The 144,179-nt window shown below is 41.0% G+C and overlaps 2 protein-coding genes and 1 long non-coding RNA gene across 5 annotated transcripts; 1 reads left to right on the forward strand and 2 right to left on the reverse strand.

Annotated features, from left to right (window-relative positions):
- The first annotated feature begins 2,031 nt into the window (after positions 1-2,031).
- On the forward strand, positions 2,032-15,958 carry SVOPL (SVOP like). The gene is made up of 11 exons (XM_074826000.1): positions 2,032-2,103; positions 2,208-2,332; positions 3,793-3,856; positions 5,336-5,461; positions 6,867-6,995; positions 8,601-8,674; positions 10,229-10,431; positions 11,522-11,633; positions 12,744-12,825; positions 14,360-14,449; positions 14,816-15,958. Exons 1-11 carry the CDS (start codon positions 2,032-2,034, stop codon positions 14,975-14,977), a joined length of 1,239 nt encoding a protein of 412 aa, XP_074682101.1. The 3' UTR covers positions 14,978-15,958.
- A 1,462-nt stretch (positions 15,959-17,420) lies between these two features.
- Positions 17,421-84,481, reverse strand: TRIM24 (tripartite motif containing 24). Its single transcript, XM_074825996.1, has 19 exons — positions 84,004-84,481; positions 57,521-57,639; positions 49,241-49,388; positions 46,844-46,976; positions 45,433-45,549; positions 44,164-44,278; positions 43,278-43,424; positions 40,471-40,588; positions 36,867-37,132; positions 36,074-36,238; positions 32,194-32,373; positions 30,256-30,391; positions 29,045-29,117; positions 27,515-27,683; positions 26,653-26,966; positions 23,777-23,909; positions 22,274-22,348; positions 20,847-20,996; positions 17,421-19,718 (listed from the first exon to the last, which is right to left on the reverse strand). The coding sequence occupies exons 1-19, from the start codon at positions 84,398-84,400 to the stop codon at positions 19,509-19,511; spliced, it is 3,165 nt and encodes a 1,054-aa protein (XP_074682097.1). The 5' UTR covers positions 84,401-84,481; the 3' UTR covers positions 17,421-19,508.
- Positions 84,482-96,913: 12,432 nt separating this feature from the next.
- On the reverse strand, positions 96,914-115,281 carry LOC141924103 (uncharacterized). Of its 3 annotated transcripts, XR_012623454.1 has the most exons (7): positions 115,082-115,281; positions 113,693-113,791; positions 113,389-113,586; positions 105,688-105,821; positions 105,424-105,537; positions 98,774-99,020; positions 96,914-97,288 (listed from the first exon to the last, which is right to left on the reverse strand). It is a non-coding gene; the product is annotated as an uncharacterized LOC141924103 (long non-coding RNA). The 3 variants fall into 3 exon arrangements; XR_012623455.1 differs by lacking the exon at positions 105,424-105,537 and having other exon boundaries at positions 96,914-97,285; XR_012623453.1 differs by lacking the exon at positions 105,424-105,537.
- Between the last annotated feature and the right edge of the window lie 28,898 nt (positions 115,282-144,179).

Here is a 144,179-nt window from a genome sequence, read left to right on the forward strand (position 1 = left end):
GAGAGTAGACCATTGCCCAGACACAGTCCCAACCATGGGTTTCTGAAGCAGCTGGGGTAACTCAGTACAAGGCTGTCCTTCCTCCATGTTCAACCTGCCCTCTTCCCCACTGGCTGCTGTTTCAGCAACCCCTTTACTTGCCCAGCCACCAGCGTGCCCAGGGGGGCTGGTCAGTGGACACAAAACTGCTAGATGTTTCCAGCCTTTTTCCTGGTGAGGCCCCACAGTAGCATGAAAAACATTGACATTTCATAAAGAGGAGGTATAATTTGCCTGCTGATGTGTTTTTTGTTTCTGTTTTTCCTTCCCTTTGTTGTTCAGGGCCGAAGACATTTACAGTGGAAGAAGCTGTGGAAGCCATTGGGTTTGGGAGGTTCCACATCATGCTTTTCCTCATCATGGGCAGCACTGGGGTAGGTGTCTGCAGCCATCTGAAAAATGGCCTGAATCAATCAGCCATGACCTGAAAAAAAGCTTGTCTCATTTTCCTTATTACTGTGCAATAACAACCATAAGCACCATGGGCACATATTCCAGCCCATTTTTTTCACACATACCTTCTCAAGCACAACTTCTACTGTTGTCATCTTTAGCCAAAATCAATATTGGCCACAAGTGATATCAGACCTATTTCAGGGCACAACCAAGCAGGTTGGCCCAGAGCATCCTCGCCTGGCCTCTGCCCTGGAGCACCATCCCACCAGGCAGCACTGACAGGGCACATCTTCTATACTGCCTGAGGGTTAGGTTCAGCCTCCCGACTGCACTTTTCATGCCATCCCCAGGGCATCCAAATCCTGTGCAATCTGGCACAGGAGGGCTACCTTCCTCTCACCCTTGGCTACCTGAAAAATTTCCTAACTGGCCAGATCTTGTGTTAATGGTGTATCTGATTTGGGAACTGGAGCAAAAGCCTGAGGCCAGGATGGGGTAAAGATGGGATGGGGACATATCCATGAGGATCACTGCAGCTGAGGTGTAAAAGCCTCTAGCTATGTGTAAACAATAGGCTCATTTCTTAACTGAAGCCAGCTGCTGGGGCAAACAGCCGATGGAGCAATGAAGTTTTTAATCAAAACCAGTTTTAAGAGGTTGTCTTTATGTTAGATGTCCAAAATCACAGCAGGGTACCTAACCAAGCAGCTTGGTTTCCAGAGATAGTTGAAGACCTTCCACTAGCACAGCTGGCTAAGAGTCTCCTCTGCAAAGGATGAATCTTTCCAGCCTTCCTAGATACAGAGTGTACTTAGATACCTGCTTTCTAGGTGCACCTTTCTCCCCTCCTCCCCCTGTTTCCAAGTGTCCACGTCTTCCAGATCACGCACAGGGCTCAGACCACTGTGGAGGCACCATGGCTTCACAGGGCTGTTTTGACATGGTGGGACTGTCATGGCTGCAGGCTTGGTAGGACTGAGGGATTTTCCCCTGTGGGTTTCTTGTGGCTTTCCTTCTTGCTAATGTGCACACTCATTCCCAAAGGTGACTGAAGCCATGGAGATCATGCTAATAGCCGTTGTGTCCCCTCTCATCCGATGCGAGTGGCAGCTTCAAGATTGGCAGGTGGCTTTAGTGACAACGGTGAGTGACTTGTGTTGCCCTCACACAGGTCATCCACCATGTGGTCATTGTCAGGGGCACTGCCCCAGGCTTTGTAAAGTACATTTTCCAGTGGACCAGATAAACTCCTAGGGAATCCTCTCAGGGGCAAAACCAGTACCACAACTGAAGAAAACCAGAAAGTGAGCTGACATGAGCACATGTCCGTGCCCAGAGCTGTAATGCCAAAACAAGACCCTACTTCCATATTCTTATTTTTAAGTTCTTAACATCAAGCCCCCAGTTTTGAGGGTTGAAGCAGTGAGTGCCTACATGGAGGAAGTCAGCCCGTGAAAGCCATCTCACTCATGGTTCTGGGCACTGCCGTTCATCCTGCTGCTCAGAAAATGTTCAGCTAACCCACAGTTCAAAGAGCAGAGCTGCCTAGTGCTGCCAGGAGTGGGCCCTCCACAGCTGTGTTTCAATTCCCCTTAGATGGTGTTTTTTGGCTACATGGTCTTCAGCATAGTGCTCGGGATCCTGGCCGACAGGTATGGCCGCTGGAAGGTGAGTGAGCGCCGGGGGCTGTGCGTCCTTTTCCTGAGCCCCACAAGAGCCATGCACCTGGCTAAGCCTGTGGTTTGATGACTGTAATTTTTCCCCTTTTGCAGATTCTGCTGCTCTCGTTCCTCTGGGCAGCCTATTTCTCCCTGCTGACCTCGTTTGCCCCATCCTACATCTGGTTCGTGTTCCTGCGGGCCATGGTAGGAGGCGGCGTGTCGGGCCATGCGCAAGGGTAAGGCTGTGCCTCATGCCTTGTGGCATCGCAGTGGCAAGCCAGCTTTCACGGGGACATCAGCAAAGGCACCCACAGACCCAAGGGGGCTGAGTTCCTGGGTTTACAGTGAGAAAAACCCTTCAAGTCATTTTGGCTGACCTTGTGGAGTGCCCGGTTTCCCTTGCGCTGAGCCTGATAAGCCATGGCTGTGCTGTGACCTGGAGGAGACGGCGGGGAAGGGGCCTCCACGGGGGCTGGAAATGGAAAGGAGAGGAAATTCCCACATCGCCTTAAAACCAAATGCCGTTCTGGAATTTCACTGGATCCCAGTCGATGGACTTAAATTGCAGTCTCAAGGACTCCCAAGCCCAGGAATAGAGGGGGCAGCTGGTTTACGTTAAGCCAGTGACAGGGATTATTAAGCACATATATTATAAAAACAATTAGACAGGTAACAGATGAGCAAAGGCTGCTTCCTCATAGTCAAAGTCACAATTCTGCTTAAGTAGCAAATTCTTCTTGAACTCATGTAAAATGTTCCCACTTAAATGAAACTTTTTACTCTGTTGGGGTGGAAAGGGGGATGTGAAGGGAGAGAGGAGAAAGTCACAATAGTAACAACCACTTCACTAGGAGCCTGGCAAAATAAATTATTTCTTTCAAATCTCTCAGGGAAACAAATACATTTCAGCATCTTCTATGGTTCCTTGAAACCTGGTTGCTGCCCATGCAGGAAAGCCCAAAACTGGTCGTGTTGACCCAAGAGCCCTTTGTCAAAGTGAAGGATGGGAGGGAGATAGGTGCTGTTGGGAGGAGAAGGCACCCTGCACCTGGGTTGTGCATCCGCCGAGCTCCCAGCACTGCTTCCCTCACAGGAGGGCCCCTGCTCTTTGGCCATGGAGGCTGCTAATGAGCTGAGGATGAAGGGAAATTGCACATTTTATAAAACACTTCAATAGCTGAGACAGAAGGACCCAAGTGGGTCTCTCCCCACCCCTCTCTCTTTCCAGCCAAGGAAGCACAATTCACACCTGTGAGCTTGAGAGCTGCCAGTGCCAGGGCCTCCCTTTGATAAAAAGTGGAACAGACTGTTTTCTTTATTTAATGAAAAAAAATTTTTCACTAAAGATTGTTCATTTCTACAAACATCCTCTGTGCCTCTGCTGACTTCTCAGTCACCCCACAGGCCCTTCCCATAGGTTTCCTGATGCACAGACTGCAATGTTTACCTGCTTGTATCCTACAGCCGTGGTCTGGAGATGATTCATGCCTCTGCATGTAATTTGGTGCCTGCCCAAGTGGAAGGCATATTGAGCAGGGATCCCCTGTCTCTGGGTGCTCAGTGGTGAAAGAAGGATGGTACCCTGTCTACAAGCAGCAACGTCCAGCAGTGACTTAGCTGAGCTGAACTGCTACTTGATTAGTATAGAAATTCTCATTGTTGCTGTATTTCTGTATTTTTTTCTCTTTTTTGCTAGGCTTATCATAAAAACAGAATTTTTGCCCATCAAATACCGAGGATACATGTTGCCCTTATCTCAGGTAAGAATGATCACTTTACTGTTTCTTCTAGCCCCGAGTCCTGGGAGATTTGCCCTGCTGCTGGAAGCCGGGTCTCCATCACATCAGCCGTTCTCCCAGAGTATTCACATTTGTCTTGGTCCAGGCAAGTGCCTGCTGCCTCCTGTGCCCTGGAGCATGCTGTCTGTGTTATTAAAGATGTACACAGGCAGCTGCCTGCAGAAGAGAGGCAATTTCTTCTCAAATAATTGGATGCCCCAAACATTGCATGGGGACTTTGAGTGATGTCTGACAGCCAGCATCTCAGTTGCCCTGTCTATAACCATGCTGCCTGCTCTAATGGGACCAGTGCTGAGGGGCTTTCTGGCAAGCTCTGGGGCTGGTGGCACCACTGGCCCCTTTCAGGCCTGGGGTCATCCTTCCTCTCTTTCAACTTGTTTAATAACAGTTTATTAATAAAGTGATTCTCAGATGAGGTCCTAATCTGTGCCTCTCCCTGTCCCTGCTTAGGGATGGCACAGGACTTTGCACAGGATAGGACTAGCATAGATAGTCCCAAATTAGTCCTGGGATGTGCTGGGAGAGTTGTGGCCACTTGCTGGGCAAAGACCACAGCAAGCTTGACTGGGGTTGTTGCTTACTCCAGATTTCTGCAGTGGGCACTTGCTGCATGTGCAAATGATCTGCAGAGGCGTCATCAAGCACATGAATCCATCTGACTGTAGAACCAGAAGTGTTTGTATATGGTCTTGGTGGCAGGGACAATTTGCTTTTCGTTACTGCCTCTTTGATCCAAGGGCTTCATTACCAAAGTGTCATCAGAAACACAAAGGTTTATAAAAAAGAACAATCTTGTATTTCTCCCCAAAAATTTGTTATTTCTGCCCGCAGATTACTCATGAACTTGCTGTGGCTTTTATGCATTTGTTTTTACTTTGTGTTGGCCAAGCTCCCTTGGGTCGTCCCCTGGAAAGGGACACATCTCCTCATGGCAACAAGTGAACTTTGGGAAGGAATGTACTTGCAGATCAGTGGTCAGATTCTCCATTGGTATAACTTGGCATTGAGTCCACTGGAGACTGACCAATTTCCAGCAGTGGAAATCTGGCCTGGTTTTGCCTTTGGTGCTTGTAAATTTGCTTCTTCCCTGCAGAGATTTAGACAAGAGGAAAATTCAGGGGCATGAGCATTAGCAGAGAAATGACTGGAAGGACAAAAGAAGTGGCTTTAAGTACAATGGTAGCCACAGCAAGTTATCTGTTTTCATCTGGAGCTAATTAAGACTATCTTCAGTCATCCCTCCCGAAATCCTCGTCTTTCTTTCCCTCTGTCCTTCAACCCAAGCTCAGTTTCTCAGACAGCCACAGGATGGCTCGGTTTGAACCGCAGCACTCCCCAGCACAGATCCCCACCTATCCATGGAACCAGACCAGAAGGGAAGAAAATAAACAAATTGTTGCCATGTATTTATGTTTTAACCGCTTCCTTTTCCTTGGAAAGGTGTTTTGGTTGGCAGGATCCTTGTTAATCATTGGCCTGGCATCAGTGGTGAACCCAACCATCGGCTGGCGGTGGCTGATCAGAATTGCCTCCATTCCCGGCATCCTTCTCATTCTGGTGTTCAAGGTAGGAAGAGCCCCTCTCCCCACTCTCTGCTGCACCACCACCAACCTGGCGTCTTCCCAGGCACCAACAGGCATCGCCCCTTCACCAGCCACAAGCGTGGGGCTGTCCTTGTGTCCTTTCACCACTGCAGCCTTGTCACCTGGGGGACTTGGGAAGGTTCTGATGGCCTGAGGGGCTGCAGACCAGCTGCTGGGAAGATGTAACCTTGTGGGAGATGAGTAGGCTTTGCTTTGCTGCCCTGCTGTAGCTCTCCAGCACCCCAGGCTTCAGTGTCCAGGCTGCCAGTGGTACCCAGGGACCATGGTGATGGGCCAGGCATCAAGAGGAAGACAGGTTAGGCAGGGTATGCAAAAAATCACAAGTAATATCTTCAGTCTAGTGCTGGCCACAGGGCACACTCTTCAGTCTTTAGGATTTGCTAGGGTTGAAGAAAGAAGTCTGAGTAAAGTGTTCATAGAGCAAATGGGTGTCAGGATTAACCGTGGCTTCCCCAGGTTTACTCATGCTCCAGAAATATCAGTCTCAGACATGAGGACCAACTTATTTGTGGGGAGTGATGTGGAAAATCCCTACTTACAGTGCTCGTGGGCACTGTAATGCTAAGCTGTGGCCAGTGCAAGCCGTGCAGATGTGAAAGCCCTTCCTGCAGCTGAACGAATGAACAAGTCCATCTGAGGTGCTACCTGGGCAGTCAAATGCAAGGTCGCTGTGGCCATCCACTTGTATAACTTTGATGTTTGTTTTCCCTGATTATTTTTGCCAGAAAAAAAATGGGTAACAGAAGTTTTTAGTCCAGAAGAAAAAAAGACACAGTCAGCATACATACCTTTAAAAAAGGAGGAGTCTTTAATTCATATTTCAGTGATACAGCTGTAATTGTTTATAATTTAAGAGAGCCATCATTTAATAAAAAGGTATTTTATTTTGGAAAGACCACGAGGTGTGGGTGAACATTGCAAATGCTAGTGATGAGTGAGTTTGTTCCTAAATTTCATCCATGTCTTCCTTTTTTTTAATGGCCTTGCTGAGTCTTCCAAGACATTCTTAAGTGACACATGCCTCATCCCATGTTAGAATTTCAATTAAGGGTTATTTTTGTTAAACCTGTGTCTTTGGCTTCCACCTCTCATGAGTGCTTGCCACAGACAGCTCAGTAGCAGACCCCTGGGTCCTGGACCAAGAAATGGATTTGTTGGGCAGGGTGAGCCCCTCAACATGGGGTATGGAGAGCTGGGACATGTGGGGGTGCCCCAGGGTGTGGTTGAGGAGGAGGCAAAAGGCTGCTCCAGTTCAGCAGTGCCCTGTGCTAACCTGGCTGGGCTGCTGGTCACGATGGGAAGTTGCGAGTAGGGTTGCATGGACAGAGACGTGCAGAAAGGCTTTCTGACACTGCTCCTGCTTTCAGTTCATCCCGGAGTCGGCACGGTACAACGTGTCCACAGGAAACATGGCAGCTGCACTGTCCACGCTGCAGAGGATAGCCAAGATCAATGGGGCGGTGATGCCCGAGGGGGTGCTGAGGGAGCCAGCCAAGGTAAGCCAAGGCATGGTGCTGCCCAGCCCCTTCGCTCCTGGCAGGGCTGTGGTATCTGGGGTTCGGGGAGGGAGGGGACCGCCAAGCATGTCTCACTCTGTCTTTCTCCCCCTCCTCACCTGGTTTCTTTCCAAACAACTATTGAACGTGATGATGAAGATGTTATTTTTCTTTTGAAAAAACAGTAATTTGGAATTACTGGATGGAAAAATGGAATTGAGTTTTCTGCTTTTTTTCGCATTCTTTGTGTTTGCTCAGAAAAATATCATGCTGAGAAAAGATTTGCTTCCTTTACCACAAAAAGGGCTCCCAGCAAAGCATGTTCTTCCTTATTGCCCATCCATCCCCCAGGAGTGTCCACTGTGCCATGAGACCTGGGACCTGCCCCACAGGGTCCCTCTCAGGGCTGTGGCTGCTCAGACTGGAAGGGTCCTGCCATGAGGTCAACCCACTGCTCCCAGAGGCTTCTCCTAGTCCCTGACTGGCCTTGTCTGCTGGGTCCCACCACCCCAGATCCCTCAGTGTGGAGTCACAGACCAGCAGAAGAGTGTCAAAGCAGGAGAGGCCATTTCACAGCTACCTGAGCAGCTCAGGAGTTGATCACTACTGGATCAAAGGGCCCAAAAGCATGTGTGGGTGTTGTAGATGGGGCAGGAGAGGAGCTGGGGGCCAGGGGTCCCCCAGGCTGCTCCCCCTTAACCCCACTCCAGACCCTGCTGGCTGCAGGGTGGGAGGACTTATTCAGGTGGCTCCTTTGACCCCCAAGAGAGGAAGATTGACAAAACCATTGTCTAGGGCCTCAAAATTATTATCCAGCTCTTTTAAGTCCCTTTCCTGGACCTCTTTGCTGCTTATTCCCACAGGAACCAACCATTGTCCTTAGCAATTCATGCAAGATGGTGCTATTGTATTGGGCTTAATTAGGATTAAAGCTTCCCTGTAGTTTAATTGAATTTATGTAATGGACCCGCATTGGCTGTGGGAAGGGTTTTTGTTAGTTGTGCACCCTCTCAGGCTTAACCAATGATGAGGAAAATAAAGTCAATCCAAACCGTTCCTGTGAACTCATCTCCCCTTGGTGGTGGGACGCTGGGGCAGCTGCTGGCTCTTGGGGAGCAGCAGGGCAGGCAGGGCCCCCCAGTGCCTGCTTGTCTCTTGGCTCACTGGCATTTCAGGCCTCTCAGCAAGAGGTATGTGGCCACAAACTTGCTCCATAGGCAGAGCAGCAGACACTGGGCCCCTTCCCCACCACGTGGGGCAATGGGAGCTGCCAGCAGCACCGGCAATGCTGATGCCCCAGCAGCAACCAAGTCCCCCTTTGGCACCATGATGGTCATGCTGGGGCCAGACTGCCAAGAGCTGGGAGTGTTCTGTGGGGGTTGGGAGTGCTCAGGGTGTTCTCTTCTCCTCCCCTCCATCTTTTGAAGCACGTCCTCCTTTGGAAGAGGGACTTTTCTTTCCGGAGGGCTGATGGGGAGCTGTGCTGCACCGTCTGTCAGCTTGGGGTGAGGGCAGGGGGCCCTGGGGTGCCAGCTGCTGCCACATAACACTTGCCCCTGTATAAAAGACACCTTTTAAAAAACTATTTCTATCAATGATTTGCAGGAAAGGAGAGGCAGATTCAAGGACCTCATCCACCCCAAATACCTCAGAACCACTTTGCAGATATGGATCATATGGTAAAAAAAAATATTATTTTTTTTCCCCTTGCTTATCAGCTCATTCTCGCAGTTGAAAGTGTGCAGGGAACAAAAGTCTCCTGTTGACTTTGCCATTACAAGGCATCACTTCTGCCTCAGGCTATAACTCCAGATCCTTGGCAGCTGAAGGGGGAGTATGTGGGCATGAGTTACTGTAGGCTTGTCCTGATCTCAGACTGTGCCTCAGACACCCTGTGTCAGTTGGTGTTAACATAAGCAGAAAAAGACTGGACATCCAGGATGGTGCAGGGTGCCATGAGTCCTTCCTCAGGCCAGGGTGGCTCAGGGGAGGTGGGGTGGGAGCCAGGCGAGAGCTGCAGCAGGAAGCCCACATCTGCCCACTGGTGCACCAGCAATGTGCCCATGGCTCCACTTCCCTTCTTGGTGTAAACTTTTTCTTCCTGAAAGAAGGACAAAAGCACCGCCTTTGCAGGCCAGCCAATGTAAGAGAAGTGAACTAGGGTGACAACATAAGTTCATTAATAGTTACCAGTGTCACTGGCCAGGGAAAATTAAGACTGAAGAGAGACAGGTTTCATATGCAGTGTTCCCAGTAGCTGTATGCAAGGGTAATATATGTTTCATTGACTTTGCTGTCTGGAATAGAAATGTATAAATAATGGGTCCATGGGAACTCATTGACCTGAAATGTTGCTAAGTCAGGCCTTGAACTTTTTATTTTATTTTTTTTTCCCCCCTCAACTTGTATGAGTGTTATGAAATAGCTTTCTTTTTGTTTTTTTAATCCTTCTTTCTTTCCTAGTCCTCCCAGGATTTGCTGTTGTGTTCTCGGGTTTGCATTCCCACCCGCCCCCCCTCCATGCCCCAAGCATCCCCTGCCTCCCCAGGCAGCTCATTTCCTAGCCCAGATTCTGCTGCTTGTTTCTGAAACTGCCGGGGGGGATAAAAAAGTGAAAATTACTTCTCGGTCCACTTATGATTAGGCATCTGCTGAATTACTTGATAATGACACAGCCAGGCTGCCATCAATACTGTGTTCTTGACAGCCAGCCAGGGTGAGCCTCTCCAGCCAGTTACTGAAAACTCCTTTCAAAAATCCCTGGGCAGAAAGGATAAGGACTAAAAAAAACCTGGACAAGCATTGGGGTCTGATGTTGAGACTTCGGGGTCCCCCAGGAAGGGGTGGTTTGGAAGTGTCGCCACTTACAGCCCTGCATGAGGAAAGGGACCAAAGGCACACGCTCTCCCCAGTGTGACTACAGCAGGTCACCTGCTGCAGAGCAAAAAACAGCACTAAGGGAGAAGCAAAGAGATGAACTATGAGCTGGGGTGGGGTCCTCCAAGGAAGAGCGGTGCACGGACATAGGTGGTAGCAGTGTGCCATTGGTTGGTTGACTGGTGACCTGGCGGGGACCTGAGTCATTGTTAGGCTAAAGGGGCAGGGGAGGGTGTCCCACCAGAGCTGGTGCTCACAGTGGCGGTCCCAGGGCACCCAAAACCTGCTGTATTTCAGTTTCCTAACATTCCCTGTCGTTGCTGCTGCTCACTGCTCTGTTTCCCACTCCCCCTCAGGCTTGGCATAGCTTTCGCTTATTACGGCGTCATCTTGGCCAGTGCTGAGTTACTGGAGCGGGACCTCATCTGTGGCTCCACGGCACCACCGGTGCAGGACCCTGGCAATGACTCCGAGGAGAGCCACAGCCCCTGCCACTGCCGCTTGTTTGGGCCTGCTGCCTACCAGACCATGATCATCAGCACAGCTGGAGAGATCGCATGTAACCTCTGCTACCCTCCCTGCCTCTCCCTTTTTACAGTCAGCCAATACTTGCTGCAAAGCTTGCATGCATTTAGTGATGTGCCAGAGGTCAAAATGTCCTCAGCACTGCTGGCAAGTGCCAGGCACAGGCTCGTCAAATGAAGGTCTGGGACACAGGGCATGAGCTGGTGGCAAGGGAGGGTATCACGCCTCAGGTGAATATTTCAGCTTCTGGTGACAGCACAGGTCCTTTCAAGAGCAGAGCCAAAGACCACCCTTGCAGTTAGTATGTACCAACAGCCTTGGTTAAACTCCAGGGGAAATTGCTCTTAACTTTCCGGAACCAACCCTGGCTTCCCAAAGTCCCAGACGTGTAGTTTTTGGGAAGTCATAACTAAGCAAGGATCACAAATAAGCAGATTGATGGAATTGAATGCACCACAGAAGTGCCCTACTTTCCAAGAGATGGTGGCCTCGGGAGCAGCTTTGCTGCCCAGGTAATCTGCAGCCAACCAAACCGCTTCCTGCTGCAGCCTGCCTGGGAGCCCTGGGGGACAGCAGGATGGCCCACAGGCACCCCCATGGCACTCTTGAAAGAACTTAGCACTGTGTGCAGGTCTAGTACTGCAACACTCCTGGGAGGAGAATGTTTTCCCTGGTTCATCTCAGCAACTGGGCTACCAAGCTACCGGGTGTCGGATCCTGCAGGTGCAGCCAGGCTGGGACTGGTCCAGTGATACTGCTCAGCTCCTGGCGGGACTCCACAGGGCACAGGAGCAAAACCACCCAGGCCTGTGGTGCTCACCCAGCGGGTGCCTGCCTTGCATGGCTCGGGACCAGCACTGGTGTCCTGCCCCATTCCAGCATGGCAATTTCAGAGAAGGACAGGCTCCATCCTCTGAGAGGAAGGACAAACGAAACAGAGGGCACAAATGACAGGGTTTGAGTATAGGAGGAGAATTATAAGGTTTGTGCATTTTACAGAGCATTTGGTAGGCACTGGGGATGCAGAGAAGTAGTTTTGAGGCACGCTGCGTAAGGTCTATAAAGACAGACAATCACTGCAGTTTGATCAGCTAACATTTTATGGTTTTCCTTTTTGTCTCCAGTAAATCCTTTGAACATCCTCGGCATCAATTTCCTTGGAAGACGCCTGAGCCTGTGTATCACCATGGGATGTACTGCGCTATTCTTTCTTCTCCTTAACATCTGCACCTCGAGGTAGTCTGGATCAGCACATGGGTCTTGTTGGGGGGCATGCAATGCTGAGGGCAGAACCTAGGTATTCTCAGGTCACTCAGGCCAGTAATTCTTCTACAGCTGAAAAACCCCTCTGACTGGTTCCCTGCACTTCCCTGGAAAGCTGTGGCAGGAGATGCTGTGGTGCAGCGGTGTGGAGAGCAACTCACTTGTACTGAGCCCACATGGCTTCCCCTAAGCATACAAGCTGCTTTCTAGCACAGTCTAGAAAATTAAAAACTATGTGAACAACACCCACCAGAAAGAAGTCATATTTTACTTTCAGTCTCTTTTCCCCCCCTTTCTTTAGTTTTTGGCAATGCTACATATGTTTCCTCTAACTTGTGGAGTCGGACACTTCAAAAGGAGCTCAAGGCATCAAGGGAAAGGCTGCCATGAGTACTGTAATTGTCAGGTGGATTTGTGAGGGCGTGTAACAACAAAGACCCCTCTCAAGCTGGCAGAGTGTAACAGTTACTGAAAATCAGGATGGCTTCAAGCTGAAGTTTCCTGTAAACTGGCTGGTAGCCTGACAGCTGCTCACCAGTAGTGTACACCCCTGCTGCCTGCCCGTGGGCCACTGGCCCTGGAGGCTGGCTGAAATATTTGGAAGCTGGACTGGAAGGCTGCAAATAGTCATTAAGCTAAATGAGCCCATCAGGAAGCTTACAGTCATTCACTAAATCTTCTGTACTACTATTATTGTTATTTTCAGTTTTCCCTGAAACTGAGCCTGAGCCTGGCCATCATGTTTGCTTGCAACAGTTTTATAGAGGAACAGAAAGCGAGGGTTAGGCTGAAAGTCAGCCCTGACCATAATGCTGAAGGCAGCAGCTGAGCCACTACGGTCCTGTTCAGATCATTCCCTCCAGCCTCTAACAGTGGCCTAGAGGAAACCTAACATGCAATAGCCTGTTGTTAAACATGCCTTGCCAATGGACTAAAGGAAGATTATATGTTTCAGCAATCAACTTTTCCTTATGCTTTCCCTTATATTAAGTTGATAAAAGCCTTAGCACAGTGAATTAGGCTGTGTCTCTGCTGATCACTGCTCAGTGATACTAACTCTGCTCCCCCTGGCTTTCTCCCTAGCACAGGCATGATTGGGTTCCTCTTCATGCTGCGTGCCTTGGTTTCAGCAAACTTCAACACCATCTACATTTACACAGCAGAGGTGGGTCCTCCTGAAAGCATGGTAGGCTGCTCTGGGGCATGAAAGACCATTTGCCTATACCCAGAAATACTGCCACATTTATTGACTAGTTAGAGTCACCTTCCTTGAACTAAGTATCTCTGGCTTCCTGGCCCCACTGTTTTCATATGCAAGACCAGAGAAGAAATCAGAAAACTAGCTAGAGATGGCAAGAGCAGGTGGAAGAGGAATGCCCTACGGAGCCACCCATTGGCCAGCTACTAGAGAACATTATTTTTGAGGATGTTGTGTACTACCATCTTCCAAAAGCCACAATCTTTCCCCTCCACCATCCCTGCAAAGTTAGGAAAGAAGCCACCACTGAAAGGAACCTTTTCCAGCACTTAGGGGACTGATGCAGTAGCATGAGGTAGTATATGATGTTATATATATATGATTTTTTTCACTTAATGGAAATCACAGTGTTCTGTCTGCAAATAGTTTTTTTTAATCCTTCAGAGAGCTTGTCCTTCCTACAACTTTGGAGCCATGAGTTCTGTGGGTTAAGTACGCACTGTTGGTTTTTTGGGGGGGTTTTCTGTGTTGTTTTTTTTTTTTTTTTTTTAATAACTGTGTGGAGTTAAATGTATTGCCTTGCAGATTGAGTAAATATAAAAAGCAAACAGAAAAATCTCCCTCCTTTTAATAGCACACTATATTATTTAAACATGCACTAGGCTTGAATAAATACCAACATTTTAATAGTCCTGAATTGGATGCTGTTGATGTGAAGACCATTGCTGCAACAGCCATATCATAAACCAATACTACTCACACTGTAATCAATGATCAAAACTAAACTTGGAAATCCCCTTTTGGGCCACATGCCTGGACTCCTCTTGAATTACCTTACGCCCATTGGCTTGGCCCAGTAAAGTATTTAAACAAAGGCTTACACGAGTATACTTGCTAAAATCTAGTATCAGGACTTAACGAAAGTTAAGCAAAACAGATGCTTAAGTGTTTTATTGGCACAGGTGTTTGGGAGATGTGAAAAATACAGAAAGCACATTCTTCTAAGCCTGGACGTTTCTTATTGGGATCTGTTTTTCGTTTTCCTCCTAAACAAAAGTGCTGTTGATACAAATAAATAGGCAGTCTTAAAGGCTGCAGACCCTTCTTCCTGCTTTCCAGATACAGGGCCTGGCAATATAAATTTACTTCTTCCTTTAGCACCCAGCCTATCTATCCTCTGTGACTTTGGCGTGAGCTGCACAGCACAGCTGGGAGAAAGGGGGGCAAGGGGACAGGGAGCAAACAGCAAGGGAGACCCATAGAGCTTTGATTGACTTACCCTAAAACTTTACTTGGGGCAAAACCCAGCAGATTTGTAATGGCACAAATGAGACCCAAAAGGAGCCTTTATTTCTTTTCATATCTTAACCCCCTAACTGCCCTTGATAATGTAATGGGTGTCTCTGAAGAAAAAAATCAAGAAAAATAAAACCAAGAAAAATAAAGACACATATCACAGATCGCTGTTGCACTAATCCAATTTCTTTCTGGCCCATTTTAGGTTTATCCCACCACAATGCGAGCCCTGGGGATGGGAACAAGTGGGTCATTGTGCCGTGTTGGAGCTATGGTGGCCCCGTTTATATCACAAGTAAGAGCATGCCCGATAATGTTGGTAAACATTGTGCCAATCATCGCTATCAAATATAAAGATACCCCTGCAGTTCACAAAAAATAGATTATTTCAATTCCCCCACCTCAACTCATTAGTTCTTTATCTGATGTTTATACAGAGTACTTACGTGGTCTTTGCCAGATGCAGATCTGCAAAAATCTCTTCCCAGAGCTTAGCTTGCTACTATTTGTTACTTTCTGAATGTTGATTCACATGATACTGTTTTTCAACTGTCAAGTCTCTCAGGCGTCTGTGACCCTTTGTCCACTCTTTAATTACTGATTAACTGCCACCACTCCCTACACCACTCAGCTGATGTTTGAATTGTTCATTTGCCTGCAGGTTCTTATGAGTGCTTCTTTCATTGGGGCCCTGTGTCTTTTCTCATCTGTGTGTGTCGTGTGTGCCATCTCTGCGGTCACACTGCCCATCGAGACCAAGGGCAGGGCACTGCAGGTTTGTATTACCACTCCAGGAGCAACTGTGTATCTAAATGCTGTTTAGAAACTACTAGATTATGATTCAGGCAGAATCCAAATCAAATTCTCCTGAGGGGTCATAAGCCAAAATAAGGCCTGATGGGCAAGCACAGAAATGTGCTGTTGCAGTAGCTTAAAGCACCATCACCCCACATACCCAAAGCTCATTTCTCATAAAAGAACAAAGCAGAAAGCCTGCCCTAGCCCCAGCTCCCTTATGCTAGCATTTAGCTTCAGCTAGTACAAGCCCCTCTTTGCTAGCATCTCCCGTCCTGACTTGAAGGTGCTGTTTCACAGGCACATATTCTGTTCTGCCTGGGCTGTAGGGAGAGAGAACAGCAGATGTAATAAGTATCTTAAACTACTAATGCCATTTCTTCATCAAATTCAAGCCAAAAGCCCCAACCGCAGCAGTCCTTTAGATAAGCCCTTGTGGCTAGTGTTTCCTATAAAACAATCAGCCAAAACACTAAGCACAAAGATTAAGGAGGAAAGTTTAAATTCAGTCTCCCATGCACAAGTTGCACTAGTTTAATGAGAGGTGGTGGTGAGCAGTTCTGATTCTGGTCGATTCAGCTATACCAGCATGGAAATTTTCACATCATGCATGCAGCATGTCCACATCACACTGCCTGTTATTCTGCAGTCTTGTCTGTATAAACCAGAAGACCATGGGCTAAACAATCCACATTATTTAGCAGCCTAGAGCAAGACAGATGTTTGATCAAAATGTTTTATATGGGCTTCAGAACCAGACTTAAAAAAACCCCCATATATACAAACACACACATATTACATACATACACGCAATACACTTAACTTCATTGGGTCACATCTTCTAAGGTTTCCTCAAGGTGTGTGGGATAGTTAACCTTCAGGTTTTCAAAAGAGCAACATATTAATCATCGCCTGCTTCTTTAGATGGTTCTTTTAGAACTGCTTGTCTTTTATGTTTTTATGCCATTTAAAATATCTATATTTCATAGAAGACTGGGGAAAAAAAAAATCAAAGTTTAAGTAAGGAAGTGGACAAAGTAACTTATTCTTCCCTTGTGGGTGAAATTCAACCCCATGCACAGAGGCCAGAAAACCACTTAGGCCTTCAAATGGTTGGATTTACAACAATTAGTAAGCAAAACACTTCATTAAAATTTCTTTAAACAGAAAAGGAAAGCTTTGATTCAGCTACAGTTAGATTAACTTTGGCTAACAGTGGTCAAGAAAAATGGGAGTGTAATGATTCCTTAAGGGGATCCCCCCCCTTTTCCTGGGGACTTAATTCAATAGTATTATTATCCTCCTTGCTACAATTAAGACCTATAAAGCTCCAGCTGCTGGCCTTTACATGCAGAAATCAAAAGGATGGAAAAATAAAAATCTGCAGAACTAGTCGTGTACTTAGAGAAGCCACTGTTAGATCTTAAATTCAACCTGCTAACTCTTATGGTCATTTTGGAGATTACATTTGTGTACGTAGTCATTCAGGGATTGCTGAATCAGGACTGTTGAACATATTGTCTGAGGGCTTCACAAAGTACATCCAATCCATACAAGAGTTTAAGTACGTGATGTAAAAGCTCTTTTAACATGGCAATATTTATTCCTAAGGCTCTAGGCAATAGATGTGCTCCTTAAAGCTAGGTCTGTATGAACCAACTACATAAAAAATACATAAGTAGCTTTTTGTGAAATCTAGACAATGACATTTAAAAAGCATATCTACTCTTGTTTCAGTTTATGAGGGCAGCATCAGTCCACTGCCAAAGCAGTCATAGGGATTGCCTAGCAGAGGCGGGACCTTTTGGACATACCAAATGCATATTATTTTCCCCTGTATCCATTTACTGTTGGTTTTCATGTGCATTTTATTAATTTTATGTATTTTTTTTCTTTCCCCTTTTTAGCAAGTAAAATGAAAGCAAGTGTTTGATGTTGGATTGGATAGAAAAGAAAAATAAACCTTTGGAATCTGTCATTTCCTGTGAGCTGCATTTGATGTTGATTGCTTCTCCATACCATTTCCATTATAAAAAAATTGCAGCTGAACAGTGTAAGAGCTATGATTTCTATAGACAAATGGAAAATTTCTCATGGACATTCCCCTTCTTATGACTCAATAAAAAGATGCTTTCTACCTGTCCCATGAAGTGAGATGGAGACTCTTTACTACTAGTGCTATCCACACACCAAAAAAAACCCCACAAAAAAACCCCAACAGCCATCATTCAGTGGATTGAGGCAAGGGGGAGGTGGGGGGGTGGGGAAAATACATGACGTATATACAGTCTGCCATAGCAGCTTGGAAGAATACAGTACTCCCCTTTAAAATCAAAATAGCATTCCTCAACTATTTGTGCGTATGTCATCTGCACTAAAGTAGTTAAATTTTAACATCTCAAAGCTCATTGCAGTGGCAATTCCTGAAGATTCTTAGGGTGACATTCAAGACTACAAAATGAAAGTCGAGTCAGATTTTTCCAATGGATTATTTAAACAGAGACATTTTCAAATGGTTTACAGCAGACAGGTATGTAACTGGACTGCAGGAATACATCTACACTCCTCTCCCCATTATTTTCCACTGAGAGAACAACTTGAGTGTGAAGCTGTATAGGTGTCTAATGTCACCTCTAAATGCACTAAACCTCTTAATAAATCTGTGTTTGCAACTTACGGTCTGGAGAAACACAGAGCACCTTCCTCTGGAAGCACCGTTAAACTTGGTGACATGGTATCTAGGAATTCTAGGCATTGCTAGATCTTTAAGACTTCAAATGTTGCAATGGAATTGCCTCATTTCTTCAGTCTGTGGCACTGTAGTGTGCACTGATCACACCTGTTTTATTAGAATGGTCTCCCTTACCATTCTGTTCTGCTCCTTCACCTCTCTTTTTTTTCTGGTACTCTGGGATGGTAAAACTCCTGCTACAAGCAACTCTCCTTAAAGTAATAAAAACTTTCTACAAAAAACCAAAATCAAAACAAACACCACCACCCTCCTCCCCCCAACAAACAAACAGGAAAAAGGGTTATTCTGAGCAGCTTAAAAAAAAAAAATCAACCACCTGATCAAGACATTTCAAAAGCTATGTTAAAGGCCTGCTACAAACACAACTGGAGTGTTCTTTTGAAGTGGCCACTACATTTAAGTGTGCAGTGCCACCCTATGACAAGGCAGGTGAGTAGTATCTCATCTGGGGAGAGGCAAAAAAGAGCCTTTTTCTGAGTGCATATGTACACAGCAGGGAGGCACAAGCAGCACTTGTATCCAGTCTCCTCAAAGATCTATCCACAGCACCACATCAGTGCAATATAGCACATCAAAAGCAGGCTTGGGTACACTTTGATATCTTGACAATCCCATCTGCAAAATTCTGGCACAGTCAGAGCTCAATTAATCCAACAGACTGCCCTCTCTCCTGAAAACTCAGTTTTCATTTAAGATGACATAAATGAAGAGTATAAACCAATAGCTGAGGCAACCATAGACAAGTACTTCTCTAACTCTGCAATCTCTGAGGGCGGAAACAACCATCCATATTGTTGTCAGTGCTTCTGGAAAGTAGACAGAACAAAAAAAAAATTAATTTGTCCAATTTTTAACAGGGACAGATGAAGGGTTGAAGAGCAATATCCTTTTCTCTCCACCCCTTCAAACTTGTGTACTTCCAAGTGAATAATGATGCTGGTTGCATTCTGACAACCTATTTAGAAATTTGGAAAAACAAGAAGAGCTTGTGGACAGAAAGGATGCTTTTTTTCCCCTCTCTAAACATACATAAAGACTGACTGATAGTTGCAAGCACTTTTCCCCTCAAGACTTTGCCATCAACTCCATTAAACAGAGGTACATCAAACTTGAGACACCTGTCAAACAAAATAGTACAGATTACCATCGTTTCTTGCTGGTGGTGAGAAAAATGGCACAAAACAAAGTATTTTGTCCTTTACTTCCTCCATTAAAAACTCTCAAACAAATTCTTCTTTTTTCTTTTTTTTTTTTTTTAAGTTGTTTTTAATACACTCTCCCTTACATTTTAAAATTACCAGTAACTTCTTTGGGGGCAACTACACTTTCATTGTACCAGTCAGTATTGCAGGACAATAATATTACACCATCTGTTTTCATGGCTTGTGTTAAATACAGTACAAAGAAATCAAATTATGGCCAGCCACATGCCTTTGGTAAAATTAAAAGTCTGGTGAGATCACATTTTCTTCAAACTCAGAAAGCCACATGTTGAACCCATGTAATTTTTTGAAGTTCAATTCTATACAAAGTTCTTTTCTTCTTCAAAGTAAACAGCTGTCACCCCACACAAATGGCAATTTCTCCAGAAATGCTGCTCCAGAAGTACGATGAAAGTTTGGAACTTCAGAGAAGCTTTCCACATGCCTTGGTCTCCATTAGATTTGTGTTTCAGACAAGGGGTAGAAAGTCTAGTAAGTATCCACAAACCTACAAGTCAAAGCAGTCATGATTTTTCCCCTTATCGCAATTAACAGTGATAAATACTCTTGGTTTTAAAAAAACACTCCGCAGTAACACATGCAGCTCATTTAAGCAACTGTCGGTCTTCTCCTTTGAGGCGTTTTTTCCGGGGCTGTACAAAGTCATCATCTGAGTCATCAGTAAGTTCTGGATTATCTTTTTCACTCTGGCAGTTGGGTTGTACAGGGAACTTTCTCTCGGGGTAAAGGTTCCTTAGAAGTTCTTCAAAGTATGCTTCAAGTTTCATGCCAGCATCAGCCACTTCTGAATCAGGCTGTTGGGTGAATTAACAACGTCAATGCATCACAAAACAGCTTTATACTTAGATCAATCACATTAGGTCTTTTAAGTAATTTTACAAACTACCAAAAAAAAAAAAATATCGGCAGTAAGAATGGCACCTGTGGAACACATGGTGCCAAAGAGCACAAGTCTGCAAAACAGAGGGCGAGGGTAGATCTTTTGGCCAACACCCCCAATGACTTTTTTCTCTAATGGATTATCACAGAAGCCAATTGCAAAAGCCGTACTGTCTGGGTTCTGAAAGCTATGTAAAGAGATTTGAAACACTCTTAAATCCTGACTGGGGGGGGGGGGGGGGGGGGAAGTTGGGGTATGCTGTGAAATATATAGGTACGCCTTCAGGGTGTTAAAAGTGTTCTGGAACGACTGCTTGAAATGCTAGAATTTCTCTAGCTTACAGACCCTTTCTAATTATGGTGAAAGTATTACTAGGATAGGTGATGACTCTAACCTGGAAGGACTAGGCAGTCCTAAAGACATTCGTAGCCACCATGGCTGATCAGTTTCCCAAAGCGGAGGTCACCATGGCAGGAATTAGTCCCAGCTATAAGGGGTGACTGGAGGCACCCCTGACATTGAGGCCACTTAGAGAAGCCTTTACTCCCACTGTAATTCTCTCTCATTTTGTGGTCCGCTCAGTACCTGCATCCCTTTTTCACCATGTGTTCCCTTATGTGCAGTAAGGGATAATAACAATCACTCAACATGCAACTAGGAATCATAAGGGTGACTACAGACCTCCCAGAATGAATATCCCACTGAATTTAAGATTTGAGGCAAGAAGGATTAAACCAGTTTTTAAATCAACTGTTCAGCATTAACCTCTATGGTAAACAATTGTCGTATTCTTTACCCGCTGTCCTACCATTCAGCTAGCATGTCTGTTACAATCCTCCTTTCTTCTACAGAAGGATCTCCACTGCATAGTCATCTAACACCACAGCAGCAATTTCAAATGTGATCTATGTTTTCACTGCCATCTCATTGTCAAAATAAATTTAATACAATAAATTCTTGTGTTGCAAGTTTTACCCCCACTACAGTTTTCCTGAAAGCAATTAAGCCTTATGAAACCAGATAAAGTATCTACTTTTCTAACCTCATTAAACTCAGCACAGTTTTGGAAAATCAGTCTGAAATCAGCCACAAAATCTTCCGGCTTTGTGTAGAATGAATTGGTCACTTCAAGTCTTTTCTTGATGGTTGACAAGTCCATAGGCTTTTTTATTATTTTGTAGTAATCGGGAACCTAAATGGAGAGCAAATTTTTTTACCGAATGCAGTCATGTTCATTATTTCCTGTTTTATAAACCTTTAGCTCTAAGACAGAGGGAGAGATTCAACCTCATCTTCAAAGTAGAACTCTAAGATATAAGAATTGTACTTCTAACATATATGCAGACAGTTTCTGGAGTAACAGTGATGTAAGCTAGTTTTGCTGGCTAAAATACACTCCTCCCAATGCCTATTTTAAAATAAAACAAATAAAAACCCCACCTACACTGACTACATATGATAGACCAAACGATTTGGATGTTGGTTTTGGATGTAGTCAAATGAGCCATCTATTAAGTTTCGCCCTCCGGACCACCATATGATAACTTTGGCAATCCACTAGAAAGGAGATGGTACATAGGTTGCTTAAAATGAATTTTGGTCATGATATATGTCCTTGGAAATCATGGCAAATTTCAGATATCAATGATTTTGGCACACAAGCTGTGGTTGTAGGATTACGATTTATTCTCTCTCTAGAAAGAATACGATATGAAAACCAATGATATTTTAATACTTCTTTCCTAACTAGATTCACCATTTAAGAGAAATGCTGTAATACCTAAATTTAGTAACACATGACCATCATAAGATTAATCAATTAGTCTCTTGTGCCATTTCTTATTATTAAACGTTGTGGAATGTTCTTCACAAGAATCCTTATTCAAATGGAATAAAAAGGGTGCATAGGACCATATTACTTATCGAATTCTTTTCCAATTGACTTGTCTTGAAGAACATAAAAGAGGCACTTTTCATCTGATCACACTGGTAACTCTTCCGTGTAGCCCTGGACTTCTGATTCACCCAGGTATTGTTTACCATTTTAAACTAATAAATTTCAAGCTAATAATAAGAAATTAAATTTCATATTAGTACTATGGAGTACCCCAATTCTCAAAATCAGGAAATTTTTTTTAAAAAAACCAAGCATATCCCAATTTACCTTTTTAGTGATATCACTCAGCATTGTGAAATCAGCAGCAAATGTTAGAACTTACTTTTTGTGCCTATTTTTGAAGTATTAAGTAAAATCAGTTCTTGGGAAATTTTACTAGTAAATCCCCTTCCAATCCAATGCTTCAACTTTTAACTCCCCTTCAGACAGTTTTAATAAAATTAAACACGTTTAATACACTCTGTCTAGGAAACTTGACTTCTGATAACAGACTGTGATGGGACATATAAATGCCATTAAAAACATGTCAGTTATGCTACTAAGATAAAATGGAAAAAAAGTGAGGCACATACTGTGGGAGGAACTGGATCTTGAAAAGCAAGGCTCATTTCATGACAGTAGAGGTATAGCAGCAATCTTTCACACTTCTGTGTCAAGAAAAATAGATATGCAAGTAATTAGAGAATCTTACATGATTTGTTCTAAAATAACAAACTACAGAAAATATTTACAAAACAGATGCTTGGTACTCAGTAAGCAGAAAAGTGAGCACAGAAACTGTAATTTGGAAGCAAGATTAACTGTCATAACTACTGGCCTACAGTATTTCTTCTCTGTAATAGATATATCATTATCAACACTCAAACGCCTGCTATGAAACCTAATACAGTTACTAAGTGTTATTCAGCATTTGCTGAGCCCAGCAGACATTTCAGGGAATAAAAAACCACGTGTGGCTCTCTTAGTGCTTTACAAATATTCAGAGATAGCAATAGTATTTTTCCTGATCTGGGTATAACTGCTCTGTAACTGCAAAGCCTACAGTGCTTTTTGTTAGCAGCAGGAAGGAATATCTTCTCTTTGTGTATCCAAATATATTAAGCTGGATCTTGAGACTTGAAAGAGATTCTAAAAATAGTTTTGTGTGACTTTATGCTTGCCGATAATTTATCAGAATATTTACAGGACTTAACTTACATTTTTTATAACTTACATTTAAAGCAAAATACAGAGGTAGCTTTTTTCCTTTTAGATAGCAGCACATATAAATAATAGTTCTAGAGGTAGACTAAGTCCTGAAATAAAATATTCATTTCAGTGTATTAACACAAGTTGCCAACTGAAACCAAGTAAAACACTGCTGAAAGTTTCCAATACAGCTCAAAATTGGTTTAAAAAAAAGTTTTAAATAATAATAGAACTACAAATAAATAAATCAAAAAAGGCAGCCCCCCACACCCCCCCCGCCCAAAACCCCAAGAATCCTAAAGATTCTGTGAAGCGGTTCAACTATCTGCTCAAAGGCACAATTTTTTTCTTTTACTTCTGAAGTTTAAGGGAAAAACAAATGTGGAGACCCATTGTTTGCTTTGTAGCTTTTCCACCAGAACATTCAAAGCTGCAAAAGGATAGCAGTTATTCCGAGAGACTGGTGTTCATCTCTGTAGGATCATTATTGCATGTCTGTATATCTTCATTGTAAAAGAACCACCTTAATTTTTTCAAAAGGATGTTGACAAAGTGCTTTAACGACTAAAAACATCAGTTGATAATGTTAATCTATGCCAAACTTCGAAAGCACAAAGAAAAAAATTCTCAATGCAAGGTCACTGTGTACGAGAGCTGTTAGAAGCAGCACTTGGTAATTTCTAGAACACAGTCCCTTGTTCAGAGCACCAGATCACAACCACTTCTCAGACATTTAGCATGTGTTGTTCAGCATGTTTACACGAAGGCTGCTATGATCTCAGAGCTTATTTAAAAAGATTATTCTCTTTTTTTTACCATCCCTTTTTAAAGGATGCATACATTTCAGAATACCAGAAGCAGCAAGACAGTACTCATTTTAAGCTTACCCTACGATCTATTGGCGCCAAACCCACAGTGTCTTCCAATTTTCTTTTTTCAGAGCCGTGAGCAGGTTTATCACAGTCATATTCGACTTCTGGCTTGGACAAATCCCGACAGAATGTACAAATCCACTCTCCACTAAAGGAGACAAACAGACACATTGTGATGTAGCACACTTGACAAAAGGCTTTCCACATACTTCTGGACATAGTTCCTCATTTGTGGAGTGTTTTTTTCTGCATCGTGTGTTGTTTTGTTGTTGGTGTTTTTTTAAACACTATAAAAGGAGATACTGCTCGCAAAAAAGCTTTATTAGAACTTTGTTCCCTTTTTAATGGCACTGATGTCATTAATGGTGTCATAACAGAAAAATGGTTTGTTAGACAAACTGTACTGAAATTTTTCAGTTGAGCTCACAGGCTCCAAGCAAAGCACTATTAAGAGTTCTGTTTCCTAACTACAGAGAGACTGAAGGAATCATACAGGCCGAACAGAAGGGAAAGTGTTCATGTTATATGTCAAGAACTATATATTCTCCCTACAAGCTTGATCTACGACATATTACTACTCTGTATAGATTACCTTGGACAAGATCTTTTGGAAAACTGGAAATTCTTCACTCCCTAAAACTTTCAGGTGTTCTCAATTTTATCAGTTAGTCTAGGAAAACCCTACAGATTTAAATGACAACATAAGATTATGACAAAATTAGTTCTGCAAGCTATGTTCACTGATTCTCTAATGCAATTTGTGAGCTTCAAAGTTTTGAAAAACCTATGAAGAGTGTATGTTTTAATATAGTTCTCCACAAATGAAGAAACTTGCATGCTTGCAGATAACCACAAGAGGGCTGAATTGTATTTCTTACATAGTAGACAGAATTCAGCAATAACCAGTTACAAGATCTGTGTGTATTTACTCAGAGGTATAAGAATAAGATCTTTGTAAATGGGAAACAGTTTCTACAGCATCTTTTAGTTCATTTTGATAGTAAGGCAGAAGACCTTCCAAGTTAAAAAAAAAATAATCTTACTGTTTTTTATTCAGAATAATACAAAGACTTCTACCATCTGATAGTTGTAGCATACAGTAGTGAATAATGGGCATTTTCCTTCAGAGAGACTTTTACCTTCTACTGTCTTAACTTGACAGAGCTATTTATATGATGGTGTCACCTCTGTGCCTGGACTAGCATCAGATAAATGATGTGGTAGATATACAAAAATAGATACAATCCATGATCTAAAGATCTTATCATACAAGAAAACAGGGAACACATGAAAGATGGAGGAATGATGCATTTAAATATCCAAGAATCAGGAAGAGTGTAGTGGGTTGGAGCGAAGGAAAAAAAAGATGCAGTGACCTTGTGAATCTATAGGTGAAATTGTTCTATCCACCTGAAGCAAGAACAAAAAGCAATCATGAAATAGGTAGACTGACACTTCTGACATAATAATAAAGAAGTGTGTGTGAAGGAACTAATGCTAAGAGACCAGAGTTTGTTAAGCAGACTGTTACAGCTGCAAAAAAACCCAAACCACAAAGATGAGAACAAAAACCTGACACATCTGAAGCCAGGAAGAAAATGAAGCTAATCGTGGTTCAGAAGTCCAGGAACACAGTGCACTTGTATTAATATGCACCTTTACAGATCTGAACACTTGTCAGAAAAGTTGGTTTTGGCTCCCTTGCCCCCCGACATCATCATCTCAGTTTCCACTGAATGACCCAGTAAAAAAAGAGAAATTTTAAAAGACTTATTCTTGAAGCTTTGATTTTAATAGAAACAAAGCCTTGTAAATACATATTGACCTGCTTAAATTTTTTTTTCCTTGTCAGAAAGGCACAAATGTTTATTAGTTTAAGTGCTTATTGGAACTTTACTGGGTTTTGCTTACGACACAAAGCTGTAACATAGCATCATTTTATTTAAAAACAACAAACTGTGATTTGAAATTTCAAAAGCTAAATATATTTATGCACCATTTCTGGTGATATTTAAAAGAGTACATATTCTTGCTGAAGTATGATTGTTCAGAGTAGCACAGAGATGATCAATGTACTAAATCAATTTGCTATCCAAATGTTTTACACCAGCTAACTATGATAATATTTAATAAGAAAACCTAATACTTGTAAAAGCATTAAACAATGAACATGTTATGACATATGTTTTTATTCTTTAATACTAATAAGCTTATTACATGGCATTTCTGATTTGCAACATTGAAGGATGTCATTTATTTTAATCAAAGACACTAATTCCAGAAGGAAACACCAGTAATGCTTATAACAACAACCTATTTAAGACTGTATTTTGAAACTCAAAAAACTGAGTACTTGTTTTGTAACAGCCAATCAAGAAAGCCTACTGCTTGTTTCAACATTGAATGAGATGTTACTGGAAGATGTCAGTCACTACATCCCATGCTTGGAGTGTAGCCATGCTTAGTACTATAGTATTTAATATATTTAATACTGAGATTTAATACTGAGATTAATATATTTAATAGCTGAGATTTTGCTTTAAGTTTTTTATTATTCTGATTAAAGAAATTTAAATATTTTATGTCATCCCTGAAACATTTTATGACAAATTGGTAATTCCGTGGCCCAATTTTAATAATAGATGCCATAGATACGTGTCTTGCTTAATTGCCAAATAAGTGAAGAGTTTTATTATCGTGCCTGCAAATCTGTGAAGTTAAACTGGAGTTTTAATGCAAATTCCAATTTTTACCAATTAATAAAACTTCTGGATTCAAGACTTCAAAAACAACACTGCTTCCTTTGAGGCTGAAACTTTTTGTACTTTTCACAATACAAAATTTACATCTTTTAATGCAAGTTTAGATGGAATTGAAGGGGTCAAAATTACCTTGGAAAGCTCATCAATGTAGGGACATGACAAGAAAGATGGAATACTTTGGGACACTTCTCACAGCAAAGGAGCTCCCCTCCATTTTGACATACTGCACACCAATCCTCATTGGGATCATCCTCTTTTCTGCCCTCCCCAACGTGGGAGGGACCTACCCATCCTGTCTTCCCACTGGATGTGTTCTCCTGCACTACCCCTGGTTGATCATCTGTGCTGTCCGGTGCATCTGTTCTTAAAACAGCTTCCTCAGAGGTGGAATTATGATTGCTATCTAACAGCAATGAAGTAAGTATGCTTCTTGAAAAGGTGGCCTGTAAGAAGAAACAAAGGAAGCCAGATTATAACATTTATGGGAATTTTACATGAACCTAACAACAAGTAAACTGACCAGAATAACAAATCTATATGCCAGCAGCCATGCAACATGCATGCAAAAATTGCTACTGTACTATAGCATCAGGCAACTAAACACAATGAATAAGGTATGAAAGGCTATCTACTGTTCACTGCTCCACTAATAAAACTAATATTTGATGCCCCAAAAGCCTAGCAACCTTATTTATATATATTATTGCACTATGATTAGAAACACTTCTTAGCACCACATGAAAGTTTGATGTTTCCAAGACATTTCCTGGCTTCCCAGGTTTTCAATGGACAAAAGCAGCCTGATTGCACCAGCTAACTGAGTTGACAGTAGAGCTAGTTTGGTTTTGAATTTCACCTCTTCCATTGATTTAGTTCTTTAGTTTTCCCCTGAAAAAGTCCCCAACAGAATATTAGTAGTTATTTTATTCCCCATAAATGAAAAATACCCTCCACCAAAGAGAAAGGAGATCTTTGTAACTGTTAATATTACATTCCGAGGCCGCGACTCCTCATCTGTTTCTTGCTTCACTATAACTACTGGGAAATCAAAGTTCTCATTTGGTGCACTTGATTCCTGTTTAATTCTGATAGGCTCCAACATAACAACTGGGACTTTGTGTGTAGAATCAGCTCCTGGTGGCCTGCTGGAGGAGCTAGAACTGTAAATGACAGAGGGAGGAAAAAAAGAAAGAGTAAGAACTGGACACCTTTTGTACACTGATGCTTTCTGAGACCTCAGGATGCTAATCCATTTCGCTTCTTTGAATCCTGGGCACTACAGTATTACTCTTATAGAATACAACATTTATTTCCTTTCATGTATAGTGAAAAGGCATTACAAAAGGAAAATTTTAATGGCACAGTTCCAGAACTAGAGAATTAGTCATTGTTTGACTTCTCATTAGTGCAAGATTTGCAAATAATTTCCATTTCTTTTAGGTCATACACAAAAAAGCACTTCTGCTGAACATTATCCCACTTTGGGAGGACATACAGCTGTATTTTGGGAAAGGCCAGTGTTTCTCCAGAGCTGAACTGATCATTGTAAATCACACAAGCAAATAAGCCAGATAAAACACATATTTACATTATCTCGGAAGAGCTTCTCACAGCCTTGCAGCTCTACCAAAACTGGCCCCTACTTTTAGAACTAGATCTGTTTTTTCTTATGTGTTTAGTCATAATAGGATGAGAATGGACAACCAAACTCAAAAATACCAGCTTTTTTTTTTAAATAATTAAGAATTTTAAATCTAACAAAATTAAAGCAGCAGTAGATACAATCACATTTTTTTAAATGAAAGTAAAAACCTCTTCAGACAAGCATTTAAACAGTTCATAAGTCTTTCACAGAATTTACCACATAAATGGAATAGAGTAAAAGGTATTCTATATTAAAAAGCATATGCATTTCCAATTTGAGTAGGATGAATGTCATCTGATTTTTCTCTGCATGAAAAATTAATCTCGTGTCAGATGTATGCTCTAATTTATTGGAACACATTAATGGATCTGCACTCTTCAAACAACATCGTGTAAATCTATTTGTTCATTAATATTCCATAACTAAGGGATAAAAACAGTTGTGTAGACTTTCAGTAGATATCTACTACTCACTTACCTAACTGTATTATGGCAGAAGACTCTTAATAACCCTCTTTGTAACATGAGTTCCTTAAACCTGAAGTCATTTATAGTTTCATGAGGACTTTCAATATACAACTTTTTCCTTTAGATGCTTCTCTGAATTTAAAACCTAATTTAGAATTGGCATTCTTTTAATAACGCCAACCTAGCCATCATTTACAGAGTTAATCTGGTTTTAGATGTGCTATTAATTGAATTGCAAATTGAATTACTACTTTTAGAATGCGAAGAGTGCTGTAATAACCATCAGGCTTGACCTGTTAACAGAGAAGGTGAGGCAAACTGAATTCTATGTGCATTAATGAGAGAAGAGACTGAGGCATGTCCTATGGAGGTGGAAGTTACATTTTCTTCTCTCCCTCTCTTTCCTTACCTCTCTCTGCTCCCAACACTGGAGGCACTGGGTGAACGAATTGGAGGGTGTATGTTTGTCACACTGACTCCTCCTAGGATAGAAGAATCAGATTAGAACAAAACACAGGTCTGTGTCAAGTCTGAGATGTGACTCAGAAGTACACAGGTTTTGGGGAAAATTCCTTCTGCGGTGTCATTTATTTAACCCCTATCTCATATAATAAAAATTCATGAGAGGATGAGAAGCATGGGGGTAATAGAGGAAAGGAGAGGACTAAAAAGATGCCCATTGCGTGTAAGCAGGATGATGGGTCACGGTACCTTTGCCTTGGCTAACCCCTCCACTTGACCACTGCAGTTTGTTTTGTCTCACCTTACTAAAGGAAACTTCAAGCCAGACAAGCTGGTGAGTGGGAAGAGGTCTGGAAGCCAGATATGAGAAAGACCAAAGGTCTGGGGATCAGATAGCGAAAAGACTTGCAAAGGATGTTTTTGCTGAGCATTGGTCCTGAGAAACAAGAACGGGCTGTTTGTGCTTTCTGTGAACGCTTTATCCACCCGCCTCAGCTAATCTGCCCAAGCACATGAACGCCATGCGACTGCACGAATGTTACACAGTGCTTACTGGGAATTCACGCTCACACAGCCTCACTACAAGGCCAGACAGGGAAATGGGAGTAAGGAGCAGCTGCTGATGGCCACCAGGCATGATGACAGAAATCCCCTGGGTCCTTCAAGTCCACCACATTTAGCTGCCCATAACAATAACTTCTGTGGTCAACCTGTGTTGGTGCTGCACTACCCCTTCCAGTGACAAATATTTTCTAATATCCAAATTGAACTTCCCAAGTCACCATTTGTAGCCACCGTCCCCTGTTACATCCTATCTTGCTTTTTCAAATACTTGTCTCTTACCACAGCTTCTAGGTTTTAATTTGGTGTAGCCTTAAGAGTGCCATATTTCTACGGATTTCTACACAATTTGCTAAAATCTACTATGTTTTTCCCTCCATGTTTTTAAGATCTGGCCACTTACTTTTGTTCACAACACTAAAATATTGTCTCAACTTGACCTCCTACTAGGGTTTCTACAACTTTGCCTTCATCTTCATATTTGTTATTTTTTGATATCAAATAGATGTAACTAATTCTAATAGCAGTGTTAACATAGCCACATTTGATTTTTCCATTACACCACTTAAACAGAAAATTGCACCACACTTCAATTACCTGAGAGGCCTGGCGATGGTACTGATGAATTTGGTGACTGCACAGTTCTGTTTGAAGGGGGTTTTGCCTGATTTTGCTCTGCAGTGCCATCCTTCCTTACAACATTATCCAGTGTGATGTTTCCTGAACAATCAATCTAAAAGGTGGGGAAAAGAGGGAAAGCAATTAATGTTGGGAGGGAAAAAAAAAAAACCACAGCAAAACTCCCAAAAAGCCCAACAAAAAACCATCCCATTCCTCTGCCATACTGTTATTTTGAAGGTGAAGACCCAAATGACATCCAAAAACTGAGGTGGTTACTTTAAAGCAGGTCATCTTCCTTTTTCAAAAAAGAAAAAAAATGGCCAAATCCCAACCGTGCTTCATTTTAAGATCAGATGATTCTGTAAGTGTCAATTTTTCTCCATCAGCTACAGAGAAGGCTTACACCAGACAGGTAGCTTTCACACAGTGAAGTAAGAGATGATTTTTTATCTCCACACCTTCTTTAGACATGCTCATGTTATATACGCTAAAAAAGATAATAAGCAATACACAAACTACCCATTAATCCACTAGTGTTTGACAGGAACAGAAGAACCTCAAAGGACACTGAATTTCATCTGTCCCACATACCTTCTGGGCAGGAGTCATGCACATTGACTCAAAATGCAAACAGCAAACCAACACTTGTTCTTTCCACACACAGCCCAGGACAGACAACTAAACTCTGGTTTAGGGGCTCCCAATTTACCATTCTAACTTTCTGTAAAAATTACACATTCTGGTTTGATAAAGAGAAGTGACCTTTTGAAATGTTAGGGTTTTCTTGCAATAAATAAGATTGTGTTTGATAAGAAAATAGGTCACCTCGGTATCAACTTTTCTCAATTACCTAGACAACTCACAAATCCACTTCTGTCAAGTGCATTGACCACTGAAATTTCTATTTATAAGCTAGGCTTATCCAAAGTGGATGCAGAAGCCTCTGCTGCGTCAGCACATTTACAGTGATTTGGGCCATGTATCTTAATAGCATAAATACAACCATATACAAGTAGAAGAGTTCATAATACTGTGCACAAAAATCAGTATGCTAAAATGTCTCACCGACTCAGTAGTTTTATGACCGTGTTGCGTAGTTCACCTTTTAAGCCTGACAGATACTGTGATTCTGTACTCTATGTACTCTATTTCAAAAATAGAACACTTTTATCTGAGAATTTATTGGTGAGAACAAAAGACAGGTGGGAGAAACAGGGAGTTTCTCCCACATTTCAGATATCTACAAACCTTAGACCACAAAAATAGGCTTGACAGTTATTTGAAAGAATAAAGTCAACTGATTAAAACTCAACAGCTCTAACGTGGACCTCTGACAAACACGTATCAGTCAGAAGAAACTATCAAAGAAACGTTCAGAAGCTTAAGAAAAGATGATCTTATGATGCTCCTTCTATCACTGGCTCACAAACAGAGGATATATGAAGAAAAGGAAAAGATATAAGGAACATATCCAGTATACCAACAATTAATACCTACCTAAGATAGTCCTTTCAATGAGTTAAAAATACATTTTAAAATGTTCAAAATATACCAGAAATACCATCAGCAAACCAGTGCTATCTACAGACACTGGTAAATGAAAGCTAAGCTAACCCATTTTTGTTAGTATCATTATATGGGCTGGGGGAAAAATATGCAGCATCCAAATAAAGAAGTCCAATTACAATTGCAACCTGCAGTGTTATTTTTCTTAGTTGTCCTAACAGCTGTCTCCCGGAACAGTTCTGGATGCTGCCAGCAACATGTAGGCAATCCTGTATTGTTGTTTTCTATCATTGTGTCATTTTGACAAACAGAGCACAATTTTCCATCTAAAAGGTTTCTACTTCTTACAAACATTAAGACTTACTTCAAGATAGAATCCATAAAACATTGCTCTTATGCTACACTTACATCAGGAAGAGATGGTAGATTGTAGGAGCTACCCACTGGAGAACTCAAATCTATCACAGGGGGACCATATGTCTTCCCATCACATCCTACAGCACTGGTGACTGTGGGGCTGGATGGAGTAGATGTTGTGCTGCTTGCAGTTGAAAGGGCAGTTGAAGTTTGTCCACTACCAATCTGCCACTAAAAAGAAAAGACAATAATCCACAATTCAGCACTTTTTTTTCAACAGTTCACATCGACTGCATATACTGCTTCTAACACAGCAGTTAAACAAGCAGCTTAGTTCAGTAAGCCAAATTCAAACATAAAATCCTGATTTACTCTGAACTTATCTAATTTCAAGAACCAATCTTACAAGGCGACAAGTAGTTGAAAACTATGAATAGAAGAAATGAATGTGAATTCTTAAATTCAAAGCTGTATCTCAATGTTAAGTATCTATTAATATTTCATGCTGCATTGACAGTGTTGTGGGAGAAATGTAACAGTTTTAGTGAAATAAAAGCATTACAGATAATAGGCTGAATGCACAACTGCTCCAGTGTTTTATTAAGTAAATAGCTATAGTGTCACTTGGTCGCCATCAAGTATTTGATGTTGTGCTTCCCTTAACAACTTAAAGTGATTAAGAATTTGAAATGCTGACTGGATCTCCACCCACATATACATTTAACACCATGATATGAATTGCACAGTCAAGTGAGACTAAATTTCTTTCTCATTTAGACACATGCAGTTTTCAATGTCTTTAATGGAATTTCATGGTAACAGTAGGCGAAATGTGACTCTGCTCAATTCCTTTTTAGTCAGTCATTCTATTTACTGGTTGCTAGTTTCAGAAAGACATTACTAAATAATGAAAATACTCGAAAGAAAGGCTTGCAGACAGGCCAATCGTCTTTTCAGAGGCACAGAATAGAAGTGACTTAGGGTTTTTTCCTACAGGTTCTCTTAGATACTGTACAGCTTTCTTCAATTTAGTTGGAATTAGTTCTCTGATATCATAAGCATCGCAAACATGGCTGACTTTGTCTTGTTTGGGCACCTGCTTGACAGAATCCCTTGGGAGATGGTCCTGAAGGGTATAGGGGTCCAGGAAGGCTGGACACTCTTTAAGAAGAAAGTCTTAATGGTTCAGGAGCAGGCGGTCCCCAGGTGCTGTAAGAGAACCGGTGACAAAGAAGACCACCCTGGGTAAACAGGGAGCTTTGGCTGCAACACAGGGAGAAAAGGAGAGTTTACAGCTTTTGGAAGAAGGGGCTAGCCACTCACAGTGATTACAAAGATGCTGTGAGGCTACACCAGAAATCAGAAACCAGAAATCAGGACGTCTAAAGCCCAGCTAGAAATTAATCTGGCTTCAGCAATCAAGGATAACAAGAAATGTTTCTGTAAGTATGTGAGCAGCAAAAGAAAGACCAGGGAGAGCCTCCATCCCCTGCTAGATGCAGGAGGAAACATGGTAACAAGTGATGAGGAGAAGGCTGAGGTGCTTAATGCCTTCTTTGCCTCACTCTTTAATAGCAAAACTAGTTGTATTGAGGGAATCCAGCCTCCTCAACCAGAAGACAGAGACTGGGAGAACAACCCCCCCACAATCCAGGAGGAGATAGTCAGTGACCTGCTGCATCACATAGACACACACACAAGTCTATGGGACCGGATGGGATACACCCGAGGGTGCTGAAGGAGCTGGCTGGGGTGCTCGCCAAGCCGCTTTCCATCATTTACCAGCAGTCCTGGCTGACCGGGGAGGTCCCGACAGATTGGAAATCGGCCAATGTGACGCCCATATATAAGAAGGGTCAGAAGGATGATCCGGGAAATTACAGGCCTGTCAGCTTGACATCAGTGCCTGGGAAGCTGATGGAGTAGCTCATCCTGAGTACCATCACACAACACATGCGGGACAACCAGATGATCAGGCCCAGTCAGCACGGGTTTATGAAAGGCAGGTCCTGATTGACAAACCTGATCTCCTTCTACGACAGGGCGACCTGCTTATTGGATGAGGGAAAGGCTGTGGATGCTGTCTACCTTGATTTTAGTAAGGCCTTTGACACCGTTTCCCACAGCATTCTCCTGGCGAAACTGGCTGCTCGTGGCTTGGATGGGCACACGCTTTGCTGGGTAAAAAACTGGCTGGATGGCTGGGCCCAAAGAGTTGTGGTGAACAGAGTTAAATCTGGTTGGCGGCCAGTCACAAGTGGTGTCCCCCAGGGCTCGGTTTTGGGGCCAGTCCTGTTTAACATCTTTATTGATGATCTAGATGAGGAGATCGAGTGCACCCTCAGTAAGTTTGCAGATGACACCAAGTTGGGTGGGAGTGTTGATCTGCTCGAGGGTAGGGAGGCTCTGCAGAGAGATCTGGACAGGCTGGAGCGATGGGCTAAGGCCAGCTGTAGGAGTTTCAATAAGGCCAAATGCCGGGTGCTGCACTTGGACCACAACAACCCCCAGCAGCGCTACAGGCTTGGGGAGGAGTGGCTGGAGAGCTGCCAGTCAGAGAGGGACCTGGGGGTGCTGACTGACAGCCAGCTGAACATGAGCCAGCAGTGTGTCCAGGGGGCCAAGAAGGCCAATGGCATCCTGGCTTGTATCAGAAATAGCGTGGCCAGCAGGGACAGGGAAGGGATCTTACCCCTGTACTCAGCACTGGTGAGGCCGCACCTCAATTACTGTATTCAGTTTTGGGCCCCTCACTACAAAAAGGACATTGAATTACTCGAGCGTGTCCAGAGAAGGGCAACGAAGCTGGTGCAGGGTCTGGAGCACATGTCATACGAGGAGCGGCTGAGGGAACTGGGGTTGTTTAGTCTGGAGAAGAGGAGGCTGAGGGGAGACCTCATCACCCTCTACAACTACCTGAAAGGAGGTTGCAGAGAGCTGGGGATGAGTCTCTTTAACCAAGTAACAAGAGATAGGACAAGAGGTAATGGCCTCAAGTTGTGCCGGGGAAGGTTTAGACTAGATATTAGGAAGTATTTCTTTCCAGAAGGGGTTGTGAGGTGTTGGAATGGGCTGCCCAGGGAGGTGGTGGAATCCCCATCCCTGGAGGTGTTTAAGAGTCAGGTTGACATAGAACTTATGGTGTAGTTGAAACGGTCAGTGTTAGGTTAATGGTTGGACTAGATCATCTTCAAGGTCTTTTCCAACCTTGATGATTCTGTGGTATTAGTCCACTTCTCAGGTCACAGATCAGATTCATTTGATTCTTCCCTGCTTACCTCTAGTGACATAATTTTCTCTTTTCTTCCACATACCTAACAACTCATGTGTTAATATGCTTTTCAATAAAGATTTGCCTTCCTGAACAACCAGAAAGCATATGATGTGCTTCCTTCTGCCCCAGTTCAACTGCTGATTAGCTGGGTATTTATCAGTCTTACCCAGCAGAGGTCTCACAATTGTGGACTTTCTTTTCTCTCATCTGTAAAAGTTCATATTTGGCATACTCTGAAGAATGGTGGCAGCTATAGCTTTTTAGTCAAGCTTTTACCTGGTTCCTACTGAAGTCACTAACATCAAGCTAAATAGTGGGATTTTCTATTTTCTCTATTCACTGGTTGTAGTGTGCAGACCATGGCCATGTTAAGTTTTTCGTAAGTGGCCACAAATCACAGTAATAGCAAACAAGAGAAAGAAACACCTATGTAGTACACACAGCGGCTCACTTCTGTAATGCTTCAGCTGCTTAAAACTGTCAAAATGAAAGAAACTTGACTTTCATTATGAAAACTGTAGGTATCTTCTCAGAAAAAAATGCAGTCTCTGTTCTAACTGAAGAGCACTCTAGAAACATAATATAAAAGTAAGATAATATAAAGCACATTTGTTGTTTTATTTCTACGCGGTGAGTATAAAGGGAAAGAAACTCTACCTGTTTTATAGCTTGCTGTGCTAAGAATGCCATTTGCAACGGGTTGGGCTTTATTGCTTGTCTTGGTAGGTTCTGATTTTGGGGAAATCTCATCTGTGGTGCAGGAAGAGCTGAACCATTGGACTTGGGGCTATGATTCTGAAAATGAATCAAGCGTGGAGGTGCCTGCATGAAAATAAACAAGCAATTCTGTAACTTATCTGATATCTATTCAATATTCGAGAAATTTTTACCAAGTGGCCCTTTTAAACTTCTGAAACTCTTAGATGCACTCAAATAGTATCACAACATTTATCTGAATGATCACATAACACATTGATTTTCAATATTAAAACCAAAACCTAGTAAATGGTTTTGATTTATTCCCATGTAATAAATGCATATATCACAAGAGTTACAGAGAGTATTTCCAACTTTGAAAGTTATATGGGAGAATCACAGAGTTTTATGCAAAAACTTGGGGGGGGACGGGACACACGACTGACAGATTCACTTTTTAATAATCTGACAAAAATACAGAATAGTACCTCAGTGCTAGATATGGTTGGGTACCATATGATTTTATTTTTATTGAATAGGCTGAGTGCTACCACACATTTCACAAGACAAGTCTAAAATGCCCATTCAATTCTCAGTAATGTTCCCTAATCCATTTACATAGCCATGTGCTGAAGACGAAGCTATCTGAAGTTATGTATCTAGACTTAATTTTTCTTTTTTCTTATCTTTCTTTACTTTCTCCTTCAGTGCCACGGGAAAAAGAGAGTCTTCTCTGGAAATAGTCATACCGTACCTGATGAGAAGCAGGAGGTTGCTGCATGGCTCCTGGCATTCTTGGATTTGGTAAACCTACTGGACCTGCCCTGCGTTGAGCTTGCTGTCTCTGAGCCATGACCTGCTGCTGCATGTGCTGCAGTCGGAGCTGAGCTAAGCTTATCTGCGTTGGGAACTTAGAGAGCTGGTTTGAAGGTAAGCTGCCTGGTGGCTGTAAGTTTGTTTCCATCACAGGGCTCTTGGGCATATGCGGTGGGGTTTCTTTATCTTCAATTACCAAAGAACCTAGTTTAAACAAAGTAAATAAAATTAATACCAAAATATTGCAGTTGGCAGAAATGCTATTTTTCACAATTAGTTCCTTTTACACCATATGGTCACTGTTCATTATTGTAATGTAAAGAATGGATAAACATGAGACTCCATTTATTTTGTTTGTATCCCTGAAAAAAAATGGTACCATTTTATAGCAAACTGTCTTGTGCTATAGCCTCCTCTATAAGGTAGATTCTTCTAGAAAGGTGTCCTGGCCTCTCCAGAAGAGCAAGGGAGCAAAGTTTCGATGGAAAAGAAAAATCCTGATGCAATCATCTGATAAAAAACTTTTAACTGTGTGATACAACTTAAAGGTACTGTGACCCTTTATGGTTCTGAGTCAACATCATGACACTCAAGTGACACTCTCAGTTGCTACACACTACCAATTCTAGAAGATGTTTGATCTCTCTCCACTGACTTAGAAGGAAATTTGAGTAGACAAGTAAATTTTAGAGATTAATGCTGAGTGAGATATTTTATCTGAAGAGATATAAACTGTGATTACATGTAAAATTCATGTAAAATTCTGGCTACCTCATTCAGGAAACATGAATTCCAACTAAAACAGAGTTTGATTTAATTCAAGGGAATAGCACATTGTTTGTACAGGAAAAGACAAAGACACTTTCTTTGTTTAAAACAGAGTGAAATAGGGGAAGTTATGGTCTGAGAGTTTAAAAATTGCAATGATCTGTGGAAGGCTGCACAACAGCTTTTCAATACAAGTGGGAGATAGACACCTCATACTCTCTTCTCTCCCAGGGATTTAGGGCCACTTTCCAGAAGAGTTCACCTCATGAGGTGGGCACACCACATAACAGTTTGACAACTCCTGTTACAGCAGAACTTGAAATCACCTTGGGCCACTTTTCTCCTCATATCCATCAGTCCCTGTGGATCCTGCGCAGTCTAGCCTGGCTCATTTTGGGGTAGATTATCTAAAGGAGGAGGTAACTTCTTGCATTTTATATCCTTCTTTTTCACCCCAAGAGCCGAGAAGCTATGCAAGTAGCATCATTCTAGTCCCCTATCTAGACACAGGCACAGAGGGAGCCTAGATCAGCCAACATACTGTAGTGCAGAGCAGAGAAGAAAGTTAACATCAACAATACTATTTCCATATTCACACTTGGTGATTTTGGTGTTGCATACATTTTAATTATGATTCTACCACATCAGTCATCAACAAAAATATTAAATATGCTAAACAAACTGGAAAAAACTACCAACATATTGCCTAATAATCTTTACTAAGCCTGTAACAGATCTAGTCAACGTTTCCCATAAGTGAAGAGAGAAAAATGCAAATGAATACTGTTTTCCACATATGGTTGTATGAAATATTTCACTACAGTCAAAATGGGGGTTTTTTTTCGCTAGAAAAGGAATTACCTTGACAAAGAATGGTATTGACTGTACCACAATCAACTGTCAAACCCATACCACACTCTTCTTCAGATCTCTCCAAGTCTAATTACATCTTCAAAAGTCTTTCCAGACTTAACATCTGTGGTATAGCTGCTTACCCAAAGGTACTACAGAGAATGATCCCCTTCCATTATTCTAGAAAACCATGGGTTATCGTACAATTTATGGAACTAAAACACTTTGCTGTATTTTTTTTTCTTAAATAAGTTCTGAAACCCGTAAGAGAGATATCCTATTAGTGTACAAATGTTACACTGTCAGCAACATACAGCCTGACTAGAATTCAAGCCATTCCCAGAATAACTTCTTTACCCAGACTTTATTTTATTTTTCCTTCAGTGGTTCTTAAATCTGGTTATCAGCAGAAATTGAACATGTCTGCTCATAAAAGTAACAGCCTAAAGGTTGTGATTTCTGAAACCAGATAGATAAATGTGATCTAGTTTTATCTATCACTTAAATAGATAAACTATTACAAGAACTCTTATCTATGCTGATCTATACGGGTGCCATTTCTATTGTAGCACTTTTCAGAATTTAAGGAAACCTATTTCAGCAGCTCATTAACTACGCAAATAAAAAAAGAGCCCAAAACCAAACACAAGAGAAAGCCCCCTCATCAAATAAGCATCATCTCAGTTTAGCAAGCAGCAGCTCACAGTTATCACCACACAGCTTGACAGTTTGTTTCTGGAAACAAGAGATTATTCACTTTTGATTCCTTTCCCAAAGAAAATTATTTACAAAGAACAAACTTGAAGAATTTCCCTGCTACCATCTAATGTTCTGGTGTGTGGGGAAAGGAGCTTGTTCATCTTAAAGCACTACCATAACACTTTCTTTCTCTGCCTTTGTAAAGAAACATACATTTGCACTTCTTTGTGCATTTGTAGAGCCGACTGCACTTTCTGATGAAATGCAGAAAAGGTCCCACAGGTATCTCACAAAGCATTCTGCACATGACAGAAAAATAAAAATGCCCATCAAACTAACAGTAGGGAGACAAAGGAAGCATGACAGCGGTCAACATCCTAAATAGACCTCTAAGCTTTAATTCCTGCTCCTAAGCTGATGAGTTCCTAGGATGCTTATCTCCATTAAACTCAGGCTTTCAGGCAATCACACAAGCAGGCTACCTGCAAAGCTTCCAGGTTCTGGGATTCACCAGTATCATAAAACCCTAGCAACTTATAGCTGTAAGAAAAAATGTAAAGATCAGTTTGGAGACTAGATCTAGTCTATTAGGAGAATGAAGATGAAGTAGATTTGCAACTCTGTTAAAAACATGCTTTCTCCTGAATTCCACCTCACAACTTCAGGAAAGACAATCTAAAAGCCAGAGAACTGTCAGAAAGTAGTGTTCTCACCCCTATTTTTCTGTTTTTCTGGCATTTTCCCCTTCTCTTCACCTCAGGTCTCCAAAGCTTACCATTCAGCGTGACAAGGGAGTTCTTGAACATGTGCTGTTGCTATGAGCTTCAGCTTGGGAAGATGGGATTGAAGGAGGAGGAGCTGGAAGGTGCAGACTGAGACTGACTTCTGGAATCCTTTTTTAGGATGTGAAGTAGGGTTATAGATTGCATTCCTTGTTTCAGAAGCCAGAAGGCATACGTATTGCCCAGGAAACTGAAAGCTGCTATTTTTACCATCACACATACCATTCAAGCAAGGTAAGTTTGTTAGTACTTTATTGTAAGTATTCATAAATAATACTTTTTCCCATACAACATACTTTAAACATCTTCTACAGGTAAGGAAATAAATCTAATAAAGCAAACCAAGACACGAGTAGTGTAGAGGATATTTATCTTCACAAAAAGAAAGCTGCTTTCAAAACAGGATCAAGACACCAAAGGGCTAATAAAACTTTATCATACCTAGATTGAAAATGTTCTGAGCCCAGAAGCTAGGATCACAGTGAAACTGGATGGTATTGTTAGTCACTGGTGAAGCATCACACCTTGCTCGGAGAAGATACCTTAGTCGATATGTAATCTAGAACAGGAACAAAACAAGATTTTTTTTTTCCCCTCTGTGGCCAGAGCCATTTATCTGAACAGCATGAAACATCTTAAAAAAAAAAAAATCAAACAAAAAAACCAAAACAAAAAAAACCCAATAAAAAAAAACCTGAACAAGCCCCTAGAGAATTGAGGTGAAAGACAGAAAAATTTGTCCAAGCTACAAATAAAAGAGGTATTCTTAACATCTTCCTCTTATTCCTAAAGTAGTTATAAAAAGCAATGAACTACAGCCTAAAATAATTTTTCTCCCCTATAGAAATACATATCCTTCCACAAACTTGGTCATTACATTCAATGACAAACTACTTGCAAGTGAAGTACAGACTCACCATTGTTGGTTTTTTTCTCCCCAAACCTATGTTAGCCTATTCATTTTTCTTTCAAAAAAATGTATCCCATCCTTTTGGCAACAAGTATCACATGAAGTTTTCCTTTGTAATAAATCTAAGTTTTCTTCAGAGAACCAAAGAACAGATTTTATAAGCTTTGTCTTTGAAAACTCTCAGATTCACAGATATTTTCAGACTCTTCCAACTCTTTGGTTCCAAAGGACTGGACTATGATTACATTATACAAACAGAATATTTTATCAAATGCTCAGTATTTATCTGGTTCCTAGAAAGAAAATATTTTCTTGCCAACGTTTCACTAGAAGTACCTAACACAGGCACTAATTTTAGAATAACACACAGTAGGTGCAGAAAAAAAAAATTAAGAGGTCAGCACTTATTCTTCTTCAATAATAAAATTATTTCCTGGAAAAGTTCAAGAGCCATACGTGGGAAAGTCATCTTACCTGTTTAAAATGATACTAGTTATCTTTTACATAGGAATTTTACAAAAGCTTCCAATTTACAACATTTTTCTTTCAATTTTAGGCAGGTCAGTTTTAGACCAGATATAAAAAACATTTAGCAAGACTTAAGTTTTTTTAAGGACCACAGAATATTTTAAGTGCAGTATTATTTTGAATATAAATTTCCTAGGATTTCTGTGTATGCTACCAGAATCAAGTATACTACACTATAGAAATTCTAGTCTTTTGCCCTGTCACCGATACAGGTTGCACACAGTTCTTGTCATAGTTTGCTCCATATATTCCTCCTATTGTGCTCACACATATAAAGACTAGTTAACTCCTGTCAGTAGTAGCGGTAGCTACCACTGTTTTGTTTGTGCTAGAGGACTAGGCTGGGAAACTGGTGTCCTCCTGCAAACTGTTTAGTGTGTTATTTCCCTGAAGTACAGACGTTGCCTCCTAGCTGTAACTCTGCATTTAATTCTGCAGGGCATTCCTCCCTCCTAGTTTCAAGGGGTTGGATATGCTAGAGCAGAAGTCTCGCATGCTCCTCTATGCATCACTGTTCAGGAACAGATTTTCCAGATGTCCACAACCGGTTAGCCGCTCAACTCCCAAATAACACCAACTTACAGGGGAAAAAAAAAAAACACAAACCAAACAGAAGCCTAAAGCTTATCTGTTCTTTTGAAAAAATATTTCTTGTTTGCTGAGGTTTTATGGCCTAGATGATCTTTTTCTTCAACAGCATAATTTTTATAAGATAAAGATGCCTGCAATGTAACTTATTTTCTTATTCACATAGCACAAGTCTTTGTAGCAACACTAAGCAATTATAAACAACATGACTCAGTTTGATGCCCTTTTTCATCATTCAATTAAAAAATATGACTTGCTGAGGCAGTATAAGGCAGGTCAAAGGAATTTAACTACTTGAAGTAAGTTGATAAAACCAAGTAATATTCCACTATCTGCTATAGCCTGTGGCATTTTCATGGTTATAAAAAAAACCAGAACAACAACAAACTCAAAACCAAACAAACCAACCCCACAAAATCCCCCAGTAGATTCTCAACTAAACAATGAGGAAATAAAGAAAAAGTTTTGTGATCCAGTTATAGGAATTGGAAAAAAAGGATCTAACATATTTCCTCAACATTACTATAGGTTTCTGTCATCAGGCTAGTACAATCTAGTAACCTCTGGAAAAATGACAGTGAGCTTTTTGTTTATTTTTTATTTCAGGTCTTTTAGGATTTCTGTTCATCATGAGCAGTCAGTATAGTGAGACCACATGTACTCAGATCTTAAGTGTCATAGCACTGAAGTATTAGCTTCATAACTGTTTGCATGGACAAGCGAAAGCCTCAGCTTCATTTTTATCCATTTTTGAAGACTTTTAGTGGAAGATGAGTCCGACAGAACAAAGCTATACATCAATTTTTACATTAAAACACTGGATATCAGACTCCATGATCTATAAATACCACCCTTCTCTGAACTCAGAAGCTGTAACAAGTACTGAACAGAACCTCAATGATTATGTAGGATATACATTTTGCCCAGTGTTTCATAGCTTCACGGTTTTCACTCCAGAGAAAAGGAGTTGTCCCTACTTCTGCAAATCTGCAACAATTCTATGGTAGTGTAACAGGAGATAATCATGACCAGAGAGCTAAATTATTAGAAACATTCTGTATTTATGTTTAAGAGAAAACTATGAAAAATTGTATACAAATATTCCAATTAGTAGAAAGTCATTAAAAACTCTAATTCCCAAGTGTTACTGACAAGCACGGGCGTGCATACCTGCCTTAACTATAGTCTCTAAGTAAATGGAGAGCTATCTTCCTAACCTTACCAAGCGTTTGCTGTACAGTAGTGCTGTGCTGCTCCCACTGGAAACTGCCCATTTGGAAAAATTCATGACATGTTCTAGCTGTTTAGAGAGACCTGCCACTTCCTGTTGTTGCTGCAGAAGTTTCATCCGATGCTCTTTTGCCAGAGTCTGCAAGTAGAAAAGCAGTTCCAGTCAAAGGGTTCAATTTACAGTTAACAGGCATTAGCTTTCATATTTGTAATTTACAATGATCAAGTGGTTTCACTTAGCTCTTCTAAAAAGCACCTCTGACCCCTGACTGCAGCTATCAAGCATAAAAGTCAGTATACATTTATTCAGGATATCAGGACTTTCTGTGCAGATTCCCATTTTCTCTTATGGCACATTTTCATATGTATATATGAAAGTATGCCATATATATGTATGAGAGGTGCATATATATATGCACACCTCTGTATAAACACACACACACACTTTTTAAAACACAATTAAAAGCAGTATTTTTCCAGGTATCCATTCTAGACAATTCTCTCCTCTGATTCCCTATTGGATTGCTGAATTTATGAAAAATTCTGATGGAAACACTTCATGCATGACACACAGAATTAGGACTTGCAAAAGCATGGAGAAAGAAACTCGGCTCAGAGGCAGCCCTGATTCACAAAGCAGGGACGTATTAATAATTACAAATAAAACAACAACCACCCCCCAGAAACCTCTTCCCCTCCCCCCACAACCAAAACAACCCACTTGCTCAAATTATTTGGTGGGACATCTCTCCACTTTGGAATTGTGATAGGACATGCTCAGGTGGCTAACGCTAGAAATGGATTTTATTTTAATGGGAATCCACACAGAAAAATATTAAGACTGATGTTTTTGCTTCTTATGATAGAAATGAAGTTACCTCCAACTGATGCAGAAGAGCTTTTCCCTTTTTATTTATTTCTACCATCAGTGTAAATATGGCAACTTTAATATCCTGCTCCACCTGCTTTTGATTCTGATTCACTTCAAGAATTCTGTAAGTAGACAGTATAGAAAGTTATGTTCTTTAGCTCACAAACCCACCCTCTAAACAGTATAAAAACATCCCCCAACCCTCTAGTCTGTTGCTGAGACTACAATATTTCTTGGTCATATGCACCAATTAATACATATTACCAGATACTTAAAAGTCAGGAAATTTACTGGGAGAAACAGAGCAAGTAACAGTGACCTATGGTAAAATTAATTAACTGGTGGCAAATTCTAATGCCATAAGTCTGTAAAATTACTGACATCCGCCACTGATAAAAATTAATGTTCATTGTAACTGAAATTCTTGATTTTTAATTGTCCAGCACATTTCTGGAACAGTCCATGGCAATCAAAACTGTGTAAGTCTAATTTCCATCTAAGGTAGAATGGCACTCCAGAAACAAAAACAATAAACAGATTTTTCTAATTTAGCTATTTCAACAATAGTGCTCAAACTCATCATAGCAAAGCATAATCTTATACTGTGAAAACCACTACTGCTAAGATGCAAGGGAGAATAACCACCTAGATGCAGCTAAAGAAGAGATTTTTTTTTTTCCCCCCATCTCTACTATCCTCAGACAGGCAAAGAGAGAGGAAGAGTTCAAGTTGCTCTCAGCATCCTGTACTGTGTTGAATCTTCCTGAGTACTGCCTTTGAACTCTGCTGAAGGAGCAGTTAAAGGCCTACTGCAGCATGCATTTTACAGATTTATTTTTCTCCTAGGTTTGTCATACCGAGTGAATAAAGCCCCAAGCATAAAAGTATTACATAAATCTTCAAATATATGTCACAAGCATTATGAAAACATGAGTCATAACCTTTCACTTTCTGAGAGGGATCTACACTAAGAAAATAAGTGTGCTGGTGGTGGGAAAGAATATAAGAGTGCAGTCTTTATTGCATAAGTTGTTTTGTTGCACCCAAGCTATTGCTGCCCATTAAGTCCACACGCTGAGCAGAAGAGTTACCTAACGCAACCAAGCACATTAAATAGGCCACAGTCACTATGACAAACTGAAGATTTTAGAATTTCTCTTTCTGGAAGGATAAAAGGACAGAGGTACAAAATACACTAATCTAAACATTTCAGGAAATTAAAGTGTATATAAATTTGCCTTCTGTGTCACTTGTAATCTCAAAATCTGATACATACCTGTTTTGGATCTGCTTCCCTGTATATTTTATGTACTTAGTCTTCTCCATCAATTTGGTGATCAGTGTCTCAATGATCACTTTCTGGTTCTGAAAAGCTTCTTCTATAAACTGGTACCTGTAGTAAAAAAACAGTGAGTATTTACACATGTAAAAAGTGTGATATACTTGCTAAAAAGCAGAGTGCCTTATAAAAGGCTTCTTTAATTGAAGAAAGATGCTGCCTAAGTCCAAAATGTAACTGTCATCATGGAAGCATATGTCAGCAAATGCTGCTATGCTTTATTTATAGTATATTTGAATTTATAGTGTATTTGCTGTAAATTTTTTTCTGAGATATTATGATTTTCATAAATATGAAGGGATATTGTGTGACCATAGCCCAATTTTCACAAAAGATAAATTAATGAGCTATAATCATCACTTCGTAAGTGAAAGTGCATGTAAGCTATTACTTCATGCAAGATATGGATATAAAAACAGAAGAGAGATTGCTGAGTCAGTAGAGGTCAGCAGCACTTTAAATCAAGGAACTGAAATCATCAACAATTTGAGGAAAAAACAAGGTGGCACATTCTGAAAGGGATAGAAATCCTAAGAAAAGGAAAATTGAAGAGGAAGACTGCAACTCTGTGGGAGCAAGGTTTAGCCTGTTCTAATGAGCAACAGTGGCCAACTCCACCTACTGATGTTCACCTGGTCAGGCAAGAAAGTTCTTTGGGTGGTTGTATCAGGTATAGCAAACATATTAATATTTAACCTAAGAGTACCTCTGTCCCAGATGATTAGTGTATGCACTAGGCAGCAAGATTATTGTCTTGTACTCCGAAGTTGTATATAATCCTGCTTTTCAGCCTCTGTGGCCAGTAAGAGATGACCAAAGAACAGCAACCCAAAGATTTGAGTGTTATAAATAGTGTTGTCAAGTACAGCATAGCCAAACTTTAGGCTTACTCTTCCTTTTAAAGGGCTCTTCACAGAAAAAATGCCCATTTGCTCCACTCTGAAATTGTTTGGTAACGTTCCATGTTCCATTATACAATCATCTTGTTGAAGGACAAATGGAGAAATTACATATAAGCGTGCAGTTGCATAACACAGCCCCTGTGCTTTCTAAGGACTCTGTGAAGAGCTGCATAGCAACAAATTCTATCCAAATAACCTAAAGAAAGGTCTTGTGCTTAAGCCACCAGATTAATAACTGGAAGAATTAGGTTTTATTCTAAACTATCACAAACTCATCAGCCACTCTTTTGGATACAATCTCTGTTTATTTGTGGGTTTCATTTGAGCTGAAAATTTTATTTTGCACTTTTTGCAACTGACTGTATTCCATACAGCTAGAGCTACAATCCGCTTCAAGATATCTTCCTATAAGTGAGTTGCATAAAACATATACTTTGTTCTGATACCTGTGCTCTTTGTGTTCTAGTAACTGACAGTCTCGGCAGGTCAACTTATCACAGGTTTCACAATACAACTTCAACTGCTCCTTTTTGTGGTAAGGGCAAAACACAGGTCGCTGGCTGGTCACACCAACTGCCTCTGTTGAATAAAGGAAGATGTCAGTCCAGTCTCCTGAAATTATTAAAGCTTTGCATTCTCTTGTTTTTCCTTACCGTATTCTTTCCCCTAGATGCTAGAAGTGTGTATCAGGCCACCTAATCAAGAATATAACAGCTGTAAGCTCAAACTGCAGTGTCTCACTCTTGATCAAGCATGGAGCTAACACCCTCTCTCATAGAAAATGTCTAGAACCTAGTTTACTATAACTTATTACGGCCCCACAAAACTATTTACAAAAGAAGTAGCCAGCATTGTTGCAGTTGCAAAAGACATTGCACAACCAGCAAGCTCCTTTCTTAAATGGAAATGAGGAGATTGCTGATTTAATTTGTTGTTCTGTCTTCTTTCTCAGTCAAATGAGTGAAAGGGGGTTTGAGGGTATCAAGACACAGGCATTCAAAAGTGTAAAACATACAGAATATAACAACCAGAATATAACATCCCTTCAGGACCCCATTCTAAATGGGTGAAAGGTCTCACTTCAGTTTCTAGTGAACAAATACCAGAGAGCGTAGGAAACACCACCAGATGATAAAAATTAAATCTGTTCTTTAAACAATTTAACTGACAAAGCTTCATTTCTTATGAGTTACGTTGGACATTTGAGTCCATGAGGATTGTGTAGCCTGTAACGAAAACTGGCTTCACAATGCAGCCTATCCTTCACTGCGGATCAATAAGGTCTCTTTTCCACATCCATTCATTTACTTATTTTCATGAAACCTGGAAGAAGTTATTTTCAAATTTGTATCCTTCAGTCACAATTCTTCAAAAACTGACCAGCAGACTCAGGAGGCCTGACTGCAAGAGAGCATTCCTACCACCAAGTTGTTCAGCGTAAGGGTCAGACACTTTTACCTACTACTTTTGCCCTCTCCTGAAAGTACACTCAATACTGACTTTTCATCAACCGCATCTGAAAGTGGGATACAGAATATAGTGTATATCTTGAAAGTATCATACTGGACGCTACCCTTTGAGCAACAAAGATTACAGAAGTGAAAGCCCACATTATATATAAAATTCACAGGACTAGGTATGGTGGAATTAAAATAAGTATATAATACATACCTTTATAATAATATATAATAACTTATAACAGTATTTTATATATTTACAAGATAAATCATTCCAGTCCAAAGGACTTATCAAACTGATAGAATGTTTGTCAGCATCCTATTATATTTGTAATTGCCCTACAATGTCACTAAAAGAGAAGACACAATGGGCATAAACTGAAACAAAAGAGGTTCATAATAAATGAAAGTACAACCTTTTTTACCATGAGCATAGTCAAGATTTCTCAGAGAGGCTGTACTGTACACCAAGTCCATCCTTGTTGGTCTCAAGGCCCAAAGGGATAAAGCCCTGAGCAACTTTATCTGATCACACAGCTGACTGCTTTAAGCAGGAGGCTGGCGTAGATGATCTCCTGAGGTCCCTTCCAACCTGAATTATCATAGATCCTACTGAGGAAAACCACCCTAATTTATAACATACTTCCCTTTAATTTTTAAGGCAAAACATTTCAAACTTAAAATATACTTAGCCAAAACCTGAATTCTGGCACACTTTACTGCTAACACAGAGTGCTGAAAAAATATAGTCTATAGGTGCTCCTTTTGCTGCGGTGTACAACAAAGTTCAAATAAACCATCTAGGTAAACCTCTAGAAAAACTAGGGGAGCCAAACGCATAAAGAAGTATTTTCTGCAGCTGATCTCTAAAGTCTAGACAATAATTTGCAATCATTCCAGGTGAAAGGTAAAATGTATGCGTTATTTATTAGTCTAAAACACGTTGCATAAAAATCGCATGAAATACCAATCTGTAGGGTTTCTTGGCATTATGCAGCATATCTGACAGAAAAACAGCTGTCATATCCCCAGCCATGACAAAGAAGTTTCCCTTTTCAGTAGCTATGTTCTAATGCATCTAATGCTTAAAATAAAGTTTTTTCTTTTGTTAGCTGGATCACTGAAGAGATCCACTTAGATGGAGAGCAGCCAGAGAAACACCAGAATTCGTTCAAATGGTTGCAGCCTTCATCAATGAAAAATAACATAGTTCCACTAATTCATATGCACCAAAGGGTTATATCATGACGACTCTGTCCTTTTACATTTACTAGGATTAAGGAAAACAATTTTTGAAATTTATCACTTCAGAAAGAAATATGGTGGTCTAATAGTTCTCCAATGCAGGCACACATTCTTTGTGAAATTATAAATCAAGTGTGTTACCTGGAGATACTTCCTCTTTCTGTCTTACAGTATGATCCTTTGTGAATTTAACCCTCTGGTGAGCTCTGATGCAGGTCTTGCACAACCATTCCACACATTCCACACAAAAACCATTAGCTTCTGCATTGTCTTCACAGCTTGTGCAGACCTGACATGAGGAAGAAAAGGTAGCTGTTAAAATAAATATGGAATATACATACAAGCTACTGTTCACCGCTTGTATTATGTGCATCATCAGTGCACTTTTACAGTTTTCTGAAAACAGTGAAATGAGAATGGAAAACTGCCTGAGGTACAGGAACACTATAAATAACTACTGCATAAGAGTACTTGAATGTGACTTTTCAAAGAAAGTGGTCATTTTGTCAGTGTTACTCTAAAACCTTTATCTGACATTATAAAAGTCAAATCATTACTTCCTGACCAAAACTGCACCCTTAGAAGCCATATGATGTTTACTATATACAATATGCTCTTGTGAAATATTTACTAAAGACAGAACATGATCAGAACTTCTCCGATTTTAGAAGCTTCCCTCAGTTCACACAGAAGCTTTAATTTTAGCTTCTGTTCACCTGCTTAGAGTTTCAGGAAGTGCACACAGTATCGAACAGCAGGTTCCTCTCAAGAATCTCTGCAACACCACTTAAAAGATAGCATTCCAGTTAAGCTTATCAGTAAAGCTACTCTAGAACAGATTTACAACCAGTGTATACTAATTTTCAAACTGCAGCCTGTTAATTCCTGGGGCTCTTTGGACTACATCCAAGAGATCTAGAAAAAAATTTTAATTAAGGAAAACAAACCTGATGGCAGACCAAAACCTCTCTGCACAGAGTCAATACACAAACAAGAAAAAATTCCTATGGATCCACAATTTGAACAACATGTTGAAAACTACGAATGACACACAAACACCACTTCAAATGTTCATTACATCATTTCATTTTTAACTCCTCTTCTACAATACCTCTGTAGTCATATCTTAAAGGGGTTTTTGGTGGCAAAAATAGTGAACATGCTTATGCAGATACTTGTTTAGGTAATGACCATCCATTTCCATCAACATTTAGCACTGCTGCAAACAAAAGCATCAGGATGTCTGAAGACTGCTATATCCTACACATCACAGTGATAGAATTCTGCTAGCAGGAGCAACAAGGTTAAAATTTTAGATTTTAGTTTATTTTTCAGTTTGATTAAAAAAAATCCAAGTTCTGCACCCGCACAAGGTAAATATAGATTAACTTAAGGAGGAAGCAAATACATCCTATGCAGATAGATAATATATATGTAGAACTATGTCCCAGTTTCCCCTTCAAGAAAAAGAGGAAAATTAGCACAAAACTTGCCTTAGGTCACATAGCAAGTTACTGACAGAACTGGAATTTGAACATAGGAGTTCCAGATTCCCAATGCTGTGCTTATTCTTCTGGATCATGTTGCCTCCCAAAGCAAATATCTTCTGAGAAATGAAGTTACAACACAAGGGTTGTTGACCCCTCTTGTTGTCACTTGGAGTTTGAAGCAGTTCCTTTTCATTAAAGGTGACCTGCAAAGGAGAAAAAATAGGGCTTGTGCCCCTTTTTCCATTTCTTTACAAAAAGGAGGCCTGAAAGCTTTATTTTTAAAAAACTTCTTAAAATTTTTTATCTTCTGTTTGGTTTTTCTTTTTCTTCCCCCTCTCCTCTTAACAATAAAAATTCTAATCCTATCCAGACTAGTTGACTACTGAGAAATACCAAAATCAGGACATCATAAAAAAAGTCAAGAAAATGGAAGTAAAACAATAAAAGGAAGTGAATTGTAATCAGGAAATTGAAAATTTTTACTTGCTCTTAACCCTTAATTTCAATGACATTTTGCCAAAAAAAAAGAAGTATTCTTAAAGACTCAGCACAGCTTCTTGAAAAACAGATTGGAACAAGCAAATATCACTAAGGCACTACTTCAATGTTACATTTTTCTCTGGCAGAAACTCCCATGAAAGAAATTCCCTCCCTCTTTCTTTGTCAGTTGTCTCTGCCAGTTGTCTCCTTTGCCAGTTGTGTGCCAACGCAACCCTCTGCAAGACTGTGGTGTAAAACCAGATTGATTGCATCACTGTATCCCAACGATCAGTTACATCAGCACTGCTGACTGGGCAGTGAACTACTTCAGGACAAGAAAAACGTTTTAAAATCAGTCTGTCACCAGAGAGGTACAATCGTGCTATGCCGTCAGATACCCAGAGGTGTTTCTGCAAGTTCGAGTGGAGAATTTCTTGGATATTTGTTCTTCTAGTGTAAAAAACCCAACAGTGAAAACAAAATAAACAAAAGAAAAAGCAACAAAAGAGTCTTTCAGGCATTAAGAAGCAAAACACAGACACAAAAAAAGAAAAGAAGAAACAAAAAGGCAGAAACCCAATTTAAAAAAACCCAAACCAACCAAAAACTCCACAGAACAGAAAAAACCCAACCACAACAGCCTTTCCAGGTCACCTTTAGCAAACTTAGGCAGATAAACCTGCTACGTGCCAGGGCATTTAAGTAAGTTCAAAGGATTTCTGAAGTTATTCACTCCTCCTAGGTTCCAAAATCTTTGTCTATTTTCTTTTTTTAATATGCTTTAGTATTTTTTTATCTGGCTTGACTTGTTAATAGTTGGAATGAGATGGAGATTGTGATTTAATAACCAATAATCAGGTGCTGCCAAATGAACTGAAACTCCTCCTTTTTAGTGCCAAAACTATATATTCCAACTTTATACTCTTCAAAGCCACCAAATGGAAGAGATAGATTTCTAAAATTTTTCATAGACATCAGAAATCATACTGTCAAAATAGCTACGCCTTCTGCGTAGAAACTAGATCTGCTACTACCCACTTCTTATTTGAAATCTGCATTTTCAGATATAGCTTGGATTTTGCTAGAACTCCTAGTTATTAGAATAAGTCATATAGCTTAAGTACATGGAAGTACAATTACTGGAAGTATTTGCTATATTCTTACAAAACCTAAAACTTATTTCACTCTTATTTTTGTGAGTCATACAAGCAGTGCTTCAGTGATTTCAAAGAAAACTCTCCCTAGTTAACCTGTAAGCCTTTATTATGGTTAGACAGATATTTATTTTTAATTGAGTTTTCCTTGTAATTATATTTAATTCAGTTACTAGCTTTAGTATTTATAACCCCAGGAAGTGTTCATTCAGCCTTCATTCAAATTTAATCAAAGCTGAAATTACTCAGCATGTTGCAGGTAAATACTATTTTTTCTGTTGTAAAAGCTTGTATATTTACTTGAAAACAGATTTACATGCAAGAGTTGAGGTAATAAAGATGTCTTCTCAGCTATTGTAGTGACTAACCACTCTTTCAATTAAATATACTTTGAGTATTAAAGAGATTAAATCAGCAAGCAAAGGTTTCCAAGTCTCAAAGGAAGAGAGCACAGTAGTCCACAGGATTATTCAGTGAACTAATGTTCCAAACTTCACCAGTGTAAATTAAATGCAATTCCACCTATTGGATTCAAAAAACATTGACACTAATAGTTATATAACCATCTCTTGGCACATACAAAATCACCAAAGACAGCACCTGTCTTTTGGGACATTCTTGCCTGTGTGTAACTCCAAATACGAACCACATGCCGGTTATCTCAAAATGCATGAACCCTAATCGACACATCCTCCTTTCCCCAACATCCCATCAACAGCTGCCTCTCTTTGAAGCACAACAAAACTATATTGTGACTCTTCTTGAGTATATTCCCACTGCCCTAAACCAGTGGCTTTCACAGACGTTTTGGCAATGGCTACAGCTTTGATAAGCTATTTAGCATACTAGTTCTTTTTGGGAGAATACATAGTCACTATTCTGGCATCATACAAAATTAGAGAAACTTTTTGTTTTAAATTGTCATTAATCCCTCTATTATGCCAGTCAGACTTGCTGTCTTAGTATCCAGATCTAAACTCCTTGTTTTGTTACTACACTTTCTATATCTCACATAAACTCCAACTGTTTTTCATTCCTACTACATTTAAAACTCTCAGGTCAGTAACTGGTACAGATGCAGAAAGTGTTCTTACTATCAAAAAATATTTTTACAGGTGTTCTCTTTTGGACACAGAAGCTGAGAATTAGAACCAAGACTAAAATGCACTACAGGCTCAATATGCTGCAACATCAGTGTTATCACTATGATCTTCTCTTTTGCATCAATCTCACACTTCTCATTTTCACTTTCATGGCTTTACACACATGTTAAACAATTTTCTTATTAAGTTCCTAAATTTCCCTCACTTGTCTATCCTTTAGTCTTATTCAAATTTAACATTTCCTTCAGTAACATCTTAGGTTTGAAGCCCCTTTCCGTTCCCTCTTATGAATCAATTATAATTAAATTTTATTTTCAAACTTCTCTTCAGCATCCAATAATTTTGTCAAGACTTTCAATAAATCGTAATGCGAAAAAAATTATAAAGGATGTGCTGCTTTGAAGTATTTATGTCCTAGTTTCCAGAACTGCCACCTGTAGCAGAAGATCAGGTTTGAGACCATCTAATGAAGGTGCACAAGCCCATGGGACCTGGTAAGATGCATCCACGAGTCCTGAGGGAACTGACAGATGAAGTAGCTAAGCCACTATCCATCATATTTCAGAAGTTGTGGCAGTCTGCTGAAGCTCCTGCTGACTGGAAAAGGGGAAACATAACCAATCATCTCCTTATTTGTCATGTGCCCTAGCACAGTTTCCAGAAGGATCCGCTCCATCTTGCTGGGCACAGAGGAGAGACTGACTGGCCTGTAGTTCCCCAGGTCTTCCTTTTTTCCATTTTTAAAAATGGTGGTTATGTTTTCCCTTTTCCAGTCAGCAGGAGCTTCACCACCCTGCCATAACCTCTGAAATATGATGGATAGTGGCTTAGCCACTTCATCTGCCAGTTCCCTCAGGACCTGCAGATGCATCTCATTAGGTCCCATGGACTTGTGCATCCTCAGGTTCCTTAGATGGTCTCAAACCTGACCTGGTACAGGTGGCAGGTTCTTCATTCTCCCAGTCCGTGCCTTTGCCTTTTTTGTCTTGGGCGGTATGGCTGGAGTCCTTGGTAGTGAAGAATGAGACAAAAGAGGCATTGAGTATACCTCAGCCTTCTCCATATCCCAGGTAACCAGGTCTCCCATTTCCTTCCAGAGAGGGCCCACATTTTCCCTAGTCTTCTTTATTATCAACGTACCTATAGAAGCTTTTCTTGTTGCCCTTGATGTCTCTGGCCAGATTTAATTCTATCAGGGCTTTGGCCTTCCTAACCTGATCCGTGGATGCTCAGACAGTTTCTTGGACAGTCCTTCCTGACAACACACATATACAGGCTAGTCATAGACATGGACCAGTGGTTCTAAGCCACAACATAACTTGCACAGGACCCATGGCTTGACTCTAATTCTAATTTCTTAAACATCCTGCTAAAACTGATGAACTATCAAAGCCTAACTAACCATCTCAGTAGAAAATTTGTATAAAATAGCCAAAGTTTTTTACAGAATTTGAACGATCTCTGATCCAATATATCCTGCAAGTCTCAATATCTTTTCCACTTTAATTCCTCTGATCTGTTGCCTATGTTGCTGCTGGCAATTTTTCTTTCTCTTCCTTTTGCTCCTTCACAGGCAAAACAAGACAGGCCTATTAGAAGGATATATCATACTTAAACCTCATAATATTCCCCCTTGAACAGGACACTGATCTGTTTAACTATTATCAAGTTAACTTCGCTGTTCCACAACAGACAACTTTATAGAATGGTGTAGCTTTTTCTTATGGCTTTAATGTCAAAAGTACAAAGGAATGTCCAGAAAAGCTTCATTATCATACCAAAATTAATCTATTAAACAAAACAAAACTGCACATCATTCATTTTCAAGAGTAAGGCACACGCTCACTTAGCGGCCATCTAACAAAACATCTAGCTCCATTTTTTAAAAAAAAGTCAGCAGAAAAGCACATGAATGTACTACTATGCTGGATCAACAAAGTCTGCCAGTTTACCTTCAACTGCTGCAGAAAGTATGCTGAGTTCAGTCAGAGAACTTAGCTGAGGAACAGACATGCTTTCTGAACTGCAAGCCTGTTGGTTTTTGTTACAGAGAGAGAAACAAATATGCAATGGAAGAGTAAGATAGAAATCTGAGAAGGGAACTTAAGGAAACAGAAATGCTTTGAAGAACCTCCCTGAAACCTGATCACACCACTCAACAATGGGCAATTCCAAACCAGGTGCTGAAATACACAGAATTCTCTGTATCGCTCTCCAGCAGATCAAGATTGGAAGGCAAACAAAAGATATCTCCCTCAGTTCCAAGGAAGTCCCTGACTTATCCTGACATCACCAAGTTTGGTGGATACTCCAACTTTTCATACCCTATGACCTATTGAAGTACACACAATTTTACATGATTATGGCCAACCTCAAGAATATAAAGAGTTCTTATTGAGTATTCAGTTCCTTATCCAAGTCTCAAAAGCCTCAACTCCCCACTTAACTTTCACAGAAAGCTGGAAAAAGTTTTGGGGGTAAAGAGAGGAGGGTGGGGAAAAAAAAACCCCACAAAACTTTGTCACTAAACCCAGCAAAAAAATGCTACATCTATCACCACTCCCCAAAGCAATATCTTAGAGAACTTGTTGTACAGCTAAACAGAGGTTATGGCACAGCCCCACCCCCACCCCCCCCCCCCAATTCAGGAAATCTGCATTACAAAGTTATTTGTTATCCCACTTCTCTTCCTAATTAAAGCCACTAAAAAAATTATCATGATAAAATTTTCAATGCAACAGGGACTATTGATTTTTTTCAGTCTTACTGGAAGAGTATTGAAAGACTTTGCGTGAATCTCACAACCATTTCTGAAACTCAGATGTTTCCCTGCAACACTGGAGGGAGGGAGGAATAATCCCCACACAAACAGCAAAAAAGCAAGCTTCAAAGTATCCTACATTAAGAGAACACTGACACACTGCTTATACTTCCAGAGACTCCCAACTAAATTTCAGTTTCTGGTAAGGTCTATCATTTCTCAGAAATCCAGTTGCAAAATTCCTTATAAACTGAAGAGTTTAATGGTTTGAGAGATAAATTAATTCCTCTTCCACAGAGATGATGACAACATTTACACCTTTAGTAGTCAGTGAGCTGGTATCACAAACTTGACTGGGTACTTTCATCTGTTCTTGAGAGACATACCTATTCACATATGTAAGCACAGATTTCAGCTAAGCTTTGAAACAGACTATGCAATAAAAGACCTCTGAGAAGCTGCCCCCAAAACAAATGCATCAAGAGCCAATGATACAGGTCCCTAAAACAGAAAGCAAAAACCAGGCATTTTCAAAATAAAGGAGACCACCATTCAAATGTTAGGGGATGAGCTTAAAATGAAAGGCACACTGACATAGTAACCTTTTTGTACTGTTATTATGAAGAATGCAACAACATATAAAGAGGTTGAAGTATTTACAAAAAGTTCCTAGAGTTTAATAAAAAGTTTATGAGTAAAGAGATACTTGAGATACTCTTTTACTAGCTAAAAACTATGCAATACTTTCATACCAGGGATTGCTAAACTGTTGTCCTCCACAGATGCAATTATTCATTTGGTACTGCTTCCACATTAGTATTTTGCTCCTGAAAAAACACCATGAGGGAAAAAAACCCCACCAGTATTACTATTCTTCCAGATAAGCAGGTTTTGGTTTATGTGATGGTTATTTGATTGCAAAAGAAAGAAGAGGGCAGCCTACAGAAGGAAAATAAACAAGAAACCCCTACAACATACAATCTTCCCCAGTTAGAAGTTTGAGCCTCTTGCTTGGTAAATGCACTCCAGCTCTTTAGCACCATGTTTCGTCAGTGCTAAGAAAAGTTGGTGATTTAACTAGAGAATTGAGATATCTTAGCATAGCATTGTTAAGTCTCTGTCTCAAAGAGTGCTTCAAGTGCCCTGTCCAAAGTGTAGAAATTCCCATTCTAACACCTATTACTTACTTTTATCTTTTGCTATCATGATGCAATTTTATACCAACAACTAAGAAGTTTAGAATAAGATAATCTTCTTCTTCACAGCATTTTAATCAATTTTAACTGATTTTCTACAGTAGCTACCCTATGTGATAACTAAGTACTTGAAGTCTTTTTCTGCATATGATCAGCAAAAAGGCCACACAGCAAGAAGGCAAGAATATGCATACACATCAAAAAAGTGTTAACTTAATTACATGTTAATGCACTTACCTGATTTGATTTTTCTACTGTGCTACTGGGAACCTCTGTGGTATCCTTCACAAAAAAGTTATCTATGATGTGTCTCTCTGCACACTCCTGACCACAAATTGGACAACGGATAACACCAACTGGGGGGAAAAAACAAAATATCTGATTATGCTTGCACAACTTGAAATTTATCAAACAACTTCAAAGACATCTTGTAAGGATAAATACTTTGAAAGGATGTTTTAATACTTTCTTGTCAATAACGTGTGAGAAACAAGAAGTTAATTCTCATTTACCACTGAAGCAACCATTTACCTGTTATTCCCTGATAGTGTATTTTTTTTCAAACAAGGTCAAGCACCTTTTTCTTTCAATCCTATAAAGAATTTGCCCTAATCTTACAGAATTCTCTCTAAAGAGAATGTATTTCCATTGACAATTTGTTGTTATAAAATGGATTAAAGTAAACATTTATTAAAGTGCAGTATTAATTAGTGACATTGAGCAGTATTACAGACACACACATACACGCCAGCACACTGGGGAACAATTCTAAGACAGTAATATACTTGGACTTCTGGTCAAAGAAAGAGCTGAGAATCAGTAATTCAAAGAGTTAAACAATAGTTTTCTCAAGAGAATAAAAAGGACAAAGTCAAATTCAAAACTGAGGGTTCAACAGTGAGTAGACTAGACTGAAATGTGAGGGTTGTTTATCATCCAGGAAAAAAAAAAAAAAAAGGCTAAAATGCTAAGCATTAACATCTTGCTTCAATAAAATTATCACAGTCATTACCACCAAAAGAAGAAAATAATTGAAACTACGTTAGGTTGAATTAAACACTTAGGATGTGGATGCAAAGCCTACAGTAGAAGTCAGGTGAGTCCACACAGAGAGATTCTAGACCTACAGCTGCCATTTGAAGAGGCATGATTTTAGGGCCTTAGAGAAGATCAGAGGCACTGTTTAACCCAAAGAATTTAACACCAGTATATAATTCAGCAGTTGCATATTTAACTAAACCAGCATAATCTTATTTCTGTTCCTGCTTCACTTTTACAATAAAACGTATAAGTACAGAAACTATTAAATATTTTGCTTTCTGCAGAAGAACTTAATTCCTTACTGTAAGTGCTTCATTCAAGATTTAGGTAACTTTTTCATAATGTTCTTCCAATACATGCTACAGGTTCAACTGGCCAATCTACCATAAAGCAGTTCTCTAATAAAAGTCCACCAGTTTTACTAAATTAGCTCTTCATTCTGGAAATTTATCCAGCAGTTTTCCACTTGTGTGCAAGGCATTTCACTTTCATCTAAAAGGCTATATGATGCTAATCCTGTGTTTATTACAACTGCAATTTTGCCAGTCTGCATTTCAAGACATATTTGTGCAGCTTCCTATATTTTGGCTAAAGCTTTTGTAATATTTTTTTATACCACCATCATGAAGGATAATTAAGAAAACCAATTCTGGTATGTCAGGTAGTTAATAGAACTCCAAGTACTGAATTTCTCCTTTTATTAAGCAAATCAATTTACCACAGTCAAGAGCAGTCAAATCTCCTAATACTCAAGCTACACACGTGCTGGAAGAGACTACTTTTTACATTTTTCAACATGCCAATTACAAACTGCCCTCTGTTCCCTTGCTGCTCATTCTTGTCCCAACGAAGTGTAGTGCTTGGGCCAGCGCAAGTGACTGAGACGGTCTTTGCAAGTGTTTGGGAGTGGGGTATAGGCAGAGAATGAGACTGACATACCAATTCAGACACAGATGTATTTCTCCTGCTATCCTAAGCTTCACCTTCAGCCCCCAATCTGCTTCACTGACCAAATGCTTACACTGTAGCAACATGAGAAGCAGTACGAGGATGGAAAGGGGCCAACACCTCCACTGAAGATTAAACATGGAACCACAGAAACAGATCCGTTGTATTAAACTAAGTTTATAAATCAGTTTGAATTGAAAACATGGCAGGCAAGGACAGGGCAGGGGACAAGTTAAGAAACATGCTAATGTAAAGCAAACATTCCATTTTCATTTTCACTAACAGAATACTGCCAACTACCTGTTCAAGAGATCACTTACAAACTCTAGACTGAGATGGGAGAAGGAGAAAAGGAACACTGCCCAAACCTCCCAAAATCCTCTGGAGACTTTTTTTTCTAGAATTCCTTACAGTGTCTAGGTTTAAATCAAGGTTTTCTTCTGGAACTGTGTGTAGGTAAATTTGCTTTTATTATAATCCTGGATTGATGACTGCTACACAAATCAGTTTTAGTCCAGGTTTAACCAACTTCCGGACCCTGGATTTAAGTGAGAACACCTAGTATCGTGATCTCAGCGTAACTGTTACAAGCCCAGTTACACCGGCACAGCTGGAAACACAGGCCTTTTTGGCACAAAATGTAAAACACCAATCAGCCAGGCAACATTCCTTTCAGGTCCTTATCTACTATTCTTAAAGTATCCAAGGTTCTTTCAGTAATGTACTGAACAATATAAACCACGTGTGTTCTTTTCCTCTCCACTCTCCATGTGGGAAATGGAAGGTGCAAGCAGAGTGATCTGTACATGTTTTTTAATGCGTGCTGCATTTGAAACAAAAGGGTCATGGCAAATAACAGTAGCTAATGAATCACACAGGTTTATTTCAGAACTTCAGTGCAGACACCTCAGAGACACTCTCACACAGATGAGCTGCACATCAGCACTGGCATTTCTACCTGTGCTCCTTATCAGTAAACAAATAGTACAGTGGAGCACACCATATAATCACCACACAGTCCTGCAGAACATGGTGAGGAGCTAGCAGGCCACCAGAACTCACATAATTAAGAGAGACACTAAGTTACTGGGGAGGAAAAATATGGTTTACAATGAACCCAGAATTCTGAGCTTCCTATGGGAAAACAGAGGCAGAAGAGGAAAAACAATTATTATTTTGGAATTAAATGGAAAACACAGATAAATACAAAACCAATGTACTCAAGGTTAAAAAAAAGAACACTGATTACGTTCAAGTGAAAACACACACTCTAATTCAGCAAACCTCATGGAAAAAGTATCACTGTTTCAACATTAGCATTTCTACTGACATTATCAGAGTTACCTGTCATAATTAAGTACTAAAGTTTTATTTGGAAACAGCAATTTTGAAGTAAATTCTTACTTTGCAATACTAGTTACAGAATTCAGCAATTTGTGTAAAATCATAAAACTACACATAGGCCAAGCAAAATTTTCAGCCCTTCATCCAACATAAATTTTACAATTGTCAGCTATCACAGATCCAATGGGATTTGAGTAATTTCATGTTATTTATGTTGCTTACAGCCCAAAACACATCAGCACAACCTGAGCACCACGCACCTGTAAACACCAAGCTGCAGAGTGTTATAAACAAGAAATATTGGGAACAGGAAAGTTACTGGATTTGTTCAGTATCCGCTTCTGAAGATGACATATAACATTTAATTTTTTTTATGTGCAGAGTCCTCTTTTAGAATAGTATTTGGTCCAGTAACATGGTGCATTGGGCTTACATGTCCAGATTTTGGTAACGGGGGGCAAGACGGAGCTGCATGGGTGGCCTCCGTCAGAAGACACAGGGGGCTGCCCCCATGTCAGACAGAGCCAATTCCAGCCAGCTCCAAGCTGGCCAAAGCTGAACCCATCAGCAATGCTGGTTGGCACCTCTTGTGTACATGTTTAAGAAAGGATTAAAAAAATGCTGTGCAACAGCAGCTGGGAGAGAGTAAGAAAAAGGTGAGAGAAACAGCCCTGCAGATACCTAGGTCAGTGAAAACAGAGGGGGAGGAGGTGCTCCAGGTGCCAGAGCAGAGATTCCCCTGCAGCAGACCACGGTGAAACAGATTGTCCCCCTGCAGCGCACGGAAGACCATATTAGAGCAGGTGTCCACACCGCAGCAGGTGGGGATATGCCCTGAAGGAACCTGCAGTCTGTGGAAAGTCCATGCAGGAGCAGGTTTTCTGGCAGGAACTGTGGCCTGTAGGGGACACACACTGGAGCACCCTGTTCCTGAAGGACTGTATCCCATGGAAGGGACCCCACACCAGAGCAGGGAACAAGATAGAGCAGCAGAGAGGGACTGTTACAAACTGACCACAACCCCCATTCCCCATCCACGCTCCACCCCTCGAGTAAGGAAGGAGGTGAAGTCAGGAATAAAGGAGTGAAGTTGAAGAGGGGTGTCAGGGGGTGGTTGGTTTTTTTTAGTTGATTTTTGTTTCTCACCCTCCAAATCTATTTAATTGGCAACGCATTAATCTTTTTCATGTTGAATCTGTTTTGCCCATAATGGCAAGGGACAAGCAATCTCCCTGTCTTTGTCCCATTGAAGGGGAGGAGAGAGAGCAGCTTGGTAGGCCTCTGGCAGCCAGCCAAGGTTAATCCACCGCACCTTAAGTCTTAAGAGACAGACCTTAATGGCTCTGGGGTTTGGTTTGTTTGCATTTTTGGTTGGTTTTGAGGTTCTGTTGTTTGCCTTTTTTAAAGCTAAATGTTTTAAACTCAAATTCTAACTTAGTTGACAAGAGAAGTGAAGTAGATCTGAAAGAGATGCTGGTGTGTACGTAACTTCACAGGTTTTACAGGGAGAAGACAGTGCTCTGTCATGTTGCAACCTTATAGAGGTGTAGAGAATACATAACCTCGTGCCAAATACAGTATCTGTACCACTTTAGAGGTTTAATCCAGTTTAGAATATTGCTAACGATGTAGATCTTACACTTCTTCCTTTTCCCAAGTAAAAAGGACTCTGAAGTGTACTGAGTGTTACTGTCCTCAGACTAGTCTACTAGATGATGCCATATATGACAGCAATGTAAGAGAAATTTTATTTAAAAGATAGTAGGAAAACTCAGATAGATGCATGCTAGAGTGTTTTGGTATCAACAATAAAAATGGAAACTGTGTACAATAAATATCAACATATTAATCACTTGTCAGTTTTAATAGATTATTCCTACTATCTCAAATCATATTATAGTATGCTTTGTATGTACAGTGATGATTTGATAAAGGAATCACAGACATGGTTTGAAACCCTTTTTTCCTCATCCAGTTTTCCGATACAAAAGGCTTAACTGAGACCACGGACAAGTATCCCCTCCTAGGTCCTGTGGCAGTAACAAGACACAACACTGCACGCTAAGGATTACTGCTCTCCCCAGACTACTAATAGACATGCTACAGGAGTTTGACTTCTTTTGGTGCATAAGAATTCAAGTTGGTTTAAAGTCATAACTGACAAATAGCATTAAAACAGATGGCTGAAACAAACACAGGAGCACACATATAAGCTTTTTGCTAACAAGCCAACAGGTGCTGTGGTAAGCAATTAACTGTAACTTTTTTTTGAACAACCAAAAGGACAATTATATTTTCCAAAGACATTTCTGCTCATACTTCGTCAAATAGTTACAATAACATACAGAAAGAAGGAATACAATGGCACATTAATATAGCCCCAACATTTTCTTACTGCATTCCATGTATGTATTTGATTTTAATGTTCATTGGTACACCTTTTTTCCTCATAAGCATTTAATTATTTTAAATTGTTCCTTAAGCATGCATAGAATGCAATTCCTAAATTAATCTCTGAATTGTTAATTAATTACCTCCATCGCACTCCTCTGCTAGACACTTCCCTAGTGCTACAATGAATCAAACTTTTTTTTTTTTTAAAGTGTTAAGTTTGGAAGCAGTCCTGCATCAGCTTTCTAACCATGCTTCATCTTAATGCCAACATTTCCTTCCTCTTGTTTCAAGACGCCTGCTTCCTGAATTGTGCCACAATTCACTTCAGTGCTTTCAAAGTTGGGAACCCTAGCTATTATACTATGGCCCGTTCAAGAAGATTCAAATTCTGAGTAGCAAGATATTAAAAGCCATTTAGTTAATTTCCTTATATAAATTGGTAAGGAAAATAATTCATCCTCTAATGAAACTATAGAAGCACACTTTGTCATCAAAACAAAAACTACATTATTGTTTTAAAGAGGGGGAAAAAAAATTCCCCAAACTATTTGCTGTTCATTATCCCCTTCCCCCAAATACCCAGTTTTGCTAAAAGGAATGAGGGCAAAAGGGAAGAAAAAAAATCTAGCAAGCTGCAGCACAGAACAATATTAATCTACACACTGTGGGATAATATAATGAAGTTTCACTAATCCAAAAATTACTTCTGCAATTGATATTTGCTATACCAAGTCTATATTCTTCAAGTATAGTACCAAGTCAGCCCAAATCTAGTATTTTCACAAGAGAGAAAAACACCGTATCTTTAAATAAGCACTGTCAGAGCAATTATAATGCAGCAGCATCAGAAACAGCATCAGATTCAGGTTAGCATTTGGGTTAACACTGTTCAGGTTAAGCACATTCCTGGATGGTAAGGCTTTACCATTTAACCTGATTAAACTGGGGGTAAGGAGGACCTCTAATTCCACATTAATGTTCTGATGCTCAACTAACTCTTGACCCAATCAGCAAAGAGCTTTGCCATATTTGTGTGTGAATTGAACAATATAGTTAGGGGGCTTCCAAGATCAGGCTACTTTTTAGTGAACAAAGTAATTTCTCTTCCTGAATATTCTCTGAAAGAAGACTTGCTATGATAGCAAATTGCCAGAAATAAGGAGTTGACACTTGGTATTTCTAATGTCATTTCCTTTCAGAATGCCTGCTGTTGCACTACACTCTAGAGACACGGGGAATATCTGAGGAAAACAGATCTAGTATTACTTAGAAGAGGAAACAAGTTTGGATCAAGCTACCTTTCCTATTCTTCCTTAGAGTGTGGGGGGATGGGGAATTGGGCAAGGGTGACCTTACATTTTCCTGAAATTGCCTGAAGTAGAATCACCTACAATCGTCTACATCCTCCAGTTTAAAGCAAACACACACCAAAACTAATCCAGCAGTGACTCCAGCACACCAGAGCAGCTACAGTAGTTAACCAGTGACCTTCAGCCAGTTGTTTCATTTTTGGCTAGACCTACCCTTCCCCAACTGCCTGTTTGTGTCAAACTCTATGGTTCCCTCTCAACCTTTTGTCAAGCTTCAGTCAGTCATCAGCTGATTTGCCGTCCTTCCTTCCAATTTAGAATATTCAATCCCACAGAACCTCATTTTCTCTAGTGGTTAACAAGAAACCTCTTTTCTGGTTCTAACCAGAAATAATAATCTGCATTATTCACATCAAATGCAATCTACTGCTTCCAGCCCTGTAGTGCCCATTACAATGGGACAAATGCAGGGGGGGAGGAGAACCAAGAAAAACCTACAGGATTCATCTGTAAAATAATTGAAAACTCCAGTGTGTTTGGGCCTGAAGCACTGCAAGGTTTAGTGGATGTGAACCAGAAAAGAAAAAGCATTTAAGAAGTAGAGAGCACAAAAAAAAGGTATTGTTAGAAATAGGTAAGGTTCTTAACCGAATCTTCAAAGAGGCAACACTGCAAGGGCGAAGATAACACACATGAGAACGCCTTTCACTGAAAACAGTCCCATTTTACATGGGCTTAAATTTTCAAATTTAAGAATCCTAACAAAGAATTGAATAGTTTGCTCTCTCTTAATAACTGATTATTACATAAGTATCTTCATTCAAAGGTATAAAACAAAGAAATCCATTGTCTATCAAGAAGGAAGAGAGGCTTGAAACCTTCTCTTCCTGTCTCTGTGCACTGACACAGGCTGAGGGAGAACCTAAGTCCAGGTAGGCAGTCCACTGAGCTTTGACAGTAGGTAAGTATTTCTAATGTGTCAGTTTGTAACTGTTAAGTGTCTAACATGAAACCACTTCAGGAAGTGAAATTTTAACAGCATACTTACCTGTTTGTTCTTGCTCAGAAGAATGACGTTCAAATGTCAAGGTTTATTTTTGTCAAAATAATCCAAATTTTGATTTTTTTTTTTTTTTGATGGAGCAAGCATTTCCAGAATGCTCTAATGGGCAGGTGAAAACATATTACTTAACTTGGGAGGAGTTCCATAATCACCATCATGATTATCATGACGATGGTAAGTGATAAGATCTCACATTTTCTTCTACTCCTTCATGCTAGGATAGGTGTTTATGCAGCTGTACCAAGAGCACATGGCTCTTGAGTAGGAGGAGTAGAGGGGAAGACCCCCACCCTTTTTAGCAGCAGCATCCATTCATATAAAAATCAAGCAGGTGCAGAACCTTACATTCAGACTCTGCTTGACCCAGGCCTGGACACCACGTTGCTAACAAAACTAACGATGCTGCCTCCCCTGCCCATTCATTTCTATCCCATGCCAGCACAAGATTTATGCTACCATGCAGTGAGCTGGATTAGGGGAATACGATGTCGATTAAATAGGGCTGTGCCAGGAAAGATGAGTTAGTTTCCATCATAACAGTTCTCACTGGCTACAGACTCACAATGCATATGCCTTTTCAAGGAACACCATTTTAGGCACGTAGGGGAAACCATGGCACATTCTTATTCCTCTTTACAAGCTACACGCTGCATCCACAGCAATAGCATCTCAAACCACTCAGCAGAATGGATTTACAGCATATACGGTATTATTTCCAACTCAGTTCTTAATTTCCTGGGAGTATATTCCAGATTACTGAACCGTCCTGACACAACAGGAGGAGATTGCTGTGGTCTGCCCCAGTTTTCGCTCATTTGCATCTTCACTTTATCGAACAGGTTTCAGAGTCATTTTAACAAAGCCACTGGATAATCATTTGTGGATCCAAAAGGGTTTTTTTTTTTTTTCATAGATGCAAAGTACTTTACTAGAAAAGGAGGGCCTGAGGGTTCCCTTTCTTCAGCACAGATCAGTCAAAAAAAATTACTAGTTTTGTGAAAGACAGCTCTTTATCAAATAGTCCTTGGAAACAAATGGTAACTAATTTTCCCTAAAATGACAGAGTTATTACAGAATAAATTAATTAGGCTTGCATAAGGCAATTTTCCTTGGTTTTACAGAAGTCTTGTTTGAAATTTTAACTACACGGATTTCAGAACAGAAAATACTAACAGCGAGTCACACATGCAGTTAATTTTTTTAAAAAATGGACAGGCTAGTTAACATTAAGAGAAGGGATGTCAGAGACTGAAGACAGTGCCAGCTATAAGATTTTTAGCATAGCTACATAGAAAATTAGGGCACTTCAATTATGACCTACAGAATGTTTTCTCCTCTCACTGTGTATATAGACACCATTAATATTTGCAAGGTTTTTCATTAAAATGCATGGGGTTGAGGGTAAACCAGTTATATTTACACAGGTCATGTTTTTCTGTTAAAAACAAACACTTAGAAAACTTAATTTGAGAGACGATATCATGTGCAGTAACGTCTGAATCAATTTTAAAAGTAATTACTGCTTTCCTCTTGTTTCTCATTAAGCCAATACTGCTGCTGCAAAATTGGCAACTTCTTCAAACCAGTTTGTTCCAGAAAAAGCTGCTCCTATCTAGTTCTGACAGCCTGCTGCTGCTAGTGGAGGGGAGATAGGTTAAACCAACAAGCAAGCGCATCTCAAGGGGAAACTGGCACTCATTGCCAAAACAAACATTCAAAGCAACCACCAATCTAGCAGATAAATTTATTAAAACCTGAATGCTTTATTTACCACCCTTTAAAATGTAAATAGATGAAAACTAGACAAAGACTACTAGCTGTAATCCCCCCTCTGGAAGAGTGTTACAGGCCAGTTTTTATGCTGCAGTGCATTGGCTTTCTTGGAAAGCACTGCAGAGCTGAATTAAAATATTTCAGCTGCTCTGTGAAATGGTTCATTGTTTTTGCTATACATGCCCAATCTTCAAACATTTCAAATATCACATATTAGACTTCAAAAACTGTAAATTTTGCAAGGGTTGACTCTCCAGCCACTTCTGAATATCTTAAGAAATTCTGAAGGGAGAGTTTAGGTTCACATTCAAGGCTGTCCAATGCATGCATTTCCTTCGACAACACAATTATAAGAAGTGTCATAATGGTAACAACAGGAAATACTGCTATTGTGGGATAGACAATATTTAAGTACAAAGTAACGAATAAAAAAACCTCACTGCCTTGCAAAGAACATGCTTAAACAGTGATGCAGAAGCTGCCAACAATTATGCCAATTGTCACTGCTGACTGATGAGCATTTCTTTCATCAAAATTAAAATACATTCTTTCAAGTCCTGAATTGTCAAGTATTTCCAACTTATAGGTAATGAATTCAAGCATACAAGATGCAAGGATTTTTAGGATTCAGTGATATTCTTGCATCGGTTTCTCTGAGCAGCCTAGTATTTAATTTTTAAAGTTGCTAACATTTTGAAAGTGGGTTTAATGCTGTCTAGATTCATACATTCTACTAAAATACCATTTTGCAGACACTCTAGGATCTTGCCAACAGTGCTCAAGTCCATTGTATCCATGTGCTTCTGGAACAAGGAAATTAACACCTTTGTTCCTGAATAGTAACATGTTATCATGTTGTTATTATTTTAAAAAAAAAAACATCACTGGGGTAAAAAATTTCTATTGCCAGAAACTCTGGTAAGGAGATGGACCCCGCCTTAGAGTTGTGAGCCCCACAGAGCTAGCAGTCATTTCTTTGTAGCAAGAAATTTCATACTCTGGTCTTCATCTTTTAGAGTGCTCATGTACTACCAGCTGACAGTTCAGTAGTTGCAGTACAATGCATCTATTACCAGAAATGATAGTTATAAAAAAGTAGGTAAACAGATTATCACTTGGGCAGTTGCAGCCAGTCACAAGCCAAAGAACCAAGACATTCTGGAAGACGCTGAAGGAGTTGGCTCTTTTTACCCTCTGTTGAAAAGATGAAAACTACACTCAAACACATGACTCTTCACTGTTTCACCAGCTTCCTCCGTTTAGCCCCAGATACCATAATGTTCCCATCAACACTGAGCAGATGTGAAGGTAAAAAAAGCCTTGAAAAATAACTTCTAAGAATCTGGACCACAATAAAGTTGGAAGCAGTAGTGGGAACAACAGTAGATAACAGGCTTTAGTCAGAGTATTTCAGGAGAAATGTCATCCAAGACAGGAACGTTAATGCAATTCAAGGCCTTTGGCTAGCTCATGCTACTCCCTCTCTTCTCTGAGTGCTCAGATGCACCCTTGCAATCTGTTCTTTCACAAGTCTCCTCCCATTCTCAAAATGATCACCACCAAATAACTGGAAACTAGCCCCTCTTGGCTCTCATTTTTCAAGCCACTAGCCTCAGGGGAGCAATTCAGGTGCCTAAACAGACATACCTAATTTGAAGAGGATATCCTGCCTGGCTTCCAGCTACTATTCCAGAAGGAAATAGTTCTCCTGTGGATTGTGGAGTACATCTGCCAGCCCTTTCTTGAATATCAGAGGCATCCCAGAAATTCAGAAGTGGCAGAAGATATTCCACTTTGGACAGTGAATCTCAACTTACCTGTCCACTCTATTCCACATATCTTTGCTATGGCGATTTCAAATTCCTGGTGTAAAATACAACTGTGAGGCACACAGATCTCTTATGTGGTACCCAAACGGCAGTCTGTAGCTCCAAAGAACAACTTTGTTAAAATTACTTGTCAGTGTTCAGAGCCATCACCTTGTTAAATGCAGTGTTTGCTTCATCCAACTGTATTCTGCTATATAGACTTTTAAGTTCTCCTTGAGGACAGACATAATTCAGACAGAAGTCATCACTATCTCTATTATGCTTCCTTCAAATGATCTCAAAATATAAACTACAGTGATGTAACAAATAATGGAAGACTCCATCATCCTTATTCATAAATTTTATATGCAGGGAATGGATGTTCAAAAGTACATAGAAATAATATGTTAATTTAGAATAATAGGTTCTGCCTCTGTTTACATTATTTTGTTCAGTGAGGGGATGGAGAAAAAGGGCAGGCCAATGTTAAAAAATAGATTTTTTTGCTAACTAGAATTATAGAATTTAGGTTGGAAAAGACCCTCAAGATCAAGTCCAACCATAAACTTAACACTGCCAAGTCCACTCCTAAACCATGTCCCTGAGCACCACATCTACACATCTTGTAAATAACTCCAGGGATGGTGACTCAACCACTTCCCTTGGCAGCCTGTTCCAGTGCTTGACAACCCTTTTGGTGAAGAAATTTTCCCCAATATCCAATCTAAACCTTCCCTGGCGCAACTTGAGGCCATTTCCTCTTGTCCTATTGCTTGTTAGCTGGGAGAAGAGACCAACACCCATCTTCACAGAAGAATCACAGAATCACCTAGGTTGGAGAGGACCTTGAAGATCATCTAGTCCAACCATTAACCTAGCACTGACAGTTCACAACTACACCATATCCCTAAGCACTATGTCGACCCAATTCAAACACCTCCAGGGATGGGGACTCCACCACCTCCCTGGGCAGCCCATTCCAACGCCTAACAACCCCTTCTGGAAAGAAATGCTTCCTAATATCTAGTCTAAACCTTCCCTGGCACAACTTGAGGCCATTACCTCTTGTCCTATCACCTGTTACTTGGTTAAAGAGACTCATCCCCAGCTCTCTGCAACCTCCTTTCAGGTAGTTGTAGAGGGCGATGAGGTCTCCCCTCAGCCTCCTCTTCTCCAGACTAAACAACCCCAGTTCCCTCACAGCCGCTCCCCATCAGACCTGTGCTCCAGACCCTGCACCAGCTTCGTTGCCCTTCTCTGGACACGCTCGAGTAATTAATTCAATGTCCTTTTTGTAGTGAGGGGCCCAAAACTGAATACAGTAATTGAGGTGCGGCCTCACCAGTGCCGAGTACAGGGGTGAGATCCCTTCCCTGTCCCTGCTAGCCACGCTATTTCTGATACAAGCCAGGATACCATTGGCCTTCTTGGCCCCCTGGGCACACTGCTGGCTCATGTTCAGCCGGCTGTCAATCAACACCCCCAGGTCCCTCTCTGACTGGCAGCTCTCCAGCCACTCCTCCCCAAGCCTGTAGTGCTGCTGGAAGTGCAGCACCCGGCATTTGCATCTTGCTACAACCTCGTTGTAGAGAGTGATAAGGTCTCCCCTGAGCCTCCTTTTCTCCAGACTAAACCACCCCAGTTCTCTCAGCCACTCAAGACTTTGCTCTAGACCCTTCACTGGCTTCATTGCTCTTCTACGGATGTTGCTTTTCTTAGTTTCTCTTCAATATATTCCTCAATGACAATAAGATAATAGCATATTTACCATACAAGAACAATGCCCAGGACTTAGATCCCCAACAGTGAGAATGAGGAACTTAATACGTTTTTATCAAAAAAATCTGAATATTTATAAAGGTACAGTTTTAATCTGTGCTGAAATTAAGTCCGTTACATAACAAACACTTTCATTATTAACCTGGTAATATTTTAAGGCTTTCTAGATTTTTTTTTCTTTTTTTAAAGCATGCTGTTGGCAGGGACACAGACTATGAAAGGCACAAACAATATCTGATGAAAATTCCCACTCTGGTAGATGTAGTCAATAAAACAAAAAAAAAAATATATTTATTTCCTGCAGTTTCCATCAGATAGGTCTGAGAGCTCTGCAAGACATTATCATTGGAATAAAAAGAATTCCAGCCATTTAATTTATTTGAGCAAAACAACCCCAAGATTCCCAAATCCTGCCTATTCTGACTACTTATATTCAAAAGCTGTTTAATACTAAAGCTTGTGTCGTGATTTAAGCCTAGAGGGCAACTGAGCACTGTTCACTCACCCCTTCCCCCGCAGCGCTGGGAAGGAGAAAAATGAATCAAAAGGCTCAGGAATCGAGATAAGGACAGGGAGGGGTCGCTCAGCCATTAACATTCACAGGCAAAAGTCAGGTTCCTTAGGGGAAGAAAACAAGAACATCGCTAATTCAAAAACTAACAAAACCAACACTTAACATACAGAATTGGACAGTGAGAAGCATTAACATATCTTTTAAAACACCTTCCCCCACCCCTTCCTTCTTCCCGGGATCAGCTTTTGTTCCCCATACCTCTACCACCTCCCCAAGCGCTGTAGGGGATGGGGGGTGCAGTTGCTTCTTCCTGCAAGGCACAGGGGGCAAAGCACTCCCCTGCATTCTTCCCCCTGCAACACGTGGCATCCCTCTCACGGGAGACAGTCCTCCACAAACTTCCTCTGCCGTGAGTCCTCCCCAGGAGATGCATTCTTCTCGAGATGCTCCAGTGTGTTGCAGTCCTCCCAGCACCGAACTACAACAGTGGGGGCTTCTTTCCACAGAGTCCTGGGGGTCCTCCACAGGCAAATCTCTGCTCCTCCAGTGACCTCCGTGGGTGACGGGGTCAGCCCTGCCATCTCACCATGCCATACAGGGGGGCTCTCTGCTCCAGCACAGCTCCCCCCCTTCCTTCCACTGACCTCGGTGTTTGAGGACGAGTTACTAGGAGGACACCTCTGCAAAGTCCCCAACCTCTCAGGTTTCCCTTCTTAAATACGTTATCACAGAGGCATGGCCACCATCGCTAACTGACTCGGCCTTGGCCAGAGGCAGCTCTGACTTGGAGCCAGGGGAGCTTTCGAGAAGCTTCTCACAGGGGCCACTGCTGTAGCCCCTTCCCCCACTACCAAAACCCCACCACACAAACCCAGCACAGCTTGCCCATACAGATATTTTACATCTATGAAAAAGTAACTCTTCATGGCAGCACAGCAATAATACTGATTTACTATGCCAAGGTGACTCTATAAAGTTAAACCTTACACTTGAGAGATGAATAAAGTTTCTTTGCAGTGTTGCCAAATTTTAATACCTTGGGTGGGATTCATCTAAGTGTTGGTTTACATTAAGTTCCCTTCACAGTCAATGCAGACCTAGGTAATATGGTTAGGTCACGAGTTGTCTCATCCTTAAAGCAGATATGTACACTTGGTCAGGTGAACCATACATTAAAAACATGTACTACTTTCCAGTAACTACAGTAATACTCCTATCCACTATTGGGCATCCAGTTCAATTGCAAGACCCCTCCAATATTTTAAACTGACTTGCGGAAAACAGACTCTACAACTCGGAGAGAGTTATAAAGCAGGCATGTTTACTCCAACGCCGGGGTGCAAGTTCTCCACAAAGCTTGCACAACCACAGCACATTTTACCAAAAACTTATAGAGTGTGGATATACATATTCATTGGATTACACAACACAAATATCCATATGCATGAGTGAGGCTGGGTTAGTTCTAGAGGCTGGTGTCAGCAGTTTATGTTCTCTTTGCACCTGAGCATTGCCTCCAGGTGGGCGTCTTCAGGGGTCTTTGGGAGGAAGGCTCACAGTCTTCTTCACCTTGCACTTTTCCTCAGAGCATGTGCAGATTCTCTTAGCCAATTTCTTGAATAACAAGAGTGGTTCCCACTGGTTTAACACCTCTATCTTATCTAAAAGCACCAGTCTATTAATTTCTACTGCCCATATATGGCTATCTATCCATAAACTTGCTAGAGCACACCTGCTTTCCAAGGACACATCTCTTATTTTTGCCGAACATAGTAATTCTTGGTAAGTTTCCACAGAAAACTGCTTTGTTTTGAAGAACACAGTAGCCCTTGGTAAGCTTCCAGTCAGGGCAAGCAGGATTATTAAGCAATATTCAGAAATCATTATAAGTTGCTATACATAAATAAATTGCAAAGTAGGGGATCATTTCCTTGTGTCAAAACCCAGTACTCAGAGAGGAGAATATCCTCCAAGTCATCCACAAGTTACGAGCACTGCACTTCTGGGTGTAGATGTACATGAATAAAAAGACTTTATATTCCTGTTATATATGCCAGTATCCCACAGCACTGCCATAAGGGTTCAAAAAGCAAGGTGACCAACTTTCTTCCAGTTTCCACATAACTTTAAGACTACAAAGTTGGAGCAATATATGCATTGTGAGACCCACACAGACTATACAGCCTCCAAGAACCAGCATTAATTAAGAAGTAGCATTGTTCCTTCTACTCTGACAATGCATTAATATGAAAATTACAGAATGTAACTAATAAAACATATTCCTTCTGGGTTGAAGAGATGTGCTGATTGATCAAGTAAAAACAGTGATTTCAAATACCTGCCCTACAGCTCTCAGAAAACAGCAGGTTACAGAGGCAGCAGTGATACTACTTGTGTTACCACTGCATATCTCCTGATACTCTCTCTTCTTGTAGTCTACAGTAAGTAACTGAACCATGAACTAGACCCTGTTGGCTGATGTGAACATCCACATCCACTGAAGAAATCTAGTCTTCCTATGATTTCCCCCATTTTCCCAAAACCAGAGAAGAGCTCCTTCAAAGGCACTTTCCCAGCATGACAATCTCTACTAAGAATGAAGCTTATGGAAATAAATCTTCTACCAAAACTGGTCTTCAGAAATGCCTTTAGATTCACGTGATCTACTTCCACCTTCTTGTGCCATACTGCCTGAAAGGATTGATCATATATTATTTTAGATAATAAAGTTCTGGAAACATTACACTGTGCCTCCAATACCAGTTTGGGAATGACCTAGGATTATACTTCTATTTCTACTTTATTTTTAAGGAATAGGCACAAGTGTTCAACCATGGCATTGTGGTTCTTAACCTGCCTGGCTGGCATAATGACAAAGGAAAAAGGAAAAACAACCAACCACAACCTTAAGGCAGAACAACAGCTATTCTGGCAAAAGTTTAAAGTCAGACATCCTGCAGCTCATAGCACTACACTATATTCTCAATAATTTAAATCAGTCAAAAGGCAGCCAAAGAAAACCTTATTAAATCTGATCTCATTCCAATGGAACTGGAAGCAGGGTAAAAGAAAAACACCCCACACAATACAATGGAACACAATACAATAATACTGTTGCTAAATGGACTTTAAAAGGATGCAGGATCAGCATTTAGCTTCTTGAAGAATCCAGACTACATTCAGCTCTTGCACAAAAGGTGGAATGGAGAGGACTGTTCAATCCATTTGGGATGCCCATATACAGTAGCCTTCAGTTTGCCAGAACAGCTTCTAGAATTATTATTTTGAGAAGAGTTCTTTGGCCCCATTGAATTTAAACAGCAGTGATAATAATCTAGAGGACATGAGCCACCATAAACTGTGGCTTTGCTTCTAAGTTTTATCTGGTCCCAGGCCATTTCTAAGAAGAAAAAAGCAACAGAGGACTCTCTCCTTATCTGCAACTGAACCTGCTCAGTCCAAGATACACAGAATTTTACTGATGGTGCCAGGCCCAACAGTGTATATAACATACTTATTTATGAAGTGGTAAGAGCAATTCTGGCAGGTCATTCTTATAATACAGAATAAGACCCTATTGCTAGGGGTTTTTTGTTTAATCTTCACTGCTAGAAGATGTGGGAAGACCACAGGCCCTCACATACATTCCATTCCAGGCTCTTCTGAACACTTTCACAACATTGCCTTTGTAAGGATGAGGGAATAACCATCCTATTTTACAGCTTGGAGTATAATATTTGAAGAAAAGGATGCTAGCATCTCTGGACTCACATTCAGGCAGACTACAGGAAGCAAACTACACCTATGTTTATCCCAGGAAAAAACTCTATGTATCTGTATTTTGAGATAATACTTATTCAGGCAAGGTTTAAAGCATGAGATCTGAATCCACAGCTGAGTTTCTTGCATAGAGAAGGGAATGAGGAATAGTTAAGTAGAGCTTCTCAAAAAGAGATCAAGTTCCTTTAACATTTGATTAAACTAAGCGCAACTGAAGTATTCCAAGTTATTTTGGGGGTTTTAAAGAAAGATTTGCTAGCCAGCGGGTTATACCCTCATAGTCCCTGCTCACTACTAACAGTGGGAAGAGAAAACAGAACTCTTGAAGGCCAAGTAGCCCGTAGTTGGTAAGCTCAACAGTTCACAGGCTAAAACAACTGAGAACAACAGCTACTAATGAAATAGCTGCTGATGAAAGACCCCCAAACAAGACAAAAGCAAGTAACAACAGAACTACTGAGGGCTGAAAACCAAATGCTTAAGCACGCAAAGGTATTAATGGAATTGGGAAGCTGTAAGCACTTAAGAGCTAAATCTAACCCCGAAGTATGCTAGCTGCAAGATTTCAAAATTCCCAGGACATTTAGCCATTACTGAGGTCCTGCTTATCAGACACTGCATATCATTACACAGCGCTCTATTCATTCAACAAAGCTTGTCTGCTAAATAAATAGACTGTCTTTATCTCAGCTTGTGACTGATCAGTTGCCTACTACCCTAATTTATCACTTTGGGGCTAGGGAATGCTACAAATTTCAACGTTTGCATGAAAACTACTGAAAAAAGTTACAAGTCACAGAAGTTTTCCAAAAAGGCAAAGATGATTCAAAGCTACTTCCACTTGTCTTTAAACCAACTGACTAGAAGGGCAGGTAATTTACATTCCTACATTACTTTAGCAAGTAGTTCACTCATTTTAAAGTAGAATCCAAGTTGAAAAAAAAAAGTATGTTTCAACTCACACTTTTGCTATTCAGGCCAATCTTGCATACTACTCATTTCTAGTAACAGGCCTGTTGGTGCTGGGCTGTTTTATCAAAGCACTGTACTTGCATTGAAAATTAGAACCTTGCTCCCACTTTAAAATGTCTTCTCCAGCCACAGTAGAGTGCTGCAGCTCTCCACCTTTCTTTCTTCCCACTACCCATTCCCTGCACAGCTGCCAGCGTTCTCTACCCTAACCAGCATCAGCATTACAAGTATCCTGACACAGCAAGTTCAGCAGCAGCCTCAGCCTAACGCGAGCTTCTGTTAGGCTGGCTTATAGCATTAGTTCAACAAAGTTCAACTGCACACAGCCTTAACCATGCTGTGAGTCTATAGCAGATGCCTAGAAATAAACGAAGCAGGTTAACTTTTACATTTACTACACGTTTTTTGAACTCAGGTACACATCCCAGAGAATACCTGGGTTTTTTCCAAGTCAACATTTACATAAAAATAGTACTGTTTCTTTTTTACTATGTACAGTACAGACAGATGTGTCAGCTCACTGAGAGAATGTACAGTCACTTTTCAAATTAGGTAATCATTTTAGTTCAAAGGGTATTTCAGCTACAGTCTTGTTTTATTCAAATTGCATTACATTCACTTGAGGGACTACAGTAGAAAGGGCAACTCACCACCTTAAAAAAAAGTTGCCTGTGGCAACTTATTAATCAGAAGCAGGAATCTTTCTCCAGTCAGAAAGCAAACGGCTCAGTTCTCTTGTCCATGTACTCCCACTTACAGAGAGTTTAGCACTGGAGTTGGAGATTTCTTTTGAAATGAGGATGTGCCCGTGACCCAGATCCACTTTAGAAACAAGGGCCCTCAAAACCCATGAGTGCAGTTCAAACAGCTGAGCCCTGCTTACTGACTTCCTATTTTCCATAGCTCACTGATAAACTTCAAAAACAACTAGAAAGCTTGTTTAACATCAGTTCTCTATCATAACTTAGTAACGTATGCAAGGTAATACACAATTTTCTCCCACATAAAAGCTTCAAATAAGCATTTACTTGAAGCACTGGAGAGACAGCATCAAGTAATTAGGAACATTCTTTTGCTCAACCTTCGGTTTCATGCCTGACTTTACAAGACTGTTTCTTGTTAAGAACAGTGTAATTTTCTTAAGTTACTTCACACAACTGTTTCATTCTTTCTTTGATGATAAACATTTATGTTTTTATACATTGTCTCTGGCCACTAGAAAAAAAAGTTGGTATTTAGTCAGTTCAACTATGACACTGACATCTTCAAAGCACATTTGAGCTACAAGTTCATAGTTTAAGCAGTAAATGACTCCATAGCTACCTAATTGCTGAGGTCAATTTTAACAGCATCACTGAAATTTTTCTATGAAAACAGTATTTCTGTGACCTTTAAATTAGCCAAAGAAAGAAGAATGTATCATTAAACTGTTACAGCATGTAACAGTTAAATAACACACAGTAAGCCCAGTAGGAGATTTTGCTACTATTCACAACTCAGCCAGATCATCTGCACAGGTCCTCAGTGCAAGCTACAGGGCCATGCTCACCTGAAGAACCCTGCCTGACCAGCATATCATTGTTCAGAAATCAGTGAAAACCACTGTATTAAAATATTTCATTTTATTGTAAAAATCTTTTAAAGTCTAAACTTCCGGTTTCAGAAATAAAGCATTTTTCATCAATAGTCAGTTATTCATACTGAAATACAGTCACATTAAAAGTCACTTTAAATTCTTTTGGTTTTTCCCCGTCTTGTTTTTAGATTAGATATAATGCACAAAAACTCAAGTTTACTGTTACTGGGAAATTCCACTAAATAATATGGAAATTCCATTTACAGCATCTTAAGAAACTCACAACCCTGGCATAAAGCTTTTCCTATACAAAAGACCAGCTTCACAACACTACATTCAGAATCAAGAGTTTCGACAAAATTCCCTTCTTAAATTTAACAAACTGTGTAAAATTGAGCGAACATGGCCACTTTGTAGAACTCATGCAAGTCAGCAGGAGACCCTAAAAGCCTGCTGCATACCCTACCAGCTCTTCACTACATTTCTTCTGTGAATGAGCAAGCCCACAAAGAGCACACTCCTTCCTTCACTTGCCTCTTAATGAGCATATGCACCATTATTTTTCCTTGTTCTTCAGACAAGTCATTTTCTTAAGAGATATCTCTATCGTATGCATTAAAACAACCCAATATACTTTCAACTAGATACACATCCAAGAATTTTTAATAAATTAGTGTATATTTCCTTTCCTGTTACCTTATGATCTAGGATTCCTTTCCATTATTAAAAGTACTAATTGCTTACCAGAGACATAAGCCAATTCTGTATCAGAACAGAGGTACGTTGGCCTCTAAGGATTTAAATCTTTGCCTAAAAAAAAGTTTCACACAACAGTTCATCTATTTTAACTTCTACAGCCTAACTTCTAAAAGGCTTACCATTCAAATGAACCTGGCTACATCACTGCAGTTGTTTTAACACTCACTGATGTTTCTGATGGCTTCAGCTTTTCAATCTCCCACTTTCTATTGGTAAAAGAAGCAAGAATGTAAAAGCATCTAACCTACCCTTGAATACTATTCTGTAGACATACATAAGGATGTATTATATGCTTATATTAATCATATATTGGAGCACGATTAAAGCTTCTTTCAGCATCCTCTAGTTGTCCACCTTAATAAAAGCTGCATAGGCATATCTACAGATTTTTGTGGAACTCCTGGTAGAAAAGAATGCAAGACCTTTTGGCAAATACATACTCTACTTCAGATTACACTTATACAATTAATATCATAACCCATCATATATATCTTGAGAGCATACCTTTTTCTAAAAGAAGGGCATTATAATTAGAAAAATAAGAACCTTCTCTAGATAGTTTACTGATTAATATTTTAAGTTTTTACTAGTTTCATGACTGTTTAGCCAAAAGATTTATCCATTACAGGCTATCAAAACAGTAATTTTATATAGTACTGTAACAATGCTAAATGCTTTTCACATATGCAATCTCTGGGGCTTCAGGAGTTTTCAATTCAAAGTAAGCACAAATCAAAAACAGTATGAAAACCAGGCATACCTTTCCTACGCATATTCCTATAACATATATTATTTTCAAATATCAGCACTCCCAAATCTCCTTAGGTTTGTTACGGGTTAAAGAATACTCTTCTTGATGGCACCACAGCAGAAATAAGACTTGTGAAAGTCTTATCTCATAGATGAGACCATATATGTGCAAGTGTGAGCGTATACCCACACAAGTAAAATATGAACTCCTTGTAATGGCAAAGACAGAGAGAATTCACTTTAAGCAAGTGACAATATGAAAGATGAAATGGAACTAATCATATGTAGCAGGCAGATTAAAAAAAAAAAGTCTTAAGTCTTCTTAGACTACCAAGACCTGAAAGAAAAATTGATCTTCACCATAAGGAAGTTTGAAGGATATAATAGCTTCATTTGAGCTAACTAATAAGGATTCTGATCATTATCAAACTGAAAGAGGGAGAGAACATGTTACAAACAGAGAAATAAGAGAATTGCATTTCAAAAGCTGTATTTTCAAGGTCAAATGAAGTGATGACATCAGAAAGTCCAGATATCAAGATCAGATGAGAGTCTGAAAGAGTTTAAAGCTATCTGGATAAGGACTGACTGTGGGACATAATAAAACAGCAGATGCCATCCACATACATGAGGGGAAATCAAGGGTTAGTTCCATGCCTTGTAGACCTCCAAATTGTATTGGTAAACAAATATTTCTGGGCATTAATAAGCTGGAATATGAAACATGAACACTAGTGAAATCCTTGTTTAGTAACTCTGAAGTATTTATTCCTTAATTAACAACAAGTATCAAATATATTTGAGTTGTTAGTCTGGACACTCCCCAAGAATTTATATCCTGGTAGTGTCCAAAGACTACATGCTTTTAACAGCTTCACACAGATTGGTTTGCTAGTAGGTCTACAGATAAAGCATAGAAAAAAAATTTCCCTCCACTATTTTTGGTATTGACACTAGCAAGATTTAATCATGATACCTGCATGAAACTTTGCTACACATTTCCATTCACAAGTTTTTCCCCACACCACTTCCCAATCTATTTTGTGTACAGACTGATGACAAAGAACAAACAAGGATGTTTGCAACTTAAATAGTTTTGAAAAGGAACAGAATCTCAATCCGTAACTTTACAGTTTTCAAGTACCTCTCTCATTTAAAAATTCCACAAGAGTACTATGATGTCCAGATACTCCCCACATTACAAACACTGCCCTTTAATTAAATATAGACTACTACTTAACTAGTCATTGAAGCACCACCCAGCACAAAATTTGGGCAAATGGCAGATTTCTAATAACAGCCTTCTTGAATGCACCAGTTACAACTCGCACAAACAGTAAGGAATGGCCATTTGAAAAACAAAAAAGAAAACACACATCAAGTTAGCCAAGATAGGTGGTAGCAGTATCTGCAGACACTTGCTCACAGGCTAGTATCACATTTACAGACCCACTCTTGCAGCATTTCCTACAGTTTGTAACGTTCTGTGCCTGGCAAGCCGTTTTTTGGCAATGCAATGACAAAAATATCACCTACATCAGGTAAGTTGCCATTGGACATTCAGAAAACAAGCAGTAGTTCTCCAGTGCTAAGACCATTGAAGTCTGACACACAGGCTGATTCTTCAACACCTTAAACTTCAGCAACAGTACAGAGGTCAGAAAGTGCAGGTTTTCTTTTCTACAGAAATTACTTTATTTCAAAACTGAATCCATGTGGCGGTATAGAGTATATCCATGTCAACCGCACCTGCCACCTGCCTACCTTCGCAGGAGGAATACTGATTAATATCCACTCCTTCGCATGTCTTGACACTTGTCTTTGCCATTACCTATGCTGAACCTCGTATTCAAGTGAGCAACAATAGAATACTTAATTCACTCTAGATGCCCAAGTTTGAAAAACATTTTCACAGCACTCCTTTATTGGTTGTTAGTATCCTTCTAGAAGGAGAGCCAACATTCTCCCAAGTAAACTTGCCTATACGTTGGAATTTGAAGGTATGCATTATTCTAGGAAAGCGAAGGACTGTTTCTGCTTGGAAAGTTTACTGAAGACTAAAAGCATATGCAGATTACACTTGACACTCAGTTCCTCTTTAGCTACCTGTTTCTCAACTAATTTGGATATTAGCACAACATTTCATCTCAAGGCTGGCTCAGTGAAGCACTTTTCAAACAACTTCCTTTTTGTTGTATAAGACAGACTCCCTTCTACCAATCTTCAGGCTTCTGTTTGTGCAACACCTTACTGCTCAGCACAGGTGCATAAGCAGTCTGTCTGCTTATCTTCCAGGAGCTTTTTATAGTTGGCAATTCTACTGTATTCCTTACCTAGGACAATCCTTCCAGTACAAACAGCTTTCTTGCTCTTTATTTCTTCAGTTTAGTCACAGTAATCTCGTAATTTACATCATGAGAGGCATTTACTATCCAATTTTCTAAGCTTATACTCTTTCAGTTTATTTCTTCAGGTCACTCCTCATAAACACTTTGCACAACATATTACAAGAAGGGGTGACAGATTTGCATTGTTTTGTCCTTCCTTCCATCTTCTGAGAATTTAAGAACTCCTCCAACCATAACATTTTTCCTTGATATAATCAGCTTTAGACACTGACACTTTTTCCAATCCTAAATTAAGTTTACTACTTTTTTTGCATCACTTGGAAATCAGAATGCAGCCAATGCACGTCATCATCAAGTTAGGCCTTGGCTAGCTAGTATACAGTCATTGTCATTTTAACTGGGCCAAAACTATGACAAGAAAAGATGTAAAGAATGTGTCAAGGAGAGAGATCTATACAAGTTTCTTCTTCCTACCGGACAATGAATGGTAGTGTGGAAGCATGAAAATAAACTTGAAAGAGAAGTCAACAGGGCAAAAATAATGTCACCGAAAAAATAGTATGTCTGTAAATTTGTAGAACAAGGAGGAATACATACTGTATCATTCATTCATACAGAACCAACTCAGTCAAAATGAATAGATATACAAGTTCACTGTTGCTACGATTCATTATTTCATTTATCATTTGTCCTCTCAAGCAGATGTTTCAATAGCACTAATCTTTTCATTCTTATGATGCACCTCATTTCTTACTCAACTACAGATCCCTATTTCTGCTATATTTAAATAGAACATCTGGGAATTGAGCTGTGCTGTTCATGACCTCAAAACTTTTAAGACGATGATTATATTGTCTCTCAGCCTATGTTGCAACCCCTGAGCTAGCTGCATCGCTGTCCTCTTTCTCATTTCGAAGTATCTCATCTTGAAATATCTTATCATACACCAGAGCTTGTGCTTTTTCTGTTCCTCCCATGCAGAACTTCACAGTTCTACTCAGACGTACGAGCAATAACATCTTCTGGATCAGCCACACTTAAATACACTGGCTTTGGGTCTCAAAGATTCTCCCATTCTGGAGCTTCTGACTAGGCAGTCTGACTACTACATAAATTACATGCTAAAATTAAAGACTGAATGAATACACTAACACAGACACCCATGTAGATGAAGAGGCTCACCATATCCTGTTAATAACATACTCAGGACTTTCTCAGATATTCTGAAGCAAGACTGTCTCTCCAATCATCCCAAATATTCCTTTCTCTCAAGAGGGTGTTCCCTTTACGAACTGCCGCAAACACTTCGCACATTCAAGTTGTAATCTTTCTGGTCAGAACTGCTGGCAGGATGGTAAAGGTTTCCCTAAATGCACTTAAAGGACAATGGCCAATACTTGCTTGAGAGTGGTCAGCCTGGAGTTACCACTTCTTTATTCATGTAGAACTTTCCACCTGAGCCCCCACCACACATCCCAGTAAGCACAACCTCCACTAACACCTATAGAGGAGCTCAATTTCCATCACACTTATCTATTCAAGTTCCTCCAGGACCTTCACCCATTTCCACTAGAGGATGCTTGCTTGCACCTTTTCCTAAGATGAAGTTGCCTTTAGCAAAATTAAGCGACCCACTAGACCTAAGAGAGCTAGGAAAAAAAGAAAAACATCAGGAAAGTACCTTTATAGGAGTTTACTGCACATCTTCTACAGCACGATGTATTTTTCAAACCCACTGACATAAGCTACTACGTCAGTACACGAGCTTACCAAAACTTCCTCGCGGCACCCTCCCTTCAGCGCGACAATTAAACAAGTAAGCTTTACATTAACGCGCTACCAGACCCATCCAGGCTGCCTATCACGTGGGCAAATATTATGGCTCGTCCGCACCTGCTACACCCGCCCCGGCGCTCGCCCACCCCCCGGACGCCTCGCAGAGAGGGCGGCACCCGCAGGGCTTCCCTCCGGGCCAGCTCCAAACTGCCAGCCTACAAACGGGGCTCAAAAAAGTCTGTTTTCTCGACTCAGTTTTCTGCCTTCGTATCACCCCGTGTTAAGGTTTCCCCTCGGCAAAACAAGCCCTTCTGGGCGCAAAGGCCCCTCGCCCCCCGCCCCGGCGCCCACGGCCCCCCCGAGGCGGACCCTGTGGGGGGCGGAGGGGGACGGCTCTGGCCGCGCCTCTCTACCCACACACAGAGGTCCTGCGAAAGTAACACTACTGCCTTCCCTTCCGAGGTGGGAAATTTAAAAAAAACAATAATTAAAAAAAAACCCAACACACACCAGAACACAATCCCCCCGCCAGCCTCGGCGCTGGCAAGCAGCGAGCACAGCCCGCCCCGAGAGGTCCGTGCCCCCGGCACCCCCGCGCCGGGGCACCTGCACCCCGCCCACCGCACTCGGTGCTTCGCACATCCCCGTCGCGACAGCTCCCCGCCCCCCGCGTCGGTCGCGACACACAGCCTCCGGGGGGCGGGCGGTGGAGGGGGCTGCACCCCCAGCCGCGGGGGCCGCGGGCCGGGCGGAGGGAAGGGGCGGGCGGCAGAGGGGGCACTTACCGGGCGTGCAGTGCAGGGGTGAGGCCGGCGAAGAGACGGGCGAGGAGGGGGGCGCCGGCGGCTGCGGCTCCTTCGGGGTGCCGGCGGCCGCAGAGGGGATGGCGGGGGGCAGCATGAGGTAGCGGTCGGGCTGCGGCAGGCAGCGGAGGCAGACCGAGTGGAGGCAGGGCAGCAGCTTGGGCCGCCGGCTCTGGATGGGCTGCCCGCACACGCCGCAAGTGTCCAACAGGTTGAGCGGGGCCACCTCCCCGCCACGCTCCGCCGGGCCCTGCCGGCTCTCGGCCTCGTTCTCCCCGCTCAGCGCCGCCGCCCCCGTTCGATCCGCCGGGCAGGGCCCCCCCCCCGCCGCTGCCGCCGCCGCTGCCGCTGCTACTGCCGCCGCTGCCGCCTCTTCCATTGTCCTGCGCCGGCCGCCGCGGGAGCGCCGAAGGGAGGCGGAGCGGCCCCGCTGCCCCCGCCGCTTCCCGCCGCCGCGCCGACCCCCGCCCCGCGCGGCCCGCGGTGTTTGTGTGCCTGCCCCGCCGCGCCACACCGCCAACGGCCGCCCGCGCCCCGCCCCTCGCCACGCTGCGCCCCGCCCCGCCCGCGGCCTCGGCCCCGGTGCCCCGCCCCGCCTCGCCGCGCCCTCCCCCTCCGAGGCCACGCCCCCCCACCGCCTACGTGCGGCGAGCGCCTCTCCCGCCCCGCCCCCACAGGAACCGGCCCGTCGGCCGGAGGAAGCCCCGCCCCGCCGCGCCCGGCCCCGCCCCCGAGAGGCCCCGCCCCGCCGGGTCGCCAGGCGGTGGCGGGGCCCGTCCCGCGGCGGTCGTGGCGCCGCTGCCCGTGGCGGCGGTCACCCACCTCCCCGGGGCCCTGCGCCCCGCCACCCCATACACGCCGCGTTAAAGGCTTCCTGCGGGCCCACGGTCCTCTGAGGCCCTGCCCAAATGGCCGCCCTCTCCTCTGGGTAGAAGGCCCGTCCCGCGGCCGGCAGCGCAAGGGCAGCCTGGCTGGGTGAAGGGCCTTTGCCCCTTTGAGAGGTCGTTGAAGAGGTCGTTGAAGAGGTTGTCCTTCTCCCCTGCTTTATGTGCGGGTGTCTGTAAATTTGGGCTTGGATTTGGCTTGGCCACACGCAGGCACATCACCTGTCTGAAGCTGGTGGGTGATTGGTAAAATTAGAAAAATGCAATGGAAAAGTACAATTCCAGTTTGGACACAAAATTTTCACAGAATCACAGAATCATCTAGGTTGGAAAAGACCTTGAAGATCATCTAGTCCAACCATTAACCTAACACTGACCGTTCTCAACTCCACCATATCCCTCAGCACTATGTCAACCCAACTATTAAACCCCTCCAGGGATGGGGACTCCACCACGGCCCTGGGCAGCCCATTCCAACGCCTAACAACCCCTTCTGGAAAGAAATGCTTCCTAATCCTTTGATTTTATTGAATCAAATGCTTTAACTTAAGGACACGTGCAGACATGAAGCACTGCTTACGCACTGGTCACAGGTCAACTGTAACCGATCCAAGTTCCTCAGAATTTTCCAGATGTCTGTGCTTAAAATCGAAGAGCGGCCAGTGTGCTTCCCACTTCCTTGCAATCCCATCAAGACCCTAACATCGGACGTGTAATAAATAGGAGCATAAAAAAGACATGCATGACAAAAGACGAATTTCTTCAGCACACAGAACAACTGCGTACAGGAGCATTGTCATGATTCAGCATGTCTCACATCCATAATTTACCATGATAACAGAAGAACAATACTACTGGTTGTTTCAGGGGGGAAAAAAAAGCAGATTTGGCTTTACAATGAGGAACTGTTAAGAGATAAATGTCATTCCCTTCTTAAGAGTATCAAGAAAAGAGACAAGACCTATCTTCTCAAACTTTTGACCTGCCAACACATAGGGAAAAAATGTCACCAGAAGCAGTTTCCTGAAGCACATCTTCTGCCTCCCAGTCCATGTGCCTCTCTCCCTTCTCTGAGACTCAACAAGTGGTAGGGTAGAGCCCCGTCACCCTCTTTCTCTGGTCCCACACACAGATGAGGCTTGGCTATCCAGCACTCTACAATCATGTTCTAACATTTCCTTGTGACGGGACCTTAGACGCTGTGAGTGTTAATGATGAAACGCATTCAGGAATTAAAGCTGAGGATGATGGTACAGGTTCCATAAGGTGAAAAGGTGTCAAAAATGCCATTAGAATGGGTCTGTTGGGAAGCAGGCGATAACTGAAGTGTGTTTGATTAGTTTTAACAGCAAACATCAGAAAGTCAATGAATAATATATTTATGAGGGATGATAGCAAGTCATAATATCGTCAAACTAGATGGTTTCTGTAAGTAGTGTAAGCTGTTTCTCCAATAGGTGTCAACACAGGAAAATAGAGATAGTATCAAAGAGTACAAAAATCATTCTGCAAAGGATCTGAGCAGACACTTTGTTGGAAACGATGATCCCCATAAGCCAGTATCCCAGAGATTAGTCAAATGATACGATTATGTTTTCTGCAAAGTTTGTTTGCTTGGGATGTTTGCAAAGCTCACATGAACTGTGCAGTCAAATCTGTAGTCACATGGCATCTGAACAACATCTGATTTAAAATAAATGTTTGAACTTGTATGATTTGAATTTGAATGCAGAGCCTTGCTCTCCTTCCTGTTAGTGGTGGCATCGCATTAGGAGTCCTCAGGACAGGAGCAAAAAGTGTTAGGAACAAAAATAACCATCCCAAGATAACCATCCGTGCAGTGTAGGAAGACGAGAGTGAATGAAAAAGCTTCTAAGTGTAACTGCATTGCTCAGACAAAATGTGGAAACAATTAATGAGAGATGCTGCACCCCGTTATACTCACCTGGGTGCACTGCTTTTGGACTGCAGCTGCACTGCTGCTGGCCAACAGGGACGCCAGGCAGAGGTGGCCTGGGGCTGCTTGTAAAAGGCGATGTAGACAAACCATGGGACAATACATGCTGTACTGTCTTCAGTCTGAAAACAGCTGCTGGTTTTGTCTAGTTTCTGTCAGAAGTAGGCTATGTCTTGTTGGGTTGTCCATTGTTTCACTGGCACAAGACAAACCAATGGAGAAAAATGAAGATGATGACAAGCTGATAGAGTCAGCTTAGAAAACATGGAAATCATGTCGACTAGCTGCAGAAAACAACCAGACGCTGAGATTACTTAATCTCTCCTTCCCTCTTCCATGCTCACAGAAGAGTTTAAGAGCTTGCTATGCTACTTGTTATTTCTGTTCACAATATGTGAGTTTTATTAAATCCTCTGCTTCTTCTGGGCATCCCAATTAAAGCAAATTCCAGAAGCAGTATTATTCCTCCAGCATTTTGCCTTTGTTTAGATAGCACACTTTGTGACCACAATCTAGACTTTTGCCATTTGTAATCTAGATTCCTGCAACATACTCCACAAAAAGTTACCATTTAGAACCTTCAGCTGCAGAAGGAAATGGCTGCTGACTACGCAGCAGAACTTCTCAATGGAGGGCTCATTAACTAGGAGCTCCTTGCACTCAGAATTTGCTTGCTGGCTCTGATTTCTTCCTTTTGTCTCTGGTTCAGTTCATCTCCTTCCTGTATTTCTAGATTTTCTAGTAGTCAGTCAGTTGACCTTACAAAATGCAAACCTTCCCAGATTACCCCTAAACATTGGCATGTACATTTCCTCCTCCTCAGAGAGCCATGTGACACTAAGCAGTCTCTTTCCCAAGTTTTTCACAGACCAAAATAAAGCCATGGGGCTTGCCGTGTGATCCAGACAGCTCAGTTTTATCCTTTATGTGGCAACAGTGAAGGAAGTGGCAGAGGAGACTCAGCAGTCTGTCTGTATCATTAAAAAATGCTTTTGCCACTGTGGTCATCCAAGAGGTGGATATAGCAGCTTTTTGGCCAGACTCTACTACCAGCAACATGAAGCAGTCACTGGGAGGATCTTCCCCAGAATATACAGCATTTTCTAGTCTGTTTTCTCTTGACAAATGGATGTTTTAATATATGGTTGGTTTTGCTGTTGAGTGAAATCCATAAAATATAAAAAATGTTCACTGGGGACAAGATGAGTGCATTAGAAATTCACAGTTAGGGAGATGTAATATATTAACCTTTCCAGCAACAGTGAAGAAGGAGAACTTTACATACCAGAACAGCTGGAATAAGCAGTGAATGAACACAGCGCCTCCCTAGCTATGATAGCTGAATTAGGAGTTAACCTAGAATATGGTTTAGGCCTGTAGGCTGCCTCTTTGAACTCCTTAATCAAGAACCCGTAAAGATATGATAAACTACCTACTTTCCCTCTCAGCCAGGAGAGAGTGAGAGAGACATGGTTTGGGTAATTTTCTTAGGATTTTCAACTTTCTTGTTTTCTATACTTCACTCACCCAACATATACACACACACAAAAAATCTTTCTTCCAATGGTTTCTTAGAAACCTTCTTTGTGTCCTATTATATATGCTATTTACTGAAGTCAAATATTTCTTTAGCATCTGGCAAATAACCACTGTCACTCTTTCACAATTGAGGAGAAATTCACTTGACCAGCTTTGTCTCAGCTGGAAGCTCACCACAGATGAGGCTGGGTCCAACACCCTGGAGCGGGCCAGCAACCATGTAATGTTTCCAGTGCTCCACCCGACATGCCTCCACTGCAAACTATGGAATAACACCGCCACTGCACAGCTTCCCATTAGTTTCATCTTCAGTGAAGCCACTGCGCTTTTGTAAATTAACCCTGGGGTCATCTCATTAGGTTCCCTTTCATGGAAGAGAGGCTTGCCTAAGGGGAGAGGCAACGTGCCAGTTCTGAACGCCCAGTATTAGATAAAAACTGATGAAAATGACCATGTTATTCACAAACCCTTTTTCTTCCAAAATGTATTTTTTAGGTTTAACCTTCGCTTCCATAGAAAATTCCACAAGCACATCGAATCAGCACAGCTAAACATGAACGCACCCCAGTTAATGTCCCCTAACAATGCTCTATCCACTTGTTTTATCAGTTACAGGTCCCATCTCTAAACCCCAGTGGAACTTTGGAGAACCTATGTCTCTCCTAGGGATGAGCAGGGTGCTAGGACTGCCCGTGAAGAGATGCTCTGGTTCAAAACTGAATCTCTTCCTCATTCCAAGTCCCCATGCTCCCTGGCTGTGCAGCCTCAATGGAAGTGGGGCATCCCAGGGTTGCAAGTACAGAACAGCCCAGCAATAATTTAAGAGTATAGTTGCAAGTCAACCCCTGATGAGTTAAATTCAGACATTCATCCAAATAATCAGGCCAACAGACCATATTCCTAAATTATCACAGGGCAGCTCCAAATCTGTCACATCCAGTTTCTTTTCTGACACGTAAAAGGCCAGAAATATCTTTCTGCAGCAGCACAAGTAACCCTGTTGGGTATTAGACTCGTTTCAAGGAACTCGGGAATTATCCAGTGGGGGCCACAGCTTCTGCTGATCAATCTCAGTAATCTCAGAAATTATAAGGTAGGGGGTATAGCTGTAGTGCCTGTGGATTTGAAATTCAGTAATAATTGAGTGCTTAGCTCCCTACCTGCCTAAGCACTTCCCTTGCCCCCATCTCTTCATCTGATGAGGGTTTCCTACTCGGGTTCTTGTTAGCATTAGCGCTGTTGTTAGAAAAAATGAAGCATTGCAAAGTCCTGTTAATGTACGTTTCTGGGAGGATCCAAAGAGAATCTGGACCTACAGAACAGTGTTTCTCATGTCACCTGGCCCCACTGGGAGACTGTAACCCACTGGGATGAGATTCTGCCCTGACTTCATTCCTGAAAAGGGACTTCCTAAACTTCTTTTTCAGGAAGGGTGGGGGAGGAAAAAAATGTTGCTTTAACAGTCACTTTCAGCATCAGTAGCGTTGGTAGTAGGTGAATGCACATGGAAAGGAAGCCCCGTATGATGTCTTTTTTCACTTCACTAGTTGACTCTTTAGCTGTAAGGAGCATCAAAGTTTCATTTAACAAAAGATTCCCAGGTTTCACAATGTGGTCCCATCCAGATTAGGAAAAAGTTTCCCCAATTTTAAAATGCTTTGTAAAGAAAAGATTTTGAGACATAGTCTGGATTTGATTAAAAACTATGTTTTCAATAAAAATATTTTGTTTGGATTTTGGTCTTTCATTTATTACTACATTAAATAAATGTTATACTGCAACATACGGTATTTGGAATCTTTTTTTCCCCAAAAACATCCAAAAGACATTTACCAAATTACCAGAACTTTTACTCCAACTTCACAATTTTCTGAAGCATTTTTATTAAAAAAACGAAACCTAAAAAAAATAATTTAAAAAATAGCCAAACCTGTGCAGTCTTCAAAGGAAAATGGTCATTATCTCACTACTGGTGTTCCTACTGTCACCTCACTTGCTGACCCCACCTAGTTTTCACTAACGCCTTCACAGGCTGTGCCATTTTTTGCCCTTAGATCTTTGGCTGAACACCCACAGTAGGGTACATTCTGTTCTCTTATTCTTATTGAGTGTCAGAGGTTTGTTTTCTCTCTTGTTGACAACAGATCACATTAAGTTACTAAGAACAGCCCAGGACCAAAAATACGTTCATTTTCACTTCTGTTCTGAAAAGTAACCATAAAATGGAGTTACGCAATCACATGTTTATTTTCCCAATGATTTTAAGGTCAAATATGCTCAGTTTAAACACAAAGGGTGCTTTTTAAAGGATTACTCTATCTGTTAAGCTACTGCAACTTGCAATCTAAAGGTCATGATATTCCTTCACAATCAACGGTACTCTTAATGAACCCTTATTTTTGACCAGAAAGTCCCTTTCTTTCAACGTAGGCTCTCAGGGCAATCTGTATGAATCACATTAACAAATCAGCTGGGAAGAATAAGAGTCTTTCACTTTCACTTCATTTTAAATATTGTGTATATTCAGAAATGCCCTACTTTGCACACGGGCATTACATCTGTATGAGAGATTTGCATCAGTGTGACTAAATTGATTTTGCTGCATCATTGCACATTTGCTTAATGTAAACAAGGCTATGCTGAACTAAAAAGAAAAAAATAGCACGAGAACTTTCTCTAAGGTGGTTCGGAGATAGGATTCTGAATATACGTACAGGGAAAATAAGAAGTGTTGGTTTGCTTTTACATGTTGCTACTTTTACAAAGTTAAGGTTATGCAAAAGCAAAGGTTGTGAGAAAATTCAGAATCCATCAATTTAAGCCAAAGGAGCATGCTACAAATTTCCTAGCAGAAAGCTATAACTAACCTTATCGTGGTTACTGAAAATTTTATTTGCAGTACCTATTAGCTAGTAAATAAAATGTTCACCTCTTAAAAAGTCTCTGAGCTATTTAGAGCTTCCCTCTCATTGTGTCCCAAGTCTCATCCACACAACTAAACTGAACCCACAGCGGACAACAGGCATCAGGACCAGCTGGAGCCAAACCAACTCCTCTGTTTTATTATGCAACTTCTCTGAACAGACCTGAATAGAGGGTGGGACAATGAAATAGAGAATAAACAAGTCACAATCCTGGCCAAAAGCCACAGTGGATAAGACACAGGACTGCATTACCTGGAATAACACCTTCTGAGCCCTCCAGCCTTCTGTGTCTGGACAGACATCAAGACTGTTGCACACAAAGTTCAAGACTCTCACTGGCCCCTCAGCTCTGAAAGCCTTCTTTGCGATGGGAGACATGGCACTCTGACATGTTTAAGCCCCAAGACTTAAGGGGTGAGAGGTTCCAAGCCTCTCTCCAATTTTTTCATTCTGTCATCACTATTTAAGGTACTAATTCTTAGGGGATTATAAAATAATGAAATTAAAGGGAATAAATTATATATAGGAACTTTAGATAGACAATATTTAAAATCGACACATTTTACTCTCACTTAGCACAGGCATTTACGGATCTAGGCAAATACTGAACATCTAAGAGCATTTCCTTCTCAAAGTCTTTGTGTTTGGTTAGTGTCTGGGGAGAAGGGTGGGAGATAGGCAACATTCATTCTGCCTTTGCTTTTCCACATGCAGTTTCCACCTGTGGAGAAATTCCTTCCTGGTGTTATGATTTGATATACAAATTTTTTGGCAACAGTGTGAGTGATATAGTGGCTCCACCTTACCTGCTCAAATGTTCAGTCATGGCCTACAAGAACATAGCATTGCTAAATGACAAATAAAGACATTTTTTGTATTACAGTTTTTTGGTGGGGCAGAGGGTTATCATCCTTCTGTTGACTGCTGGAAAGAATATCTTTAAAAGTCAATGACTATGCCAGGGGCAACTCTACTGTCCCATCACAACAGAGTTATAGAACACTGATGATACCCTGATACCTATGTTTCAGCTTCTCAAGCATACTCTCCTCTTGCTTTAAAACAAATGGGTGATTCTTAATTACATTTATGATCAAAACCGGTATTTTACAAACTAAAAAAGAATACATAAGCTAGCAGAAATATTCCTCTAATTATTAAGAGCTGAGATGCACTTCTGTGGTTATTGGTTCCATCCAGTCTCTCTCTCATTAAATACCCCAACAGGGTGGCCGTTGCTGGAGGGACCCTGTGGTATCACAACCAACTCCTTCAGTACCAACGGGCTAAAGAAGGATTAGCCGTAAGATCAGAGGCCTGTGGTTCACATAGATCAGTGAATGACTATTGATTTACGGTGTTACGTGACTTTGGGGCAGGCTATTCTCTATGTCCCTCTGGCAGATTTGAGAGGAAAGTTTACATGCTAAATTTATTACTTTCTTCTCATTTACACTGGTGTAGTGAACAGTAGGACTTGAGGTTTGCATAATTCAAAATACTGCATGCTGGCATACAGGCAAAATTGAAGAGGTTAAGAATGATACCAGCTTTTGTATCTGTTGACTTGCTTTATTTAAAATTTGTAATATTAGTAGAGGAGTCAAAATAAGATTTCAACTGCATTGGTATGAACCTACAGAAGTACTGGTAAGGAGAGAAAAACAGCTGTATATCAGGATTCAGTTATATATTTCCTATGAAGCCATGCAAGTGCTGTTACATCTCTTAGAAATGTTCCTACCAAACACTGTCATATTCTGTCCCTCTTAGATTAGTACCTTAGTACATATTTTTATTTATATTTGGAGCAGTGTCAGTGCTGTGTGGCCATATAATACTGTGACAAAACCTGCTCCTGCACTCACATGTGTATTTCCATCCTAAGCAGAGTTAGACACTAAATTGGAGAGCTTCGTAAGCAGAAGCTATGTATTACAGTTGCAGAAATCTGACCTCCAGATCTGTGGAACTGCATGTTTATAATTTTCCAATCCCTGAATAGATTTTAAATAAACCAGTCTGTAAATATAAGGGAGAATCTAAATGCAGCATTATGAAGTTGTGCAATGCAGCACTCCAGATTTGTTTTCTTCACAACTTTGTAGAACTGTGGGCAGTATGTAACTAACTAAATGCCTAATTTATTTCTTTTACTTATTCTCAAACAAGCCATACCCCAAAAGAATATCTTAATGATCTACAGCACTGTGAATTTTAATGTATTTTTTGAAGGTATCATTTGACTATTCAGCTAGGATCAAGGGTGATGGTTCATCCATTAGAGACATACTCTAGGATTAAAAACAACTGGATTAACCTTTTTTATACGTATATCACATACTTCCCTAGGCAAATTACTGAGTCTGTAGCTCTGTTTGCATTTGCACAAAAATAGCAATTTCCTGTCCCATGAGCATGTTGTGAGGGACCTCAAAGACTGAGATGTCTCACATATTGTTGTAATTGGAAGTCATAAAATCTGCAGCAGGCAGATATTCTAAATGTTAAAATGGAGTTGGAACTCAGAAGGAATTTCTAATTTGTCATTATTGTCACCCAGTAAAGGATTAAAATAAGGAGAATATTGCAATTTTTTTCTTGGTCTCAAGTAATGACTGGGTGTATTTTTGTCTTGAGAGAAAACTCACAGCTAATGACATAATTTTCATTTCAGATATTGACCAAAACAAAGTTATTCCAAGTTATTACTTTTACTGGGATTATACTGTATTAAAAAGAACATAACAAGGATACTCAAAATTCAGATTATCAGCAAAACTTCACTGAAGTAGCTAAAACTACACCAAGCTGGACTTCCTGACAGTCTGTCCTAGTGTCCCTACTCACAGTTTTGCAGTGACTGAAATCTTAGTTCACCTTTACAAGATACATAATTTTATTTCTTAGCTTCTGCTTGATTAGTCACAGGTGAGTGACAGATTGAGAAGGATGAATGTAAAACTGGACCTGAATAGTATCAGTATCAGTACCAAGTGATGAACATGACAACACCTTTTTCCCCTGAGAAAATTAAACAACCAAAATAGGAGTGGTTAAAAAAGATGTACGATAACTTAAAAAACCCTAGCATTTTCTGGTAAAAAGACATAGCTATGCTAAAACTACATAACATAACAGCATAGTCAGTTGTCCACTGAATTGTAGAGGACAAGATAGAATTTACTTTAAATTATTTATAGTTATCCAATGGGCCAGTGCAGAATTTTTCTGTTCTGTAATTTTCTACAGATTTGCCCAGATATGAATGCTAAATAGCTCAAGTTAACAATTCTCACTCTTGCCACTGGAATACGATGCCACAGTCCAACACCTTTCACATTTTTGGTTGCATTTGTTAATGCTTTTCTTTCATTTTCCTACCTCATTTTTCCTGCATACATTCTTCTCTATCAAAAAAGAAAAAAAAGAAATCTCTTCTCATTGTCAGTATCTGCATTTCCAGTATCTGCAGACAGTAGGAATCTTCACCCTCCAATATTTTTTCCTGAATGTATTTACTGTTAATATTCCATTTCAGTCTTTCCATTCCTTTACTCATGTTTTGCCACACTTGACTGCCAGCTTCCCAATTTTGCTGCATTTCTGTTGCAGCCTGTATGTTTTTCCACCAGCACTGCGCTAGCTCCGTGCTGACTGCAATATAGCAATTGCATCCCAACAGCATTATGACGAGATCGTGTCAGATCAGAGTCATGCAGTAGTCATATCAGATATACTACACTCTTCTTATGTGATTATCTGTGATGCACTGTAGACGAGGCACAGGGTTATATTAAGAAAAACGCCTAAGGACTTTTAGAGGAAATATAGGGAGCTGAAGAAAACCAATGTTTCAAATAAAAAGGAAGGGCCTCTTCCACTTCAACAAGGTAGAGGAAAAAAAGAAACTCTGCTAGTGATATTGCAAGCCACTAAAAATTGAGTGATTCAGACTTACAAGCAACCAGTGATTACCTGTCATACGTCGGTCTTGATTGAAGCAGTATTTCGGTTCTTCCCTCTTCAGGCTGCAGTCCTGTGGCCATCACCAGCTTGGTGGAGCCTGGAAATGCTGTAACCAGGCAGTGTGAGGGAAATGAGGCAGATGTGCAGCTATGTTTGGGTACCATAAGAGCTGCTGTGTTGGAACCAAAGAGTACCAAGCACTTTTGGGCTCCCTCTGTAATCTGCTCAGCCAAGGATGTTGCTGTATGTCGGGTTACAAATCCTTCCTCTTGGGTTGCATGGGGAGCATGGTTTAGCTCAATGGGGAGAAGAGGAAAAGAAAATAATAGAACCAGGTAGAAACACCCCAGTCTGTTTGGCCAGACCAGGAGCCTGAAGGTCAAAATGTTTGGACACATTTCAAGCCAATTTCCCTGAAACAAGGAAAGAACTGGTTTATGGCTTAAGATAGTAGGCTGTTTTGCCCAGATTCTAATGTTTAACACAAAATGGGAGAGAAGGAAAAAAAAACAAAAAAACCCCCAAAAAAACCCCAAAGCCTTATTTGACCAACCCTTAATTCTTTTCCAATGGACTTACAATGTTTAGGTGAAAAGAGGTATCCCCCGGCTAGCCTTCCATAGCCTAAGCATGAAAATAAATACAATTTTCCTATAGTGGTTCAATCCAGCACATCCTTAAACAGCTAATTTCTCTGTTTTGCTTGTTAATAAATATAAAAAATAAAACAAAGACACAATAAAATTTGCACACAAGGGTATATAACAAGAGGGAAGAGCAAACAATGTTGATTTGACAATATGGAGTAATTGGAGAATAAGATGTTTCCATAATTTTCTTATTTGCAGTCATATGGAGAAACCTTTCAAACACAGAAAATACCCATCTTAGATTTTGTTCCAGAGCTTGTCATTATAGAACAGTTTCCCAAATACCAAGTAAAAACAAGCTAAAAAGAGTTACTTCATGGTATCCATTCAAGAACTTTGTTTAACACAATGAGAGTAGGCTGCCATCCCCTTATATAAAAATATTACCTAAGCCAAGGAAAAAGAGTGTCGGTAGACACAGTAGTTAATACACCATCTATTGTTTTGATACTCACTGAGTATCCCATAGAAATTAAGTACAATTCTGTAAAGCCATCACAATTTCTTTTTCCATTCAGCCGCACTAGTGCTAACTGGCATGTTAGGGCAGGAGTTGATTATGCGGCTTAGGAGGTGAATTGGTTTGTATCCAGACATAAAATGAGTTGTCTTGCAGAATGATATAAGGGAATTTAACTTTGCAGAGTCAAATTTCAGTAAAATAAATAGACCCAGGGGGTCAAATGTATTAAAGGTACTGTGTCACTGTAACAAAACTATATTGCTAAACATGTTTTGGGGTAGGGTTAGAGGTTTCAAATGCATAAATCTTAGCTTGTTTATTCCTGTGGCAACATGAACCACACCAAATCTTTTAAACCCTTTATTAAAGGCAGAAAAAATAAGTGGAGAAAAGAAATATTTGGAATGCAGAAAAGCAAGGCTTTCATTTTTAAAAACTCCCATTTCCATTTGCTGTTAAGAATCTATATGAGGAAAACACCATTGTTTAACAGGCTTGAAGAGGTAGTAAGAAAGAAAATTTATTGTTGCTTTTATTTTAGAAAAGAGTTATTCAGTTCACAGAGACGGGCTGGAACTGCTACTGGAGCTGTTGTCAGAGCCCAGTCCTTCCCTGGAGAGGCAGGCAGTACGAACAAGGGACAAAGACAGCACAAGAGCTGCAGGGTAAGGGAACTCGGCCTCTCACTCTGGTGTTGGCTCTGAATAGCAAGTTCATTGCTAGAAAAACTCCAGCACAGCATACTGTCTGTTGGTCACACAGAAACATGGAAATTGCAGCAGCGCCCTGCTGTCTCTAACACAGCTTTTTGGAAGGGGTCTATTAACAGCGTCGCGGCAGCTCTCCAAAGGACTTCGCTTTAACAGCTCAAGCAGATTCTTCTTAAACAGAAAACAAAGGGAAACACAGGTGAAAAAGGAAAGAACAAGGGAGGGAAGGAAAAGCACAAACCAGGGGGCTATGACAGTCTCATTCCAGGTGTTTCTCAGGATTTAACCAGTGCAAATGGAGGTGTGAAGCCACCTGGATTCCTCCTTCTGGCCCAATCCTGTCTGTACACCTTTCATGTTGATAGTAAATGCCCAGTGCAAAGGAGCCGTGGTGGACTGACCGCAGGGGATGGGGCAAATGACTGCAACAATGCCTGTTCTCCCGCTGTCTACCTATCTTCTTGCAGTTTGAGTGAAATTAAGCCTTCTTGCAGCCGACGCACAAGGTTAGGGGCACCAGAGAGGCAGAAGAGGCCATCCACTCATGATTTTGCACATCAGCAAGGCTTACTCTACAGTATATCAATTTTGTCCCACTAAATCTACTCTCACACTTCTTTACTGGACATGATTTCAGCATAGTCCTTGGGGCTTATCACTGGGTCTTTTTTTCTTCAAAAAAATGTCATTTTGTCTTTAATTTTTACTGACCTTTGCAAATTATTTTATGTAACAGGCTGAGCTGTACACTGGTCACCTTGAACTATTTAGAGCATAGGCCTTGGTACAGCACGATCTAATTTTTCTTATTTGCAAGGACAGTACTTATCTTCTCTAAGGAATGAAAGTCTGTGCAGTGGTCATTAAAGATATTGGAATGCTTTTTATGAGATTAAATGTATGAACCCCGTTGTCCTATCTAAACAATATGAAATTGTATAATTCAGGACTTTTTACTTGACACACATTCTCAAGGGGAACTAGTATAAAAGAACTTAGACATGTCTGATGTGTCTGACACTGTAGGGGAAAATGTGCTGCAGTTAAAAATTCTGGTGTCTTCTGTGGCAAAGCCTACATATTGCAAGTTTGGTGCAAGGACTTAAAGTCTGATAGAAGATAGAATTTGTGTCAGGGACATGTTTTTATCCTAATGTAATAAGTGTGTGAAAAGTCATGGTGCATGTTTAATAAAGATTACTTTGATTTTAACAGCAAACTTTCATAAAAGGTCTCATGTGCTATGGATAGGCATCTGCTACCCTGAGCTGTAAGAGATCTAAGCACCCAAACAGAAAGCAGGGGTCTGCCTTCCTCTGGTCCCAGCAGCCCTGTTGTTCGAATCAGGAGTACAGAGGATGGAATTGGTCAAATGCACTGTGAAGAAAATCTCAAACAGCTATACTGGATCCCAGAGCTGTGCTAGATGAGGAAGGGGGTTGGGAGGAGGGATTGGGGAGTTAGGATGGTCCAGCCAAGTAGATTGGGAGCAAAGAATGTCATACTGGGAGTGATCAAAGAGCTAATCAGATTGGAAGATCAGGAGCTGGGATCCACTGTGACTTGCTGGAGACTGGGTCTGGGATGAAGCGGGGAAGGCAAAGGACAAGGATAGGGAGAGGCCAGAGGAGAGGCAGCAGGTTAGCTTACATCTACCTGATTACATGTCACTCCAGACAAGAAGCAAATCCTCGGTTCATGTTTCTCACCAGTGCCCATCAGCAATCCTCTTCTGGGAGTGCTCTACTCAGAGGATGACAATCCGTGACTGGTAGTGGCACTCCATTAGCTCAAGTAGCAGAAATCTGTGCTAATTCTGCAGTTCCCAGTCTGCTGAGGAAAATGAGGTATCGTGATGAAATTCATCTCTTTCCAGCTTGTTTTTATTTCTAGATCTTTTTTTCTGTTTAAGAAAATAAATAAAGAATTTGTTAAAGAACATTACCAAGAATGTTAAGTCAAGCAATTGAAATAGGAAATAGCAGAATCAAGTAAATTATGTTTATTCTGTTTAATTAATTTTTCCTAATGTGATATTAGGAGCTTATCTCCCCCTGTTATCCCTGTGTGGCCCGATAAGTAATTAGCCCAAACTCATTTAGAGCAGAGAATATGCTAATACAACATAAATATGTCTTGCAGTATGTCTTTTTTCATATGTCTTCGCTACACAGGCTTATTTTGTGCTCTCTGTGAGTTAGCACAGTGGAAAACAAGAATGCAACTATGCAGTCATCCTGATTTATCTGTTTTGTACATTGTGCTTGCTGCCCTTGCATTTAATCTCGGCTGTTTCTAGGCTGTGTGCTCTGGTCACAGACTGTCTTTCCATCCCTGCGTGGTATCTAGAATATTTTGAAAGTGACTTATAGAACAATAATGCCAAGGTAATTTCCCCAAATATCTACAAAATATAAAGGACCCTTTGCTTGCTCAGGGGAGTAGCCTAACACTGCCTAAGAGGAAAATGAAAAGTTAATCATATTGTTCAAAGGAAAATAGGGGCCCATGTTTGTATCTTGGCTCACATTCCCTCTCTCTTTGAAACAAGCCTTAATGTTCCAACTTATGTGAGCTATGGCTGAACCTGCCAGATCAGCCCAGAGAGACAAGGTCTCATATCAAAAGTCATTCTTTTCACAGAGATTAAATTAATCCAATATTAATCCAAGAAAATTACGGAAATTATTGACGAGTCTTAGCTGTTCCTAAGTCTTGCAGCTGCTCCACCCAACCGATAGCCTGCACAAGAGCAGAGCTGCAGCAGGAATCCAAAGGAGAAATCATTTATTAGCAGATAATAACAAAAAGCGTACATCACCCTGTTGTTCTCTGCCACGGGGGCTCTCGGTGCAGAGCCAGCTGTCATGGCTGAAGGACCAGGGCATGGGAGCTGGCAGGGCAGGGCAGGCAGGGCAGGACAGGGCAGGGCAGGGCAGGACAGGGCAGGGCAGGCAAGCATGCCACTTGTTTAATTTTGTCTCCAGTCAGTGCTGGGAGCTTATCTCCACCTTTTATCACTGCCCGGTCTGTTAGGGAATTAACCCAACCTCATTTACAGCAGAGAATATTCTAATACGGTGTAAGTATGTCTTCCAGTCTATAATTGAATACTCTAATTATATAACAAAATTGAATGTCATAACATAGATACTGCTTCGTCACAGCTGTATTCTGGGACCCATGGCCTTCATCTTGATGCTTCCACTGCATAAATGCAGGATACTTTACAGCATGATCTCACCCGAGGAACTGTTATATGATTACGTACAATGGGTACAGTGCATGCTTTTATTACTGGTGAGGCAAGTGTGAGCTATGGTCTATATGCCCTTGCTGCTGTCAGCCTTGTAGGCAGCCAGTGATCCAGGCAGTGACATTTCAGTCAAGGTTTTGATTCCAGAAAACACGCCTGTTCTTCAGTGCACCCTCATTCAGAAAAGTGTGTAAACGCACACCAAACTTATTTTCAGTAGGTGCTTAAAAAGAAGGCACACATTTAAGAGCACCTCCTGAATAAGGCTCTTTACTTCAACTGCTATATACATATAAATACATATGGGCTCTAGTGGGCAGACTCCCAAATTCAAAAAAATATATATTTAGTTGTTTAACTTGGAGAACAAGACCAACCTCATTTTGGAAATGAGGTTAAACCTCTGTGAAAATAGTGAATAAATTCTCATTATGAATACATGTAAGAAACACTGATGCTCCTTTATGGAGGCAGATATCTAAAATAACAGCAGTCTGTACTCAAAACACAGACACATACTGCTGTTCAGGACATAGGAATATATATAGCACAAGAAGGTGGAAAAATTTCACCAGATACCATTGAGGAATCTGGGCTATGTGTGGGTCTGATTTTATGAAGAAAGTAGAAGAAAGCTGAGAACAGACTGCAGAGTTTTACTTTTTAAAAAAGCATAGAAATAGTGGTTTTGTGTTAAAACTTGGCTAAGAAAATGGCTGGGAATTGTAGCAGAGACGATATATCCTGAACATATTCAATATAACAGGAGTCTGTGTGCCCTTTTACATCAACGGCATCACCTCAAAAGTTATGCTCAGATCTAAGCTCAGACTTAACCAGCTGAAGCTGAAACAACTTGATAGATCACTCAAATGAAAAAGGACTACTTATTTTATAGATATTAGTAACCTTACAGATCAACACCAGATTGCACACCCAAATATTTATGGTTAAACAGCAGAACTGTCTCTAATGCAACACAGTTTGATTAAAGATCTCTCATTCAGTCTAGGTAACAAAAAATAAACCATCACTGCTTATGACACCAGTAGGGTCCAGATACCTTTGAAGATACATGAAAGGCCAAACCCCTTTAATCAGGGATCATGTAATTTTCACTGTGGCATGACTACCTGAGTCCCACACCTGACAACTCTTCTTGGCATGGACTTTCTCCCCAGTCTGTCATGACTGCAGCAATCACATGGCAATGCCTTGGCAACAGGCCCCCAGCTTTTTGAAGCATTTGGCAGAGTGCTTTAGCCTGGACATCAGCTACTCTCTGCATCTCTTGAGCAAGAGCTTTATTTTCCTCCCCTTCAGTAAGGTTCACAACTACTACCTCCAGTGGCAGCTGATAAAACAAGCTAGCTAATACAAGTTTTGCTTCACAGAGAAAGATAAGCAGTTATGGGGAATATATTTGATTCTCTAGTAACCCTTAATAGCAAGGCTGGGACATGCAGTAGAAGCTAGCGTCTTCCATTCCTCTCTGTCATCTGTTGGTGTTTCTAGTGGACATTGTTGAGATTGATCACTGTCATTCGTGTTAGGTGGGTCTTCTTAAGATCTCTAATGTGTGTCCTCTTCTTCATGCATGCTGATCTCCACTGGATTGCTTTGGGGGGATTCTTGAGGGCTGCCATTCAGAGAAGGCACACCAAATACATCCTGTGCTCCCTCCTGACTCTGGTGACAGATGAGCTGGTGGGCTGTTCAACTCTATGCTTCAGACTTTCTCACAGGCACTTTTTTTTCCCCAGGGCATCTAGTTTTCTAGCACCTTTGATGTCTCTACTTTCCAGGGTCTATTTTAGCATTGTAATTATATGTAAATAAGAACTTTAAAAAATCTCATTTTCATTCTGGGACTGAATATCTTGGTTTTCCATATACTGAAATAAGTATGAATGGTGGAAAACTCTCCTATCCTTGCTGTTAGTTCCTTCCTAATTACTCACAAGTGGGACATGGACAGGACAGACAAGATGTTCTATTTTGCCAGAATTTGTGTTTTCTAACACGACTTTGATGCTTGGTATTAAGCTTTCAGGGATGTTTGCTTTGATAGCTGATTTTGAATCCTGTTTGGCTTACTTTTTTTGCTAGGTTATGTATCTTCACAGCTTTTTTCAGGTCTATGGCTTAGTAACTAGCTACTAGCACAATTTATGCTTCCAAGATTTGTGTAATCCACCCCATAGTGTGCTGCTACTTGTGCTGCCTACACAGTAGCTATGTATGATAATGCAAAACAGCAACAGAAAGCAAGCGTACCCTGGTTTTACACCAGTGTTCAAAGTGAACAAATCTATTACTTAGATGGACTCCCAGATGCAGCCATCTATTCCTCTCTGCAAGGCCATGATGATGGAGGACAAGTTGAGTGCTGTAGTTCCACAAGGCCACTGTCAAGTAATCTTAAAAAAGTCAATGAAACTGGTGATGAGCAAAGCCTGTCACTGCATGTTTTCTTTCAGGATGCTCTTTTCTGTGAATACCCAGTTTTCTGGGCCTGAGTCCAGAGTCCATTCTCCTCCAATTCTGCATCCAACATCTTTGTCATCTTGTGCAGCATTCCACTGAAAATGGCCTCCTCTATAGTGCAGGGCAGAGAGACACTTTCCCAGCCTCATTTTTAAATATTTTAACAACTCCATGTTCCCCCTCATCAAAAGCTGTTTTTTCCCCAGATTTTATTCAACAACTTTTAAAATTTTACTTCTGCAGTGACATTGTAGGCTCTTAGCATTTCTGCTATGATCAAATCATCTTTCATTGCATTGTTGCTGCTATCTACTGGACTACAACTTGCTTTTCTGATATCACTACTGAGCCAGTGGCAATCTCCTGTTGTTTGAAGTCACGTCATCTCTAGTCACAGAATCTCATGTCAAGGTAGGGATGAGATTTTGCCTCTGACCTCTTTAAAATGCTTTACCTATCTATTTTATCTCTGTTGTATGTATTTCCCTATCTTTGCTTCTGATCAGCCCATTTCCTGTTTAAACTAGCCACACAGGATTTTTGTAACTTGGTAAACAAGATCTGTGGTTTCCTACCATGCAGGAGCTTCAGTTTCAAGTGTTAGGTCTTTAATATATCTCTGTTCATCTTTCCTTGAACATTATTTTTCACCAATTTGTCTGCTTTCGTGTTCCTTTTTATAATTCCACACTTTTCATCGGTCTTAGCATTATTTTTATGTCTGAGTTTTTATTTTCTTTATGATGCATCCTTTTTGAGCTTACCCAATTTGTTGATCTGCCCGTATTGAAGCTGCTGCAGATATATCACATTGTTTCATGAGGCAGCAAGCCAATTTTAATGGCTCACTCCCACTGCAAGGGCCCTGCCCAACCTTACTCCTTCCAATGTTAACCACATGTTCCCACCTCCTCCTCATGCTGTGGTACTCATCTGTCTCATAGTGAAATAGTTCAGCTAACTAAATTAGCAGAAAGCAAACCAGTTTAAAAAAACTAATCAGCTTCTGCCAGGTCAGTGAGCTGAAACAACTCACAGACAAACTGCTGCCCCTTGGACAAGGGCCAGTACTAGCTCTCAAGAGAGAGACTAGGAACACCAGGACAGGACCTGGAGAGAGATGGGATCACCTTACATGGATGGCAGCAGCTAAGTTTTGCAGATACTCAGTCATACTGGGAAATGTCATGCTGAGCATTCTCCCTTTGTGACACCATTTCTCCACCTCACCTACCCTTTGTCTCCAACAGTAATTTAAATCACAGACTCACTTAATGATCCAAGCTGGAAGGGGACTCAGGAGATCCTTAGTCCATCCACCTCACTCAGTGCACCGTCAATGCTTGAGCTCAGACCAGGCTGCTCAGGGTTTTATTCAGTCATGTCTGGAAAACCTCCAAGGATGGAGACTGCCAAACCTCTCTGGGCAACCTGTGCCAGTGATTAATTATCCTCACAGTAAATTTTTTTTTCCTTATAAATCTGTGCGTGGTCAAAGTCAGAATATCATGCAGCACTGTTTCATTTTCAGCTTTGTATCACTGATTTCTAAGTCATTTTTCCTTTGAAGTCCATCCTTCCCAGACTTTTCTGTTTGGCATTATAAAGACCATCACTGATACCTCCAGTTATATAGCGGATCTGACCCCAGGTGGTGTTCATGTCAGTATCTAGTTCTCAGAGTCTTTTTGCTATCTGGCAAGATCCACATTTTTAAGCCAGCAAAGTGCTTAGAAGTATGTCAGACAACAAGCACAGATCAGTCTCTCTCCCATCATTTTGGTAGATCTTTCACACACTCTTACGTTTTAACACAAGGCCTAGGTCAGCCATATGACCCCAGCTCTGCTTTACTAAACAAAAAAGGTTGCTAAGCTATGAGTGACAGCATATAAACTTAAGCCAAGCAAGATATATAAAAAAAGCAGAAACAAGGACAGAAGTGAAGTAGTTGAGTCAGTAGCAGTCACTCAAGAACCAAAGGAAAAAATATTAACTGAAAAAGCTCTAAAACCCTGAGGAAAAAAATCAAAGTCGAAGATAACAACTCAGCAAAACTGAGGATCAGCCTGTTGTAAGTAGCAATGGAGACTGGCAGTTCCCTGTGTGATTACCATCTGCCTGCCCAGCAGAAATCCAGTGGGTACCTGCATCAGAGGTAGTGAGGACATTAGTGCTTAGGCTAATAGCATGTTAGTCCCAACCATTTATTGTGTGTACAATCCAACAAACAACATAATCGTTGCATACTCATAAATTGTGTTTGTGATCCTGCTTTTGAGTCTCTATGCACAGAAAAAGACATCCAAATAAAAGTGACCAAAAATGATGAGAGAGTTATACTATACCACCGCTCTATCCATTTCTTGAGTGTTATAGTCACCTTTGGTATTAAAGTGGTCCATGAAAAGAAATAGGGTGAGTTTTGGTTTATCTTTAATTCCTACTTTGAAGGCCATTTTGGAAATGCATGCTTGTGCTCTTCTCCACATTTCTCTGTCATAGCACAGGATTGTGCAATATCCTTTTTGGCATATGGGGTGCAATGCATTGCTCAGATCACCTGTTTTGCTGGCACACTTCCTTCTTCTCCATCCTAATTGCCAGATGACAGTCTACTATCCTGGGGTGAGTCAATCTGCAGTCTGGCTGGCTCACCCATCATTCCCCCCGTCATCTGCACATGGATGTGTGTCAAGGCAGGATATGGGTGGAGATGGAAGCACAGCCCAATTACAGAATCAAGAATGCAAGAGGGAATGCATGAAATTAATATTGGTAGAGTGCAAACACTGACTTTCTTCCTAAAACCTTAAACTCTACCCACCTCTTAGGACAGCTTCCAGCAGAGCCGAAGAATTGGGCTGGTGTTGCAATCTAGGGAAATGGTATTCACAGACATGCAGTAGATTCAGGCAATTCATTGTATCATCCATTAGCCAAAGAAGTTAGCCACCAAAGCTGGAAAAAAAGAAAAAAAAACCCAACAGACAAACTAGGAACAAATGTAAAAAAGTTATTTTTTGAAGTTGAAATGAACTATCAGTTTATTTCAGATAGACAAGTTTTTCTCAGATAAACAAGATTATTAAAAAAAATAAACACTGGTGGGAATGTCAAGGTTTGGGAGAAGTTGCTGAGGGATGAGAAGAAGTGTCAGTTTGGCTTACGAAGCCCCATGCTGTCCTGTAGCGAGGTCAACAGTAATCCTACAGACTCATCAAAGAGACAGTTGTCTTGAGTTTGGGGAATGAAGGAAGGGTGAGTCTAGTGTCCAACATTTTTGCTGTCTGAGCAGCTGGTAATTGGAGCAGTAGCCCTCAGTGATGGGCCAACACCTCGTGATCTGCCCAGCAACAGGACACTGGTAGCTTGCCAGCACTTGGTGATTTAGTCCAACAGTAGCTCAACCGTAGAAATTTCTTTTTCCATTGGTGGATCAGTACAGATGTGTGGTCTCACTAGGCTCAACACAGTCAATAAAAATTTTTTGGCACATCCACAGTTGTGGATGGTGATGTACTAGAGCATTTGAGGCATACAAACATGAAGTGCTGCTATCGCCTCAAACTAGCAGAGTTAATTTTAACATACACTGAAGTTTCCTGAAAGCCAAAGGAAGTTGAATTCCAATTGTAAATTGGGTGTATGCGTAAATGTCTGCCAAACTGTGGCCTGTATACATGACCTGATACCTGCTGTTATATGTTTTCTAGTTTAAAATGTTAAAAGAAATCCTTCAGATCTGAAACTACCCAAACTCTCTTGTAACACGAACGGGACCTTTTTCTTCTCAGATGTAAAGAAAAATATTTGAAAGAAAATGCATGTTATGTATAAGTGACTACATACAGCTTTTCAGAATTCAAAAAAGATTACTTTTCCTTGCTCATCATTAACCTTAATTAACCTCATTAATTCCCATCATTAATCATTGACGTAAATGAGCAGCAGTCTAGAGGAGAGCTAGACCCAAATCACTGCCACAGCTGAGGGAATGGCAGGTGCAGCTCACCTTCTTCTCCAACCTGAGAGCTGCCTGGACACTGAGCAGCTAACACTGTCCTACTGACCATGAAGCCCACAGGCAGCCCATACAACCTGCTCTTTCTCCTGCTGAACTGGCGGGAGCTTGAGAAAGAACTGGGCTACCAGGAGCATGTTGTAGACACAAGGCATGAACCCAAGGAAACCATGCTCCAAGGGTTCCAAATACTCCGCTATGAACAGATCTGTTAATTACCAGTGCTGTCACCTGATGGGAGCATATCAAATCAATATTTAAGAAACAGAAATAATTCAATCACTTACAAGCTAGTGTATCTTACTGGCAACATATGTAGAGTTTTAGAACACATTTTGAAGGAAGTAATAATTAATAACTGGATAAATGGAAAAAGGGATTAAAATGCATTGATGACTTGAAAAGAATAAATCATGCTAGAAATCATTTTCTTGAATAAAAATGGACACAAACACGCTTTCATGCTGCTGGAAAAAAAATAGCATTGGGTATAAATCAAGCTTCAGCTAAAGCGTTTAGTGGTTCTTGTATAAATATACCACATTGGACATGCTGTGCATGCAATACACACTATGGTGATATGCAACATCGTTTAGGAATGCATAACATAGATAATCGGCAAAAAATAGAGCAGTGAGTAAGGCTGACCATGATCCCTCTTCCTGCTTACACCCTCAAGTCTTTAGAACTTAGAACACATTGTTCAAGTATGATAAATTTTACAGTTACATTTCACAGCTAAATTGAGATTAGAGTGTTAGATATATACAAAGTAACATGTGATGGGACTCCATAAGCCTGTGAGAAATATGAGGCCATCTTAGCTGGGGATTCTAGACCTGAGAAGTTAGGATATGATCCCAGGAAATGAGTGAAGGATATGAAAGAGAAGAGCAGAATGTTCCTACTAAAGGAACTGGAAAGGGAATTCAAACATGATAAAAGTGCGATGATGTAGGCCTGAGCGGATCCTCGGCATCAAGAACATCACATCCAGCTCAAATGGTCTAGTACATCACCACCACAGCCCTAGTTATTAACATGTCAGTTGTACACCGCTGTCTCCTATGTAAGGGGGAGGGGGTGTTACATCCTTTGGTAAGAACAGAATGACTTGTAGCCTGTGCAGCACACCCCAAGTTCAGAGAGATGGAGTAAAAAGTGAAAACAAAGTCCTTTCAGTCCTAATAGATCACCAGTGTAGGAAGACACATTTATCCATTTTTCTGGACAGCTGTCCCCAGACTTCCTCCTCCTACACCCTTTCTGAAACCTTCAAAATGCCAGGAAATGAGATGTAGATTTGGTGCATTGTATTCCCTCTTCTGAACAATGCTAGCCGATCTACTTACTGGCTTTTTTGTAGGTGATAATCTAATGGCTGCCACTGGTATTTTTTGGTATTATGCAGTTGGGTTTTTCCACAATGTTTCTGTCAACTCATACCCTTCTCTTGAGAAAAAGTGTGCTAGATTTAGGTTAAACCGTAGTGGATACAAATGAATGGTTGTCCCCAGCATGGTTCTGTGGGTTCAGTAGCTGAATCAAGACGTGTTTTCTTCAGAAAAGTATATCACTGCAGTAAGAGCACTCCACTGATCTCTTTAGGAAGAATTAATTGGAGAGGAAATAGATACCGAAAGAGCCTGAGCAAAATGGGTGAAAATAGAAACCAGAGGAGGTGGCTGAGGAGGGGAAGTAGATAAAAAAGAGGAAGAAACAATGAGCTAACCAAGGGGAGAGAGTATACTTTTCATTATTTTATACAACATCATTGCCAAAAAACGTCAATACCAGTTGTTTGCCTGTGCGCAGACTCGTGGCTGGATCTGTGGCAATGCCGTAGCTCCTTCCTTCCCTCCGATGGCAAGGGAGCCGCTGCCCACAGCCAGATTCCATGCACTCGCCTGGAGAGGAGCAGCTTTGCGAGGCCCTTGTTAAAGTCCTAGAGCAGTTTAAGCAGCTTAAACTGCTTTATAAGCTTAAAGTGTCTAAGTCTACAAAGCTGCTTAAAGCTATTTAAGCTGCTTAAGACACTTTAGGCTGATGGCGTGTGCCATCGCTGTATGCACATCCTGGCCTACAAACCAAACAGTCCACCTTCAGGTTTACGGGTCCCAGCAATGAAACTGGCTCACCAGGGCTGCCCAAGCAAACTCACCTGAGCTGAGATTTGTTCACTTGGGTCTAATTGTCTCTCTGCATTTCGGGATTATGGCTGTCCTTGACACCTGACAGGATTGTCCCGGGATCTTTGAACTTCTGCAGTTTTTTACTGTTGTTCAACAAGGGTAGGGTGTCTAATGGTAGACCTGAAGCTAGCTGGATTCATTAGGTCAATATTCATCCATTTCCACAGCAAAATTCACAAGTTCCAGTGTTTGTTTATAAGAGAGAAGGTTCCCATGCAGTATGAAATCATTATTCTGGTGTCTAAAAGTCATGTATATTTTTAAAAGAACAAAAGGACCAGCAGACATTCACTGAAGTATGGCCTAATCAATAAATGCCAAACCCCAATATTTCTGAATTTCTGGAAAGTCCTATTTGGTCCAGACTCTGATCTTATCTTTGAGGCTTATGATCATCTTTTACTAGACAAAAATAACAATGGTGGGTCATACTTGTACATATTTGGGTCAACACCATGGTGCACTGTGATGAGCACAGATTTCTCTAGAAAATATTTTTGAGACAGTTTTTTTTTATATTAAGGACTGACTAGAGTTTTTCAGAAGTTTTACACAGGTTTGAATTTCTAACAAAGCACGTTTTCTGAAAAATTTAGTTTTGCTCAGTTTTCCTTTGGGAGTATGATTTTTAAAAGATTCATTTTGAGCTAACAAAAAATATCATATTGCAGAATGCTACTTTATTTGCACTATAATTCTGTTTGGCATTTTTGTGTGTATACTAGGGTCCCTGGAGGACTGTGGCTCCTCTAATGTTCACAGTGCTCCCTTACCTGAGATATATATGTGGCACACCATGACTGCAACATTTTGGTTTTCAAATATTGAAATGTTCAGTTGTAATTAAAGTCCTCAGAACTTTCGAACTTTTCCAAATCACATTTTTTTCTCATTCCCATCTCCCGTTCCCAATTTCCTAAATTAGAAGGAATCCTAAAATTCTGAATAAAAACAGTTACTAAAATTCAGAATTTCCCACAGATTGAGAAGTCTTGACTTGTTAGTTTTACTGAGGTCTGTATCTGTGCTGTTGTTTTGCAGACCCACTGGCATAAAAACAAGATTTTGTCCTTTTCTATTGGCAAAGATGATTTGATCTGTGTTTATTTTGGATATGTTTGTTTAATGCCTCATTTGAGCACTATCATACATGATTAGGTCATTACTGTCCTGGGAAAAGAAATAGTTTAATAATTAACTTGTGCTTGCAAAGCTCTTCAACAACTCAGAAAAAATACTGTAGATTGCACATGAATCATAGAAATGTAGACTTGGATGCGATCTCAAGGGGTTATGTAGTCTGTTACTCCTCAATATTTTTGATCAAAGCTGTACGTAACCTTCCTGAGATAAAATAAAACAAACCAAAAAAACCTACAACACAAAGTCAAAGAAGGGTTTTTTTTTTTAACAAGACCAGGGAACAACCTGTGCAGTCTTCCATAATGGCTAATGAATATGCCCAGGACCACACGTGGAATTTTCAAATGTCTTCTTAGTGAAAACTTGTTATGGATTATCTTGTAATAACTTGTGCGTTCTGTCATGGTGCCAGGGATCTCAGCCACCTACTACAAAACATTCATCTGGTCCATCTCCTAACTTTGAAGAAAGACAACAATTGTCTTGATAATTGTAGGTGGCAGTCCCTCCCATTTGTATCTAAAAACATTAATGACACGGATTATGCAACCTTCTTGGTTAATATATTCTAGTGATAATCTTTTCTTCTCGTTACAATGTGTTACTGTAATATCTATTATAGTATAGCTAAAAAGTTTTCCTTCACATTCTGCCCCTATCTTCAGTGGGCATGAAAAAACATATCACTACCCTCTTTATAATAACCTTTTATGTACTTGAAGACTGTTGAACCCCATATAGCCTTATATTTTCTAGATTAAAACAAAAGCAAAACTTGCAATCTTGCTTTATGGATCCGATTTTTCAAACTTGTCCTTGCTGATCTTCTCTGGATTGTTTCCAGCTTATCTACATCTTTCTTAAATTATGGTGCTTCAGAGTAAAATCCAGTATTTTAGCTGAGGGCTCACCAGTGCCAAGAGCAGCACGCTAATTTTCTCTTGTCTTACACACTGTTTCAATCAGACAGTACAAGAGACTAGAATTACATTTGTCTCTTTTCCTCAACAGCATCACACTGTTGACTCATTCATGGCCCTCATTAATCACTAGATCTTTATCTGCAGTGGCATTCTGTGGTTGTGCTTTTGATTTCCTCCTCCCAAATGTCGCCCTCTGCGATTGTCTGTTCAGATTTTTATGTTGGATTTCAGAATCTTTCAGAACCTATCAAGATATTTTTGAATTCTGATTCTGTCCTTCAGCACGTTTTGCAAATCTTTACATGGTGTCACTTACCACACTTACAAGTATATAATTATTTCTAGTTCTTCATCTAAGTCTTTATTGAAACGTTGAACAGAAGCCTATCCATTAGGAGCTGTACAAGACTCCTCTTCAACATCCTCCTAGTGCAACTACCAACGATCCTGTGTTAGGTTTACATTTGACAGTGGACTGAATTAGGAGTGATTTCAAATGGGACAACTTTCCCCAGTTCATTTATCAGCATACAGAACAGTGTCAAAAACCTTACTTAGGTCAAGATATGTCTTGGGTCAATATATGGTCATTTCTACTGCTTTTCCTTATCTATTGGACCAGTTGCCTTGTTCAAGGAGGAAACTAGATTAGTTTGACAAATTCACATTGGCTGTTTCTTATCGCCTTATTATTCTCATGGCTTGTATGCATTTACTTCTCAATAATTTGTCCCGCTATCTTTCTCGGTATTGAAGTTAGGCAAAGTACTCTGTAATTCCCTACATTCATGTCCCATTTTTAAAAGCAGAAATGGTTATAACCCTGAAAACCAGGGCTGCAGCCAACGTCATTCTTAATGCTCAAATCTGAGCCTGCTGTGAATGCCACATTTAAGAAACCTTATTAAACTTAACTTTTCCTTTCCTTTCCTTTCCTCTTTTCTTTTCTCTTTTCTTTTCTTTTCCCATGTGCCATGATGGCAAGAATTAAGGAAGAGCAAGTCTTTAAACCGACTGGGTATTTTGTTTAAAATAATTTGCAAAATGTATATGGTAATGTCAGATCTCTGTTCATTACCAAAAATGGAAGTGTGATCCCGACTGTATTTCCGTCTTAGGCTACATAGTTGCTGCAGGTCTGGGTAATTAGCCACTGTTCCAGGAACTCTCAGAGATAAGTTGAGAGCCCAGTTATGTATTAAGTGAATTTCAGCAAGCTCTAGAGACTTGCATACATCTAATTTAGTCAAACATTCTTTTACTTGTTTTTTCCCTATTCTGACATATGACCTGCCCCTTGTTAAAAAAATAGTGTTGTTAAGTACCTATCGTTAATGTTTATGTGCACATGAAGAATGTAGCAAAATAAATAATAAAACATTTCACTGTGTTCTGCGTATCTGTTATTTGTGCCTCTGCCTTTCTCTTTCTCTAACTTATTGGTATTTATAGAACCTCCTTTTCTTCTGTTTTCTGCTCCAGGAAAGTTGTAACTCATTTTGTGACTTAGTCTTCCTAGTTTTATCCCTAGATGTTTATGCTACTGCTTTATTACTCATCTTACTTATATGCCCTTGCTTTCACTCTTTGTAGGATTTCCTTTTTGATATTCAGGTCACTGGAGAATTCCTGATGCAGCTATACTGGTCTCTTACTACTTATCTGTCTTCCACATCAGCATGGTTTGCTGGTGAACCTACAGCACTTTCATTTACTCACAGGTTTATTTTTCTTATAATTTCTTCACATGGGACAATTCCTAGCAGCACCCTGAATCGCTGTGCTATATAGTGATCATTTTTTAAACTAGCTTCATTTAAAAACAAAACAAAACTGGTATGTTTCATCTGACATTTTCACATGAGAAAAATAACAGGTTTAAAATAGATAATATGGGGCTCTCAGCAACTTGATTATATCCCATTTTAAAGAACTACTTTGCCAATGAAAGAAAAGCATGCCAGGATTTCAGCGCAATGATTTATGATCCTGTCACAGTGACAGATGTTCTTCGTGTATCTCTGACATCGTAATCTGGAATCAATGTGCTTTTTTTCATGTTTGCTGGTAGAAAGAAATGCACTATATAAATACATTGTTATTTGTCTTCAAGGCCTTGTCCTTCATTAGCTTGGAAAACTGGTCTGTTTTTGAGATGAGTTCTGTAGTAAAACCACTTTAGTAGTGACACTGTACCATAAAACCAGCACTGCAGACCCAGTTGGGCCCCCTTACTGGACACTTACCAGGCTGATATGCTCAAATCCAGCGAGGATCTGGCACGCTGCTGTGCTCCTTTGAATCTTGGCAGACTTCAGCCATCATCTTCATCTTTGGCTTCTCGGCTCATCCTGAGGGCTCAGATTCCTGATCTTAAGCATCCCTTGTCTGCATTCAGGATGTATTACCCATACCTCTTGGCTGCTGAGACGCAGAATTTAAGCCTAGTGGGAGAGAGAATCACTGAAGCATGAACAGAGAAAGGCATTGACTCATGAAGGAAGGGAGGCATCACACTGTACCAGTAAGGAGCTTCTTTATGCCACTCACCACCTCACTCACTGCAGTTCAAGAATCCTCCATCTCTAGCTCTTTCTTAGGTATCGTTCTTGGCACCCATGTTTCTGCTTAAGGGACTGCTGAGAGAAGCTGAATGACCAAGGCGTTAGTTCAGTAAAGAGGTGGATTGACACAGACACATGAATATCTACATACATCCTTCTTGAAGTTGTGCTGATGCAGTAGAATTACACTAAAGGCTTCTACCAGTACAGCTCTACCCACCAGAGATTGCACTTCTTTACAGCACGGCCACGTTGGTGACAGCTTGTGGGATAAACATAGCTAAGGTTCAGAGGTTCCCCAAAACACATCTCATCTTGGTGTAACAGGGAGCTTCCCACCAAAACTTATGCTCCTATTGATTTCTTATTATGAAGGCATTGCCCTGCAGTCTGGATCTCTGCTGCAGTTGTGTTTACTGGTTAGTCTTGTTCAGCTCTGAGTTCTCAGAAAAAGGTGCAGAGAACCATCATACCACAAAAGGAAGAAGCTATAGGAAAACCACTCTTGCCAGGTACAACTTTATAACCTATCTTCACTAGGAAAAAAAAGTGTGATTAGCTATAGATTCACCCATAAAAATGTAGTGAAATATTGCAAAGAACAGTGAACCCTCCAGACTGACTCTATTTTTTATGAACATTTTGATAGACTAGGCTTAACATTTTGATAAACTAGGCTAGGGTAAGATTCAAGTAGAGAGAACAGTTCTGCTCTGAGGGAGTAAAAGTTGTTAATGCATCTTCCTTCTCTCTAGTTTCTATGAATGAGCTAGAAAATAGGTGTAAACATCAATAGGCAATCCAAATTCTGAATTTAAAAGCTGACTTCCTGATTGTTATCAACAGAGGATGACATTTCTACATTCTAGGGTTTCCTGAATACTGCATCACAGATTAAACTAAACCAAGCCCGCCCTGCTTATTTCTACCTCATGTCTAATAGTAAGATCCCTGATAAGTAAAAGGAGATCTACTGTAGAAGATGCCTGAAGTCTTCATGAAGATGGAGTTTCATTAACAAAAGGCACTGCTACATGGATAGGGGTCCAACAGAAACAAACTCAACTATGTGTGCTCAGGGATGCTGGGACTGAGGCCAGTCTGGGAGCTTACAAAGGCACAAGAGTGGCTCTCCACCACTGCTGATAGGCCCTGACCCTCATCTAAAACAGTCATATGGCTTCCAGACCACAGCTGGTGCACAGGACGCAGGTGCAGAGCAAGGGCAGAGAAGTCTGGTTCTAGCCATAACTGCCCATGTGGCCCTGGTTTAAGATACTCAACCACAAGCTAAACTTAGCAAAACTAGAACTTGAAAGAAAATTACTTTTATGAAAGCTACAAAAGGGCTTATTTTCAAGATGGTAGAGCTTACCAGTGTCAGTTCTGCAGAGTTTCAGACGTCTGCAAAGTTGAAGGCTCAGACTCTATTCTTTAGGGTTTAGGAAATCAACAGAAGTTAACCTTTAGGCATGCAAATACTTCACTATTGTGGTGCAAATACAGAAATCAGGTTTCACAGAGGGTTACGATTTCCTCCCTTCCTCGAGGAGAGGCTGCAGTTCTTTCAATTTATTTGGTCTTTAAAAAAAAAAAATGCAAGTGACATTGTTCAACGATTTATACTTGCAAAATCAATATATCTGTCAGCTACTACACAAACTTATCTGGGTTTGAAATATTTACAACATAGCAGAAAAGCAAAGTATGGGTGGAGCTCTTTGTGTTATCACAAAGCAGTCCTGCTCAGAGAAGGTTCTTTTTAGTTTTCTCCATTTTGCAGAAAGCCAGAAACAATAAACAGTAATCATATTCTTTCTTTTTAAACATATACCTTTAAGTAGAACCCTTAAGGAAAAAATAATAATACAGCATCTGATAAAAAATTTCAATCATGGTTATGAACATATTCACGTACATTTAAGTCCCAATCATTCTGTCTACCTTAGTAATTTGGTTCATAGCAATAGGGTAGCTTTGAAGCAAATCCCCAGGCTGTTCCAACTTGTCACATGTTAGTTGGTTTCTCAAAGCGGTGCTGGTGTACACAAAAGTAGATTCCTGTTGGATGAAACCAAACCAGGAGCTCTGCTCCACAGCACTCCATGCTTAGTGGAGTAATGGGTCCTAAATCCTTGTGTGGACTTTCCACTACAAGGACCTCCAGCACATAGCTAAAATACACGCATTCACAGAAGGCTCTCAGACCCTGAAGAATGGCGTCAAAGCCAGAAGGAGGTTGCAGGGCCAAGTACTGCATATATCTTTCTATTTGCTGTCAATTGCCAGTCCTCAACCGCTTTTGTGGTGTCTGCTTTATCCTCCTTCATCCAGACTTCAGATCTGAAACCTTTTCCTTCTCATTTTTCCTGTCTTCTATTGTTGAACCCCTTGATGAACCTGTCTTTTGTATTATCTCCTCTCCACATTTCTACTCTCCTCTACCACACTGGAAGCTCCCTCTTCCACCTGCCAAAAAATTCAGATAACTGTAGCCTTAAGCCGTGAAGATATGACATCTCCCATGAACCTGTGCCGTCAGAGAAAGAGGAGTTTCTCAAGGGGCAAGATAGCCTGGTGGCAATCTCAGAAGGTTGAGAAACTCTCACCAGCTGTCACCTACAAAAGAAGTCGTGAACAAGAGTGCCTTAAAAAGTCAAATATGAAGGTAGTCTTCTTGCAGGCCAGTAACTATAACCAACAGTCAGTCCTGTGCCCAGCACAGGGAGCCTGAGAAAGTCTTTGGGAGAGAGCATGCAACTGAGTCAACATCTGCCTTGGATTTCCACATCATGAATCTCAGTGTCCCCATGTAGGAGAGTCTGGAGGAACGTGAGCCTTTGGACATCACTTGTCACCCTGGCCCCAAGTCCTACAGCAGCCTCCTGGGATGGCACATCCAGGGACACTTCTTCAGTCTCCTCCCCTACAGAGCAGATGCCAGCCACCTTCTCTGCCATCAGCCCTAGTTCTGACCCCAGGAGGTGTGTACCTCTTTTCTACAATGTCTCTGAAATAGAGGGATGGGGATGGGGGAGCTGTAAAATTTCTGGTGGGATTACAGCACTGATCTCAAAGCTGTGGAGAAGGGATACATTTTACCAGGCTGCCCACGGGGACTACTGTGTTTTGAAATGCACTGGAGCCATAAGCTGTAGGAAAAGTCTCCTGCAGAGAAATGGCATGCGTCAGAAACCTCATGTCCCAGCCCCAGCCTGTACAAATGCCTGGCGCATTGCCAGGGCCGGGTGAGCTGCACATGGGGACATGTCACGATAACACAGTTATCTGAGGCCAGACAGCGAGCCCCTGCCCAGCTCCTCCTCCTCACTGAGCAGAGCCAGCAGTAGGCTTGTGACAGTCACATGTTTTGTCATATGAATGCTTTTGCCAGTCTGTTTCTGTTAGCTACACTTCTTCTCATACCTATCCTCGGCCTTTCCTTCAAGCCTTGTCTAGTGTCTGCTTTGCATCTGTCCCCCCTAGGCAGGGGCATGGCAGGAGTGGGGCCCCCCCAGTGCTAATGGCTCATTGCAAGGGGGGAGCAGGAAGCAGGGGAGAAGCTCGTGCCCCCAGCTAGGGAAATGGGGGGAGAGAAGGTCGCCTTGCTGAAGGACTCCATTGCCTTCCTCCAGAACCTAATCAAATCAGCCCAGCCCCCTGTTTCCTTATCAAGCGTAGTTCTGCCTTCACAGCCTTTATTAAGTTTCCACAGCCCTGCTGCTTTTTCTCCCCACTGTTTCTTGCAGATCTGTTAGCCAGCAAACCCTGCAGCCCATCGCCCTTCCTGCTGGGCTGCGGCTGCTCCCTGGCTCTTCCCAGTGCAGAATGCCTGGAGCAGTGATGGCACAGGGGGTAGCACAATGACTTCCTGAGAGCCACAGAGGTCCACACCACCAGAGGAGGGGCAAAAAGGGTAGAGAAGGTTGGAGACCACATATTAAGAGTAAACTAAAGGGATGGTGGACTTCATGCCCCTGAGGAGTGAGTGGACAAAGCAGGCCAGCCTTATGGGGTGCACTAGAGTGTGAAGAAACTCTCCATCCCTTCCCCCAGAAGAGAGGAAGATGACATGTCAGCATTTCAGAAAGCTTTTCTTTTTCAGTCTTCTCATTACAGGCATTGCAAAAATGCCACATCATGAGTCTCTGCACCAAAATCTGCTGAGAAATCCGTAAATGTCCTTTAGAGGTTGAGCAAAGCCTTACAATATATGTAGTTATAGCTGCAGTAGTCTGGGAAAAGAAGGAGAATGTGAATCTTGTCAGAGCCCCTCTCTCAATTTAGGAAGTCATGGAGACGAAAGGCTTGGAGAGCTTCTCAGATGTCACCCAGGGCACTACTGGATTAAAGAAGGTTTGGAGGATGAAATCTCCATAACCTCTCTGCCTGTGGTGGACCTGTCCACCTCAAAGGGATTGGTGACCAAGGAGTAATGGTCAGAGGCTGCAAGACTCTAAACAGTCTGACAGCCACTCACTTGGGCACAGCTACAGACTCTGAAATCTCATGTGAGGATGGTGAAAATACGGCACCAACTCACAGAAGAGGACCTTGATGATCACAGAATCATCAAGGTTGGAAAAGACCTTGAAGATCATCTAATCCAACCATTAACCTAAATGATGCCCTTCATCATCCAAAAGTCTCACACTTGCCACTGGTTATCCTATCTGCTTGCCATGATCAACATAGTCCCATTCACTAAACTTGTTTTAAGATTTGTATCCTATATTCAGAAAACACTGCAATATTTGAACCTCAACATGTATTACAGAAGGACAGTGGCATTTTTACACTCTTCCAGGCCACGGATATCCAACTGCTCAAACGAGATCTTCCCAGCGCACTGCAAACTCTCCTAGAAAAAACAGAGCTTAAAACATTGCCATTACAATACTGGGTCAGACCCTTGACTGATCTAGTCCAATAGGTAATCTCAGATGGAGAATACTACCAAATATCCATGACTAAGTCTTGTGACTCAACTGCTATTGAATAATTGGAAGTGGCAGAATATACATTATCGGAAATTTGTCAGGCAGTGATGATCTTTTAGCACATCTCCATAAAGTTGTTAGCTCTGACACAATTAAAAATGTTAACCATGTTACGTCAAATCATTCTTTCAGCTACAACAGCTCAAATCTGTTACTTCACTGAAGTCCTGCTGTCTTCCTTTTCACATGTTTAACCTATCAACAGCTTCCTGATAACAAAAACTGAGAAAAAATGGCTAAAAATAATACTATTTTCTTTTGTCTTTGAACTCAGAGGATGCTAACTTAAGAAGATAGCAGCCAGCAGCTTACCTACCATCTTTTTTGATCACTTCTGTGTTTGCTTGTTGTCTGGAGAAGTGGATGTAAACACTCACTGGAAACGCTACAGCCTACTCCAGTCCTGCTCTAAGACAATCTTCCAGTGTGACTTTGTTACAAATGCAAACAACCCAGATGGAAGATGTGTAACTGTGAGGCAATATTATGATTTTTGTTTCACTCCGGACTGATGAGAAATCAGGTGCCTTTTTATTTTCAGTTAGATCTAAATCTGAGATATGGGAAAAGGGAAAAGAGTTGTTATAATTTCTGTCAGTTGTTATAATTTCTGTCATTTTAAGAATATTATTATGTGGCTCAGCTATAGCTCATCATATATTAGTGGAAATATAAACACTTCACTTTGAGGTAATTGGTGTCATTTTCCAGACTGGCTTCCTTTTCAGGTCTCTTCGTTCCCCCATTAGCCACAGCCAGCCTCTGCACATCCCGTGCCCCTCATGAAAATGTATTTTTTTCTGCCTACAACCCTGCACCTACAGCTCATTCACCCTTAGATTGGGGTATTATGCATTGCTTCAGCAGCCTCTTCTGTATGCACTGCCCATATCTCCGCCAAGTCCTGCTCCCTCTGTACCCTTTTCTTTCTCATCTTTTGTTGAAGCCTGCATTTATTTTCAAAGACTCCTCTACTCAGCCTTTTATGTGCCGTGCTTTAAACCCTTTTATTCCTCTGAGCATTCCCAGCTATCCATTCTTTCCCTGAGAGGGACGTGGATCTTCCTTGAAGTCATTATTCAGGGAAAGGAGACTAGGCCCCATTATTTGATTGATTTCACAAGTCATTTAAATGAATGGTACGTATGCACAACTAGCAAATGCTTGTTAAAATGGTTAATTTGATCGTTTCTTTTCAGTGATAGTGGAAGAACGTAAAAATCACAAAATGAGTAACTGAGCAAAATGGCAAGAATTCTGTTTTGTCCTGCTTTCTTTGAAATAATATTAAATGACAACATAAATCCTGCAGAAATACTTATGGGGTATTACTATATCTACCAAGAGTTCATTATGTCTTACATTATTAGAATGAAAGGCAGAGAAATGAATGATTAGATTATGATGTTAAAGCTGCACCATTTTTATTTAAGCAATTGCATTACTTGCAGTGTAGCATGCCAGAAAAGTGACTGGTTTGGTGACAGATCTCCTTTTCTATTACAAAGCCCCTTTTAAAATAATTAGCAACAGGACAGAAAGTAAGATACAAAATATCTTTAAATGTGGAAAAAAATGAGTTATTATTCTGATGATCTAAATTACCCTAAAGCACTTGATTGTATGACAAAATCACTGCAATAATTTGTCTAACTTGGTGGTCTTCACACAGGAACATTTAAATAGGGTAGCAGTTAGGACAGGAAGGACAGTGACAAAGCTCTTCAAACAAAATCTTGCCATGATCTGCCTCACTTATGCATTGCTTCAGTCAATATCAAAGATTTTGTACTTTTCTGAGGGGGGAAAAAAAAGTTTTTCCTTAAAAATAAAACTGTCTACTGTTGACTTATTAAAAACATAAACAACAGCTTCTTGATTATAGTTGATTAAAAGACCTTGGAAAAATGCTACACTGGCTTACAGTGAACAGGCTAAGATTGTGTTGCCAAACATTTGGGTACAATTTCCACTGGCTTTATCAGGAATTGCACCTGTAGTCAGTTAATGGAGAGAAAAATAGGGCTGTGGAAATAAAGATTTCAAAGTTATGTCTGACAGTGTCTCCAAATAAACCTGTGACAATTGATGGAGGTATAGTTGGAAACCACACCACTAAGTTTTGCCAGGCAAGTGTACTGATGACAGGCATCCTGTGTTTGGAGACCTAATCTAGGCATAAACATATTCCTTAGTAGCAGAGCCTTAGGCTTAATGCTGGAAGTTCCAATGGGCTCAGCGTTTGTTCACCTCCAGCCCTGGTCCCCAGCTTGCCTCCTTTCGCTCAAATAGAGGAAAGGAGCTGCAGTAACTCACCACTTCTCCCTGGACAAGGTCTTCTCTCCAGCACATCCCCAGAAGCATTACAGCCAGTGCAGTGCCAAACCCTTTGCCATCACCTTTTGCAGCTCCTGTCCTAGGGGTGTGTCAGGGACAGCTTCTGTGCAGAAATCCCCAGCGCCAAAAGTGCCCTAGAAGCCACAGGCAGAATGTTAAAGGACTACTTTAAAAGGTTTCTGCAGTCATATCACAGTTGGCCATTGGACTAAATTGCCATAAGGCACTCCCTTTACTAGTGTAAGCTTGATTCCCATGAGGGAGGGTTTCTCCTTGGTGTTTAATCCTTTAACTGTGTATTCTCTATGTCAATAACTTTATTATATTCTTAACAAGAACAGAATCATATTTCATACTCTCTTTCTACCAGTGATTCGAAAGCACCTTGGAACTGGTTATTATTAAGCTTGCCTATGCTTACGTACAGTTTGCTAACACTTCCCAGACCAGACAGCAACAACCCTTTGTTCCACATTAAACCTTGAGCTTGTCAGAGCTGTGGCAGTGGGTCCATCTTTATCAGAGATGTACTTGTTTCTTGGTTGAAATTCCTTAGCTCTTTCTGAAGTCAGATGGAAATTGTGTCTGAAATGAAACGTCACTCTTACTGAAGTCTATGCAAAGCAGTGATTCCAGCAAAGCAACTATCCTTCAGGATGTATAGTGCCTTCCATACACTGAAAAACACCAGTCTTTTATATACATGCAGAGATATCCTTGCATAACTTGTATTATTTATGCTCTAGACTTCATCAGTTTTCCATATTAAAATGTGATGATTTCATATTCACTCTGTAGCAGCATATGCTGATCATCCTGGAAATATTAATCATTTTTCTACGGTTTCAATTCTACAGAGTCATTGTTCTGCCATTTCTATCTTCGCACTGGATGAAGGCTTACCCACTGGTGTCATTGTAAAATGATAGACACCAAGTCCTTACTAGAGGCATAAAGCATGTGTTTAAAAAATTAAGTTAATAAAGAAATAGGAACTCAGTGGCAGGAAATAGCATTACAGACTTTAGAACACCAGGAGCATAATTAGTACTGTGGCATAATGATGAAAGAAGGAAATAAAATAATTTTACTTCACTCTGTAATTCTTAGAGCAATGCATATTAGCTTGTCAGCAGGGAAGGGTTGGTTTCTTTTCTTAAATTTTATCTGTATGCTGTCTTAATGTTACTTTCTTTTAAAGAGATTTTGCAGAACACAGTGAATACCATACAACTGAATTTTGAATTCACATGGTACATGAATGATTGTCCTTTTTCAGGTTGAGAATCTCATCTAAAACACAGTTAGGAGAGTTTGTAGTGGCCAGAGAATCAGTGGTTCTCTGGTCATAGGGAAAAACACAGGGCGTGAGCCTTTGATCTGTGATCTCTGCAAAGCTATGGAGGCTCAGGAGGGTGGAGGTAATAGCATCACTGTACCAGCCTTTTTCAAAGCAAAGAAAAATCACGTTGGTGACAATTTGAAAAATTCAGAGTGACAACAAAGAACCAACATACTTGATTATTTATATTTTGTGGAAAACAAAACCAAATATTATCTCATAAAGTAGTGGTGGAGAAAAGTTGTAAAGCGATAAACCACTAGAACAATTAGGGAAAAAACATATTAAAAGCAGAAGCACAAGGCAAATGACACCAAGTGCCATCTCCACTGCCTGCTGATGCCCGTGTCAAAACTTCCCCTGCACTACTTGTTATTTCTACCATATATTAAAAAGTGATTATTTAAAGTACTGGTCAGAGAGATCATTGTGCCACTGTTTATTCCAAATCCTTACATTTTTTGTTTCACAGGCAGAATACGTTGGGCCAAATTCAGCTGGTACACGTTAAACAAATGCAAAGGCACTGAGATGAATGCTCTTCCAGTACCAGTACTGCATTTGCTCTGCAACCATTTTACTGTTGGAAATTTATTTCCTCTTGACTGTATTTATAATACTTTTGCAATACAAAACTGAAACATTAATTTGCTTTTTATTTCTGGATGATAATTGAATGTGATCTGATTCTCTGCTTTTTATTTATCTTTACTATTTTCAGCAGGGTACTGGAATTCAGATTTCTTTAGAAAGAGAACAGTCAGTCTGAGTTTCCATATATAGTAAGTCAGTTTGCTGCTATTTCATTAAAACCTAATTTAGACTGAACTAAACACTTCTCTGAACTAATTAATCTGACACAGAAAACTTCAGAATACTAAATCACTAATGGTCTCATTTTATATTAATAAATGCAGACAGATGTATGGATCGTCTTATGGACTCATGCCTATATGGTATAAAACATCAAATCAAAGAAAAGAGAAGGAAAGGCAAGACCTGACGGTGACATAAGTTTAATGGAGCCAAGCTTGGTCGAGAAATGAGACAGGGTTATTTTATGAGAAAGGTAGACAGGAATTATAGGCCCAGAAGATGGAATTTGGTGATGGGATTTAAGACAACTCAGGAAGCTATTCAGTCTGTTCCAGATGGTGAAGGCAGCATGGGAGAAGAAGCTCACTGCCAGCTGTGGCAAGACAAGCAGGAGAAACACAATATTTAAATGATTTCTATTGAATTACATAAAAGGCCTACATTCAAAGTGTTAGGGTTGCAAAGTTGCATACTCAGAGAACAAGAAGTGTCTGATTTAAAGTTTCCCAGACAAATTAAACTTGTAACTCTTATATGCACTGTAAAATCTTTAATTACAGGATAACATACACCTTTTTACACAGGACCTTTGGCCTTTCTGTGCACATGAAGGGCATACATTTAATGAGAAATTAATTAGCTTGTTTTATCCTCATTGTTAAGTGCATGGCCTCATGCCTTATTTACTATATCCTATTCAAACTCTGCCCTGAATACACAATTAGTAATATCCTCATAGGATCTCCCAAGTAATTTATTGCTATAGTACTTAGTGCTTCACAAACATTAATTAATGTCTCCAACCTCCTTGTAAGGACAGTAATTTTTCTTATTTTTATAGTTGGGAATAGTGCAAGATGACAACTGATTTTTTTCAGGACACCTGCATTCCTATGTCTCTTCCTGAAGAAATGACTGATCACCATTTTCTTTTCCACCCTGGTGTGAAGCCAGGACCCCTTCCCCTTCTCCTGCAGTAATACCATGCCAGCTGTTTGACAAGCCAGTGAATCTTGGCACTTGACTGTTCTTGGGCAAGTCTATCCCACTGGGCCATCTGCAGCCTGAGCTCTGACCAGACATTTCCTTGGGCAGCAGGGGGACAAAGCAAACAACTGCCTGTCCAAACCTCCTGCTTGAAGGAGACAAGACCACTGTGTAATCAGAGTCAGGGAAGTGGTCCTTCAAAACGAATCAGCAGCCCAGCGGGAGCTGCTGCTCCCACAGCTCCTCACGTGTTAATGCTGGGGGTGTATGATGAGGATTGAGTGGCTGCTCCACTTGGTTGCAGCACACAATGGGGGAGCAGTGCCACTGCCCAGAGCTGGCAGCTACCACTAGAAGATGCCTAACTTCCTACCTTGCCCCATGCAACGACAGCAGTCCAGCACTTTCACCCTGTCATGCTGTGGTCTTGCCTACATGGAGCATATGGCCATCCCATGCAGCCAACCTGGTATTCCTGCTCCTCCCATAGCCATAGCTATGGCATCCCATTGGGCCCTGACTCCTTGATGGTAGGGAGAGAGCCTCTCCTCTTTGCCAGACAAAACATGTTCCTTGAGCAGAGCCTGCTTACTGTAGCTTTCCTGGGTTCACAGCCCATCACCGATCTCCTGACAAAGTGAGTTCCCATGTTGATACACTCACTGGGACATTGCTCCTGGCCTGGAAGAGATGCAGGTAGTCCAGCTGATTCTCCCACACTTCTAGAAAGATGCTGTACAGCAGGCAAAGTTTGACCTCATCCATGGCTCCCTCCTTAACACCCATGGCCACCCCAGTGCCTGTAGACACTAGCTCGTGGGAGTTATAAAGCTGCCCTGGATCTTACAAAAGTGTACATTTCTAAAGTTGTTCTGGTGAACTCCTCAGTACAAATGCCAGGGAGATCACCCTAAAAGACAGAGGGATACTGAGCTTCTCTTATCATGATCCTGCTATTCACATGAGGTATCTTTAATTTTAGAAGTTTATATTTGCATTGCTCCCTGTGCAGCTGAAAGAAGCTTGAGTTACTGCCATAGCCAGCAGGAAAGTTTTGCAGCAGGAAATGGCATCAAGCACATTCGTCAGTCTTCTGCCTCCCCAGATCCATTAGATCCCAGCCTAGCAGAAGCAGAATTGCTGCACATGATTCTGTGAAGAGCTCTAGTAGAAATGTCAGCCCTGGTATGGGTGGAGCACAAGTGGGAAATGTTTGGGTGTGGTGTCTCTAGGATATTTTCTACTCTGTTCATTCTGAACTTATGAATAGAACAATGACAAGGTCACTTACTGGTTTAAGACTGTTGCAGTCAAAAGAAGGAGCCAGGAGATAAGGGAGTGAGTTACTCCAACTTTGCATAAACAATGCAGGCCTTGCTAACAACTGTACCTTTGAAGAAGAGCTAAAAGACTGTTGATAAGAGGGGAACATCCTATCCCAGAAGGTGCTGAAGGCTGGATGATTGTCTGAGAAGCACAAAGTCACTGAAAATCAACAGTAACTGGTAAAGGCGGTTGGGAGAGATGGCGACCACAGACTCAATTTAAGACCAGGAAGACATGCTCCCCTTCACCCTTTGAGTTTCTGCAGAAGAATTAAAAGACCGTGTAACTTTAAATCAAGATGAGGCATGTTGTTAACCGGTGAGGGACAAGGTGATAGGTAACTAACCAGCGGTCATTACAGTAAATGTGTTTTCGTGTAGTTTGAAGTGTATAAATACATAGAAGTTCTTTGGTGTGGTGTGCTAGCTTTGTGTCATTACCATCTAGCACACCTCTTTGAGCAAACATGGAATAAATAAATATCTCAGCTCTGTGTGTACATTGGCATATTGCACACTGGGTAAACGACCCTGCTTGTGGGACAACAGGGGTGGGAGAACAGGAAGAAGTGGAAGAAGAAAAGATGAAAGATTAGCATGTGTTGATGACACTTAATGTGGTAGGTCATTAAGTCCCCAGCACAACTATCTGTAGTTTCTCTAAACACCCAGACTGATAAAACAAAGGGCAACCCAAATACAGCAGCCTACACCCAGAAAGAGAGACAAAAGAACAATGAGTTAATCAGCAATTTTGCCTAGTGACTCACAGAAGTGGGACAGCAGAAGAGACAAACAATTCACAGTCACTGTCAACTTTTAAAAGGTGTAAAAGACACATTCAAAAACCAGCCACGTGGTTGCCAATAATAAGAACAACCCAGAAGACAGGATGAGAACTAAATAACTAGCTTTCCTCATCCTCTGTCACCGCAAATAATCCTGGACAGACCACGTGCAAGCTTCTCAGTACGAAAGAATGAATGAGTAAAATCTATGAGAGAATGACCACATACAAGTGATACCCAGTTTGTACAAAATACAAAACCTGTCCTTCTTACCCTGTCTCTTGTTGAGGGTCACTCCATTAGTTGAGCTTTGCAGAACAATTATGGATTCAGCTCCATGGCTCTGCTCCCACCAGGCGAGTGAAGTCACTCCTGCTAGGACTCAGCACCAGCTTGGCCTCAATGTGCAAATTGGCTGTGCTGGCTAAGAAGCAGCACGTGCTCCCAGGTGTGATTTCCTGGTGGAAATCAGATTGATTTGAGCCCAAGGTCAGATGATGAGGGAGAACCAGCACACAGTGAAGGGGTTTGGGTGGGCACGGGCATATAGCTCTGGCTCTCAAGCAGGGACAGAGCATACTCGGCTTGCTGCAGGCCGGCAGCTGAATGTTGCACTGAGAGTGCTATGCAGATTACAAAAGAGGATCTCACCCATCCACCATCACTCCCTGGCCCTTGTTAGGTCCTCTCTAACCACTGACAAACTGTGTCAATCACCTCTACTGTCTGCAGAAAAGTGACATCCATCTCCACTCCCAGATGCCCACCTGTTGCAACAGTTTTAGGTTGGAACCAGTTGCAACCAGTCTACTGAGGCACCTGTGAAGTTTCACAGGTTGGAAAGGGGATCTTAAATACCAAAGACAACTAAGTCTTTACAAGCAAGTCACTCCTCCCTTGCCTGTTAATGGCTTTGCAAACTCCTGTAGCATGTAGCTAGAGTACACATTTTTAAATCTTTTACGAGCTTGTGATAGTCACCCATTCATCATTTATGGTCAAGCACTAAAATATTTTGCAGGCAACTGTATCTAACATTAGAAAGTGTTAATAAATACCAGTTATGCAGTAAGAATTACAACTTTCTTATACATAAGAAAGTTGTGACATCAATGTAATAAGCATTTTCATTTTCAAAGCACTTTAATTAAAAATATTTACTTTCCATGCAGCACTGGGAATGTGAGCCTGGGTTAGTGTCTCATGCCAGCAAGGCTGGAAGCTCTGATTACATGCGAAAAAGTAGCACATACTGTAGTTGTATTTTCTTGTATACTGTACTCTGCTTTCCTTACAGGTGACCTTTTAATTTGGTCTCCATGAAGTTATAGCTGAATAGGCTGCATTCAGACATGGCAGCATTTTGGTTACTGCCAGGCAAAGTAACCTGCGTGGCTATCTTGGTCATAGTCAACATTTACACAGAATTAAGTTACTTTCTATATCTAAAAGCTAATTCTTCATTGTAAAACAGTTCCACACCATCATAAGCAAACAGAAAATAATGGTAAACAGTAAAGGACTAGTTTGTTTTCTCTGCATCACTTCAGCAGTGCAAAGGGACGCCAGTGAGAATGATAATCATGGCCAAAGCCATTATGCAGCACAGGTGTAAAATTAGTCCAACAGTCTGAGACAACAGCTACACATTAGGTTCAGTGCTCCTTAAATAGTTATTTTCCAGTCCAATCAACTCTCTGATATGGTTCATCACACAAATAACCATTCTGGCACAGAGTGTAGAAAACAGTGGTGGAAAAGAGAGTGGTGAAAGAACTGAAGGATAAAGTGCTTCTTAAGCCCTCACCAGCAGCAGGTGAAGATGCTCAAAGCTACAGCCTTATGCAAACACTCCCATGGAGTTCATCACATCTTTTAGGGACATGGGTTAGTGGTAGATTTGACAGTGTTATGTTTACAATTGGACTCTATGATCTTAAAGGTCTTTTCCAACCTAAATGATTCTGTGATTCTATGCTCTTTCTGTAGCAGTTTGTGGTGTCCTTCTGTTATATATTGAGAAACCGAGACCAAAAGTTTCCAACCCAATCAGAATTTATTATAATTTCAGCAAGCAAAGTTAGTGAGCAAAAATCAGCGCTGGGCAGCCGGGGAGTCTCCGCTCCATCAACGGCGGCCCTCTTCCCTTTTTACAGTCCCTTTTTATATACAGTCTTCTTCCCGGTTGACGTAGTTTCTTTCGATATGCTCTGCGCATGTTCGTTTTGCTACTAGGGGGTCGCAGGGATGGAGGTTCTCAATCTTCCTTATTCGATCCTCTCAATATCTGGGTGGAGACCAGACCTGTGGGGGCTGATTAAGCAGGCCTAACGGCATCTGGGTGGAGACCAGACCTGTGGGGGCTGATTAAGCAGGCCTAACGGTATCTGGGTCTCACCCACCAAGAGGCCCCCAGCATATCCTGCCAAGCAAACAAGCACTTTATCCTGCTGACATTTTAGTGAACAAACCCACCCAATCTATCACACTTCCTCGTGGTCATTAGGATGCAATATGTTTAGAACTAAGCAGTCAGGGGCCTGTGGTAGTACATTCAGGAGAAAGTTCAATCTTATGAAATGGTTGACAAAATGTAAACATTAGGTGACAGCTGATCAAATAATGAGTCTACACAAATCTAGCAGCAATTGAGCTGCGATGTGATAAAATAATACAGGAACAGCTTTATAGCAGTACATAGCCACAGCCATCAACTAATTTCTCCAGATGTATAATAGATGCATACAAAACCCCAAATGTGCTCACGTTATTCAGACTTGAAGCAAAAACTCGGTTAGTTTTTCCAATCCTGGGTGTGGCTGTAGTAACAATGACTTCAAAAAGGACTTTGGTCTCATCAGGTATTGCAAAATGGTGGCTATCATTTTCCCAGACAGAATTTTGGTCTGGCTGCAATAGAGGGAATTATCCTCTTTGATTCCAAAACCAGTTGAAACCAGGTTGATGATTTTCTCAGAGTTTGGGACTCAGCTGATGATTCCTGACAAAGTTTAATATCAACAGCTGTAACCGTTCACTCAACTCCTGCTCTGGAGGGACAAGTAAGAGATAAAGCACCATTATGCAGCCATTATCACCTGCGGATTGCTGTCTCCCGAAGCCATCATCTTTGCTTGTTGGTTGTCTGGCAGTTTTGTCAGAATAGCTGGTTCATGGAAATAACACGGACCAAACTTCCCGGCTGGAAGATATAAAAACATCGGCTTAACCAAAAAGCTTTTGAAGCTGATTCAACAGCAACTGGACTTCTGAGGCTTTTGTGTTTCCCGATGTGATAGAGGGGATGCCCGCACAGTGATGGAGGAGGAAGGATGAGCACTCTCACTGCCAGCTAGGTAACTATTTTACTCGTAAGTGCATGAGTTGAGTTACAAGTTATAAGCTGTGAGTTGCAAGTTATGAGTTAGAGAACTTGCAAGTGAGAAACCTCATGACTTATGTGATGAATTAGTAGATTCATGGGGTAGACTAGTCTGTGCAAAAGGGATTGAGACCTTGTTTGTTGTGTTGGTTTCTGTCTTAATGAGCTCATAAAATAAAGCTAATTTACAGAGTACAATGTCCTGTAAATTTGAAAGATCCAAATGGACCATGACAATACTCTTCAAAAGTTCGGTTTACTACAACGTGGCTTGGTCCATTTCAGCACAGAATAGTGAAAGAAAAGTTGAATTAATTTTCTTCAACTTATTTTGAAAAGGTAAATAATTAAAAAAAAAATCCACGGCTGAGGCTTGATACATATTAAGGTTTTCCCACAGCTAGCTAGGTGGGTGAGCCTAGGAAGCCAGATTCACTGTTTTGATTATATAAGATGCCTGTGAAGCCAGAGAGATACAGACCGCAAGTAAACTTATTTAAAATCAGATTGAACTAGCTATTTTATTTTCTCCCAATCTACTACACATCTGCCTTTGAAGTCTGGAAATTAACGATTTCTGCTCTAAGTTTCACTATAGGGTTTCCTATGTGACATTAGCAAACTTCTATCATGTATTTCTAGAGATGTCAAAACTTCATACAAAATAGTCCTGATGTTTGTAGAGACTTTGAATTTAATTATACCACTTTGCACTTTATATGATTTGACCAGGGTGAACCATCTTGATTAACCTCTTCACCAGCCTTTGTAGACTGCTTAATTTGTCTGTAACAGCTTCCATTATGATCACAAAAATTATCATTGCAACACCCTAGGAGTGCTCTTTTAAGGAGACTCAGTTCCTCATCTGTGATTTATTTACAAGCATGGTCTTATGCCAAGAATTTATAGATAATTGTATGGTCTCTGTTTAGGCATATAGCCTGTGAGTATTACTAATTCCCTGTAAAATGCTTAAGAAAAAAAAAAAAAAAACACAGCCAAATTTGAGGCAGTTCAGTGAATTTTTACTGACAGGGTAAAGAAAAGGGAAGAAACAGAACTGGGATCTGCCTCACTGGTACTCTGCCATGGAACACACAACTTTTTATACCAAATGGTCCCTGAGCGTGTGCAGATCCTTGGGTTAGGATGCTTTTCTTTTCAACGCTGTGTCAATATCCATGATTGTTTATGACATGCATTGTGACAGTTCTTGGCAGTGGACCAAGACAGTAGGTGCTGTGTTGTCAGAGAGAAAGGCTCTGGCCCTCAAAACTTCGTGTATCCCTATGCAATGCAGGCAGGGCAAGACAGAAATCCTGGCCAGGCACACCAGGGCCAATAGCCACAGCCGTGGATCTGTGGCTTGAACATTGGTGGTCTGCTGTGCACCTAGTCTGCCTTGGGGTGGAAGAAGAGTGTTGTCAGGCCTCGTGAAGTAAGACAGCCTAGAAAGTGGCAGCTAATGTGGTGTTGTATGGCACAGAGTACAGCCCTTCTCCCCTGGCCAACGGATGGAGGCAGTGGCTCACACAGAAGGCGCCAGGGATGGCAACTGCACTGTTTGCAGACACACTGCCTGGCCACACATAAATGGAGTTGAAGAAATGTGGCAAGAGAAAACTAAACGGAAAGTCTGTCACGTGACTTGTAATAATAAATATAGTGTTGTATAACCTCATACCAGGTCTCCTTCTTGTGGGCAACAGAAGCAAATAGTCACTGGCAAGGTAAGGCGGGCAGAAACAGACAGACACACCAGAGAAGCAGCAGAAGAAACTCCCTGTCTATAGCTAGCAATGACCTTTTCCCTGGATGAACAACAAGCAAATCTGTGCGTATTCACACACACAAATGCATTTTACCGTGCCCACGCTCTTATGATTCTCCACTTCTGAAACCAATTTTATTGTTGTGCAGACTTTTGTTTAAAACAAGAAGGGGCAACCCAAATTCAGCCTGCTGACCAAGCACACACGCTCTTGTTTAGACAGGACGTGCCATGCCACTCTCCAAGAGCAGCGATCACAGATGGCACCTATGGGTTTCCCAGCACCACCACAGCAAGGTTGGCCGACACTTGTTTTCTCATGCTTCTTGTATAGTATTTCCTGTTCTGTAGAATAATATAAGATCTCCCCTAATTTAGCAGCATTTTTATAGAGGTTCTGCTACCAAATTTCCTGTCTGGGAAGGTATGGATATTTTTGTATTTCCAATACAGCAAGTCAACAGCCAATGTTGTTTTGTCCTCAGACACAAGTCACTCACCAGGCATCTCTAGCTCTCAGTTGCTATTGTGTTTTGGCTTAGACTGCAATATTCTTTCCTCTGTTGCAGCATTTATTATTCCATTTTCCACTATAGGTACCTTACATACCCCTAGCAGCCAAAAATCAAAGGATGCATTTTCCAAATAAGTGGCAGGTCTTGTGCATTTGTTGAGATATGACTCCATTCCTCACCGGAGAAAATTAGTCCCAATTTATGTTCTTTGAACAAAATCTCACATCACCGTAAAATCCCAAAGCAATTTGTCTAACGACTGTCTGCTCCATTCAGATTTTATTGCTGGCAGGCTTGCAGCCCTCAAAGGAAGAGGTTTCTGAAATGTGTAGTAGGAGGGCTCTTTCTGCATCCCCCAGACAACACAAAACCTCTGACACAGACTCAGCTGGGACCCCTTCCTCTGCAGTGGGCCTCTGGCACCTCAGGGGCCAAAATTTACCGACCAACGAAAGCCCATGGCATGGTTCCACCTAATTTCAGCTCTAATCTGCATGCAGTCCTGGTCAAAATGCCCCAGATTCCAAAATTTCCCACTGCCCTAAGCATTTTCAAATTTCATGTAATCCTCAGTAATCCATGTCAGACCTCAGTCAGGGCATTGCTCTGATCCTTCTAACCAAAAAAGCTGCACAACTTGTCCCAGCCCCCTTGGTTGCAGAGGAGCACGCGCTGCTGTTCCCGTGAAAGCTCCCCTGCACCCAGCTGGCACTGTCCCTGCCTTCTGCAGCCTTTTAATTGTACTCATCCCTCCCTCCTTACGTTGCCGCTCTTGAGCTCCCCAGCTCAGGATCTGCCACTTTCTGACTATGGATTTGTTCTGGTTGACATCCAGCGCAATGCTCCGCACTGCTGATATGCAGGCAGCTCTGTGTAGCCAGGGGGCTCAGCCAGCCCATCCCATATGGCTGTTTATATCCCTGGGTAGGCTTTTCCTGCTAATCAGGCTGACCTGATTCCCATAGTCTCTGCTTCTCTGGTGGCGTTTCTGCCTAAGACCAATTGCCAAGGCTGGGAGAGCTCACACTGCAGCTCCAGTGCACTTATTAGGGCACTCTAATCCATTGGTAGCTGACAGGCACACACAAACCCGAAATCACTCCCTCTGAAGGGCAATAGGCCAAAATCTGCCTTCTCTCCTTCAAACAAGACTCCTTGCAGATTAATAATGGTGCATTTACGTAGGAGCTTTTATTCACTCAACCACTAAAAGAATTTCAGGTGTAGAAAATGAGCAGAGGTCTGCAGCTTCCCCATCCCTGGACCTTGTAGCTTGTTGGAAAACTCAGATACAGGCTCATGCTCAGCCCAGAACGTAGACGGCGCTGCTGGAAGTGCAAGGAAAGGCAGCCGAGGCAGCTGACTCAGGGACATCGGCTTTCTCTCAGTGTGCAGCGTTTTCCTGGGCCTGGGCAAAGACTGAGTTACAATGGCTGGTCCTGAGCTCGCTCTGGCTGTGGGAACCTCCATCTGTCAAATCCAAAGTCTAAAGGAGTAGCCAAGTGGAAATAATCATTTCAAAAGAAAACAAGAAAGTAAGATGACCTAAGATCCCAGGAGGCAACTTGTTGCCTGGCTCACCCTTTCTCGCCCTCTTGCAACACCATCCCAACTGCTTGGAATCAAAAGTTCAAAGACTCTTTGGGAATTTGGGTTTTAAAGATGCCTGAGAAATCTGCAACAGGTTGTTCAGTAAGAGGATCTGCAAGAGGTTGGCTCTGCCAGTCCATCCTGAGGGGCCAGGCTGAGCTCTGCAGGAGGCCTGCCGAGGGTTGCTGACATATTTATCCAGGACATAACACAGACGGAAGGAAATGGCCATAAAAAAAAAAACCACAACACAAAAAGCCATAAAGGATGTAGCTACACCTAAAACACGTGAGAGATGAGGCAACTTTTAGGTTTGTTAAGCAGCAGAGGAAGATTTCATCCAACCAAAAGCCTGCTGTACTTGGCCAAGTGACTGAGTGAGGAGAGGTCCAGCAGGCTGCCCCAGGCCAGGCACATGGGACAACCCATCTTGTCCCCCTTTCTCTTCTGCTGAGCCACCAGGGAGGGGCCCAGCCACCAGGCACAAGTGGAGATCCTCAGTTCAGTGTGAGGTTTCATCTGCAGCAGCAGTGAGGGTTCAGAGGTGGGCCCAAGTCTCAGTGTCACGTCAATACCAGTGATGGTCACCAGGATGACTTGCCAGCCATGACTTGTATTCCTGCTGCCTCTGAGAATGGCAGGGCAGCCAGAAATAGGATCGGTGGGGACAATCACCCCATTAGGAGGAAAGCATTAGCCACAGAAATGAGAAATGAGCCTATAAAAGAGTCTTACTATCGAGGGACCCATCTGGCTCTGACCAGCAAGCATTTGCATGGCTCTCAAGCATTTAAAAGTAGATTTAATAAGAATCTTTTTCTTTCATCAGGTCTAGGCAGTAGGAGGAACAGTTGATTAGTCTGCTTGTTAAAGTATTACTGACATACCATATTGTAGTTTTCAAACAATCAGATCTTGATTAATTTTGGTCATGTAAATAAAATTCTTACAAAGATTATTTTCAAGCCTATTTAACTCTATATATAAATGCAGCATTATTTTCAAACCTCAACTTCCCTTGCCCCAACAAACCAAACAGTATGTTTTCATGCACATGGCACAGGAAATGAAGAGTTTTTATGGGACTATTTAAAACTCACTTTTGCAGACAAAGCAGGCTTAGAAAACCTCATTCGAAAGGGTCACTTTTTCAAGGTTGGAAGGGGCAAATTATGAGCCTTGGAAACAGCATTCATCCTCCCAAAATAATTTCATTTTAATCACACTGTTTACTGGATGCTTATAATGCACATGCAGAAGATTAGAGGTAGATGGATGAAAGGGTATCAGTTGTGCAGAGCTTGGGAAATAAGCCTGGATTCCAGCTTTGGAGAGAAGTTCACTGGAAATTCTTGGTGAGAATTATTATTTCCATAATAAAACCAGAAAACAGATATCTTCCTAATGCACTGGATGCACTACAGTGGTCTATGCCCACAAGTACATGTACTCTGGGAAGAGCCCAGATTACCAAGCTTCTGGGCCAAGGAACGAACAAACAGCAGCAGAAAAGTTTCTGGGCAGAAATGGACTCTTGCCTGGAAGACTGTGGGCTTCCCTAGGAGAGCCAAACATCCTCAAGGCAAGATGTGTTTCAAGAGCATGCAACATGCCAATCTAAATATAAATCTTTGATTCATCTCACTCTACAAAAGCACAGACAGAATTTGCCTCACTCCCCATTAGCCTGTAACTATTATAGAACAAGCAAGGGAGGACCAAGGCACAGCTAATGAAGGATCTTAACAGTGACACAGAGCAAATGGCAGGAACTTTTAGATCATCAAGAAACAAATCTGAAATATTCTTTATCAGAAAAAATCAAAGTCAAAAGAAGACCCATAAAAGTAGGAGAATATCTCACTGATAGGGCAGAAAGAAAATTCAAGAATCAGTTCAATAGCAAGAGGAAAAGTTCTGGGGGATGTTTTTCCACAAGCAGTGAATTTGGGAAAAAAAAATGGAAACAATGAGCAAATTCAGGTTCAATTCAGCTAAATTCTTGGCTGAAAGAAGAATACAGGAATAGATTTTTGAAGATGGCAAATCCTTCCATTACAATGGTTTGCAAATAAAATGTTGCAGCTTATTTGTTCAAAGTGTCGTTCAATTTACAAAAAGACAAGAATAATCAGAACACAAAACATTCAATTTTGGTAGAAAGAAACATTTTGGTTCATTCAAGGTTTTGGCATGATGAGTTTTTTGGTTTCATTTTGCCAAGGAAAACTTTAGAATATTCTGACTCCAAGACATTTTTTTCCTGCTTTTTCATTTTGGCCTCTGACCAAAAAAAACCCCAGAGCAGTATTTGCCTGGATCTATTAGAGTCATTGAATGAAATGATGCCAAGGTAACATCATTTTATCATAGCAAAATGAAGACGCTAAAGCATCAGATTAATCCAAAGCAGCTGTGTGCTGGTTTATGCTTACCGACTGCTGAAGGAAATACAAAAGAAATGATGCAATGCTACACATGATGAATTCTGGAATATGATCTATGTGTCTAGAACCCAAAGATGGTGGAAGCTTCCTCTCCCTCTGTTCTTTCCTTTTTCTCGCTAGGCTTCTGGCCACACATAGCAATGATACACCACTAGCGAGGCAGAAAGATGCTCCCCAAAACTTTTTTAAAACATACTTCACTGACAAACAGTGGCTGCCTTTTGCTAGCACAAGTATTGTCTTGGCCTTCACAGGTTATTTATTGGTGCAGTGCTGCAACATACTTCATTTCAAAAGACATAAGTCATTTTAGCTGTAAATTTATCTGAAGTCCTTTCAATTTTTATGTGCCCTCACTTTTAATGCTGAATGTTCTCCAGGAAGCGAGACGTGATGGTTCATGAGACAGACACAGCCTCCTGCTGCTCTCTCCTCTCCCATTCATGTGGCTCCTATGGCCAGTCCTGCCACCACTGAGGCCACCGCTGGGATCAGTGAACTGCTGCCAGCATGAGTGGAAACATGTTTGAGTCCCTTTCATGTGTAGTTGGCAAACCTAAGCTTTTAGAGCTCATCTCTCGGAGAAAAAAAAAATCCCATATTGTCTTCACCAGAAAATATAGGTACAGAGAACACAGATAAAGAATAATGAATGGGAGCTAACAGAGCAGTTATTAGTGCAGGAGGCATCCTCACAGCACTCTGCTTCCAGCAGCAATGATCTGTCCCCATCTTGATCATGGTCCGTGTCTAGGGCTTGGGGGACTGAGAGCAGCATTTGCTGCGAGGTAAAGAGCTGTTTCATGCCCGCTTCATGCTCCCTGCTATGGTTCCTGCAGAGAATGGCTCTATCTTATGTAGAAATAAATTAATTAATAAAGTAAGCACCCATAAAAAAAATCTCTTTGAAAAGCACCAGTCAAACCTGCCAGTTAAGCATTTCATGAAAATATCAGTAAAATGCAGTGTGTACTACAGCCAAAACAGAAACAGTCTTTCTGATGCAGCAGTAAACAAGAAAAGCAATGGAGCAATAACAGGAATGATGAATTAAAGACAGGGAGCACAGCATTTTGATACTCATGCAAGAGCTTAAGAACATTATTTTTGTACTGGCATGAAAACTGTAAGCAGAATAATGCAGTAAGGTGTGATATTTTCAGTGATTATTAGCCCTTTGGATGGCACATGTGACAGCCAGGCACTTTGACAATGATATTAAGACTTGCTTAAGACCACCTGGGAGGGGATAAAGTAATTTAGAACAACATTTTATGGTCTGGTGAAGCTCAAATTAGTATGCTACACTTTACTAGAAGGGTCCAAAGGTGAAGCAAGGAGAAAGAGGACCTAATAGGGAAACATCTGCTTTTTCATATTTAGGATGGTGGCAAAAAAACTTCCAAATGTGTAATGGTACATATTGTAAATCTATGCTTAGTTATATTTTATAAAAATATTCCACGTGGTACATAGTAAGGCAGTATCAAAGCAGAAATACTCCTGTCAAAAGGCAAAGACACTGTAGCCATTGGCTAAAACACGGATAGAGGACAAGAAGTTACTGGAAAGAAGATTTTACAGGAAGCTAGGTGACATGTGCACACTGTCATCCTCGTGCCTGTTCCCACACCACTGTAAGCAGTTGTTCCCCAAAGAGTAAGTTCGGATTTAGAAACATAATGTTGTGTCAATTTATTGTTCAGCACATGGCACACACAACAGATGAGGGTTTCATTTCATGTATTTCAGGGTTATAATGAAAGCATAAGTCAAAACTCTATAGCCAGACTCTGTCTGGGATTCATTCACTGCGGGTCTGGTACCCTGGGCAGCTGCTTTGCAATAAATCCTAAATAAAGGATAGGAAAATATTTTTATATTTATTGAACCTTTCTCTTTTGAAACTGAGGAGTCACAGATAACATCATTGACATGATACTGAAAGAGGAAGACAAAATTTCACTTGTTCAGAGGACATAATATCTGAGTATCTATTTTCAAATACACTTATATTCTTTGGTAATTAACACAGATTAAAGTCTTCTCACCAGCACTAGCATCTATTCCCAGTGTTGCCATGAGTGAAACAGCAGGAGACCCAAGTTTGGAGACCCTCCCATTAGACAGTGGGCTTGCCAAGACTAAATTACCTCTGTGTCTTTCAATCTGGAATCAAAGGTTTTTGTCTCCCGGATACACTTTGTCCATGGCGTTTGTTCCACGTAGCTTACATGATGCCCCTGCAATGTGAATGCAGCTGTCTACTGCGTGGAGGATGCACCTTCACCCCAGGGACTTGCCTCCTTATCTGACTACACTTGCTATGAGGACCCCATTTTGAAGTGCTATGGCAATGGTCTGCATTTAAACTGCTGCTTACAGAAGTCTTGAAAATAGGCACAAAGACAATTTATATTCCCATTCATGTTACTAGTTACTTGTATCAGGCAGACCAGACTGCCAAGGGGTCTTCTCACTGCATCACAAAATGACAGGTGAGAACTGCAGGCTTGGGCTTAATTTAGGTAGGCAAGAAGTCAGGCATACACTGCAGGATCTGAAAAGTGACATGGCCTTCAAGGCGCCGCATGACCAGCATACCAGGTACAGAGCAGGTGTTTCCCAAGTTAAGCATGCGAATTGGTATCTGCAGTACTAAGACTAGATTTTAGGCTCTTTGGTCCAGGAAAAGCATCTTCCCCTTTGTAGAGCTGAGGTAAAAAAGCTACAACTTCCAAATGCGACAAAAATCTCTATTATAATTTATGCATTAGCTTTCTGTGCAAAGTCTTTCAGGTGACAGAGAAGCAGATGGTTTTTGAGTCATGTGTACATATGTTTCTCAGCACAAGAGCTTCCTGTGGAAGCTTCTAGGCACAAAGAACACAGAAAAGATCAGATAAAATCTTTTCAAAGAGGAAGAGAAAAACATGTCATTCCAGTGACAACTTTAAAAAAAAAAAAACCCAAATACTGAAAAAAATACTTCAGCATATATTTAAATCTTAGTAGAAGTTTCCTGGATGGAGACACAAATGTATATGAAGTTTTGTGTCTTTTTTTTATTTTTAGTGGTTTTTGAGCAGTTTGTCACAGGGGCCCCTGAGAATACACCCATAGGATGACAGCAGAGGCCTTGAAAGTACAGGCACAGGATGACTCCAGAGGTAAAAGCACAAATACAAATGGTTGACTATGGTCAGTAAAGGAATGCAATCCTAAGAGCTGGGCAGGGCTTGCCTTATGGCATAACAAAGAGGCATAAAAAAGGGAACAAAGAACTTACATTGAATAGATATAAAACATCTTCTATATGGTGAAAATGCAAGGAAGGAAAGAAGGAGGAATAAAAAAACCTCTCTGCAAGACTGGGAATGGAGGAAGAGCAGAACGAGAGGAAGTGCCCCTGCAGTGTGCCATCCCCTCGCCCAGGCAGTAACAGCATCATGCCCAGCCAGCACTTACCCACAGCGAGTCCTCACTCCCCTTCTGCAGAGAAGGAGTGCTGTCCTGCTGAAACTCAGCAACTACCCATTCAGTGTTATCTTTTTGTCTATGGGTTAAATAAACTACAATTATAAAAAGTTGTGTACATATGCACATGTGAATGTGCATGCACATGTGTGCATGTGTAATACATGTGTGTGTTTTCTGCTCCAGCCTTCCCACACAAGGTGATCGAGACCACAGCACCAAGTCAGGCTAAAGGTAGACACATCCCAGGGTTTTTTTAAAAATTAATTTAAAATGTGGAATAGTAAAAAAAAAAAAAAATAAATCTACAAAACCTCTAAGTACTTAAAGATTTATAAAATGGTGTAAAACTTAAAAAAATGAGTAAATAATTCATTACACAAATACTTTCCAAAGATGAATTTCCTTGCTCGAGGAATTCCTGAAATGAAGCTTGGCAAATGCAATGAACATCTGAAAAGAATGGCATTAATTCCAGAAGGTTCTGAATTTAACAGATTTCTACCTGAACATGAGATGGGAATTATTATTCTGTCACTCCTTCTGGAATGATATTAAGATTCAGACACCGAGCGTGGCAATGGAGTGCGAAGGTTTGCTGTACACCAAGCAGCTCCTCGCTGCACCTGTTTACGATCGACTGCCTCATTATCATTTCGCACAGCAGGAGAGAACACAGCTAAATCTGCCTTCCGAGAAAACTGAAAATTCACTGGGCTTATTAATGCCCCTTTCATCTGCAGCCCCACACGCCGCTTCCTGGGGGCCGGGCACTGCCGCGCAGCTGTAACAGGGAGCTTTATTGCCTGGTGCAGGATGGCAAAGAATTGCATCAGAGAACCTTCCAAGCTGCCAAGACAGCAAGTGGGCATAATAGAGCAGAGAAATAAGAAACCATGACCATACTTTTTTTTTTTTTTTTCTTTCTTTTCCCTCCCAAATGGATAAATCTAACTGAGAGCAAGGATGGAGCAATACATGGAGAGGAAGGATGCAGGAAAATCATTGCATTTTTCATGTTTTCGTAAATCATAATAAAACCCCTTCCCTGACTATTTTCATCCCTGCGGCCAGGTGGGCTCCATGCTGTGGTACGCGGAACCAGTGTTTGGGCTTCACAGCACAGCTCTTTGCTTCCTGGGCTAGAGAGGGCTAGAGACTCAGTGCTGCCTTCAGAGCTGCCAGGAGGGCTTCAGGTATCCCTCCAGGCACTCTCCATAGTTGACTCAGGAAGTAACTTTGAGGGATAGCCTCCTATCCTCTTGGAAATGCACTTAATACAACTGGAGCACCATAAGACAAAAAAATGCAGTAGAGATGCATTGGTACTGACATTCCTCCTGATAATATTTGCAACCCCTTATCTCTGTTTTTTGTATGCACACTGCTGAAAACAAAATTTATTTGCGCATCGGGAAATCTTGGCAAATAGTCAAATATATTCACCCAAAAGAGCCACACATAAGAATCACACGTGCAGAGACTGGTAACCATCACACAAAAATAGGTGACCAGCCACAAGCCCCAGAACAGCAAATACCCAGTGAAATGGTTGTAGCACTGGAATATGTTTGCATAAATTATTCACAGAATAATTCTGAATATTGAATATATAAAATGTTAAGGCAGTCTGGGAAACTCTGCACACATCCATTTTTGCTTTTTGTAGAGTTTTTTTATTGCTTATCCTACTGACCCCCTTAATTCCCTCTCTCCTCACAGTCTTTGCAGACAAAGGTGTAACTAAGTGTCCCTCTCCAGCAGCAGTGATCATAAGTCAGTCTCTGACCAACTCTGGACACTAAGAGCAATGGTTAATATGAACAAAATAGTTAAATCAGGATTCCTTCATTACAACAGTTGCCCGTTTGTATTTAGCAGATCCTATTTGCTTGATACTGAAAACACTTACAGAAAACGAATGCTGAGAGCTGACTTGTTTTATTTGCCACCAGGGTGTTGCACTGGCTTTTGGTTGCCTGGATCCTATGCTGACCAGCCTGTAGCAATCTGTCACTTGCCCCAAAACTGCACACATCTGTAAGGTGAGATAAAGTACCAAAGATCCAAAAAGAGGCAGTTTGACACCACTATTTATTTCCTGTGATTGATTCAGCACAAGGCAAGTAGTACCATGCAACAATTTCTTTTCTAGACTGAAAGTACGCAAGAAAAATAAATATTCCTTCCTTAAAATTCACAGAAGATGAGATTGAAGATTCTCTTGATTCATCATGACCAGAGCATTTAATTCTATTCTGACATTAATTTAAGCCAATGCATCTTGGGTGGAAAAGGTATGAATCAACTAATTTTATTTTATTTATATTCAATACTAAAAAAAAAAAAAAAAAGTAGGCAAAAGAAGTCTTATACCACTTTTCTTCTACTGATTCTCCAGCAGCAAGTAAAGTAAAAGGAGTTTTTTGTGCAGGGTTGTAAATTCTCCTACTGATGGTGTTTCCTGTGGTACTTGTGCACAGTGGAATGAAGAGGAAGAAATGCTAGTTTGTGCCTGAAAGGAGAAAAGGCAGAAAATTAGTGTTTGACAGGTAGAAGAGGACAACCAGAGGAGGAGAATGTGGTAAACAGCAGAAGTCAAATGAAAGGAATAAAAACCCAACAACTTCTGAGAGGTTTCAGCGTCAGAAGCCCTACGTCTTTCAGTCAGTAAAGCCCTAAGCAGGAAGTGATTAGCTTGTGGCCACATGCAATCCTTACTTTCAACACTGAACTCTGTCCAGTGTCTCAGGATACATCTTCATGGCACAATATCAGGCCACACAGAGACCCTGAATGAACTTGCTCAAAGACCTAAAGCAACTAAAGCCCTTCTGAGAAGTGTATTAAGAGTGTCACTTTATCCCGGCTAGACTGCATCTAGTCCTGAGAGAACGATTGAATATAAATCTCTCAAGCTCTAGAGAAAAATGTAGCCATAGGTGCTTGTGTGCCATCTGCATGATACAGTATTTTTCCATCTAGACAAACCCATCATTGCCTTGACCGATGCCAACTGTTTCTTTTGTATGGCTAATTTACAGACGCAGTGATGTAGGTATTATTTCATTTATTATGGGAAAATAAATATAAATAAGAATGAAATCCCTTGAAGAGTAAGTGGATCCACAGAAGTCAATAATAAAATTCACCATTGATCTCAATATTACAAGAAGTTCATTTTTACAGCCAAAAATGTCCTTTCAAATGAGATGGAAAGGTCAAATTAGCATCAGGAACTATGTACTCCTATTTGCAGTAAATTTATGACTTCTATACCTATTAAGTATGACAACTTCACAATTGTTAGTACATTTATCAAGTATATGAATCATCCCTTCTCCATTTTTCAGGTACAAACTTAAATGCCCCTCGGAGAGTGTCAAGATACTTGGCATCTAACCTTAACCAATTTCCATGGAAAACAAATAGGTGTTATACCTTGAAGATTCTGACACTAAATTATTTCCCTCAGGTCTTATAAGTAATCAACTGCAGAAGAGAAAACTGCATCCAATTTCCCAAGTTCAAGGCTGGCAACTTAATCTCTGGACAGGTTCCCCCTCTGTGTGTTAAAGCAGCAGCCTGGAAAAGGAGCCACGTTCTGTGCATCGGTCGAGTCTTTGACCTTGTCATGGCACGAAGGATTGGTTGGACTTCTTGGGGCAGGCTATTGGAAGAGGACTTTCTATATAGAGTAAACGCTTACTGTAAGATCTTATTGCCCAGAGTCATTTGTGCGGGTATTTATTACTACAAGAAATATCATGAATCCACCTGACTTTTTTTAATCTCTTCCATCATATAAGTGTTGGGGAACTCGATGCTAGCAGAGCTCAGTCAGGAGCCACAGTGGCAACTCCACAATCTGAGGCAGAGAGTGTTTTTTGCATCGTGAGCACATGCTGGTGCATTACCAGCAGTTCCACGTGCTTTGCAGTATTGCTGCTAAGAATAGCTGTTGAGGACCTCAAGGGAGAAGGGGACTGCACAAGAAGAGCAGCTGCCTTGAGCAGACAAGACCTGCAAGTTCAGAGACAGATTTCTTGTAGCCTTTCTGGCATGCCTGCCTTCTCAAGAATCTCATGTTTTTCTCTCCACGGGCCCCAGAAGACTCTCATTTCCCACCTCCAACCCACAAACAAGTCATAAGTAGAAAAACATTTCAAGGTGAATGTTGAGGTGTTTTCTAGGCCTCCTGCCCCACTTCTGCAGGCTTTACTTGGAAGAGTAATGTAAAGCACCAAGTCAGGCAGGGCTCCTATAATCCCTGGGATTTACATGTAAAAATTCAATCCTGATTAGCTCTGCCTTCCTCATTATTAAAGCAAATGTATGAGACTTTGGATTTGTGGACTTTAGGAATAAATTCTTTAAATTATCAAAGCTTGTTTATTCAATGTGTAAAAGAAATCTGTTCCTCAGTGAGTTTATAGGACTATTGAATAAATTCCACTGTGGAATACAATCCTTAATCTTCAATATCCTGTTCCTCATCACAGCAGCAGATTTAAATTAGCTTGTTTATTTTTAATTAAATTCTTCTCTTATGAAAGATGTAAAATCTGAATGATTGCTTGACAGTGGGTTCAGAAATTGCTTAAATAAGGGCTTGATCCCAAGACTACTGAAATCAATGTTTTCAATAAGTTTTGGATCAGGCACTGCATAAAATAAATTTTGTACAACTATC

The sequence above is a fragment of the Strix aluco genome, chromosome 5 (genome assembly GCF_031877795.1).
Source record: "Strix aluco isolate bStrAlu1 chromosome 5, bStrAlu1.hap1, whole genome shotgun sequence".
In the NCBI taxonomy this organism is placed as follows: domain Eukaryota; kingdom Metazoa; phylum Chordata; class Aves; order Strigiformes; family Strigidae; genus Strix; species Strix aluco.

Coding starts and splice junctions, on each gene's coding strand:
- TRIM24 (XM_074825996.1), bottom strand. CDS start 84,400: ATGGAAGAGGCGGCAGCGGCGGCAGTAGCAGCGGCAGCGGCGGCGGCA. Junction 49,389..57,520: donor CAGTAGAAAAATCAAATCAG/GTAAGTGCATTA, acceptor TCCTCATGTCAG/GTCTGCACAAGCTGTGAAGA. Junction 37,133..40,470: donor TCAGAACATTTTCAATCTAG/GTATGATAAAGT, acceptor TGTTTAAACTAG/GTTCTTTGGTAATTGAAGAT.
- SVOPL (XM_074826000.1), top strand. CDS start 2,032: ATGGTGTTTTTTGGCTACATGGTCTTCAGCATAGTGCTCGGGATCCTG. Junction 2,104..2,207: donor ACAGGTATGGCCGCTGGAAG/GTGAGTGAGCGC, acceptor CCCCTTTTGCAG/ATTCTGCTGCTCTCGTTCCT. Junction 5,462..6,866: donor TTCTCATTCTGGTGTTCAAG/GTAGGAAGAGCC, acceptor TCCTGCTTTCAG/TTCATCCCGGAGTCGGCACG.